The following is a 144,179-nucleotide window of genomic DNA, read 5'->3' on the forward strand; positions in this document are numbered from 1 at the left end:
AAACCTCTGCACTTGGAGGCCCAACAACGTCTACAAGGAGAAGGTGGCATAGTAGACATCAACGCGCACGGTGCAACTGCATGCATATGGGGCCCTCGACATGATCGTGCGCACGCCCAACTGCTAGCAGAGCGCGCGCGGAGGGACGCGAGCAGAGCGCTCCGCGGTCGCCTCAAGGAAAAGTTGTCCACAAGCCGAGCGCGCCGACGGACGCGAGCAGAGCGCGCCAACGGACGCGACAGAGCACGCCGCGGCGCCTAACGGCGAGCAGAGCTTGCCAAGGGACGCTAGCAGAGGACGGCACAGTGATACGTGGCAAATAAGACGAACTGTGCGAGCGATGTCGGAGACATCAAGCAGGAATCAGATTAGAGTTGCGTGTGCGATATGTGGCAGACAGTTGATCCATCCGAGCTGTTTGTGATGTAATAAGCCGTGCGTGTTGCGGGCAAACGCTTGCTGGTGTATAACCTTAAATTTAACCAAAAAAGTGTTAATGCATGTTACAAAAATTGTATAGCTGGAAACTATGTTCAAATATGACTCCAACGATATAATCTATGGCGACATGCATTCGTATTTTATTAGTTAAATCCTACTTATAAACCAGGACGGGGGTATAGTAGGTAATTAAATCACAAACGTTTTTTTATTAACTGTATGTGTATGTGTCCTCTCGTCCTCCTCTCGCACGTCTTGTCACCCCGCTGTCGTAGACGGCTTACAACGCAAGCTTGCGCACCGCGCGGGGGCGTTCTTTTGGCCAAACGGTGGCGCCAATGAATCGTCGGTGAGCCCGTTCCCACGCAACCTCGCAGGTTCCCGCGCAAGCTTCCCGCCCGACTCGGTGAAATCCCCCAAAATCCCAGTACTTACCGGCCTGCTATAAAAACCCTCACGGCCGGCGAGTCTTGCGTCGCATTTTCCCCTCCCTCCCTATAGCTTATCTCGTCTGCTTCTCCCACAATCGCCAATGGCACCGGTCCGTCGTCGTCGCTCAGCCATTCCGCCGCCATCAGAGGACAGCTCCATCTAGGAGGCTACACCGCGGCGGCGGCGCAGTCCCCGGTGTAGTGTAGTGCGTGTGGCATCCCTGTTGGGTGTGCACGGAACACCCACCACACGCTCCACCGTCGCTGCCCGTCGGCAGTTGTTGCCGGCCGCCGTTGCCGCCACACCACCGTCGAAAGCCAGGGCCATCTCCCACTCCGCCGCCGCGGCCCAAAGGACAGGAGGTGGTCGTCGTGGCCGCCACCCCACTGTCGGCCACCGTGGCCATCACCCGCTCCGCCACCGCGGCCCGAAGGCGGGAGGTGGTGGTCGTGGCCGCCACCCCATCGTCGTCCGCCGTGGCCGCCAGCCCACCGTCGACCGCCGGGATCATCACCCGCTCCACCACCGCCACCCGAAGGAGGGAGGTGGAGGTGGAGGCCCGCACGTGTGTCAACGACCTTGCGCGCTACATCGAGTTCCTGCGGGAGGAGAAGGAGCGCCTCGTCGAGCACGCAAAGAGCCTTACCGCAGCCGTGGCCGCAGCACACACCGATGCAGAGGCAAGGAATCAGGAGATCTATGAGCAGTCCGGCCGCGTCGAGAGGGATCATTTGGAGCAGTAGTGGGCGTTCGAGCTGGCGAGCGTTGCTGAATGTGCAGCAGCGGCAGGCACCGTATTGCATTTGTCCAGCTTGTCGGTAGGCTCCTCCTCCTCCCCTGCCTCTTACTGAGCGCGCTTGGTAGAGGAGAGGCTGTCGGAAGTAGCACAAAGCCCCTCCGTGGTAGTAGTAGTATTTAGGGGCTATTTTGTTGAGTTCATCTGACTATAGATGTGTGTACAACGTACTTAAAATTACCTAGTATATATAGTTGAACTAGCTATTTCAGTACGTGGTTGGCAACAATTGGGGAGAAGTTTGGTCGGTTCAGCTATCGAGTTGAACTGTTTGTATAAATTAAGAATGACTGCTTAATCTATGAATGAAATCTATGCTTAATTACTGAATTTTAGTTGCAAAAATTACATAGTGCTAATGATTTCTAGCTGCATATTTTGACAAATCGCAGTGTTACAAGGATTGACAAATGGCAAGGTTGCTAGATCAACAAATGTAAATCTTTCCAGTTTGATAAATGGCAACATACCCAATATGACAGACGCAAAACTTACCAAATTGTTTGTACGTGGTTGCACACGGGTCATCCAAAACAACCGTTTGTGTTGAAGGGATGTACAAATCCTGCGCTGCTCTCACTTTGCATACGGGTGTTCTATCTAAATCGTTTGCGATCAAGAGCTGCAGAAATCCTGCTCGTCACATTTTCTCTTGGCTTCCTGGGGAAGCTGTCGGTTTGCATACGGGTGTTGTAACTAAAACGTTTGCGATGAGTGTTTTATATTTAAAAAGCGAATTAAACTGCGGCTTGGGCGCCATTAATGGAGAGGATGCGAGCAAGGCGGTCGTCCATGGAAGACAAAGGGCTCGCTTCCTAGTGAGCCTGCGCATCGTATAGCTCGCACGCTTCTCGGTGAGCCTGCGCACTCGAGGACAGCTTGCACGCCTCTCGGTCAGCCTGTGCACCGGACGACGCTCGCACGCCTCCTGTTCAGTCAAGGTCAAGCAGCTGTCTGCACGGCACCTCCTACAACCATTAAAACCAAGACACGTGGCATCACGTGAATGGTTAACATAATTTTGGATTTACTAGAATTTAAAAACCAAGCATCTCAATGTTTTGCCGGCAATCAATGGTTCCCTGGTGTTTGAAATTCATTCCCATTTCTTGCATGGGACCTAAGCATACACCCAAGGACACATATTTGATTTTTCAACCAATTTTTATGCACTGGAGCATGTGCATGTAGTTCAAATTTGAATTATGCACATAAATGCATTGAAAACTCAGTTAATGCATAAAATGTCCAAACGAACCCCGAAAAATCACGAAAATTCACACAACACTCCTGTTGTTCTATGATGACACGAGAAAAAAAAATTGAGAGCAATAAGAGGCAATGGATATCGTTTCGTCCCCAAAGGTGGGGCGTTCCCTACAGAAAACCATCATGCTTGTTGTGAGAAGCTCCGGTTTGTGAGAAGCATATAACCAAACCTGCCCCAAATGGGATAAAATTTGTACCACGGCATGTTGATGCCGCTCCATGATAGCGTGCCAAGTTTCATGAATTTCTGACGAGTTTTGGATTTACTAGAATTTAAAAACCAGGCATCTCAATGTTTTGCCGGCAATCAACGATGCCCTGGTGTTTGAAATTCATTCTCATTTCTTGCATGGGACCTAAGCATGCAGCCAAGGACACAGATTTGATTTTTCAACCAATTTATATGCACTGGAGCATGTGCATGTAGTTCAAATTAGAATTATGCACATGCATGGTCTGTTGTCTAATAGCACATTATTGTGCAATTGCAGGAACCATTCTAACATTTAGGTTTTTAACAATTTGGTCTTGCACATGCAGGTCCTGCTGTCAAAGGTTTTGACCCACTGTTTGACCCTTTTTGCATATGGGGAAATGAGTTGTCCATGAATATCAATCAAGTCAAGAAACTCAGAAAGATTGTTAGGATAAAGAAATTAGGACAAAAAACAACAAGATCTTTGTCTGCACAATGAATAAGACATCAGTTCACTACAGGATGGTACTAACTATTATACCTTGCCTTTTTTATTCCTTTGCCCCATTTCCAATATAGAGAAGATATTTATGCACATCCTTGTTTTCAGGCCTTTCCAAAACAGTTCACTGATGATTACCTCTCAAACCACCTGTATGGTCAGGAGGCGAGGAAGGTATTCATATAACACCCACGGTTAAATATTGAAGTGTTCCTGAAGAGGATGAAGGATGGATGGTCAATCATCCACAGGCACTGGCCTAAATTTACAAAGACCTTCAACATCAATGAAGGCTCAATATTCGCCTTCTGCTTCAGCAGTTTTCCAGATGAGATACATCTGTCTATGTACCGTCTATGATGTTTTTGAAAAGTTATAGATGCTGCATGTGAAACTTGGTCCTGGTGTAGTTGTGTAATGGGGTAGCTGAGTGCTGAAGCTATATGATGTTGTACTCTGATGTATTTCAATTATGAAAATGAAATATATTGTGTGCTTAATATGAAATGTCAATTAGATTAATAAATGGATTATGAAAAAATGGATAATTAGCCTGCTAGTGGCGAATTAGCCTGCTAATTGGGTTTTCCTATTGCAAACGGTTGTTGAAAAATTACCGTGGGCGATGACCTCAGGCAACGCACACAGTTTCTAGGAATAAACCGTGTTGGATCAATGAACAATCACACACGACTTTCTCTTGAAAACTGTTTGCGTTAGGCCACCTTGCGCAAACGTTTACCACATGAAGACTGTGTGTGATGGACAGCCTTTGCCACACAGTTTCTTCCACGGACCGTGTGTAATATATTCAATAACGCAAACAATTTAACAGGAAAAATTGTGTGTGATGTACCTGTGAACTGAAGCATTTTCCTTGGAGCGACTGTGTGGGATGTACATATGAACGGAAACGTTTAGCGGGGACTGACTGTGTGGGATGTACTTGCGACCGGAAACAATTTTGCCGTATAATTGTATTTTTTGCTCTACTGTACGTATTTCCATATTTGAGCGCTCGCCGGTCGCACACGACCTCATTTGCCGAACGTGTGTGCCAGGAGGGCATATCCCCGATGGTTTCTAGGTCGTGTGGGAAGGACCCCCCTATCGCCCACACTCACTTCATGACGGTTTCAAATGCCGTCGCGGAAAGGGGTTAAAAACCGTTTGTTTAGGAGCTTGATGTACTAGTGAGCGAGGCAGGCTGAGGCGAGCCACATCGGGCGCATGTCTAAGCCGCGTGTGTTTGTGTGGCGACTTGCCAGGCAGTCCATGCCGAGTGGAGAGGTTCTGAACCACAGGAACATGGCCGACGAAGATACATGCAAGCTGTGTGGTGCTAAACATACGTGGAGGCATGCATTGTTGTCATGCGCTATGTCAAGGAGTATATGGGCTCTTGCGCCGGAGGAATTTTTTGAGAAATTTATTGATTGTTAGGAGGAGAACCTGAAGGCTTGGCTCTTTGCTTTGCATGAAATACAAGACACAGATGAGTTTACCCGCCTAGTGGTGACGGCTTGGGCGATCTGGGCAGCAAGGAGAAAAGTTGTTTATGAGGACATCTACCAATCTCCTTTTGCAACAAACAGTTTTGTAACAAGTTACCTGACAGAAATTCGGCAAGCTAGCTGCCGAGTTCAAAGACCAACGACTGCTTCAGTTTCAAGACCGGCTCGCTGACTGCCTCCAATCCAGGGATGTGTAAAGCTAAATGTAGATGCAACGGTTTCCGCTGGCCGAAGGTTTGGAGTAGTGGGTGCAGTTTGCAGGGACCAGCAGGGGGCTTTTCTCGGAGCATCGGCCATCGTTGTCAAGCATATTAGCGACCCAGCAACACTTGAGGCAATGGCAATCAGGGAAGCCCTATCCCTTTCAGCAGATCTATACGTCTAAAACATACATGTTGCATCAGATTGTAAGGTGGTGGTAGATGATGTGAGGAATGGCACGTCTGCATCTTATGGATCAGTCATCAAAGAAATTGTAGACATGTCTTCAGATTTTCATTTTTGTAACTTAGTTCATGAATTTAGGAGCTCAAATGTTGAAGCTCACAAACTAGCAAAGCATGAACTTTCGGGGGGTGGCCGCCATGTTTGGTTAGGTCATCCTGGGAACCTTTCCTTCGTCCCTGTAAACATTGTGACGGGTTAATAAAGGCTTTGTGACTTTGTTAAAAAAACATCGGGCGCACGTGATGTGTCCCGTTGCACCGGAGTATACAGCTAGTATACACCATGTATGTGCTATCTTCTCCTACCTCCGTTAAACTCTCCCTAATATCCCTTCTTCCTCTTGTCACTCTGGCACAGATAGCTGTCGATCCAGAGCAGCCCACCATCGCGCAACACCCGGTCCTTCGTTCGGGCGGCGAAGTTGGCGGCGCTGCCGGCAATATAGAAGCCGATCCGGATCTTGCGCGCGCTCAGGCGCAGCACGTCATCGACGAGGAACTCATGGCCGCCACGCGGAGGGCCTGCCCAGCGGCGGTTATCGAGGCCCATGCCGGAGGCCGGTAGCAGGGCGCGGAGCATGCAGGAGAGGCACCAACGGCAGGGCAGCGGATGTCGGCATGTGGGGGAGCCCCGTCTGCGCGTCGCGGCTGAGCGAGAGCGCGTGCTGGGTAAGGAAGAGCAGCAGCTCCGGGGGCAGGCCGCCCGGGAGGCGGGAACCGGAGGAGGAGGCGCCGCCGATCTCGCGCGTGATGGCAGCGACGTGCGTGGAGAGGTTGGAGAAGGCGGAGGAGATGCCGGTGGCGGGGTCGTGTCGGGGAGTTGGCGGGAAGAAGACGAGAAGGTTGGTGGAGAGGAGGGAGAGCAGCATCGGTCGGCAGAGGCAGGAGAGGGCCCGGCCGTGCCGGTGGCGGGCCGCCGGCAGCTTCAAGGACACGGACCCCATGGCGCGCGGCGCGGGCTCCGGTGCTCCCCGAAGCGAGCTAGATCAATTCATCGTCTATTCACCTAAATCTAGTGGTACTATTTCTAATTCAGAGCACATTCTTGCATTGATTCATCTTTAGCTTGATGTGTACTTTGCGCATCTGCAACTCCGGCGAATCAGAGGCCATAGCCGGCGGCCTTGGTGTCCTTGCAGCCACAGCTGAGCGCGAACCTGACGTTGCTGAACCGCTTCGTCGCCACCATTGTCCACCGCAATCGCTATGGCACTATGTAATTGTGTGTTAGGTGTAGCTATTAACTTTTAATCATATCCAATGCATGCAATCAAACAACGTGCACTCGTATGAGTATAGTCAATGCGAGCAACCAAACATGATGCGTAGAGGCATTGCTATGGCGCAGGAAGAGGACATGCAGGCAATCAATCAACATGGAGATGTTGGTTTTTTGCCTGAACCAGGCCTAACTGGAACAAATACGCAAAGGGCACTAATAGGCGCCGGCGCGCCGGCCCAAATTTGGGTCGGTCGCACCGCAGCCGCACGATTAGCGCAACGCCAACCGCCTGATTTGCCAGCTGGCCCATATCCCTCGCGATCTTCGTCTTCCACCATCGCCAGATCCTCAAAAATCCTCCCTCTCTGCGAGTAGTTCCCGCACCACCGCTCGTCCCCGCCGGCTTCAGACCTCGCAACAGGTCGCGCCTCGCCCCCCTGTAGATCACAGTTGGCCGCCTCCGCCTCGTCGTCGATCGTCGCCCGGCTCCAGCCGTCGCTCCTGGTAGCAAAAACAACACAAAAGACGGCCGCCGCCTCTCATGTTGCAGCACCTAGCCTCGCCGTCTCCGAAGCGCGTCCGTCGCAGCACCACCGTGCTGCCAGCCGCAGCTCTCGCAGTCGTCCGCTCATACCATTGGCGTTCCCCTGGTTGAAGCTTTTTTCGAATGTGGAACCTTTTCCGTCATTGCTTCTTAAAGCTTTTCCTCCCGCTGGTTGAAGCTTTTCCATCGCCGCTTGAAGTTTATTCCACCATTGAAGCTTTTTTCCCGCGGTGGAATATTTTTCCTCATGCCACTTTGAATTTTTTGCTCAGCTGGATGAAGCTTTTCCACAGTCGGTTGAAGCTTTTTCCAAAACGGTTGAAGCATTTTCTCCTGGGTGGAAGCTTTTTTCCCATGCCGGCTTGAAGCTTTTACCACAACCGACACTTGACTAGTTCCAGCAAAATAAAATGTCGCTCGTAGCTCATGTATGCACCGGTTGTAGCATTTCCCCCCCGGTTCCAGCATTCCCCGCACCGGATGCAGCATTTTCGACCACCGTGTCCCAGCCATAGCGCAACCAGCAGTGGCCGCCGGCTGGCAGCAGTCGGGCAGTCCCCCTGGCTTGGCGAAGCACACGGGCGACAGCGGCTGCCAGCCGGCAGCAGCGCGGGGGAAAATGAAGAAGAAAACGGCCGGGGAAGGGATGTGTCTGGAGGTAGGAGATGAAGGCAGCTCTTGGGGAAAAGATAAGGGAGGAGGGATGGTCCACGTGGGGCCCAACAGAAATAGGCATCTGATGACCCACAAGTATAGGGGATCTATCGTAGTCCTAGCAGTTTTCAGTAAGGTATTCTCTGCAAGCACTGAAATTATCGGTAACAGATAGTTTTGTGATAAGGTAATTCGTAACAAGTAACAAAAGTAAACAAGGTCCAGCAAGGTGGCCCAATCCTTTTTGTAGCAAAGGACAAGCCTGGACAAACTCTTATATAAAGGAAAGCGCTCCCGAGGACACATGGGAATTATCGTCAAGCTAGTTTTCATCCTGCTCATATGATGCACGTTCGTTACTTTGATAATTTGATATGTGGGTGGACCGGTGCTTGCGTACTGCCCTTCCTTGGACAAGCATCCCACTTATGATTAACCCCTCTCACAAGCATCCGCAACTACGAAAGAAGAATTAAGGTAAACCTAACCATAGCATGATACATCTGGATCCAAATCAGCCCCTTACGAAGCAACGCATAAACTAGGGTTTAAGCTTCTATCACTCCAGTAACCCATCATCTACTTATTACTTCTCAATGTCTTCCCCTAGGCCCAAACAATGGTGAAGTGTCATGTAGTCGACGTTCACATAACACCACTAGAGGAAAGACAACATACATCTCATCAAATTATCGAACGAATACCAAATTCACATGACAACATACATCTCATCAAAATATCGACGTTCACATGACTTCTCCCATGTCCTCGGGAACAAATGTAACTACTCACAAATCATATTCATGTTCACAATCAGAGGGGTATTAATATGCATAAAGGATCTGAACATATGATCTTCCACCCAATAAACCAACTAGCATCAACTACAAGGAGTAATCAACACTACTAGCAACCCATAGGTACCAATCTGAGGTTTTGAGACAAAGATCGGATACAAGAGATGAACTAGGGTTTGAGATGAGATGGTGCTGGTGAAGATGTTGATGGAGGTTGACCCCCTCCCGATGAGAGGATCGATGGTGATGACGACGGTGACGATGTCCCCCTCCCGGAGGGATGTTTCCCCGGCAGAACAGCTCTGCCGGAGCCCTAGATTGATTCCGCCAAGGTTCCGCCTCGAGACGGCGACACTTCGTCCCGAAAGCTTCCTTCTTATTTTTTCCAGGGAAAAAGACACCTTATACCAGAAGATGGGCATCGGGGGCCTGCCAGGTGGCCCACGAGGCAGGGGGCGCGCCCAGGGGGGTAGGGCGCGCCCTCCACCCTCCTGGATGGTGGGTGGCCCCCCTTTGGTGCTTTCTTCGTCCAATATTTTTAATATATTCAAAAACTGACTTTCGTGGAGTTTCAGGACTTTTGGAGTTGTGCGGAATAGGTCTCTAATATTTGCTCCTTTTCCAGCCCAGAATTCCAGCTGCCGGCATTCTCCCTCTTCATGTAAACATTGTAAAATAAGAGATAAAGGCATAAGTATTGTGACATAATGTGTAATAACAGCCCATAATGCAATAAATATCAATATAAAAGCATGATGCAAAATGGACGTATCAACTCCCCCAGGCTTAGACCTCGCTTGTCCTCAAGCGGAAGCCGACATCGAAAAATATGTCCACATGTTTAGAGATAGAGGTGTCGATGAAATAAAATACAGACATGAGGGCATCATGATCATTCTTAGAATAGCAAAATATATATATATATATATATATATATTATCATATGATTTCTTATGGTGAAGTAACAATCTATTCACAATGTAAAGTATGAATCAGAAACTTCATTGAAAACTAGCAAACTATAATCTCAGTCGTTGAAGCAATTGCAATTTATCATAACATCGGAAAGAGTCAAGATAAGAGCTTTTCAGCAAGTCCACATACTCAACTATCACTAGTCTTTCACAATTGCTAACACTCATGCAATACTTATGGGTATGAAGTTTTAATCGGGCACAGAGAAAGATAGGGGCTTATAGTTTTGCGTCCCAACCTTTTACCTCAAGGGTAATGTCAACAATAATGCTTTATGAAAAGCCACATCCGATTGGATATATATATCAGGATCTTCCCAACACATAGTGCTTGCCAAAGGGTAAAGTGTAAAAAGGAAAGGTGAAGATCACCATGACTCTTGTATAAGGTATAAGACAAAAATAAAAGATAGGCCTTTCGTAGAGGGAAGCAGAGGTTGTCATATGCTTTTATGGTTGGATGCACAAAATCTTAATGCAAAAGAACGTCACTTTATGTTAACACTTGTGATAGGGACCTTTATTATGCAGTCCGTCGCTTTTATTTCTTCCATATCACAAGCTCGTATAAAGCTTATTTTCTCCACACTAACAGATCATACATATTTAGAGAGCAATTTTTATTGCTTGCAACAATGACAACTTACTTGAAGGACCTTACTCAATCCATAGGTAGATATGGTGGACTCTCATGGCAAAACTGGGTTTAAGGATATTTGGAAGCACAAGTAGTATCTCTACTTGGTTCAACTACTTTTACTTCAATGGGAGGATGATATTTAAACCACTTCTCCTTAGGGAGATCAACATGGGTAGCAGATGATTCACAGAAAGAAGCTACTATCTCAGGGTCAAGTACATATTTAGTGCTAAATTCACGAAAAGCATCAGTATCCATAAAAGATTTAACACAATCAAACTTAGGTGTTATACCTGACTCTTTACCTTCATCGAGTTCCCAATCTCCAGAGTTGCATTTAATTCTTTCCAATAAATCCCATATGAATTCAATAGTCTTTATCATAAAAGAACTAGTACAAGAAGTATCGAGCATGGAGCGATTATTGAGAGAAAGCCGTCATTAAAATTTTTGAATAATAATTTCTCTTGAGAGCTCATGATTGGGGCATGAATATAACATTGACTTAAGCCTCCCCCAAGCTTGAGCGATACTTTCTCCTTCACGAGGCCAAAAATTATATATATATATAATTACGATCACGATGAACCAGATGCATAGGATAAAACTTCTGATGAAATTCCAATTTTAATCGGTTGTAGTTCCATGATCCCATATCATCACATAGCCTAAACCATGTCAATGCCTTTCCCTTCAAATATAAAGGGAAGAACTTCTTCTTGATAACATCCTCGGGCATACCTGCAAGCTTAAATAATCCACAAACTTCATCCACATAGATTAGGTGCATATCGGGATGTAATGTTCCATCTCCTATAAAAGGATTAGCTAGCAGTTTCTCTATCATACCCGAAGGAATTTCAAAGTAAACATTTTCAGTAGGTTCAGTAGGTTGAGGAGCAACTCTTTGCTCTACTGGTCGGGGTGAAGATACCCCGAACAAGCCCCTCAAAGGATTATTTTCCATAGTAACAAGTGACAGTAAATTTTAGCACACTATATAAATTTTTCCTTACCAAATTCCACTTACCAAAGGCGCTTCACTCCCCGGCAACGGCGCCAGAAAAGAGTCTTAATGACCCACAAGTATAGGGTATCTATCATAGTCCTTTCGATAAGTAAGAGTGTCGAACCCAACGAGGAGCAGAAGGAAATGACAAGCAGTTTTCAGTAAGGTATTCTCTGCAAGCACTGAAATTATCGGTAACAGATAGTTTTGTGATAAGGTAATTTGTAACGAGTAACAAGTAACAAAAGTAAACAAGGTGCAGCAAGGTGGCCCAATCCTTTTTGTAGCAAAGGACAAGCCTGGACAAACTCTTATATAAAGGAAAGCGCTCCCGAGGACACATGGGAATTATCGTCAAACTAGTTTTCATCATGCGCATATGATTCACGTTTGTTACTTTGATAATTTGATATGTGGGTGGACCGATGCTTGGGTACTGCCCTTCCTTGGACAAGCATCCCACTTATGATTAACCCCTCTCGCAAGCATACGCAACTACGAAAGAAGAATTAAGGTAAACCTAACCATAGCATGAAACATGTGGATCCAAATCATCCCCTTACGAAGCAACGCATAAACTAGGGTTTAAGCTTCTGTCACCCCAGCAACCCATCATCTACTTATTACTTCCCAATGCCTTCCCCTAGGCCCAAACAATGGTGAAGTGTCATGTAGTCGACGTTCACATAACACCACTAGAGGAAAGACAACATACATCTCATCAAAATATCGAACGAATACCAAATTCACATGACTACTTATAACAAGAATTCTCCCATGTCCTCGGGAACAAACGTAAATACTCACAAATCATATTCATGTTCATAATCAGGGGGTATTAATATGCATAAAGGATCTGAACATATGATCTTCCACCAAATAAACCAACTAGCATCAACTACAAGGAGTAATCAACACTACTAGCAACCCACAGGTACCAATCTGAGGTTTTGAGACAAAGATCGGATACAAGAGATGAACTAGGGTTTGAGACGACATGGTGATCGTGAAGATGTTGATGGAGGTTGACCCCCTCCCGATGAGAGGATCGATGGTGATGACGACGGTGACGATTTCCCCCCTCCCGGAGGGATGTTTCCCCGGCAGAACAGCTCTGCTGGAGCCCTAGATTTATTCCGCCAAGGTTCCGCCTCGAGAGGCGGCGCTTCGTCCCGAAAGCGTCCTTCTTATTTTTCAAGGGCAAAAGACACCTCATACCAGAAGATGGGCATCGGGGGCCTGCCAGGTGGCCCACGAGGCAGGGGGGCGTGCCCAGGGGGCAGGGCGCGCCCTCCACCCTCGTGGATGGTGGGCGGCCCCCCTCTGGTGCTTTCTTCGTCCAATATTTTTAATATATTCCAAAACTGACTTTCGTGGAGTTTCAGGACTTTTGGAGTTGTGCAGAATAGGTCTCTAATATTTGCTCCTTTTCCAGCCAAGAATTCCAGCTGCCGGCATTCTCCCTCTTTATGTGAACCTTGTAAAATAAGAGAGAAAAGGCATAAGTATTATGACATAATGTGTAATAACAGCCCATAATGCAATAAATATCAATATAAAAGGATGATGCAAAATGGCCGTATCAACTCCCCCAAGCTTAGACCTCACTTGTCCTCAAGCGGAAGCCGAAATTGAAAAATATGTCCACATGTTTAGAGATAGAGGTGTCGATAAAATAAAATACGGACATGAGGGCATCATGATCATTCTTAGAATAGCAACATATATATATATATATATATATATATATATATATATATATATTGTCATATGATTTCTTATGCTAAAGTAACAATCTATTCACAATGTAAAGTATGAATCAGAAACTTCATTGAAAATTAGCAAACTATAATCTGAGTCATTGAAGCAATTGCAATTTATCATAACATCGGAAAGAGTCAATATAAGAGCTTTTCAGCAAGTCCACATACTCAACTATCATTTAGCCTTTCACAATTTCTAACACTCACGCAATACTTATGGGTATGAAGTTTTAATCGGACACAGGGAAAGATAGGGGCTTATAGTTTTGCCTCCCAACCTTTTACCTCAAGGGTAACGTCAACAATAATGCTTTATGAAAACCCACATCCAATTGGATATATATATATATATATATATATATATATATATATATATATATATATATATATATATATATATATATATATATATCAGGATCTTTCCAATACATAGTGCTTGCCAAAGGATACAGTATAAAAAGGAAAGGTGAAGATCACCATGACTCTTGTATAAGGTATAAGACAAAAATAAAAGATAGGCCCTTCGCAGAGGGAAGCAGAGGTTGTCATATGCTTTTATGGTTGGATGCACAAAATCTTAATGCAAAAGAACGTCACTTTATATTGCCACTTGTGATAGGGACCTTTATTATGCAGTCTGTCGCTTTTTTTTCTTCCATATCACAAGCTTGTATAAAGCTTATTTTCTCCACACTAACAGATCATACATATTTAGAGAGCAATTTTTGTTGCTTGCAACAATGACAACTTACTTGAAGGATCTTACTCAATCCATAGGTAGATATGATGGACTCTCATGGCAAAACTGGGTTTAAGGATATTTGGAAGCACAAGTAGTATCTCTACTTGGTGCAAAGAATTTGGCTAGCATGAGGGGGAAAGGCGAGCTCAACATGTTGGATGATCCATGACAATATAATTTATTTCGGATATAAGAAAACATAACCCATTACGTTGTCTTCCTTGTCCAACATCAACTTTTTAGCATGTCATATTTTAATGAGTGCTCACAATCATAAAAGATGTCCAAGATAGTATATTTATATGTGAAAACCTCTCTTTCTTTATTACTTCCTATTAATTGCAACGATGACCAAAACTATGTTTGTCAACTCTCAACAACTTTTATTCATCATACTCTTTATATGTGAAGTCATTACTCTCCATAAGATCTATATGATCTCTTTATTTCTTTTTATTCTTTCTTTTTTTCTCAAGATCATAGCAAGATAGCAAAGCCCTCGACTTAGAACTAATCTTTATTATATATAGCTCACGGACTCGATTACATAGGAGGATCATAAAGCAAAACTCAAAACTAGATCATACTAAAAATTTATTCTACTAGATCAAGATATTACCAAAAGGATCGAACTAAGAAAAACGGTAAGATAGGAGTGTGATGGTGATACGATACCGGGGCACCTCCCCCAAGCTTGGCAGTTGCCAAGGGGAGTGCCCATACCCATGTATTTACGTCTCTTTCTTCGGAGGTGGTGATGACGGAGTTGTTGATGAAGCCGGCTTGTCGTCCGTCTTCCAAGGCATAGGCTCACCATCATAGAAGGATGATCGAGTCTCAGGGATGCTCAAATCTGCAGCCAAACTCATCCTCTTGAATCTATATTCATACTCACATTTTTGGTTTTGCAGGTCATAGATCTAGGCTTGGAGATGCTCGATTTTCTCGTGAAGCTTGCAGGTGGTCTCCCCAATGTTCTTGGCATCTAGCTTCTGGTGTTGGTGAACTCCGCGATCATCATGTGGTTGGCGTTGAGTCCGCGTTCCACCATCCCCTGGCACTTGAAGACTTCTTGCTCCATTGCTTCTACTCTTGTCTCCACGCTTCCGGTCCTCCTTGGTCCCTCAACATCGCGGATGTGCAGCACCCCCTCACGCATCTCAATGGTTTGAGGGTGTTGCAGCACCTCCGCGAGGTAGGGGTTGATGACCTTCTCGAAAAATTTGTCCTTGGGGGCGCTTGAAGACGTCATGGTCATCTAGATCTGTCAGAAAAACAGCTCAAAACAAAAGCAGAGGATATTTGCGTGGTACGGTGGTCAAAACCTTCGGAAGATTATATAATTAATTTTTACCGACCAAAAGAAGTATCGTGCAAGAAAATGGAGTCCGGAGGGCACACGAGGTACTCACGAGGCAGGGGGCGCGCCCAGGGGGTAGGGCGCGCCCTCCACCCTCGCAAATTCAAAAAATATTCTGGGAAGTTCGTAAAGGTTTGTGTCTTGGAAAAAATGTACGCAATATTCGAAAAATGTTCCAGCTTATAAAAAACACAAATTCAAATGATTTTGTTTTCAAAATTTGTTCACAAATTCAAAAATGTTTGGGGAATTTTGTAAATGTCTGCATTTCCAAAAAAATGTTCGCAACTTCAAAGAAGGTCTGGGGAATTTCATAAAATGCCGTGTTGAAAAAATTGTTCATAATTTGGAAATGGTTCTTGATTTTTCAAATAATGTTCCTCTTGTCAAAATTTGTTCGCAAATTCAAAGATATTCATGAGTTCAAGATTTTGTTCGCACAATAAAAGAATGTTTGGGAATTTCATAAGCTGTTCATGTTTTGAAAAGAAAATCATAATTTTGGAAAAAATTTGCGTTTTTCAATTGCTTTTTCATAATTTCGACGTGGTTGACTCTTTGCATGTCGTGTGTTCGATCCTCCAGTTCACATACTTTTTTGGGGATTTTTTTGAATGAGTGTTTAAGTTTTGTCACGGTCGCTCGTTCTTTAAGTTTCGGGCTGCAATGTTTTCTTTAAAGTGAGCTTGCTCCATTGGTAGCAGCACGCCCGAATGTTCTGCTGGTCCCGGGTTCGAATCCCCCTCGCGCGTTCACTTTTGTTGATTTTTTACTGCACGCTACCACTAATGGGCCGGCCCAGCCGCAGGTTCGCATACGCGGCTGTCTATCTGGGCCGGCCCATGAACCGTACACAAGCCACAACCAGTTGAACTAACGAAGGTTATTGAACAGAGAGCAGCGTCAAGCATTAAATACCAAACATCCAACACAGATCTGACATATTTGTAGAAATTCAGAACGCATTTTTTTTCTTCTGAAACCTTCCTGAGTGTTTTATGAAACACAAACATTTCTTAACTTTGTAAACAAATTTTTAAAAAAGTAAAACATTTTCAAAAAAGAAACAGTGTCTAAATTTCTGAAAAATTGGAAAACAGGAACATTTTCTGAAAATCCCGAACATATTTTCATTTGTGAAAAAAATTCGAAAGACGATTTGTTTTTGAATTTGTGAACAAATTTGGAAAACAGGAACAATTTTAAATTCTCAAAAAAAAATTGCAAACAATATTTAAAAACAAGAAAGTTTTATGAGTTTGCAAACAAATTTTGAAACGGAAACATTTTTTAATTTTGAGAACAATTTTCGAAAATGGATTTTTTTTCAATCCTGAACAAATTCTAATTCGTGAAGAAAATTTTATAGCACGAACATTTCTTCAATTGATGAAAAATTGAACATGTGAACATTTGTTTTTTGAAATACCGTACTTTTTTGAAACATTATTTTTTTTCCTAATTTAGAGAAAAAAAATCAAAATGAAATCGAGAAAAAAATTAATATGCGAACAAAAAATTGCCCAATTTGTTTTTTGAATTTAAAGAGCAAAAGAATTAAATAAAAAACAATCTGAAAATCCTAAACAAAATTTGAAAATGCGAACAGTTTTTAATACATAAAAATGGAAACAATTTGAAAATTTGAAATCTCTTAACATTTCGAGTTTAGAACATTTTTTAAAATGAAGTAACGAATCTTTGAAGTTCTGAACATTTATTGAAATTTGTGAACAAAATTCGAAAACTGAAATATTTTTTTCTTTCTAAAGATTTGTTAAAAATTTAAAATGACAAAGGGAAGAAAAAAGAAAATAAATAACAAAACAGGAAAGAAAACTGAAAAAAGTATAGAAAAAACAGGAAAATAACGAAAAAGAAACAGAGAAAGGCATAAAACCGGTTCACGAGCCTCCCCAAAACCGCCAGGCGTGTAACACGTACTTTAGGCCAGCTCATTTATAGCGGTAAGCAGATTTTCCGTTTTGGGAACATTGTAAGGTTCCAAGGGATCTCCTATGCGCCGCTCGTTGCGGCAAAGAGTTGGCGTTTCGCACAGGGCGACTCACCTGGGCCGGCCCATTTCCAGTGCACGGGGTGCCAGGCATTAGCGACGTGAACACGCGACCGCAAAGTGAATGCTCACCGTGCTAGCCACAGCGACAGGCAGGTTCAAGTGTCAGATTGGCAACGCGACACTAATAAAAGAAGTAAAGGACAGCGGCAAACTTAAACACCCAGCAACACAAACTCTGTGTGAGGGATCAAACTGAGGTCTTTATTGTCAACAGCGTCGCTAGCCACCATTATTACTTTCAATGGGTGTCTAAACTGGCAGCCCCGTGTATATGAATTCTAAACCATAAACGTGATTTTCTTTTCCGAAAAAGTGATAAAAAATAAACACGAAAATATTCTAATTTCGGAACAAATTTACAAAAAGCTGAACATTTTGTGAAACCCAAGCATTTTTTTCAATCGAACAAATTTCAAAGGGAGAACATTTTCTAAATGACAAACAAATTTTTGGAAATGCGCAAATTTTTTGACAAAACAAGAATAAAAATTAACAAAGCAATTTTTTTGAAATCAATTTCAAATTTATCAAAATGCGAACAGTTTTTTTTAAATTCCGTGAAATTTTTCTGGCTTTATGAAAACATAGCTTTTTTTATTCATGAACATATTTCGAAACTGAAATTCCCGAACATTTTTCAAATTTCTGGACAAAAATTCAAAGGCGGACATTTTTTGAGGTCCTTGGAAAAATTTGTTCTTTTGCGATCAAATTTTCAAAACACGAACACTATTTGAATTTGTGAACAAATTTTGAAAGTGGGAACATCTTTTGAAACTTGCAAACATTTTCTGAATCTGTGAACAAAAATTAAAATGCAAAAAAAATTGACTTTGAAATTCTACACTTTTTTGAATTTTCTAACATTTTTGTAAAGTTAGAAACAAATATTAGAATTCTATTTTTTTGGAATTTCTGAACAAAATTTCAAAATTGGAACATTTTGGAAAAAAGAACCAATTTTTAAAAGTGCAAACATTTATTAAAATTCTGAAGATAATTTGAAAAAGAAAAGTAAAAATGATATAAAACAGGAAAGAAAAAGAAAAAACGATAAAATGATATAAAATAATAAAATTAAACTGGAAAAAAAGAGAAAGAAGTAGAAAAAACATAAAACCGGTCCACGAACCTTCCGTTACCTTCTTGAACGTTCCTAAAACCAGAAAAACCAGACTGGAACCTCCTAGAACATTCACAAAACCGGCCGGTACTGTAGCGCGTTCTTTACCGATAACTGGGCCGGCCATGTTGCTCGCTGATCCCTCCCCCGCTGTGGGAATCGACGACAATCTGCCACAGAATACGGCAGATAGCATTTTCCAGGTTCCAAACCGGTTTTTATTGGTTTTGGAAACCTTCTAGAGGGTTTTCTGAACCAACTTTTTTTCCCTGGTATTTCTATTTGTTTTTCTTTTTTTTTTTGGTTTTCTGTTTCTGTCTTTCCTCTTTTTCCCTTTTCTGTTTATTTTCTTTCATTTTTAAATTTTTATCTTTCCTTTCCTTTTTTATTTTATTTAAAAATTTTCCTCTTTGAAAAAAATGTTCACAAATTAAAAAAATATTTGAATTTCGCAAAAGTTACAGGAATTTTAAAAAATCTTCCTGTATTTTGAATTTTGTTCATTAATTTTAAAAAATGTTATTGTTTCCAAAAATCTTCTGGAATTGCAAAAAATGTTCACAGTTGCAAATTTGGTCTGAAATTCAAAAAATGTTCACGTTTCATAAAGTGTTCAAGAATTTCAGAAAATGTTCGTGTTTTCAAACATTATGTTAGATGTCCCATGGAAAGATGCATTTTCAAATTTTTGTTCGCAAATTCAATAAATGTTCGTGGTTTCAAATTTTTGTTCGGAATTTCATGAAATGTTCTATTTTTAAAATAGTTGCTCACAAATTTAAAATAAATTCGTGGTATGAAAATTTGTTCGGAATTTCATAATTTGTTCACAACTTCAAAAGAGGTTCATGTTTTAAAAAAAACTTTCTGCAATTTACTTTTTTCTCGCATATGCAAAAAAAAAAATACACTTTCAGTATAAATGTACACCATTTTGTTAGATGATGACTATAGTAAGGAATTCCGGTTCGATATCTTGCATTAGTCCGGTTGTACAGTCATGCTATTATTAATAGCGTTGTTCTATTGCATGGAACGCTAGTCAGCAATTAGTGGCCAGAAGCGCTCAGTCGCAATTTGCTGGTCGCCAGTTTGACTCCTTGCATTGCGCCTTTTTTGCTTCATTTTTCTTCCCACTGAACAGCTCGATGGGCCGGCCCAGTCAAGTTGCCTCCCTGTGCATGGCGGCGCCAATTTGAGGCGAATCCTGTTTGGCGCTGCAGGCGCCCGTTAATATGTGTTCTCCAAACGGGCCTCCACTACGATGTAACAGAGAGTAACCACCGCGCCACCATGCCCGACCTGTTGACTAACATCCTTATACATCTTTTCTTATTTCTTCTTTCATTTTACCTTCGTTATTCCTTTTTGTTTTTTGTTTTTTGTTTTTCGTTTCTGGTTTTTCTTTCTTCCTGGTTTGATGATTTTTTTACAATTCGTGAATTTTTCTTCAAATTAATGACCATTTTTTAAAATTCTCTGAACTTTTTTCAAATTCAATGAACTTTTTAAAATTTAATGATTTATTTAAATTTGATGAACTTTTTCAAATTCAATGAACTTTTTCCAAATTGGATGAACTTTTTCGAAGTTGTATTTTTTTGAAAATCGATGAACTTTTTTCAATTTCTATGAACTTTTTTCAAATCTATGAATATTTTTTCAAATTTGATGAAAACTTTTTGAAAATCGATGAACTTTTCTTCAAAAATGATGAACTTTTCTTCAAAAATGATGAACTTTTCTTCAAAAATGATGAACTTTTTTCAAAATTCATTAACCTTTCTAATCTCGATTTTTTTTCCAAAAAACTGACGCGATATAGTACATGGTTATGTGCAACAAATATCGTTGCGACCATGTTATTTATTGTTTCACGCTATTTCTAATTGCTCAAGGCCAGTAGGTTCATTGGTTGGCGAGTTTCGATGTGGAGCGAACTGCGTGAGTTCGAATCCCGTTAGTAGCTACTTTTTTGGAGGGATTTTCTAAATTACTGTTTGATGCATTTCGTGGGCCGACCCTACCTCCAGGGCGCATGGGCGTCGTTTCTCCTAGCCGGTGCTTAAGGCGCCGACTAGGAGCTCCCCCAATTTGACGCAAAGAGCGTCCAATAGGAGCTCCCCGCTTCCCTGCCTTTCCCAGCTCGATCGTTTCGTTTACTGACGAAAAGGAAATAAGCTCCGTCGTTTCGTGGTTGACTGGTAGTGGTAGACCGGTCAACCATTGGCCATTGACTTTTGAGATTTTTTTTTTGAAATTTCAGAAAATAGAATTCAAAAATAAAATGCTCACTGACTCCAAAAAGTTCACTGGTTTTCAAAGAAGTTCATCAAACTTTAAAAACGTTCACGAATTTCAAAAAAGTTCACCGATTTGAAAAAAATCATGAATTAAAAAAAGCGGTTATGGAAAACAGTTTGTTAATTTTAAAACAAGTTCAGCAATTTTTTTTAAAAATCGCGGCTTTGAAAAAAGTTCATTGATTTTGAAAAAAAGTATCTACTTTCAAGGAAAAAATCATGAATTTCTTTCGCATTTTTTTCATGAATTTGAAAAATGAAATTAAAAGGTAATAGGGGAAAAACGAAAAAAGAAGAAGACGAAGAAAAGGCTAAACAGCCCACTATGCGAACACACGAGGTTAGTTGATCGGGTGGTTAAGGAGCCGAGTAGGATTTGGCGGCTATGCAGCCTGGAGAGCTAACGCTCGTGATTTTTTGAAGGCCCAAATTGACACATGTAAGCTGACTAGTCACTAGTAGGCTACATGCCTAATGCGTGGAGTTGGTTTGTTACTAGTTTTTTCGGTTTCTTCAGTCCTTTCGGTTAACAAAGGTTTTTTTTAAGAAAAAGCCTTGATGGTGCACTTTATTTCGCTTTAAAAGGAGATATATCGTTTATGACATCAGAAACAATAAAAGTAGGTGGGGTATCATCCAAAAGACAGTAGAGTTTGAAATACTAGCATGCCTAGCTAAATTGTGTGCCACATGATTTGCTTCTCAATTGTAGTGTTGCAAGGAAATATCACCAATCCTCTGAGCTATTTGAAAACAATCTACAAGTATAGCCGCGTAAGGACACCAAACCTGAGTTGTGCCATTGAAAGCTTGAACAAGTTCCAAGGAATCAGATTCTACATTGACTGGAATACACCGCAAGTCTTCAATGATGTCTAAGCCATGTTGTAGTGCTTTAGTTTCTGCTGATGCTACATCTAACAGGTGGTGAAGAGGCCAACATGCACCAGCTATGGCCTCACCCTTATCATTTTGAATAACCGCTCCTGCACCTACTCTGCCTTCATTCTTAAGAGTGGCATCTACATTCAGCTTGTATACATCATTTGGTGGTTTTATCCAAGTGATTTATTCTTGCTTGGTCCCTGAATGTGCGCCTACAAAATTGCTTGCTTGCTAGAGCTTGAATCGCAAAAAGATGTGCGAGGCGGCAGGGCCACAGATCCCCCCTTAACAAACCCCCGCTGCTGCCACCGTACATACCATGCTGTTGGGGATCGTAGCAGAAATTTAAAATTTTCTACGTATCACCAAGATCAATCTATGGAGTCATCTAGCAACGAGAGAGAGGAGTGCATCTACATACCCTTGTAGATTGCGAGCGGAAGCGTTCAAGAGAACGGGGTTGATGGAGTCGTACTCGTCGTGATCCAAATCACCGATGATCCTAGCGCCGAACGGACGGCACCTCCGCATTCAACACACGTACGGAGCGGGGACGTCTCCTCCTTCTTGATCCAGCAAGGGGGGAGGAGAAGTTGATGGAGATCCAGCAGCACGACGGCGTGGTGGTGGAAGTAGCGGGATCCCGGCAGGGCTTCGCCAAGCGCAAGCGGGGAGGAAGAGGTGTCACGGGAGGGAGGGAGACGCCAGGGCTTTGGGGTGCTGCTCCCATGCGCCTCCCCACTATATATAGGGGTGGAGGGGGCTGGTTTCTTGCCCTCCAAGTCCATTGGGGCGTTGGCAAAGGTGGGGGAAAGAAATCCCATCATTTCCCTTCCCCACCGATTGTTATCCCCTTTTTTAGGGATCTTGATCTTATCCCTTCGGGATATGATCTTATTCCTTTTAAGGTGGGATCTTGGTGCGCCTTGACCAGGGGTGTGGGGCCTTGCCCCCACTACCCACGTTCATGTGGGTCCCCCATGCAAGTGGGCCCCACTTCGGAACCTTCTAGAACCTTCCCAGTACAATACCGAAAAATCCCGAACATTTTCCGGTGGACAAAATAGGACTTCCCATATATAAATCTTTACCTCCGGACCATTCCGGAACTCCTCGTGACGTCCGGGATCTCATCCGGGACTTTGAACAACTTTCGGTTAACCGCATACTAATATCTCTACAACTCTAGCGTCACCGAACCTTAAGTGTGTAGACCCTACGGGTTCGGGAGACATGCAGACATGACCGAGACGACTCTCCGGTCAATAACCAATAGCGGGATCTGGATACCCATGTTGGCTCCCACATGTTCCACGATGATCTCATTGGATGAATCATGATGTCGAGGATTCAATCAATTCCGTATACAATTCCCTTTGTCAATCAGTACGTTACTTGCCCGAGATTCGATCGTCGGTATCCCAATACCTTGTTCAATCTCGTTACAGGCAAGTCACTTTACTCGTACCGTAATGCATGATCCCGTGACCAAACACTTGGTCACATTGAGCTCATTATGATGATGCATTACCGAGTGGGCCCAGAGATACCTCTCCGTCATACGGAGTGACAAATCCCAGTCTCGATTCGTGCCACCCAACAGACACTTTCGGAGATACCCGTAGTGTACCTTTATAGCCACCCAGTTACGTTGTGACGTTTGGTACACCCAAAGCATTCCTACGGTATCGGGGAGTTGCACAATCTCATGGTCTAAGGAAATGATACTTGACATTAGAAAAGCTCTAGCAAACGAACTACACGATCTTGTGCTATGCTTAGGATTGGGTCTTGTCCATCACATCATTCTCCTAATGATGTGATCCCGTTATCAATGACATCCAATGTCCATGGTCAGGAAACCATAACCATCTATTGATCAACGAGCTAGTCAACTAGAGGCTTACTAGGGACATGTTGTGGTCTATGTATTCACACATGTATTACGGTTTCCAGTTAATACAATTATAGCATGAACAATAGACAATTATCATGAACAAGGAAATACAATAATAACCATTTTATTATTGCCTCTAGGGCATATTTCCAACACATGCCCCAACTATGATCAGCTCTTTAAGACCAACATGACCAAGAATTGGTGATTTGTTACTAGTTCGACGTAGCAGCTCTTCCAACACAACGAATCTGGATATATCTATACATGACGCTTCTTCAATAATTTTTAGAAGACACAGGGGAGCCCAGACTTGCTTCACTCGTGCACAAATAAACATCAAGTGTAAGACGTCCTCCAGACCCATAGAACATACTGGACATTGTGAAGTAGGGATGTGCCCATGGAGAGCCTTCCACGCAAAAAAATCCACTTTACTAAGTACCTGCAACTTCCATGGAATTTCCCAAACTGGGTTCCGTGATGTGTTGGGAAACGTAGCATGCAATTTCAAAAAAATTCTTACGCTCACGCAAGATCTATCTATGAGATGCATAGCAACGTGAAGGGGAGAGTGTGTCCATGTACCCTCGTAGACCGAAAGCGGAAGCGTTTGACAACGCGGTTGATGTAGTCGAACTTCTTCTCGTTCCGACCGATCAAGCACCGAACGTATGGCACCTCCGAGTTCTGCACACGTTCAGCTCGATGACGTCCCTCGTACTCTTGATCCAGCAAAGTGTCGAGGGAGATTTTCGTCAGCACGACGGCGTGGTGACGGTGATGATGAAGTGATCCGCGCAGGGCTTCTCCTAAGCACTACGACAATATGACCGGAGGCGTAAACTGTGGAGGGCGCCGCACACGGCTAACAATCATTGTTGTGTGTTCTAGCGGTGCCCCCCTCATATGTATAGGTTGGAGGGGAGGAGAGGCAGCCAAGGGGACGCCCCAAGTAGGAGGAATCCTACTTGGGCGCCTCCCAATTCGGCCTCCCCCCTTCCATATTCATCCAGAGGGGGAAGGAAGGAGGAGGGAGGAGGGAAGGAAGGGGGGCGAATTGCTCCCCTTCCTTTCTCTCTTCCCTCTTTCCTTCCCCCCTTATTTTGTCCTACATGGGGCGCAGCAACCCCCTAGGGGCTGGTCTGTCCCCTTCTTGGCCCATTAGGCCCATGTAGTTGCCGAGGGATGCCCGGAACCCATTCCGGTGACCCGATATGTTCCCGGTACCCTCGGAACACTTCTGGTGTTCAAATACCATCGTCTTATATATCAATCTTTACCTCTCGAACATTTCGAGGCCCCTCGTCATGTCCGTGATCTAATCCGAGACTCCGAACAACATTCGATCACCAAATCACATAACTCATATAATACAAAATCGTCATCGAACGTTAAGCGTGCGGACCCTACGGGTTCGAGAACTATGTAGACATGACCGAGACACCTCTTCGGTCAATAACCAACAGCGGAACCTAGATGCTCATATTGGTTCCCACATATTCTACGAAGATCTTTATCGGTCGTATCGTAATGACAACATATGTTATTCCCTTTGTCATCGGTATGTTACTTGCCCGAGATTCGATCGTCGGTATCTTCATACCTAGTTCAATCTCGTTACTGGCAAGTCTCTTTACTCGTTCCGTAATACATCATCTCGTAACTAACTCATTAGTTACTTTGCTTGCAAGGCTTCTTATGATGTGCATTACCGAGAGGGCCCAGAGATACCTCTCCGATAGTCGGAGTGACAAATCCTAATCTCGATCTATGCCAACCCAACAAACACCTTCGGAGATACCTGTAGAGCATCTTTATAATCACCCAGTTACATTGTGATGTTTGAAAGCACACAAGGTATTCGTCCGGTACCCAGGAGTTGCATAATCTCATAGTCGAAGGAATATGTATTTGACATGAAAAAAGCAATAGCAATAAAACTGAACGATCAATATGCTAAACTAACGGATGGGTCTTGTCCATCACATCATTCTCCTAATGATGTGATCCCATTCATCAAATGACAACACATGTCTATGGTTAGGAAACTTAATCATCTTTGATTAATGAGCTAGTCTAGTAGAGGCTTACTAGGGACACGGTGTTTTGTTTATGTATCCACACATGTATCAAGTTTCCGGTTAATACAATTTTAGCATGAATAATAAACATTTATCATGATATAAGGAAATACAAAATAACAACTTTATTATTGCCTCTAGGGCATATTTCCTTCAGTCTCCCACTTACACTAGAGTCAATAATCTAGTTCACATCGCCATGTGATTTAACACCAATAGTTCACATCTTTATGTGATTAACACCCATAGTTCACTTCGCCACGTGACCAATACCCAAAGGGTTTACTAGAGTCAATAATCTAGTTCACATCGCTATGTGATTAACACCCAAAGAGTACTAAGGTGTGATCATGTTTTTCTTGTGAGAGAAGTTCAGTCAACGGGTCTGCCACATTCAGATCCATATGCAAATTTCTATGTCTACAATGCGTTGCATGGAGCTACTCTAGCTAATTGCTCCCACTTTCAATATGTATCCAGATCAAGACTCAGAGTCATCCAGATCGGTGTCAAAGCTTGCATCGACATAACTCTTTACGACGAACTCTTTATCACCTCCATAACCGAGAAACATTTCCTTAGTCCTATTTAGGTACCTAAGGATAATTTTAACCGCTGTCCAGTGATCTACTCCTGGATCACTATTGTACCCTCTTGTCAAACTCATGGCAAGGCACAAAACAAGTTTGGTACACAACATGTCATACTTTATAGAACCTATGACTGAGGCATAGGGAATGACTTTCATTCTCTCTCTATATTCTGCCGAGGTCGGGTTTTGAGTCTTACTCAACTTCACACCTTGTAACACAGGAAAGAACTCTTTCTTTGACTGATCCATTTTGAACTGCTTCAAAACTTTATCAAGGTATGTGCTTTGTGAAAGTCCTGTCAAGCGTCTTGATCTATTTCTATAGATCTTGATGCCCAATATATAAGCAGCTTCACCGAGGTCTTTCATTGAAAAACTTTTATTCAAGTATCCTTTTATGCTGTCCAGAAATTCTATATCATTTCCAATCAACAATATGTCCTCCACATATAATATTAGAAATGCTACAAAGCTCCCACTCACTTTCTTGTACATACATGCTTCTCCAAAAGTCTGTATAAAACCATATGCTTTGTTACCTCATCAAAGCATATATTCCAACTCCGAGATGCTTGCACCAGTCCATAAATGGATCGCTAGAGCTTGCATGCTAGTTTAGCACCTTTAGGATCGACAAAACCTTCTGGTTGCATCATATACACCTCTTCTTTAAGAAATCCATTAAGGAATGCAGTTTTGACGTCCATTTGCCATATTTCATAATCATGAAATGTGGCAATTGCTAACATGATTCGGACAGACTTAAGCATCGCTACGGGTGAGAAGGTCTCATTGTAGTCAACTCCTTGAACTTGTCGAAAACCTTTCGCAACAAGTCGAGCTTTGTAGGCAGTAACATTACCATCAGCGTTAGTCTTCTTCTTGAAGATCCATTTATTCTCTATGGCTCGCCGATCATCGGGCAAGTCAACCAAACTCCACACTTTGTTCTCATACATGGATCCTATCTCAGATTTCATGGCCTCAAGCCATTTATCGGAACCTGGGCCCATCATCGCTTCCTCATAGTTCGTAGGTTCGCCATGGTCTAGTAACATGACTTCCAGAACAAGATTACCGTACCACTCTGGTGCGGAACGTGCTCTGGTTGACCTACGAGTTTCAGTAGTAACTTGATCTGAAGTTTCATGATCATTATCATTAGCTTCCTCTCTAGTTGGTGTAGGCATCACGGGAATGGTTTTCTGTGATGAGCTACTTTCCATTTCGAGAGAAGGTACAATTACCTCATCAAGTTCTACTTTCCTCCCACTCACTTCTTTCAAGAGAAACTCCTTCTCTAGAAAGGATCCATTCTTAGCAACAAAGATCTTGCCTTCAGATTTGTGGTAGAAGGTGTACCCAATTGTTTCCTTAGGGTATCCTATGAAGATGCACTTCTCCGATTTGGGTTTGAGCTTATCAGGCTGAAGCTTTTTCACATAAGCATCGCAACCCCAAACTTTAAGAAATGACATCTTAGGTTTCTTGCCAAACCACAGTTCATACGGTGTCGTCTCAACGGATTTACACGGTGCCTTATTTAAAGTGAATGCAACTGTCTCTAATGCATAACCCCAAAACGATAGTGGTAAATCAGTAAGAGACATCATAGACCGCACTATATCTAATAAAGTACAGTTACGACGTTCAGACACACCATTACGCTGTGGTGTTCCAGGTGGCGTGAATTGTGAAACTATTCCACATTGTTTTTAAATGAAGGCCACACTCGTAACTCAAATATTTGCCTCCGCGATCAGATCACAGAAACTTTATTTTCTTGTTACGATGATTCTCCACTTTACTCTAAAATTCTTTGAACTTTTCAAATGTTTCAGACTTGTGTTTCATCAAGTAGATATACCCATATCTTCTCAAATCATCAGTGAAGGTCAGAAAATAACAATACCCGCCGCGAGCCTCAACACTCACCGGACCGCATACATCGGTATGTATTATTTCCAATAAGTCAGTGGCTCGCTCCATTGTTCCGGAGAACGGAGTTTTAGTCATCTTGCCCATGAGGCATGGTTCGCAAGTATCAAATGATTCATAATCAAGTGATTCCAAAAGTCCATCTGCATGGAGTTTCTTCATGCGATCTACACCAATATGATCAGTGCCACAAGTATGTTGCACTATCATTATTAACTTTGCATCTTTTGTCATCAATATTATGAATATGTGTATCACTAAGATCGAGATTCAATAAACCATTCACATTGGGTGTATGACCATAGAAGGTTTTATTCATGTAAACAGAACAATAATTATTCTCTGACTTAAATGAATAAACGTATTGCAATAAACATGATCTAATCATATCCATGCTCAACGCAAACACCAAAGAACATTTACTTAGGTTCAACACTAATCTCAAAGGTAGAGGGAGTATGCGATGGTGGTCTTATCGAGCTTGGAATCACTTCCAACACACATCGTCACCTTGCCCTCAACTAGTCTGTGTTCATTTTGTAACTCATGTTTCGAGTTACTAATCTTAGCAACTGAACCGGTATCAAATACCCAGGGGCTACTATGAATACTAGTAAAGTACACATCAATAACATGTATATCAAATATACCTTTGTTCACTTTGTCATCCTTCTTATCCGCCAAGTATTTGGGGCAGTTCCGCTTTTAGTGACCATTTCCTTTGCAGTAGAAGCACTCAGTTTCAGGCTAGGGTCTAGCTTCGGGCTTCTTCATGGGAGCAGCAACTTGCTTGTCATTCTTCTTGAAGTTTCGTTTCTTTCCCTTGCCCTTTTACTTGAAACTAGTGGTCTTGTCAACCATCAACACTTGATGATTTTTCTTGATTTCTACCTTCGCTGATTTCAGCATTGCGAAGAGCTCGGGAATCGTTTCGTCATCCCTTTCATATTATAGTTCATCACGAAGTTCCAGTAGCATAGTGATGGTGACTAGAGAATTCTGCCAATCACTATCTTATCTGGAAGATTAAATTCCCACTTGATTCAAGCGATTGTACTACCTAGACATTCTGAGTACATGCTCACTGGTTGAGCCATTCTCCTCCATCTTGTAGGCAAAGTACTTGTCAGAGGTTTCATACCTCTCGACATGGGCATGAGTCTGAAATACCAATTTCAACTCTTGGAACATCTCATATGCTCTGTGGCGTTCAAAACGTTTTTGAAGTCCCGGTTCTAAGCCGTAAAGCATGGTGCTGTTGGGGAACGCAGTATTTCAAAAAAATTCCTACGATCACACAAGATCAATCTAGGAGATGCATAGCAATGAGACGGGAGAGTGTGTCCACATACCCTCGTAGACCGAAAGCGGAAGCGTTTAGTAACGTGGTTGATGTAGTCGAACGTCTTCACGATCCAACCGATCCAAGTACCGAACGTACGGCACCTCCGTGTTCAGCACACGTTCAGCACGATGACGTCCCTCGAGCTCTTGATCCAGTTGAGGACGAGGGAGAGTTCCATCAGCACGACGGCGTGGTGACGGTGATGATGATGTTACCGGCGCAGGGCTTCGCCTAAGCACTACGACGATATAACTGAGGTGTGTAACTGTGGAGGGGGCACCGCACACGGCTAAGACAAATCTTGGTGTGCCTTTGGGGTGCCCCCTGCCCACGTATATAAAGGAGGGAGGGAGAGAGGCCAGCCCTCCTAGGGGCGCGCCAAGTGTAGGGAGTCCTACTAGGACTCCCAAGTCCTAGTAGGATTCCCTTTCCTTTTCGGAGTAGGAAAGAAGGAAAGGAGGGAGAGGGAGAAGGAAAGGGGGGGCGCGCTTCCACCCCTTGTCCAATTCGGTTTGGGTAGGGGGAGGCGCGTGCCACCTCGTGGCCCTTCTTCCCTCTCTCCACTAAAGCCCAATAAGGCATATTAACTTCCCCCGGCGAATTCCCGTAACTCTCCGGTACTCCGAAAAATACCCGAATCACTCGGAACCATTCCGATGTCCGAATATAGCCTTCCAATATATCGATCTTTACCTCTCGACCATTTCGAGACTCCCCGTCATGTCCATGATCTCATCCGGGACTCCGAACAAACTTCGGTCATCAAATCACATAACTCATAATATAAATCGTCATCGAACGTTAAGCGTGCGGACCCTACGGGTTCGAGAACTATGTAGACATGACCGAGACACATCTTCGGTCAATAACCAATAGAGGAACCTGTATTCTCATATTGGCTCCTACATATCGTATGAAGATCTTTATCGGTCAAACCGCATAACAACATACGTTATTCCCTTTGTCATCGGTATGTTACTTGCCCGAGATTCGATCGTCGGTATCATCATACCTAGTTCAATCTCGTTACCGGCAAGTCTCTTTACTCATTCCGTAATGCATCATCCTGTAACTAACTCATTAGTCACATTGCTTGCAAGGCTTATAGTGATGTGCATTACCGAGAGGGCCCAGAGATACCTCTCCGATACACGGAGTGACAAATCCTAATCTCGATCTATGCCAACTCAACAAACACCATCGGAGACACCTGTAGAGCATCTTTATAATCACCCAGTTACATTGTGACGTTTGATAGCACACAAGGTGTTCCTCCGGTATTCGGGAGTTGCATAATCTCATAGTCAGAGGAACATGTATAAGTCATGAAGAAAGCAATAGTAATAAAACTAAATGATCATTATGCTAAGCTAACAGATGGGTCTTGTCCATCACATCATTCTCTAATGATGTGATCCCGTTCATCAAATGACAACACATGTCTATGGTTAGGAAACTTAACCATCTTTGATTAACGAGCTAGTCAAGTAGAGGCATACTAGGGACACTATATTTTTTCTATGTATTCACACATGTACTAAGTTTCCGGTTAATACAATTCTAGCATGAATAATAAACATTTATCATGATATAAGGAAATATAAATAACAACTTTATTATTGCCTCTAGGGCATATTTCCTTTAGGTGCACCAAACTATCAAGTAGTCATCATACGAGTTTGTCAAACGTTCATAACGTTTGCATCTCCTCCTGCAATAGGTCTGTCACCTAGCGGTGCATCAAGGACATAATTCTTCTGTGCAGCAACGAGGATAATCCTCAGATCACGGACCTAGTCCACATCATTGCTACTATCATCTTTCAACTTTTCTCCAGGAACATATCAAAATATATATAGGAGCTATAACGCGAGCTATTGATCTACAACATAGATATGCAAAAACTATCAGGACTAAGTTCATGATAAATTAAGTTCAATTAATCATATTACTTCAGAACTCCCACTTAGATAGACACCCCTCAAGTCATCTAAATGATTACGTGATCCAAATCAACTAAACCATGTTCGATCATCACGTGAGATGGAGTAGTCATCAATGGTGAACATCTCTATGTTGATCATATCTACTATATGACTCACGTTCGACCTTTCGGTCTCCAGTGTTCCGAGGCCATGTCTGTACATGCTAGGCTCGTCAAGTTTAACCCGAGTATTCCGCATGTGCAAAATTTTCTTGCACCTGTTGTATGTGAACGTAGAGCCTATCACACCCGATCATCACGTGGTGTCTCAGCACGACGAACTGTCGCAACGGTGCATACTCAGGGAGAACACTCATACCTTGAAATTTTACTGAGGGATCATCTTATAATGCTACCGCCGTACTAAGCAAAATAAGATGCATAAAAGATAAATATCACATGCAATCAAAATATGTGACATGATATGGCCATCATCATCTTGTGCCTTTGATCTCCATCTCCAAAGCATCGTCATGATCTCCATCGTCACCGGCTTGACACCTTGATCTCCATCGTAGCGCCGTGGTCGTCTTGCCAACTATTGCTTCTACAACTATCGCTAACGCATAGGGATAAAGTAAAGCAATTACATGGCGTTTGCATTTCATACAATAAAGCGACAACCATAAGGCTCCTGCCAGTTGCCGATAACTTTTACAAAACATGATCATCTCATGCAATAACATATATCACATCATGTCTTGACCGTATCACATCACAACATGCCCTGCAAAAACAAGTTAGACGTCCTCTACTTTGTTGTTGCAAGTTTTACGTGGCTGCTACGGGCTTCTAGCAAGAACCGTTCTTACCTATGCATCAAAACCACAACGGTGATTTAAGAAGTTTGCAGTTTTAACCTTCAACAAGGACCGGCCGCAGTCAAATTGATTCATCTAAAGTTGGAGAAAGAGACACCCGCCAGCCACCTTTATGCAAAACTAGTTGCATGTCTGTCGGTGGAACCGGTCTCATGAACGTGGTCATGTAAGGTTGGTCTGGGCCGCTTCATCCAACAATACCACCGAATCAAAATAATACATTGGTGGTAAGCAGTATGATGATCACCGCCCACAACACTTTGTGTTCTACTCGTGCATATCATCTACGCATAGACCTGGCTCGGATGCCACTGTTGGGAAACGTAGCATGCAATTTTAAAAAAATCCTACGCTCACGCAAGATCTATCTAGGAGATGCATAGCAACGAGAAGGGGAGAGTGTGTCCACGTACCCTCGTAGACTGAAAGCGGAAGCGGAAGCGTTTGACAACGCGGTTGATGTAGTTGAACTTCTCGTTCCGACCGATCAAGCACTGAACGTACGACACCTCCGAGTTCTGCACACGTTCAACTCGATGACGTCTCTCGTACTATTGATCCAGGGAAAGTTTCGTCAGCACGACGGTGTGGTGACGGTGATGGTGAAGTGATCCCTGTAGGGCTTCGCGTAAGCACTATGACAATATGATCGGAGGTGTAAACTGTGGAGGGGGGCGCCGCACACGGCTAACAATCGTTGTTGTGTGTTCTAGCGGTGCCCCCCTCATATATATAGGTTGGAGGGGAGGAGAGGCAGCCAAGGGGCGCCCCAAGTAGGAGGAATCCTACTTGGGCGCCTCCCAATTCGTCCTCCCCCTTCCATATTCATCCAGAGGGGGAAGGAAGGAGGAGGGAGGAGGGAAGGAAGGGGGAGGCCGAATTGCTCCCCTTCCTTTCTCTCTTCCCTCTTTCCTTCCCCCCTTATTTTGGCCTACATGGGGCGCACCAGCCCCCTAGGGGCTGGTCTGTCCCCTTCATGGCTCATTAGGCCCATGTAGTTGCCGGGGGGATGCCCGGAACCCCTTCCGGTGACCCGATACACTACAAAAAAAATACACTTCCGTGATGATACGTGTTTGTCACAGTAGGTCACGTTTTCTGTCATGCATGTACATCCATGACAAATTTATGACAGAATCAAGATAGACATACCTGTGCTGTCGTAGAAGTGTTCCATGACATTACCAAAATTATCATCACAGAAGTGTCCACTTCCATGACGATAAATCGCGCGTCACAGAAGTGCTTTCATCAAGGGTGACCGACACGTGGCATCCACCGTAACGGAACACCGTTAAGCTATCGGGTCCGGTTTTGGATCCGATAACCCGTTAACAGCCCGGACCAATGGGGATTTTCCACGTGTAAAATCATCATTGTCCGGAGGAAACACGTGTTGCCTCACCGTTGGGACAGATGTCATCCACTCATTGGACAGGAGGCGCCTACGATAGGTTGACACGTGGCACGGCCCAACAGTGGCCCATTCCGATGAAAAAGGCCGGCCCAGTAAAAAATAACAGGCCGGCCCATATAAGGCCTACTTGTGTCAGGTCCATTTAAGCCCACGGCCTATACGGGATGTGCCAATTCGGCCCGTTAAAGATTTGACACCATTGCAGCCCTTCGTCAGTTCGAGCCCGTTAACAACCCGCTATATATTTGGGCTAAATATCGGCCCAATGAGATTTCGGCCTGTTAACGGCCCATTCAGTGGATGGGCCAATTTTCACGATGTACATCTTTCGGCCTTTTAGCGGCCCATTTAAATATTGGGCTAATTTCCGGCCCGGTGTGTCTTTCAGCCTATTGACGGCCCATAAATCAGTTGGGCCATTTGTAGTCGGACCTGAGTTTCGGCCTTTTAGCGACCCATTTAAGTCTTGGGCCAATTTCCGGCCCGGTGTGTCTTTCAGCCTGGTGACGGCCCATATATCTGTTGGGCCATTTGTAGTCAGACCTGAGTTTTGACCTTTTAGCGACCCATTTAACTATCGGGTCAATTCCCAGCCCTGTGTGCCTTTCAGGCTATTAACGGAGCATAAATGAGTTGGGCCATTTGTAGTCGGACCTGAGTTTTGGCCTTTTAATGACCCATGCCCTTCATGGTCCAATACCAGCCCGGTTTCTCTTTCGGCCTGCTAAAGGCCCACAACACAGTTGGGCCATTTACAATACGACCTGACTTTCGGCCTCTTAGCGGCCCATGCTCTTCATGGTCCAGTACAAGCCCGCTGTCTCTTTCGGCCTGCTAAAGGCCCACAGTATAGTTGGGCCATATGTAGCCCGAACTTAATAACGACGTGTTAACGGCCCATGAAATCAATTGGGCCCACCTGTTGCCCGCATTGATGTCAGCCTGTTAACGACCCGGGAGTTAAGAGGGCCGACCATTAATTTTCGGCCTGGTAACGACCCATTAACTTAGTGGGCCCACTAAAGTTCGTACATGTCTTTAGGCCAAATTAGATAATTTGAGCCCATTACGACGAACAATTATGCACAGGACCAAAACCGATCAAGCAAAGGTACGGCATACAGGGAAAAACGTTGCACATCCAGCATATATTACAGGAAATTACATCCACTGGGCAATCAAAGATTGATGCCAATGCAAATAAATGAACATAACCTAACGATCTACAACGTCACAATCTGCAACCTTAGCACGGATGACGCCCATAAGCACATGGGCAAGTTCTTGCTGCTTTGCTACACTGTCTCTGAAAACATTGATCAGTTGTTGTGTCGCACGACTCTGCACCTCTGATTCCTCCACCATTTCCATCATTCCTTCAGCCATTAATTGGTTCACAAACATACATTTTTTCCGTTGCATTCGAGACAGAGGATACTGAACAGATTCAGATGGCGATTTTGGCAGGCTTGTATTATTGATAGTGGAGAGTGTCTCGACCACTTCATCATAACATAAATTAGGAGGGGAACCAAACAGATTAATCATGAGTTATTGGCATATTACCTAACCTAGATTTGTTAGAAAGAAACAATGGGGTTGCCTTGCTGTTTTCAGAGTTTGTCTTCTTATCTTCAGCAGCCTGCACCAAATTAAGGCACTAGTTGTAGCGACCTAACCTGAAATCGGTCAAGTCTCTGTGTAGCTGTACCATCCCAAGATCATGCTGGCACACACAGTACATCGATGCAAAGATTCAAAGTTCAATCACACCTGAATTTATTACACGATTCTCATATCGAGTCTTTATTACAAGATAATAAATTCGGCCGAAGGCCAACTCATGAGAAATAAACTAAATAAAGCTGCGGAAGCGTAGACGAATAGCGAGTCCATCCGACTCCATAGGGCAATCGCCAAGCGTGGATCGTAGCCTCACTCCTGATCGGAAAACTCCTCTGCAACATAAGACGTTGCAGCCGTGTAGGTCAGCATTTTGAATATGCCGGCAAGTCATGAAGAGAGAACAACAATAAAATTACTAATACTATATGCAATTTGGCTGTGGGGCTCTAAGTTTCATTGTTTTGCGAAAAAACCGGTTTTTCCCTACAACAAGGACTTGTTTGCAATTACTACAAAATGTTGGTTGTTATTGAGATGGTTCCGCCAACCAATGTCTCATTCCCAAATATTAAATAACCCCTCAATTAATTAATTATGTTCGGTGTTGAGATTTCCGAAATACTCCAATTCCAGAGGCTCATTTGTCCGTAACCGGGGACACGGCTAATCGATTATGTTGTTACTCTGCAGAGTCTTGTGCACTTTACCCGCAAGAATCGTTCCCTCCTTTATGTCCTCGCACTGCCTGGTGTTTGAATACGGGATGAACGAAACATGGTCTTCCGTAGAGTTTCTCTGGGCCACTGCCGGTGCCCATCCAATCCTACCGTTCTTCTACATCTCGTAGCACCGTCCGGCCAGAGTCACGCCTAGGGTCAACCCAGCCAGAGCCCATAATGGCTTGCGGCTGCACAGGTAAGCTTCCGGTCAAGGTGTATCCATCCATCTCTTCGTGGCTGGGTGAAGCTTTCCACAAGATGTCATGGCGCTTCTCCATGCATTCCGGCCATCCGCTGGTTTCTCCAGGGTGCTCGTCAACCGTCCTCCACCCAGTAGTGAATTTTGAAGTCCATCTTGAGCTTGACGTCATGGGGTTGTCATCATCTTGACTCTCGCATCTCCCTTATGAATCACTCAACCAACCCCGTCTACTAAAGCATAGCAATCAACTACATCGTCCCGGGCATCGGTAACAAGGGAGAAGGGTTCATCCTACCTCATTATACTACTCAAGAACATAACTTAAACAAAATTCTCCTACTGCATGCATGGTGGGGAGGTATAACTCTAATGCAATAAAATCATAGGTATTGTAAAAACATGATCAAATGACTTGCCTGGCTGACGCTCTTCGAAAGCTAGCAACTCGTAATAGCAGGCTTCGCACTCCAGAAATTCTACCGAGTCAAACAATAGCACAAATAAGTATAGCACAATATAACATAACAGCAAGTTGAAGTAAAACTCCCAAGCACTCAAACCAAAACCAAAGAAAAACTCGGAGAAAGCAAATCAAGGTTTTCATCATATCAAGCAACAACTAAGAAAAAGTTTTACACAACTAAAACTTTTCTTAACAGAACCTAAGCCTTGGTTTTGCTAACTAACAGAAGGGAAAACATCATACAAACTAGGAGCAAAAAGAATCACATCAAAAGCTATTATAGAACTCCTATTATGCCTAAAACAATCCTAGCAAAGAAAATAAAAAAAATTATTCTACTATAAATAAAGTTCATCCTCTGTAGCTACAGAAACTAATCTAAAATAAACTATAACATAATAAAAATAAAATAATTTACTAACTAGAACAGTAGGAAAACAGTAGCTAGCTAAATAAACAAGAAAAACTTGATTTCGACTAAAACTATTCTTTTTATAATCTAAAATACCCAAACAATTTCCTACTGCTGGGCAAGGTCAAAACAAAGCAGTAGCAAAAAAAGCACTAAAAAAATTAATCCTAGCTCAATTTATAGCAGAAATACTATTCTGACTAAAACTAATATAAACAATTTTTTAAAAACTAAAACATGGCCGAATCTATTTTCTACAGAAACTATAGGAAATTTGTAAACTAACAAAAAAAGAATCAACTAAAAATAATAAATAACCTAAAAGATATAGATTTTTCAAGATTGGAACTATTCTGTTAAAAAACAGAAACGAAAATAAAAACTAATAAAAAACTAACGGGCGCTACTGGGTTGATGGGGTGTGCGATCTGAAACTAAACAGCGCTCGGGCGGAAATTAACAAAAACCTGCGCGGCTAGTAACTAAACCGACCGATTCGATCTAATCAAATAAACCGTAAACTAAACCGGAGAAAAACCGAACTACTAAAAATAAACCTAACCCTCCGCTACGATCTAATCTACGGCGTACATGCGAGATCTAACGGTGGAGGGGAGCTCGAGCTTACAGCGGACGGCGGCGACAGACGGAGACGGCGGCGGCGACTCGGGCGTCGGTGGCGGAGGGGTTCCGGTGGTCCGGGGCGACGGCGGTGACGTCGGGGCGATGCGGCGGAGCGAGGCGGAGACGGTGGTGGAGTCGCTGGATCTCGAAGGTGACTGAGACGACGAGGGCGAGGCGAAGCAGGGCCCGGTGCTCTGCAGCTCCGGCGGGCGGCGGTCGAGCTCGGGGCGGTGGCTTCAGGGGTTCCTGAGCAGAAGAAAGATGTCAGGTGGGTGCGGATCGACGAGTGGGTTCGGCTGGCAGAAGTTGGAGGCAGGATAAAGCTCACCGGCGATGGTGGAGGTGATGAACTGCGGCGGCAGAGGCTAGATGCGATCGGCGAGGGCGCGAGCTGTGGTGGGAGTTGGGGCAAGGTTTTTTGGGGGGTTCGGAAGAGGAGGGAGCTGGGTTTATATAGGGCATCAACTTGGGCAAGGGGGCGTCTCGGGATCACGATCCCGAGAGGATCGGAACCGCGGTGCCGCTCGGGCGTGCTCCGGAGCGGCATAGCGTGGGCGAGGGTAAAGAGAGAGGGTGGGCCTCGCGGGTCAGTGAGGGAGAGAGAGAGGGGAGCGAACGGGCGACCGAGGGGGAGAGGGTTCGGGCGCGACGCGGGTGGAGCAGGCTGGCTGGCGCGCTGGTGGGCCGCGTCAGGTGGCCAGCTGGGCCGGTTGGCCTGGCTGGCGCCTGGTCGGCCGGTGCTCGGGCGTCGGCTGGGCCGGTTGGCCTGGCTTGCGCCTGGGTCTTTTCCCTTTTTTGAATTAGACCAGAAGAATATATATTATTTTTATATAGGACATATATATATCAAAATTCTCAGGGGAATTAATCCTACAACGTGGACATTTTTCCAGGGGCAAAACTCAAACTAAAAAAAAACAATTTCTGGAAATCCCAAATAAAGTTCAAATTTGAATTCAAACTTTTTGGCAATACTTTTCTTCTGACATTTTTGGAGTGTCATGTTTACTCCTCTCATACTTTTGCTCAAGTATTTGTCAGGCATTGTTTTGAAAGAATTTCATTTGCCAATTTGAATCCAAATTCCAACAAACTCAAAAGCCTCTGAAATAATTCAAATGTCACTCAATTCAAACAATATGCATAGATGCTTAGCTATAATTGTAAAACATTCCCAATGGGAAATTTGGGATGTTACATTAGCATTGCTATCATTGGCCAAGTCAGATAATAGGAAAGCAACATTGGCACAACGAACATTTGGGCAACTAGCCAACACCAAATTAACACAATATGGCACAGCTATCATCAGCCAGGTAAGGTAATACGAAAGCAACATTGAAACAATGAGTGAATGGGCAACCAGAGCAGCACTACAATTCAGTACTGTGCATGATATGAGATAGTACACTCATGCAGCTCAGTATGCAAAACTACCAGGCAGTTTTCTTTACAAAAATCAACATTGGCGCCTTTAACATTTTGCTACAACTAATTTTAGATCAGACAAAGATTGGATTCACGCCGATTAACAAAATACATGCTGATGTAAAATATAGTGATATACAACAGGTACTTACATCAGCATTGGAGCATAGAGAATTCCCGCAAGATATTTTCCTCGAATACAATGCCAATGAAGGAAATCTTCTATCATTTAACCTTATTTTCTAAAAGAGAGATGGGTAAGAAACATGTAGAAAATATGATCAGAATGCTATAAAATTTCATGATGCGAGGATACACACATGCTTCTTAGAATGGAGTTGACATTCTTTTGCTGGACTGGAGCGGACTAGTTCTTTGGCCACTGGAATCTGCTTATTATCAGTGGGAGTTAGGTTTCTCTGTGCTGGAGCAGTATCTATGAAAAATGGAGTTGGTTTATTATCTCCTGGCGTTTGGATCTTTTGCAAAGACCTGGTTTGTAACCCTTCAGATTCTAACATAGCCATCTTCCCCTTGCATGCCTTATATAGAAGAATGGTGCTTCAATTATAAAACATGCTACAGCAGAGATGGAATAGGTACTGAAGAATAGAAAGGCATGACATATTGACATGTATTCCCTCCATCCGGAAATAAATGGATGGGTCTAGGCGTATTTCAGTTCTAGTACATCCAGTTTTATCCATTTCTGCGACATGTAATCTGGACGGAGGGAGTATGATGTAAGAGCTAGGGATACGACAGGACAACACAGTAAAAAAACACTGAAAACCCACTGCAGAACCAAAGTAATCAAACCCACTGATATGAGATAGTACACTCATGCAGCTCAGGATGCAAAACTACCAGGCAGTTTTCCTTACAAAAATCAACATTGTGGCCTTTAATCATACATTTTGCTACAACTAAATTTAGATCAGATAAAGGTTGGATTCACGCCGATTAACAAAATACATGCTGATGTAAAAATATGGTGATATACAACAGGTACTTACATCTGCACTGGAGTACAGAGAATTCCTGCAAGAATCTTTCCTCACAGACGATACCAGTGCATAAATTCTTCTATTTGTTAAGCTTATTTTCTAAAAGAGAGATGGGTAAGAAACATGTATAAAATATGGTCAGCATGCTATAAAATTTCATGATGCAAGGATACGCACACGCTTCTTAGAATGGAGTTGACATATTTTTGTTGGACTGGAGCGGACTAGTTCTTTGGCCACTGGAATCTGCTTATTATCAGTAGGAGTTGGATTTCTCTGTGCTGGAGCGGTATCTATAAAAACTGGAGTTGGTTTATTATCTCCTGGCGTTTGGATCTTTTGCAAAGACCTGGTTTGTAACCCTTCAGATTCTAACATAGTCGTCTTCCCCTTGCATGCCTTGTATAGAAGAATGGTGCTTCAATTATAAAACATGCTACATCAGAGAGATGGAATAGGTACTGAAGAATAGAAAGGCATGACATATTGACATGTATTCCCTCCATTCGGAAATAAATGGATGGGTCTAGGCGTATTTCAGTTCTAGATACATCCTTTTTTGTCCATTTTGGCAACATGTAATCCGGACGGAGGGAGTATGGTGTAAGAGCTAGGGATACGACAGGACAACACAGTAAAAAAACACTAGTTGAATGTAAAAATGTATGCTAGTGGAATACGTACAGAAAAAACTAGGGCAACATACACGTGTATGATTGGGAAACTAAGATGGCATTGCAACAGAGCACTAGAACAACACTTCAATGTAAAAAAACATGGTATGGTAGACAGATGAAGTACATACTGATGAATAACAACGCATAAGATATTCAGAAGCATGATGTCCAAATTAAGCAGATGACATTGCGATAGAGTAGAATGACAGTACTTGAATTTGAAAACATGTTATCATGAATGGAATAGGTACTGAAAAACAGGAAGGCATGACATATTTACATGCATGATCAGCATGCTAAGCACATGGCATTGCAACAGAGTAGATACACTCCAGGACATTATATGCATGTTGTACCCATATCACGGGCCAAGTTAGAGCAAGGACCTTGTGGGGTGAAGAGGATTCAACATCTTTCTGCAAGTCTTCTGAAGAACTGCCTTTACATGTTCCATCATATTGGGTATCATTGACATCAAGTTTATTGGCCTTTACGTTGCTCCGCGAGGTTCTTGTGGATATATCAGTGTGTGCAATTATATCTGACATGCATGGAATACAAATAGCAGTTAGATTTATGTAATGAGTGCCTATAGGAGACGACATAAATAGTAGGACTGGGGTTAACTAGCAGCAACAGGTCTCAAAAACTAAAGGGAGAACACAGATGAAAGCTACAGAATATGTATCGTTTGTACTCGAGATTAACTAGATGGCACACAGAAGTATTAAAGAACAACATAGGTAATACTAGAAGTGGTATAATACTATAATCACCAGCCTGTGGGATAGCATTGGCTGATGGATGATAACTATGGAACAGCGTTACCTAAAGAACAAGTATCTTAGCTGAACTATGGAACAACGTTAACTCCTGAACAAGACCCATAAGAGATCAGCATGAATATACAGTGAAATGTGATAATCTATTTCCCATGCTTAGATGAATAACAAAGCCATAAATGTTGCACACAAGTAAGATGAGGGTACAACCTATCTGGCCGCCATCCATAGGAGTGAGCATCATGTGCTGACTTGTCGATGGCCCTGCAGTTGTTGTGGCTGTCCATGTCGGGCACGCGGATTCGATGCAGGGAACTATTGAGTGGGGACTATAGCTCCCTTCTGGTGTATGCTTCCCTTGTTGGAGCAGTTGCGGTGAGTCGGAAGACGGTGTGGCTGAAGATGCAGATAATGCATAATGTTAAGAACGACACATCTCTTTGATCTAAAGAAATACACTAAGAGATCAACGGCAAGGTACGAGAGTGGTCACACGTCTGTTGACTGAGACTAAATTGGGGTCACACAATTTTATTTTATTTTCGTACTGTCTGATCTACGCTAGATGGCTTGATGGACGTCTTGTGCCTCCCGACTGACACTGTTAGGAATCTTCCCCGAAGAGCCAGCGACCAACGGCAGAGCAGCTTTCCTCCGCCGTCCGTGGCCCTGGACAAAACCCTGCTCCTCGCCCCACCGCACTGCCGTGGTTGCGCCGCCCCCGGGCCAATCCACAAAGACTCCCCGTCATCCAGATCCGGCGGCGGCAGTACCTTGAACCCACACAACTCTAAGATAGCCATCTAAGCACTGCTTCCGCGGTGAACTTGCGGCCCCGCACCCTTACGTTAGACACCAGCCAACCGGCAACCTAGGAGCTCCGCCGCCTCGAGGGGTGCTGCTTCCCATTGGGAATCGATTGGCCCAGAATAAAAATCCAGACAACTGACACCTAAATAAAGTGATTTGATGAGAGTGCGACCTATCTGGCGGCATGGTGAAGTAGGCAGGTCCAGCTGTCGAGTCGGTGAGGCCGGCGCGGTTGCGGTGGCCACCGGCGGCAGGGAAACAACGATGTCGTGATGGTCGACGGCCACGGGGAAGCAGCGCCGGGACTCTAGACGGATCCGAAGTTGGAGCCCCTCCGGCGCCGTGAACAACGGCAGGGGTGAATCGGCTCCGGTACGGTTCACGCGGCCGTCGTCGAGGCAGCTCCAGCAGCACGGAGTAAGAGGCACATGGCCCAGTGCACGACGGCAATGGATAGCGTCTCCGGCATTATGGAGGAGGGCAGCTGTGAAATTGGTGCGGTGGGGGGCGCCATGGAGGAGGGGCTAAGGTTTCGCGGCTCAGGAGAAGGGAGCTTCTGGGGAGAAGGTGATTTGGTGCCCACGAGGTATGAATGGGGGGGGGGGAATTGGGAGGGGAGTGGAACCATGGTTTACGGACGCATTTGTCTGAAATGTGAGGGGGAGTTACAGTTCTACCCCTGCCTTTAGGCTTCTCGGCTTGGGTCTGTGTATTGAGGGTCGGGGATAGTAGAGTAACTTTGCTTCTCCCCAAATAGTGGGCGGGAGCGATTTCGGGCAAGGAGGGCGTGTTTTGAAATATAGTGGGCGCGAGCGATTTTAGGCGAGGAGAGCGTGTTTTGAAATAGTGGGCGCGAGCAATTTCGGGCGAGGAGAGCGTGTTTTGCCGACCATGGTTTATGAATTATTCGGCACATGTCATTTCGGCCGAGGAGAAGGCGCGCTTGGATGAAGTTACGAACCTACCCTCGATGCACGACGGGCCAATTAATGTGTCTCCCACATAGGACGGTAATTTCGCGTCTCCCATTTATTTGCTCGGGCGAATTCCACCGAGCTGAGGATGTTTAACGGTTCGTTCAAAATTTGGGAGAACGAGCATCCACGTCTACCTTACCAAGTCGATTCGAATCAAATTTAGAAATATTAGCTTGCCACTTCTTTTTTAGATGGAGAGATGATGCTCGGGAGTAATGTGTTTTTACATGCTCATTGCTAGCGATTTACTATATGACAAATAGTTGACCCACTCAAAAACGGGAATCAAACCCAAAATGAAATATCTTGATCAATGAAATAGCTCGTTCACCAGGTCAAAATAGTGAACTAAATCCAAAATTGAACACCTCAATCGAATAGCATGTTGTACAGTATTATAGTACTCCATGAACATGTTGAAAGTCAAATTAATGAACTTGTTTGATATACGCATATATCTGTTCATGTGTGGATTGCAGACAACATGTTCTCCAATTTAAATATTTGAATGCAAGTTTATATCGAAACATGGTTTATATCAGTCTTTGATGCATAAAACGCGACCTCCCCCTCTCCCGGATTCCTGCTCTCTCTCTCTCTCTCTCTCGCCGACAATCTTCAATTCTGTCGCACGCATCCAACACACAAACCTTGTTGGTCCTCTCTCTTTCTCTCCATCTCTCTCTCTTTGTGTTTGTGCGTGGGGGGGGGGGGTCTTTCTAGTTCGCATGCATATATACTCCATCTATAGGTCTCTCTCGCACACTATGTATGATTCTCTAGTCCAAGCTAGATATCTTGGGTGCACTCATCGTACGCACACAAATTCCTTGGCTCATTGCCCGTAACTCTCTCACGCACCACTCTGTCGTCTCGGAGCTCTTCCCCCTCTCTCTCAAACTCTCCATCGACCTGGGTCACACATACACATGCATATCTCACTCGCACTCGATAGGCCCATCTAAAACTCTATCTCTCTCCCTCGTTCTCTCTCCATCTCACACGCACACACACACACAATCTCATGCCTAGCTAGCCAAGTATGATGGTCTCTCACTCAATTGTAGGCACACGCAGTCCCCCCTATATGTATATGACTAGCTAATCTTAGTCTCCATCACAAACATGTGCATGGTCTATCTCGATTTCTCTCGGGGCATCTTTCTATCGCGCACGCAGCTCCCTCGATCTCCCACCCATATAGTCCCCTCACACCCTCTCTATCACAAACACACCCTCTCGCCCTCCCCATGCGTCCATGTTCTCCATGTGTCCCTCTCGACCTTTGTTCCTTGTTGGCCAGACCTCTATTGGACATGTGCTATAGGGGTGTCTCTCTCCGTTGCAAACAATCACACACTAGCTATCTTCGTGTATCTCCTTGCCTCGCTTTTCTATCTCGGAGATGCATGCGTGATATGTTCGCCTAAGAAACGAAAAAACACACTCTCTCTCTAATTTATCGTTTGTTGTCACTTTATCTTTCACAAACATACTCTTTTTGCACACTTACTCATTCTCCTTCACACGCACTTGATCCCTGTCGACTTAGGCACTCTCCTCGGTCCATAGCATATTGATTTATTGAAAAGTCAAACATCACAAAGTTTGACCATGTACGTGGAGAAAAACAATTACATCTGGAACGGCAAACATATACCATTAGATTAACCATGAGATGTAGTTTCATATGATGTATCTTTGGTATTGAAGATATAAATAACATTTGTGTAACCCTGATCAAAGTTTCCAAAGTTTGACTTCAAAAAAAATTACATGCACTGCATTATCGAGCGGATGGAATATCTCTTTCCCCCTCTCAGCTATCTGACGCACCACTCAGCCTTATCGGGGCTCCTCAATCTCTCTCAAACTTTATATCTCCCTGGTTCACACATACACATGTCTCGCTCGCGCTATACATATAGACCCATCCAACACTCTCCGCCCTTGTTCTCTCTCTATGTGACAAGCACCCCCTAATAAGTACCATAATACCTCACTCCATCATAGGCGCAAGCACTCCCCCCTAAAGTATGATTATCTCTCACTAGCCATCAGGAACACACGTATTGTCTCCTTCCATCCATACGTCTATCTCGATATCTCTCGGGGTATCTTCTATCGCGCACACACCTTCTCACTCGATCTCCCACCCATGTAGTCCCATCACGATCTCCAGGGGATCTCTCTATGACAAACATACACTCTCTCCTCCCCATGTCTGCATTTTCTCTGTACGTCTCTCTCGACCTCTCTCCCTTGTTTGTCAGACCCCTCTTGGCCACGTGCTAGGGGTCTTGCTCTCTCGGTTGCAAACAACCACACACTATCTCCTCACCTTGCTTCCGTTGTCGAAGATGCATGTGTGATATGTTTGCATAAGACACACACGTTTTTTCTCGACTTTTATCGAGTGTTGTCCATGTCCCTTTCACACACGCACACACACTTTTTTCACTCACTCTTTCTATTTCACACACACCCACTCTCTCTCTCTCTCTAGTTAGGGACTCTCTCACGTCCATATGCATATGGATGTTTTGAAAAGTCAAACCTCAGAAAAGTTTGACCAGGTATATGTGGAGAAAAACATTTACATCTGGAAAGATCATTAGATTCATCACAACATGTACTTACTTCATACTATCATTTATCTTTGGTATTGTAGATATAAGTAATTTCTTTATAAACTTGGTCAAAGTTTCAAAAGTTTGACTTTTAAAAAAATGTTGGAACTACATTATCAAACGGAGGGAGTAGCTCTTTCTCTCTCTCTCTGCTATCTCTCACGGGCCTCCCCTCTCACAGGAACACTCTACACTGACGGATTATACGCTCACTGTGTCAGCATATAGCTCCGTATATTGTTTAGTTAACCGGTCAACCAGTCCACATGCTGCCTTGTCAGCTCGTGTTCTGTATCTTCGTGTGCTGGCCCATGTGGCAGTGGGTGAAAATAAGTAAACTAGAGGCCCATCTGACACGCGGTGAAGTAAACAAAGTTGAAACCACTCGGGGTAGCACCCCGCACGCTAGTATATTGAGGGCGCATTGAGGACACACTTCTTCCCTGTGGAGGACGCACTCGCGCACAATTCACCACTGCGCGGCGGCATGCACAGAAGGACGCACTCGCGCACACCCAGCACACAACACACACCAGCACACGTGTACACCGGCGTCGCCGCCAGTTGAGATGGACGGCGAGGTAGCCAACAAGCGGAGGCGGCTTGAGCCAAAACCGCATCCGGCGAGCCTGGACTTCATCAGCAGCCTCCCCGACGACATGCTGCTTGTCATCATCGGCCTCCTCCCCACCAAATCTGCCGTGCGGACCGCCCTGCTCTCCCGGCGGTGGCGCCCCCTCTGGCGCCGCGTCCCCCTCAACCACACGGTCGACAGCTGCCTCTGCGACGGGGATTGAAACGCATGGCCGCAGTCTCCAAGATCCTTTCATCGCACCCTGGGCCAGCCAAATGCCTTGACATCTGCATGTTCAGTACCAACTGCAAGGTCCAACCCAAGTTCGACGAGTGGTTCTTATCCCCCGCCCTAGATCAGCTCGAGGAGCTCAGCTTTGAAGCTGGACGATGTCGCTCTCTGCCGCCGTCCGCGCTCCGCCTCGCGCCAACGCTGTGCCACGCCAGCTTTAGCTCCTGCTATCTTCCCCAGATTAATGTCGCGCCCGCCCTTCTTCTCCCCCAACTCAAGCAGCTCGACCTCTTCGACGTTGTCATCTCGAAAAAGGCTATGGAGCACCTGCTCCGCAGCTGTACTGCGCTCAAGTACCTTCGTCTTGAGCAGATCCACGGGTTCATTAGCCTCCACATCACCTCGACGAATCTCTGATGGATTTATGTGTCTTGCTGGCCCTGCAACAAGACATCAATTGGGAAGAGATCACTCCAGCTATTCCACGTTATGGTCATTGAGAATGCGCCTTTCCTTGAGAGATTGCTTGTATCAGATCTAGAAGGTCCAACAAAAATCAGGGTCATTGACACGCCGAAATTGACAGCGTATGTGCACTAGTCTACCAAATTCTCCGAACTCTTTATTGGATCCATAATCGTTCAGGTACAGCACTCATCTTCTTCTCTGTCTTCTTGAAATTCACATTTTTAAATTTCTTCTTGATGTATTTATGACCGTCTTCCAGAAAATGATTCCCACAAGCTTGACCCAGTCTATGCGCACAGTGAAGATCTTGGCAATAAAATCTATCGGCCCCAATCTGGATCAAGTTGTTGGATTCCTTACATGCTTTCCATGCACGGAGAAGCTACTCATCGAGGTGAAACTTCTTTCCTATTAGTAAACGGTAATCACAACGTAGCTCAAATTTTTCATAATTTTCCCAAATTACGATGACAAGTGTAGTGTTCAAAACTGCATCTACGCACTGCACCGAAAGAAATACTTTTAGTATTTTTTCTCACGTGATCACCTGCATCGTTTTTTTGTTGTACTACTATAGTAGCCTAGATTGGTCATAGTGGAAAGTAACTTACACTACTCCAGTAACTCTATGGTTACCCTAAGAGCAAGTACTACCTCCGTCCGGGTTTACTCTTCCTATTTTGTAGTATCAAAATTTGACCATAGCTTTAACTGACAAAATGTTAATGCATGTCACTAAGAACTATATCATTGGATTCGTATTTGAACATGATTTCAAATGGTGTAATTTTTAGTGACATGCATTGGCATTTTCTTACATAAATATATGGTCAAAATTTTATACTAAATAAGAGGTAGTACAAAAGTGGGCTATAACGACCCTCCACTATGTAGGCCAAAACACGTGCCAAATTCACTTGTGATGCATTTGGCATAGATGCCCCTCCATTGCTCACCTGGTGCCCCAATTTGGATCACCTACTTTGCTCCGGTGCCAAATTAACTCACGCAATGAAAAATCACTTGTGTGGGAGAGAGAGAGGACTGAGGCAATAAAAAAACACTTGTTTGGGAGAGTGAGAGGCTGGTGTAGTTGGTTTGATTGGTTTGTTTATACATGTGGGTCTGTGTGCACAGCGGTGCCAACTCTCTCACATCGCGAGAGCGGTGCCAAAATCTTTTGATTTGACATCGATGCGTATTATGTGGCATACTTTTGCGAAATATGGCATCGGCCACATAGTGGAAGGCAACAAATGCCCAAGCTCTTCACGTACTCCTAGGTAAATGAGAGGAAAGAGAAAGAGAGAGAGAGAGGGAGAGAGTGAAAAAATATCACTAGCCAGCCAACCCTATCGTATGAGCAAATGATATTGGTACCTCTTGATGACACGGCAATCTTATACATCCAGCTGCTCTAATATGTTCTTTTCTTTTGCAGATAGATAAGACCCGAAAGTGAAAAATGTGCTGCACTATAACAATCTCATCGAATGCCTTGATATCCATCTTACAGAAATTGATTTGATCGACTATCGAGGCAGCACATCTGAGATTAAATCGGCCAGGTTCTTTGTTCTGGAGGCAAGTGTGCTCAAGGTAATGAGGTTTGGCGTTCTCTGGCGCAACAATGAATGGCGTGCTGATCACCGCAAGCGTCCAAGCCTAAATGACAAAGTCTCCGCAGAAGCTGGATTTGTTTTTGAAACATCAAGTGGCCAGAGACTCGAAAACTTATTTGCCCATTAGTGACTTGTCAGGGCGGTGGATTTTAGTTTGTAAGATAATGTTGCATCCACCTAAAGTAACGAAAGTTCTTACGTAAACTTCCTAGTAATTCCCTCTTCGTAGGTGCAGCATTACTCCTAACATTTGTAATATCAGTTTAAAACTTGTAATATTGTCGTGTCCTATTCCTGCGTTTTCAAAATCCTGCGAATCAAACAGGTCCTGAGTTGGTGATGATGTTGTGCCTGCCATCTTTCACCAATAGCTGTCGGATCTAGATCTGACGCATACAAACCAAACTTCTCCAGTTTTGCAAAAAGATGCCCGCACTTTTTCCCTATTTACAAACAACTCCTTGTCTCTCACAATCAGCCTTATCTCCTCCCCACCACATCTAGAAGGCCATGGAAAAATCTGGCGCGATGGCCGCAGCCGGCACCGTCCACCCCACAATCTTGGTGTTCCGTGCAATGCACGGGGCATCTACGCACGGGAAATTATGTCGAACACGGCTAGTTGTAAGCAGGCTAGGTCTACAACCATGATGATAGTGACTGCAGACGGTGAGGCTGACTATGGTATGCCAAACACGGCGCCTATACTCAGGTGTCATCTCCGGCGTACGGTCTTGTCACTTCACTGTGAGGAGCAGCACGTAATAATTTGACCAACGGGTAGTACAGTGCTACTACATTGGTAGTAGTACTACTACTAGTACTAGCACCACCGTTTGGATTTAGTAGTACTACCACGTCCATCTGGATTTAGTATTTGACTAGCAATATCTAGTAATACATGTCACAAAAAATGTACTACTCCCTCTGTAAATAAATACATGGTGTATTGTTTTATTCCTATCGGCAAGATAACTTAATGGCCCTGTTTGGATCCTTAAGTTAGAGTTAGATTTAGTTAGTTGGGGCTTAAATAACCCAAAAGTATCCAAACATGATGGGTTAGTTTGTGTTAGTTGGATCTAACCCACCCCAAAAAACTAGCCCACACTAGAGGAGCTTATTTGGGTTAGTTCTCTTGGGCCCATTAAAAAAATTAGTAAAAAAAGTTACCCCTCCCATCCAAACATGGTCTAAAGTAGTCAAATGATTGAGAAAGAATATTTATTGTCAATCTAACCCTACCATCCAAACAGCTCTTTGGTTAGAGTTAGTTTAGGGTTGGTTCAGGTTTAGAATCTAACTCTAACCTCTAAGGCTGGCCATAGTGGGGGTAACATAAGTAGTATCATGCGCTTGGGACTCGCAAACATGCTTATGTGGCAGGCAATTAAAGAAGAGAGAGATGGTTATAGTAACATAGATAGATACCGTAACATAATAAATGTAATGCTACTATGTGTCATGCATGGCAATAAATAAGACCACCTATGATACTAATCTATGATACTATGCACTATAGAGGTAGTAACATAGACTAGTAACATATCAATGTTACTAGTCTAAGTTACTCCCCACTATGACCAGCCTAACTGAGTTAGAGTATCCAAACAGGGCCAATGTCTCTTTGCTACTTAATAGGATTACATGCAATGAACTAACCACTGCATGTGATGTTTGGTAGGCTCAAGTCATTGAAAGCATGCATGGGCACGGAGGGGGACGCAGCTTCATTGACTTACTTCACCTGCCTTTGGTTGTATGACACGTGGGCCCAACGGATGGCTGGCCAACCTGTCATACAGCCAAAGGCAGGTGCAGTAGAGGGGCGAGGAGTAGATGGCCAACATGCATGTGAATTCAACGCAGTCTGCACTTCTCATATAAAGGCTCCCGCTAGTCCAATCTATGAAATCCTACGCACCTACGCACCCAAGGGCAAGAGTGATCACTCCAATCGCAAGATCAGTTGACTAGAAGCTAGACCCATGGAGGCGATGGGTGCGAGCATCAGCCGGCTGTACCAGATGGTCCACGACGCCGGCCTATGGCCCGGCACTGAGGAACGTCTCCAGGTAGTGCTTGAGGCCGCCAGGGCGAGGGGCCGCTTGGACGACAGCTTCATCTCCTTGTTCGACGAGGTCCTCCTCGGCTTCCTCGACAAGTTCACCGTCGTCAAGAAGCTCGTGGATGACCTTGACGTACACCTCCAGCCCACACGCCCAGGCTCTGCGGTGCGTGCCACCCTCAACGGCCTCTATGGTGACAACCTCTTCGACGCACTGGTGGCCCTGCGACTGCCCGCCGTCGCGCCGGAGAATGTCCACCTCGAGGTCGCGCTCGCCGCGCAGCGCCTGGCGCAGCAAGACACCATCGACATAATCACCCACGTCTATGCGCAAATCGTCCATAAGGACTACTACATCTAAGAGGAGGACGATAGGACGCTGGCCTTCTTGGACCGCAGGGCAACCTTGGACGACATTGTTCAGAAGCACGTTGAGCTTGCCGCCAACGCCGCTGCTCCTCACAGGTCGGTTGGTGACCCAGTGCACTAGGGCGTGAGGATGTCGTTGATGGATCCGTATGTATCTTTATCTTTCCGCCAAATCCATGTAGTAGTATATGGTACTACTAGTAATTATCTTACCTTTCGCATCAACTTCCTAATTTTCCTACGTACTCCATGCATGAACCGTGCCAGAACCAAACTTCTCATTACTCTAGGGAAAATCTTTATTTTTATCTATCGGTCGCGCCATGGAGCAGAACCAAATTTTACAAGTTACAAGTTCAAAAGGAAAAGCCAGCCGTGTTCGCGTCGCACCCCCACACGGTTGGTCCGGCACGCCGCTCAAGGGGGAATGCGTGCTGTGTTGCATTTTCACTTACAAGTGGGACCGCAGTTGAGCAAACCGACTATCGGCAAATCCCCACCCCGCCCACCGCGCGATGGCTGAGAAAACAGGAGGGAGAAGAGATGGCTGTAGCACGGACTCCAAGAAAATTGGTGTCGGATGGGACTCGTGTGGGTGGCGTGTGCCGTACTGCTAGACATGAATGCTAGTTATGGCCCATGTCACCCCACTATATCGAGGTGCTGGTTACGTATTACAAATTTCCTGGAGTCCGTGCTCAGCCCTCCTGTATCTCTCTTCTCAGCCAGCCAGCAACCACGCGGAGCCCATCGTCTGTTTGCTCATATGCGGTCCCACATGTCAGTGAAAACGCAAGAGGACCCACTGAACCTGCACATCTTTCACCTCGACGTGCTGGTGATGAAAAACAAATCCAATAAAGATCTTCGGTGGCCGCTTTTGGAGTTACTCAAGAGTAGTAAGATTCTATTTACAGTTTAACCCAAGATGCACGTCACGTGGCTTCAACTACCACTCTATTTTCTTGCATGACACGACCTGGATGCTGGATGTCCTACGTGTCGGCAAAAGGAGGAAGGACTCGACCAAATCTTCGGTTGTGCTCTCGGATTAGACTAGTTGTGCTAACTTAAAATTTTATTGTGTAGAATGGATGCAAGTTTTGGTATTGGGAAGAAGAGTACAACGATATATTGATAGAGCGCAATTTAGTAGATGTTCTAGCACTTTTAACTAGCATAGAGGCTAGAGATGAGACTAGTGCACTTGTTGATAGAATAGAGGCTAGACACGTCTACTTCTTTACACTCGAAGAAGAAAGAAGCACGCAGGATCGAGCCTCCGCAGATCAACAATGAATGTATCGAGAAGGCACTAATCCAACTTACAAGAGCAGTTATTGAAGTTGGATATCTTCTAAAATGTATTCTTGTGGTTCTTGTTTTTCTAGTCAAAATTTTGGTGATGTATTTCCATGTACCAAAAAATCAATGATGAAAAAAGGATATGTGTTTGCAAAGAAAAATGTACGCGGCCGGGATGCATCCGCGCGTTCGGCGCACGACCACCGCATTCGAGAAATGGCCCGGACACGAACCCATTGCCCTACCCAAACGGACAGAATCCGGGCAAAATGGAGGTCCGTTTGGGGTCGTGCGTTGGAGTTGGCCTTACAAGTGGGACCGCAGTTGAGGAAACCGACTATCGGCAAACCCCCACCTCGCCCGCCGCGTGATGGCTGAGTTAGAGAAATGACGAGGTTGAAGAGATTGTTGTAGCACGGACTCCAACAAATATGGTGTCAGATAGAAGTCGTGCTGGTGGCGTGTGCCGTACTCCTGGACGTGAATGCTTGTTCTGGCCCATGCCACCCTACTACTCCTACTACTTATAGTATTAGTATCGAGGATTCGAGGTGCTGGTTACGTACAGCGAACACATTAACATATGGCCCACCTCACACTATGGCCAAATTTCCTGGAGTCTGTGCTAGGTTAAAAAGTGTTCTTTGTGAGGATGGGTGGCTGGTCTCAAGTTTAAAACTTGTTGTATTACGTACGTAGACAAAGAGATAGTGTAGCATGTGAAGCTAGAACAAATAGTGTACTATTGTTGATCGGCCTCATCCGATAACCTGTTGCAATGCACGTACAATTATGTATTCGGAAAATATTTTTTTGCCTAATCACAGCACCCACTCACAGAAGCGACTCGAAAGCCATTCATAAATTTAGTAAGTTTATCACAGGCATATCATTTTATTACCTACAACAGGTCATCAACCCACAATGACAACGAGGATACATTATAAATACTAAAGTTTTCATCACACAACAAATAACAAGCAATGAAATGAACTTCAACTCAACCAATCCTCGGTGTTGGAAACGCTTGCTTTGAACCACAAGTGATTCTCTAGGAAGGGCCAGCTACTGTCAATCTTGAGACCAATGCAGGACTGCTCATCCAGGCTGAAGCGGCCTACTATATCACGACCAGGGTGGGGAACCACCGCAATGTCCGACGTATAGATACAATTGCTTCTCATAAATGGTAGTAACATTGTGTCAACAGCAGTTGGATCGCCTTTCACCATCATTGGATAGTTTTGTCCAAGGAAGAGCGAGTTTGCTCCAAGACTATCAATAATGTACCAGGGAGAAGGTGCTGGCGCTAGCACACTAGTATCCATCCCGAATACCATGCAACGGGTGTTGGAATAGGTCCGGAGAGTGCGACCATGGGAGACAAGACCTGCTCCCTCAGTAGTAACATCAGCAGTGGGCTGTATACAGACAAGAAGTGGTGATCCATTGGAATTAGTTGCCAGCCGCCAGTGAGCATATGGGCCCTGCTCGTCCTCATGCTCGTGATCATCACCATCGTCCTCTCCCCCTTGGTTATAAAAAATTTCAAGTATAGGTGGTGGAATGTTCACAGGACCTTGGAAACACAAGAAGAAGGTTAATTAGTAGAGAAGGGAAACTTGCTAACTCGCATGCATGTGGATGAAACAATTATAATTAAGGTGGAAGACAAACGTACTGAAACTACAAGGATCCCATGCAAAAACAGTGCCACGAGTGGTGGCAGCAAACACAAGACCCTCGTATTCAATTGCATCACAGTACACATCCGTGTATAGAAACTGATTTTTGAGCAATATCCATCCAGTCGAACCACGAAGGACGGCGACAAACTTGTCGAAGATAGCAACAACTTGATAGTTCTTGTAATTCCAAGAGCGGTTGGGAACTCGAGAAATTGCTATCTTCCGTAGACGACAGTCACCATGATCATATTTGGACATACGTAGATCATCTGTGTGCTCAACCTCAGGGCACTTGGAGATTTTTGGAAGTGGAATCCGCTGACGAGTGTACACATTCACAAGTTCCCACTCGCAATTGTACCCAATATAAACAACCCAATCTCCATTTGCGCCTGCCCAAGCCTTGCCCTCAAGCGATGGCATCTTAACATCATACGTATCATTATCAAGCGGCATCAACTTGCACAAGGCGAGGCTTCCCTTGTCCCCACGCCAGTCAGCAGGGTCACGACGAAGAATATAGGGGAGATCAAACCGCTCCTGGACCCTTGGGTTCCTTCTAATGATGTTATTAGTTGAGTCGAGAATGTTCTTGAACGAACCTGCCATGCTAGCCGAGGAGATGATGTCGCACCGATCAATGAGTTCCCCCACCACGTCATCTTTCAGATCGGGGCGAGAATAACGGGGTTGTTTCCGGCTTGTTTCCTCCATGGAGAAGACGATCGAACAATGGAAGAAGGAAGGGTGAAGGAAAATGGAGGAGGGAGGAAGAGCGTGCGACAGCAGTTCCAAATCGAGAGGGAAAGGCAAAGAGTCGGTGGACGGTTGCCAGTTTGCCACGGTACACGAAGAGGCGCCCCGGCCTACACGTCCTTTTGGAAATTGTACAAAAGGACTCGCCATCGTCTCACTGACATGTTGGAACGGGACCACATATCAACAAAACATGGTGTGTAATTTCTCATGCAAAATGGGATCTGGCAGCGTTGGCCCGAGGTGTCGCATTAGTTATCGACCTTTTTTTAACATACAATCTGAGTGGATAGCTCATGTGGTCATCAGACGTGAGCGGATATATAGGTGGGCTAGGTGGGAAGGCGGCAACAATCTAAGTGCTAAAAGAGTTGATCTCGAAAAAAGAGTTGATCCAATGCTTGGTTTTGTTTGGATTTTCCAACTATGACCATTGGATTGAGTGAATCAATGGCTTACGTTCAAAGTTATTCTCATACTATAGAATGGTATAGGAACATGGAGAGATTTGGTTGATTTTATATCGCTGAATAATATAAAATATTATGAGTGCAGACGCTCCACCCCGAGGTTTGTAGCTCCTTCTCGGTCGTCGGGAATCTATGTTCTTCCACTCTTTCGTTTAAGACATGAGCTTTGTTCATCCTGTTGCCGGCACGCGGGACATCTATATGCCTCCATTTTACAAAATCATACTATATGCCTCCATGGCACGCGGGACATCTAGCATCAAGGTGGCATGTCATGCAAGAAAATGGAGATATGCCGTGCGTAAGTGAGTCGTGCACTTCGATGGCACCTAGTACTACACAATATTTTTCTCCTCGATGGCACGTGAATAGTGCACGTACTCAATGACAGAGAACGGGATGGTAGCCATGGACATGGTCGGCCCTTTTTGAAGAGAGTACTAATAAATACGTAACTTTGATGTGTCCCGTCAACTCGTAGAACGACGAGAAGCTTGCTTACTACGCCTTCTCCCTCGCCAACGCGTGAGCGGTGGCTCGCAGCACGAGGAGAAACTTTTGCTTACAAGCGGTGGACGTGCAGCAGTTCATTTGGTGTCAGATTGCCAGAAGTAGTACCATCATTATTGTTTGACTTCCGGAAGAGGAGAAGAGCCAAGCACAAGGTCACCTACTAACCTAGTACAGTACTACTATAGCCAAAGGTAGTCCACCTTTTTAGAGCATGGTTAATTAATATAGGCGGCTCTTGAAGTGGCACATCATTTAGAGCAAGTACTCTCTTCGTAGGATCAAAGGAAGTGAAACAAAAGTTGGAGTGGATGCTAGATTGCCAATTAAAACATGATTACAGAGGAAAAAAATCCTATAGCATTCTATCCTATGAATCAAACGACCAATGTAGGAAAATTATGAGGGGGGTCTCTCCAACAGTGTTCCTCGGCTCGCACCTTGCATCAGGTGGTCGAACTTGGAGTCATTCATCTAGTACACGTGGCATCTCAGATCTGGTACTCCAATATTAGGTTGGCTCTATGTGATGTGGCAACTTCATATACTAACCGGATGTTGGCTATACTACTACGGTACTCACACTCCAAGAAGTGACTCGAAAACCATTCATAAATTGAGTCTATGACACGCATTTGCAAATGTACAATTCATTACATACAACAAGTCATCAACACACAACGACAACGATGATACATGTTGGATTATAGATTATTTCCAACAAAACATTCTAATAAATACTGAAGTTTTCATCACACAACAAATAACAAGCAATGAAATGAATTTCAACTCAACCAATCCTTGGCGTTGGAAACGCTTGCTTTGAACCATAGGTGCTCTGGGAAGGGCCAGCTATTGTCAATATCGAGAGCAACGTAGGACTGATCATCCAGGCTGAAGCGGCATATATCAGGAGCAGGGTAGGGAACCACCGCAATGTCCGAGGTATAGATACAGTTGCTTCTCATAAATGGTAGTAACGTTGTGTCAACAGCAGCTGGATCGCCTTTAACCATCATTGGATAGTTTGGTCCAAGGAAGAGCGAGTTTGCTCCAAGACTATCAATACTGTACCAGGGAGAAGGTGTTGGCGCTAGCACACCAGTATCCATCCTGAATACCCTGCAACGGGTGTTGGAATAGGTTTGGAGAGGGCGACCATGGGAGACAACACGTGCTCCCTCAATCGTAACAATCTCAGTGCACTGTATACAGACAAGAAGAGGGATCCATCAGAATTAGTTGCCAGCCGCCACTGAGTATATAAGTCCTGCTCGTCCTCATGATCGTGATCATCACCATCATCATCTCCCCCTTGGTTATAAAAAATTTCAAGTATAGGTGGTGGAATGTTCATAGGACCTTGGAAACACAAGAAGAAGGTTAATTAGTAGAGAAGGGAAACTTGCTAACTCGCATGCATGTGGATGAAACAATTATAATTACAGTGGAAGACAAACATACCGAAACAACGAGGATCCCATGCAAAAACAATGCCACAAGTGGTGGAAGCAAACACAAGATCCTCGTATTTAATTGCATCATAGTACTCATCATCCGTGTACAGAAACTGATTTTTGAGCAATATCCATGGACGAACCGTGGAATCAGTAACGACGGCAACAAGCTTGTCGAATATAGCAATAACTTCATAGTTCTCGTAATTCCAAGAGCGGTTGGGAACTCGACAAATTGCTATCTTCCGTAGAAGACAGCCACCATGATCATATTTGAACGTGCGTAGATCATATGTGTGCTAAACCTCAGGGCACTCTGAGATTTTTGGAAGTGGAATCCGCTGACGAGTGTACACATTCACAAGTACCCACTCACAAGTGTACCCAATATAAACAACCCAATCTCCATTTGCGCTAGCCCAGGCCTTACCCTTAAGCGATGGCATCTTGACATCACACGTATCATTATCAAGCGGCATCAACTTGCACAAGGCGAGGCCTCCGTCGTCCGCGCCCATGCGAACAGGCTTATAGCGAAGAAGATAAGGGAGATCAAACCGCTCCTGGACCCTTGGGTTCCTTGTAATGATGTTATTAGTTGAGTCGAGAATGTTCTTGAACAAACCTGCCATGCTAGCCGAGGTCACACTACAAAAAAATACACTTCCGTGATGATACGTGTTTGTCACAGTAGGTCACATTTTCTGTCATGCATGTACATCCATGACAAATTTATGACAGAATCAAGATAGGCATACCTGTGCTGTCGTAGAAGTGTTCCATGACATTACCAAAATTATCATCACGGAAGTGTCCACTTCCATGACGATAAATTGCGCGTCACAGAAGTGCTTTCGTCAAGGGTGACCGACAATCCACCATAACGGAACGCCGTTAAGCTATCGGGTCCGGTTTTGGATCCGATAACCCACTCACAGCCCCGACCAATGGGGATTTTCCACGTGTAAAATCATCATTGGCTGGATGAAACATGTGTCGGCTCACCGTTGGGACAGATGTCATCCACTCATTGGACCGAAGCGCCTATGATACGTCAACACGTGGCACGGCCGAACAGAGGCCCATTCCTGTGAAAAGGCCGGCCCGTTTGACTTGGTGAAAAGGTGGCGGGCCGGCCCACGGAAAGCCTGTTAACGGCATGTTTGCATATAGCCCATTTACAGCCTGCTAACCCAGGGCCCGTTACAACCTATCCGAATTAGGCCCAGTAGCATCATCTGGGTCATCCAATATGATTCTAGCCCATTTTAAGTTCTGGTCCATGTATGGCCCATGACGTCTTTCGGCCCATATGAGGCCCTTTGTTACTCTTGGCCCATTAACGGCCCGTGGTGAAATTGGCCCGTAATGAACAGTGTATCACTTTATACCCATTAACGGCCCATTAATCCATTGGGTCGTTTGCAGCCCATGTTATCTTTCGGCTTTCTCAGGGCCCATTTATTCTTGGGCTCATTTCCAGCATTCGGTTACTTATGGCCCGTTACTGCCATTTTCTGCTTGTGGGCCAAATTCAGCCCGTGGTTACAGTTGGCCCGTTTGTGGCCCGTTAATACGTTGGGCCATTTTCATAGCGTCATCAAATACGGCCTATTAACGACGGCCCGTTATGGTCGGCCCATGAACAGACGACTCCAACTCTAGCCCGTTTACGGGCATAATGCGGTCTGTTTTTGGCCCATGTTTGGCCAATCGATCATACGGCCCGTCTAAGGCCCATTGATGATACGGCCCGTAGAAGGCCCATTGTTTCTATGGACCGTAGAAGGCCCATTGTTTCTACGGCCCGTAGGAAGCCCAGTGTCACTACAGTAAATATGTAGCCCATGGCCTGTTAAAGGCGGGAAACTACTATTAGACCTGCTAATGGCCCAAGATGATTATAGGCCCACGTTTTGGCCCATATGAGTAACGGGTCGGCCTGAAGACCAACAACACTGAGATCCACTGAAGCTTCCGGCCTAAATTACAGCATACCGACCAAAGAATAAACCTAGACTATACAACAAAGAAATTACGACATATTACATCCACTGGGAATCAAAGTTTGCTACCGGTGATAATAAAGCGCAACATGACCGCGGATTACATACACTGGGCATCAAAGGTCGCCACCAGTGCATATAAACGCGCCGACAAAAGAATATACAAAACTGAGAGCACTTCAGAAGGCACTAGACCTGGCAAGCTCGGGCCCCGCAAGCAGCCAAACAAGCTGATGAGACCTCAGTTGTGTCAATGATAGATGCTTCATCCCTAGCTGTATGGCACCATAGTGCGCAAGGCAGTCCCCTGACATCTTCATTACATCTTTGACTTCAAGTCGGAGCTGAGCTGAAGCAAGCCTTTCCGCTTTAAGTTGAGACTGAAGAAGTCGAACTAATTGAGGCAGCGACAGCACAGAGGTTGTCTCACACCTGCTGGTGAGTAGCTTCAACTCACTGTCTTCATCAAGACAGGACCTTGGGGTCATATCGCTGTCCTCAAGATGGTTTGGCTCACTATCTTTCCTAAAGTTCTGCCTGGCATAAGAGATACGACTCTGAAAGAGAAACAAGGAGACACGTAACAGGTTTCACAATTATATAAGCAAATAAATGGATCTGTTCTGCATAAGGAACATGTTTTTACAACTACAATTCAAAACTGTAGTTGTTGCAAACATCCAATCAGATGTAAACAGCAGTGGAGGAAATGATGCCTATCCAAATCTATACTAGAACAAAGTTTGAAGGCTTGAGAAGGATGAACTTACATTACATGTTAACACGGGCTGGACAAAGCCCTTCTCCATGTTGATGGAAAGATAATTCAATAAATTCCCCAAAGAAAATTCTTTATAAGCGTTGCCATTATTCTACATTTTGCAAAGAGTAAATATATATCAAATAATATTGGAAGAAATAGAGGATAATGAAGCTCAGGTGCAGACTGATGATACATAATCAAATAGCAATTAATTAAGTACAGCGTTACAAGGCAAAAGGTACTGACAAGAGGAATGCAGACATCAACATGTGCAGTGGCATTGGCTTTATTCAACATTTTGGTAAGAGTAAATGTAGATATGATAATTTGGAGAAAGTGGAGGGCTGGGCAGATAAGATGCAGAGTAATGCTAGACAATCAACTATCTCACGATGCATGTACAGTAATACCACCACCGTCCGTTATTAGTTGTCGCTCAAATGGATGTATCTAGCACTATTAAGTTCTAAATACATCCAATTGATCAACAATTAATTCGATACAGAGGGAGTACATGACAACAGGTACTTACATGAGCAATCCAAAACTTCATAACCATTGTGTTAATTCTACATTTATCTAAGAGTAAATATAGATCTTATATGTTCAAGCAAAGGGAGGATAAAGAAGCGAACATTTACAGTGATGCTACATAATCAAACAGCAATGAGTGTAAGTATGCTGACAAAGGGCAAGAGGTACTGACAAGAGCAATGCAGAGCCCAGTATTGTCGTGAGATCCTATGATCCTTTGAGCAAGGAGATTCATCTGAAATTAGTTTTCATACAAGAGAGAAGGTAAGGCACATGCAGAAATTTAGGAGTTCAAATTTTGAATTGATATTACAAGTCTTTCTATACAATGTTGGTTGGCCACCCATGATGAACCAGAGCGCACAGATAAATACTATTCCTTTCGGTCTCTCCATATGTGGCTCACATGCATTTCGAAACTAAAGTAGGAACATTTAGCTGACCAATTAAGCATCTCTCAGTTTTACTAATATCAGCATAATATCATATTTGAATTTGTACAACTAAGCTTGTTTAGGTCGATGGGTGGAGCAGTGCTATTACGACACGAACCACGTAGGCTGATCGTGGTCATCAAAAAATGGGGAAACCGTAAGCATGATGAGTATAGTGTTGACCGTGGCAGTGGGATGGCATATCTGAAGCTGCAAACCGCGCAAAGGTTAGTTAGCAACCGATATTTGCTTTGAAATAACAACTAAGATTTGGTATGGACAAGAAAGTACAGTCAACAAGTGACAAAGAAATGCAATTCTGCTATCTCTCTATATGTCGCGACATGCATTTGGAAACTCAAGTGGGACCTCTAGCAAACCAATTAAATGTGTCTGTTAACTAATATCAGTATCATATCACAATCATATTTGAACAACTAAGCTTTGGAATTTTGAGTGTTGTGTTGTTTAGCTTGAAATGTGGAGTATTGCTAGTATGACAGAAAGCACCTACGCAGATCATAGTAGAGTAGATAAAAGGGGAAAACCCTAAGCATCAAGAGTAAAATCAGGAAAGTGGAACTAGCTGGACCAGTGGGTGGCGCACATGCTTTTCGAAACGAATATAGGAACATTAGGTGACCAATTAAACGTTCTCTGTTTTAGTAATATGAGCATCATATCAGATTCGTATTTCAACACGTAAGCTTTGGAATTATGAGTGGCATGTTGTTTCGCTTGATGGGTTGAGGTCTTGAGGAGCAGTGCTAGCACGACACGAAGCAGTGAAGCACCTACGATGATGGTAGTGAATATAAAGGGGGGAAACCATAAGCTCTACGAGTATAGTGACCGTGACATGGCGGATCTGAAGGTGCAAACCAGACAAAGCTACTTCGCAACCAATGTTTGCATCCAACTAGCCATTACGATTTGGTACGGACAAGAAAAGTACATTAAACAATTTAAGATCTATTTTCCGGGTGAGATCAATAACTTAAGCACATATGGAAGAGTACCACCTCTCTTGCGACGATGTGTAGGCCCCTGCTGATACGTTGAGGGTGCTGCGGGTGCGATGGCTGTCGGCGGCGGGGAAGAAGACTTTAGATGGCAGACGGCCGGGTTGGGGGATAAATCCTGTTGCCGTGGACGAGGCGGTCGTAAGAGCGGCAACGACAAAGTGGACGACGGAGCCGATGAAGCGAGACAACGTGATGAAAGGATCCTGGTCCAGCGCCGTGGATGAGAGACGTCCATCTCTTGCAGTGGACGACGGGGTAGGGGTAGCGGCTCCGGCAAGGTGGAGGATGGGGTGGCGGACGGAGGAGGCTGGCCGCAGTGGGGAGGTTGTCGTGGCACCGACGGTGTATGAATGGGGAAATGGAGGGGGAGGGGGATCTCAAACTTTGGGACGCGCTTGTCTGAAATGTGGCAAAGTTACGAACTTATCCCCCGTTTAAAATTCCGGACATCACATCGGTTGGGGATAGGACGGTAATCTCGCATCTCCCAAATATTTGCCGGTAACGATTTCGGGCGAGGAGAGGGTGTTTTGCCGCCCACGGTCGGCGCCCACGGTGTATGAACGAGGCTGACAGGTAGGGCGGTTGTGTCATGTCTGAGGGAAGTTACACATCTGCCCCTATTTAAAATATTAGCCTACATCGATTTCGGACGAGGAGAGTTTGTTTTGCCGCCCACCGTGGATGAATGGGGAAATGGAGGGAGATACACACGTCTTTCGGACGAGCTTGAATCAAATGTGTTTTGTCGCCCACGTTTGGCGCCCACCGTGTCTGAATGGGCTCAGGGGCCGTCGTGCCATGTTTGATTGAAGTTACTAGTCTACCCCTATCGACAGCAGTGTAAATCCGGTCGATAAGGATGTCAAGTGTCAGGGGTAGACAGTAATTTCCATCTCGTAAACACTTGCTTCGGGCAGCCCACAAATGATAGTGGGTGTTTAGCCGCTTCGTTCAAAACTTGGGAGAATTAGCATTCACGTTTGCCCTGGGCCCTGGCAACTAAATCCAAATCCAATTTTTATTTGATTACGAATATCCACAGATAATTCTACGTTTTGTTATTTATTTCTTCAAAACCACAACAAAGATTTATTCCACCTTTATATATGATTATGATTTAGAAATGATGTGATCTTCGAATTCAGTAGGTTGGATACACTTTGAGTCAAACAGTTATTTCATCCAATACAATATGCTCACACGAAAAACAGTTCACCTTATGTCAATCATACAAGTACTGAGGATTACCTCGCCTAAAAAATTCGGATCATTACAACACATGGACAACATAGGGGATCTTACAACATAATCCATTCAGAGACATGACACAACATGCAAGTACAATAATCTAATGACAATTTTAACTGCTATCTAAAGAAGAACTGGGATTACCCTGGGCTTCAGATAGCAGAAGCAGCAGGACCTCCTCCATCTTCAAATGCAACATTCTTACTTCCTCCAATTCTTGGGTTGCTTGCATAATGCGTGCAGCTAATTGCATAATTTCCAGCTTCAAGATCGAGATTACCTCATTCATGGCAGCCACACCATCTCTTTCTGCCTCTAGTAGAGCCTCAAGAACTATAATATCTGTCCTCGGACTGCTCTCCGCCGGTGTTGCCTCTGAATTGCTACCATCTGGTAACATGGATGGCACACTGCTTCCACAAATAGATTCTGGGGTTGTACATTGTGTCCTAGTGTGAACGGCATCCTGAAAGGTTTCCGCTGGACATAAGTAAGAGATAGTTATCGCATGATCCAAGCCGTAAGCTTACATGGTAAACGGCATACGAATTATTGCCGAGCATGGAAAGCTATATTTAAATGGTTCGAAGCAGCATCAGCCGAAAAGAAATTAAAATGGTAAGATGAAACTAGGGATGTAAGTGGCAAATAAACGACATCTGCCAGTCCCATCTAGTTAGTTTCTGCTAGCTCCCTGGTTCATTTTCCTCAAAAAACAAAAACTCTTTTGAACTATCATACCACTAGTGGACTTTAATCGGGATTAAACGGGACCCAGTTGACATCCCTAGTTGAAAGGGAGTGTATCACCGCTATATTTAAGTTGCCAAGGCATCTAAGCAGTTGAAATAATCTGAGAAAGCACTTAACAGTGTGGCCTCATATAAACTACGAAGACAGTCTTGTGATGAAGTTCATAGGAAATGTTAAGGACTCAAATGAACTAGGCATGCATTTCTTTACGATAGTACAACAGGCACTGCTGACATATTGGCCAACTCAGGTATAGCGTAACAAGTAACAAACAAGCATTCGAATCAAGCAATACAGCAAAGCAGACAACTGAACTATTTGTTATTTTGTAGGATTACAGGTTGAGGGCACAAGCCAAGAAAGCAGCCCACACGCACTACATTTCACATGTACTAAAACACACTGGCTTACCATATGTTGTTGTGAAGCCTCGCTGCTGTTGCAATGTTCTTTGAAGATATCGTCAGCATCCCGTGGTTGCAAATCTACTTGTTGTAGTTTATTCTGCACCCTCTATTTAGGAAAAATTAATTTGAATTGCATGCACTGGTTCGAATTGATCATCAATGGTTCAACTAAACTAATGAAAGAAGGGTGTGTGCATACACGACAATATATCTCCTTCCCTCTATTTTTATGCTTGTTCGAGGTGCCAGCCCCAAAAGAACAAATATTTTCCTTGATGGGGTTGGCAGCTCCATAATTAATAGAAGCATCAAATTAGTCATGTAACTTGGGAAGATCAAGAACACACAAAAAAGTAATGAACAGAGGCTCATAGCAGTGATGTAATAGCTAGCATCAGAAAATGTAGGGTAAAACGAACAAAAACCAGCGGAACCACATGCTAGTTTGCTGATGTGTAATTAAGCATAGAGAACACGAAGCAGTCTGATGGAACCAACAGGTGGCATCAGAACAACACCATTATCATAAATATAGCATGCAAGAAGTAAAATAGTAGGCAGTGATATCTAGGAAGTACAGTAATACTTAGGACAAAACTAAAGCATATTAACTATATGTGCACTGGTATGTAATTTAGCACATGTAACATGTTCACTGCCAGAAGTATGGCCCTACAGGTGCAAGCAGAATAACGTATCTCATGAAAAACTGAATGATGCCCTGAAGAAATTCAAAGGTGCGGTGCTTATGCTAAGAAAGTGAACGTAGGCGCCGACCGTTGGATAATAGTACCTGATTCTCGGCGGCGTATGGGTATCGTTGGCATACTTGATAGCTAAGGATCGTCGATGGTGCTCGTGTTGCGGTTGAGTTTGGGCCGGCTGTCGCCGTTGCTGAAGCGGCTCCGGTGCTACGGTTGCGGCGCCTGTCGACATACAAGAAAGCTCATTTGTGGTAAGTGAACAGTTGCACGATAAAGAGAAAAACCAAAGGAGTACAGATCAAAATAACTTGATGAGGCTGCGGCGTTGGTAAAGCAGGGCCGGTGGAGTTGAATATGGCGTCCGTGGAGCAGGTCCGGTGCAGTGGACGAAGGCTTCGGCGGGCGCGCTGTACAGTGCTTTCAGTGAGGCGGATCTGTTGCGGCGGACGAGGGCTTGTATGAAGGGCCAGCGAAGGGACGGACGAGGGAGTCAGTGAAGGGCCTACACTTGGTGGACGAGGGCGCCGGTTAAGCAGATCCGGTGCGGTGGACCATGATGGCGGTCAAGGAGATCTGGAGCGGTGTACAAGCCAGTCGCTGAAGCGGCTTTGGTGAAGTGGTGAGTTGGCAGTTGGGGGTTCCAAGGTGCGGAAGGTAGATCCGTCGGGGTGTGAGGTCCACCGCTGCGGCGGAGGACTATATTCGGTGGCTTGCCGTGGTTGGGGGGGTCGGGGAGGGGAAGGGGAGGGGCTCTGGGGAAGAATGTTGGGGGCAAAGAGGGGAAAACAATGGAGTTACCAAAGCAGCCCTTTTCCGTTCATGTGGCAGGGGTAAAACAGGAATATCACAGGACTAAACTTTCGGGCGCGAGATATTTCGATGTGAGCGAGAAGTTTGAAAGCTTTTGGCGCCTGAAATTATATTCTGCTCTTGTACGGCCGACTATGATATCATGGCCGAGAATTTGTTTGTTTTGCACGCAAAAAAAGTGCAAGTTTTGAAAATCAATGTCTCCAACTCGAAACTTAGATTGTCCATTCAATTCAAATATGGATCATTGAGCTACTACAAGCAAATACCAACATATGGTCCAATTCAAATGAAATTCCAAATGTGTTTATCCTAAATATGATGACAAAAGCAAAAATGTGTATGTGTATGAATAAAGTTGATGATTAAAAAGTTTGAACATGCACGTATGTGTATATCTCTAGGTTTGATATATGAATTTGAAATCACGAAATCCCGGCTTAAAAATGTACCTCCGTTTAAATGAATTACAACAGCTAATGATGGAGTCGAATTCCAAAATTCCAATCTTAGGTTTGTAATTCTGGTACATCAAAGTATATCACGCATGTTCAAAAGTATCGTTATCTCATAGTCCAAACTGTGAAACAAATTGATCAACCTTGAGTCCACACACTATTGACCATGTATATCTCAATTACGCTAAAGTCCCTCAAATATAGACACCTCACTCTTTATCTGAAGCCAACCCCCCCCCCCCCTCGTCGCCCCCCCCCCCCCCAAACACTCAGAGAGAAGTCGTTCTCTCCCCCAAACACCAACACACGAGCACATTAACACCCCTCTCTCTTCTAAAGTCCGGACCCCAATATAGGTCTCTATCACTTTGTCTCTTGGGCATGCACACATCTCTTCCCCCACTCTCTAGCTAGGTCTCCCGACATCTCTCTTTCCCAAGCACACGCACTATGTAGAGTGTATGTTTCCCATACACACAAAACGTTGCCCCCAAACATCTATCTCCCTAGTTATGTGGTTCTCGCACACTCACCTCACACACCACCCCCACTTCAAAACAAGCACACTTTGTCTCCTTGTGCACCACCCTCCTCTTTCTATCTCTCCCACATGCGGACCCGCCCCAGCTCCTCCCTGCATACATATATGTCGTGACTCTTTCCATAGCTCCCTAATGTATCATCATTCTCGATCTCGCACATTGTTCTCTACACCATCTATTCTAGATCTCTCATGAAGTCCCTATCACACACACGATGACTCGCTTCCCTTGCGTCTCCGTACATAGGCCAATTTCAAACAACATCAACATTGTCTCCCTATCTATACGCCACTTATGGACACAAGCCCCCCCCTCTCTTCCTCTCTCTCTCTCTTTCTCTCTCTCTCTCAAACCCCTCTCCCACACACAATCGATGTCTCTTCCAAATAGTCTGCTCCCCCCCTATCGGGGATATACCCCGCGGTATGACCCGGCCGGAAGTATGACCCGGCCGGACTTGGCGCTTCACCGTGACCCGCCGGAAGACTGGCGACTCACGGGTCTGGCGGCTCACAGCCAGACGACTCATGAGCCTGACGACTCACGGATGACCCCGACGGCGGGTCAGATAGAAGACTAGGCCCAAGGCCCAGAAGGCCGGCTCATGTGATGGTGGGCCGGCTTAAGAAGAAAGGGATGACGAATATTTCCTTTACAAGGGAGCAAGACCCGGACTTGTAATTAACTTGTAAGAGAAGATAGACTAGTCCTAGTCCTACTAGGACTCCACATGTAACCCGCCCCTCTAACTTATTTAAGGAGGGGCAGGGCTCCCCAAAGAGGGACAGGCAACAAGAAATAATCTCTAGGGTTAGACACCGAGAGCCGGTTCCCGGCGACTCTCCCGTGATCATAATGAGACCTAGCCTCAAACAGCACGTAGGGTTGTTACCGGATGATGTTTCCCGGGGCCCGAAGCTGTCTAAATCCTTGTCTTGTGTTGCGTCTCTCGATTCCGCTCAACCCCTCTCAAGCTACCACATAGATGCGTTGGCCTCACGACTAAGTCCTGACACTAAGGACATCTGCCGTGACAATTCCACGACAGTTGGCGCCCACCGTGGGGCTTGCGCACAATGATGTTGAGTTTTTGAAAGGATCTCTTCTAAGGTTCGAGAAGTTCGCAATTTTTCGGATAAAGAATCAGTTTGAAGGATCTGCATAGTATCCATGACAAGCAACCGGAACAACATATGCGAGATTTGATGAAAGAAAATTACCGTTGTGTGGGTCAGGGATCCATCAGTTAGAGGGGCGTTGAGCCGGACCAGAGTTTCCTGTTGCAGCCGTAATTTGCGATCCGCCGACTTGTGACTATTTTTTCAGATCCGCCGAGTTGCCTCCGCAGTGTACGTACATCACATCAAGACGAAGTTGATTTGTTACAATGTCATCTGAAGCCAAATCGGTTTTCTTTGGTCAACTCTGATTGCTACAAGGAATATACTACTCCGTAGAAGATTAATTCAAGGATTAAGGAAGGAAAAGCTACTACGTGGGATTAGCACGTGAATACCAAGAAAAAAATTAGGAGCCACGAGCTCATGATCTGGCCAACACGGATCATCAGATGGTCAAACTGAAAAACGACACGGATGAGCACGGGGAGGCGGGATTGATTTGGACTCTACAGCCTCCGCCTCGCCACCGTGGGATCGCCAGGGCGCCTCCAAGCTGCCGCAGCCAGGCCGAGCTGTTTTTTCCTGCGCTGCCTGTCGCTTGCGAGCCGCCGCTGGCCTCCTGCACTCCAGCCGCCTGCCGCCGCCGCTACAAAGCCGCCACATCCGCCGAGTCGCCGGATTCAAGCCGCCGCCGTCCGCTGTGGCCGCCTTGACCCGCCCGCGCGTCGATCCGACCTCACCTTGTCGAACTGCCGTCGCGTGTCAGCCCGACGCCTGTTTTCTGCTGTCACCGCGGTTCCGCCTCGGGCCTCCGCCCGGTCTGTAGCCTGCTTTCTGCAGTCGTCGCTTCGGCCTCATGAACTCGCGGCCCGGCCCCGCCAGGTTCTGCCTGTCCTCTGAGGGCCGGCCCCTGCTCTTCTGCCTTGGATTACGAGCCGCCAACCTCTGCTACCTCTGGATTACGAGCCGCCAACCTCTGAGCTGCTGCGGGGTCTGCCACCTCATCAGCAGCATACATGATTAGCTCGATCTTTAAGGAAAAGGTCAGGTGCTATTTTTCCTATCTATCTTTAATACATATTGATTTATTCGAGAACAACTACTCCGCCCTGTTTTTTTTATACGCAGGACAATTATGTTTATACCGCGGGTATGGAGTATAAGCTGGCAACATTCTGTACGAGGGCTTGTCCGTGCCATATTGCTGGACGGATACGTGAGCAAGTCGCCGCCCCCCGCTTCATCAACACACGGGACTGAATTATCGTCCATGCCCGCGGCCGGCTCACCCGTGTCCGTGACGTTTTTCCAACACCGCTGCCGACTCACCCGTTCGCACCGGTTTACAACGCCGTGGCCCTGCTTCGCGGTTGCCGCCAGCCGGCTCGCCTGTTCAACCACCTCCGTCTTGGTGTCCATTGCGAGTCGCCGTCGCCTCTAGGCTACTGCGCCTCGAGTCGCCCATACATGGTTTTGCCTTTGAGCCGCTGCCCCCAGGCATGCTCTCCTGCTGATTGACGCCTGAAGAAAGGAAAGGTAGAGAGCTGATTGGACGACTGAAAAAAAAGTCCTGAAGCTTGGCTGCAGCGCCACTGCAATTTACCGTCGCGTCCTCCTCTATTGCGGCCATCCGAGCCACCGCCCGGCTCGTGCCCTTGTCCGAGCCGCCTCTGGTCGATCTGCTAGTGGAAAGTTGCTACTACAGTTCCCTGTGTTCGTTGTTGTGGCTACCCTTTAATATATCAGGTCAATTAACTCATGGCCAAAGTATGATCCGATCCTCGCATGCTGTCATTGGAGGTCGCGTCTACATCCCCACTACGTCAAATTACTCAATGGACGGGCGCAAGACGCCGCCCCTGCGGCCCGAGCTACTTTGACTCACCGGGACCGTGCCTGCAATTGCCTCACCTGATCACGCTGACTTACAACGCCGTGGCCGGCCCGTCCGCCCTCGCGGCCGGTTCACGCGTCCGCGCCGGCTTACAACGCGGAGGACAGCTTGCTCGTCCGCACCGGCTCACAAACACCGTGGCCGGTTTATCTGTCTGCTCCCGCGGCCGATTCACCCGTGAAGGATTCCAGTTTCACCTAGTGATCATCAACTTCATGGCGGATTATTTTCGGCCTAAACACATCAGGTGATATCCATCTTAAATATATTTTAGCACATATTATTTTTGTCAAAGAATAGTTTATCTTTGCCTTGGTCTGCAATATTGCTTATACAGGGCAATTATTTATGACAAAAAGTGATATTATACTGCGGAGATGGAGGCACGCCAACATCTTTTGGCACAGGTGGTCTTCGTTATTCAACGGACCCTCGCACCGGTTTACAACGCCGTGGCCGTCTCTCGCGACCGCGCCGGCTTACCACGCCGTGGCCGTCTCTCGCGACCACGCTGGCTTACAACAAGGAGGACAACTCACCCATCCGCACCGGTTTACAATGCCACGGCCGACTCATCTGTCTGTGCCGCCTCTGATGTTACGGTCGTCCTTACCGCCCGTCTCTCGCGGCCTGATCTACATCAACACACTAGGCCACACTTGTCTGAATGAGTTGTTTATTGATTATGAGCAAGTCACTACTTGGGAAGCCCGGTTTTCTTCCAACAAACTGGAGGCAAATTATCATATATTATCAGCCGTCGTCTGCACTGGATGGTTCAATGAGCAGGCGTACGAGTCGCCGCCACTACAGTTTGGTTAACTTCGAACAACCAGTTGGAAGGAGCCATTGGCCGAGTTGTTGACACGGCTCATATGGGATCATTTATAACCCGCCGCAGTCGCTTCAACCTTCTGTGGGTTCACATCGTGTTATCAACACCAATGATATACAAGTTATGCCGGTTTATATCACGGGTAAATATGGAGAATCTCAAGCCAACTCCTCGAGTCATCTTGAGACTCGGGGGCTACAGTGACATGACTCGGGAACCCCAGGTCGTTGGAGGGAATGATAACCCGGTTTCGGAGGCTGCTACCATATTGATGAAACTTTAAAGGCCGTCAGAAAATTGCCGGTTCAAATAAAGATTCCGGTTTAAAATCCGGTTCAAGAGATATTTTTCTCCCACAAAGTTTTGAAGCTCTCAAATCCGGTTCAAACGTCCGGCTCAAGGTAAATTTATATCTTATAAAGCTTTGAAGCTCTTAATATCCGGTTTACAAATTTCCGGTTCAAAAAGAGGTTATCTCTCGCAAAGTTCGAGTTCTCAGGAAAAATTAAAGGGACCAAAGAGAGTCTTTACAAAGCACAACCCAAACATAGGTACCCTGCTTTAATGACCATTGAGAGTTGATCGTATTCGAATTTAGCTTAACCTTTTTGGTGTGACCCTGATCGTATTCGAATCAGAGTCGTTAAATATTCTTATGATCACTAGGGGGCTTCCTGTTCAAACATAGGTCGTATTCGAACCAAAGAGAACATAGCTCTCGATACCCTTTTGATCGGCACACTGCCGAGCTCATTGGGGAGTTTCTTGGTCATATTTGAACCATAGCTCAACCCCCTTTGGGAACCGACGTGGATCGTATTCGAATCAGCGTCGTTAAACAACTCTCAAGGTCATTTGGGGGCTTCCTGTTCAAACATAGGTCATATTCGAACCAAAGAGAACATAGCTGTCGGTACCCTCTTGATCGGCAACGCCAAAGCCACCGGGGGCTATATGATCGTATTCGAATCTTAGCTTAACCCCTTTGGGACGGTTTTTTGATCGTATTCGAATCAGAAGCCTCAAAAATTTTGAAGTCTCTTTTTGCCAACAATTTTTGGATTTCATTTGAAGCTCTTTTTCATATCTAAAGTGTATATGAGTGGTTGTTATTTAACCCGGCTTGATTTTCAATGGTAAATCGCCAGCTTATGACAATCATCATCTATGTGGAAGCATTGGCTTCTAAGGATTGGGTTATCACCCTTACTGCACAGGTCATGTAAACCGGCAGTACAAAATCAATATCACAGTGGTTATATGTGAGATATTATGACCCGCCCTGCGGTAAACCGCCAAGGGATCTTGTGATCTACTTATATGCAGGATAAGACTACATTTGGGTGATTACCCGCCCTGGCTTTTAACGTTAAGTCGCCAGGGCGCATGTTGTTTAAACTCTGTGCAGGATTTACAGGGCTATGCCTTACATAAATAATTAAGTTCAAGCCCATCATCAAAGATTGAAATTGGTGTCTCAAAAGGGTTGTCAATTCTTGGTTTTCTCAAAGGCTATAAGCCGCCGGGTTATAAAATTTCCGGCTTACAATGGAGGCGTAATAAATCGCCATCGGCCAAGAGTCGCCGGGTATTTAAACTCCGGATTTACTTGTCAACAGATAAGGTATTTGAATCTTTAAATAGCCAAACTTGGCTGGATTTTCATTATGATTTGAATGATTGAGGTTTTCAAATCGGGTTATTCAAATGTTTAATAGCCAGCATGGCTGGATTTTTATTATGGTTATCAGTAACTAATATTATGATTGAGGTTTTCAAAGTCGCTTTGGCGCAATGGCTATTATTTTATCAATGGATATGATTTATTCTACAATGAAAGGAATAGTCCCGAGTCGCTGCAGGCTTACAACCCGGCACTTGGGGGCTACATTATTCAAGTTGAGATTACATAAAATATGCAAGTCCCATGTCACTGCCAGCAGGCACCATGGCACTTGGGGGCTAATGCAAAGTCATTTTTTGCTCACTTCATTGAAGACCCGACTCATCACATTCTAAATGAGCCGGCCCTTGGGGGCTACCAATTGCTCCTGGCAACAATTCAAGACAATTCTAGGATGACCCGGCTACACTACTATGACTATAGCCGACTCATGGGGGCTACACAACTGGATTTTATTTAACGCCATGGTGATAAGTCCCGGCTTATTCATGCTGATTAAACCGGCCCTTGGGGGCTACAGGTAATATGGATATAAGGGAGAAATATTTTCAAATTCTTTGTTTTGAGCAAACCAGATTGACCCGGTGTCACCAATCATTATGACCCTGTGTCTACAACCCGGCGTCATCAATAATCATGAACCGGCGTTGGCAACAATCATAACCCGGAAGTATCAGCTTTTATAACCCGGCAATTTTGGTACTCATAAACCGGCAAGTTTTACATCTTTAAACCGGCTGAATATCGGATGTGTATTTCAGACCAATATTTCTTAAGCCGGCGCTTTGAAAGCCGACTCAAGTGGATTATCTCTTACAATATTTCTCAACAAGAGATCAGTGTTAGCAAATTGACTCTGAAGCTGGCCTGTTGACCCGGATTTTCAAAGGAAGTATCTGGATTTTTTGCATTGGCAAAATTTGAACATATCTGCTAAAGAGATTTGCTATGAGATTATGGATACATATCAAGAAGGAAGATGACAAGGACTTAAGGATGATCAAGTGCCGGCTACCAAGAATATTTAACCCGGAACACAACCTGTCAAATTTGTTCTTGTGTTTATATTGCAGATTAGTTTAACATGGATAAATCCAAATTAAACTGGGGGCTAATGTCGGGGATATACCCCGCGGTATGACCCGGCCGGACTTGGCGCTTCACCGTGACCCGCCGGAAGACTGGCGACTCACGGGTCTGGCGGCTCACAGCCAGACGACTCATGAGCCTGACGACTCACGGATGACCCCGACGGCGGGTCAGATAGAAGACTAGGCCCAAGGCCCAGAAGGCCGGCTCATGTGATGGTGGGCCGGCTTAAGAAGAAAGGGATGACGAATATTTCCTTTACAAGGGAGCAAGACCCGGACTTGTAATTAACTTGTAAGAGAAGATAGACTAGTCCTAGTCCTACTAGGACTCCACATGTAACCCGCCCCTCTAACTTATTTAAGGAGGGGCAGGGCTCCCCAAAGAGGGACAGGCAACAAGAAATAATCTCTAGGGTTAGACACCGAGAGCCGGTTCCCGGCGACTCTCCCGTGATCATAATGAGACCTAGCCTCAAACAGCACGTAGGGTTGTTACCGGATGATGTTTCCCGGGGCCCGAAGCTGTCTAAATCCTTGTCTTGTGTTGCGTCTCTCGATTCCGCTCAACCCCTCTCAAGCTACCACATAGATGCGTTGGCCTCACGACTAAGTCCTGACACTAAGGACATCTGTCGTGACAATTCCACGACACCCCCCCCCCCCCCCCCCCGCACCCATGCTATCCCGCTACTACACATGTCACACCATTCCCCCTTCCCTTATACTGGGTTTACATCATTAGTGGTCTCTCTACTCCACATACACACACTCCCTCTCACACACAAACATGCGCACAAACACACACAGGCACGCACAAACACCCATTGATCTGGATCCTCATCTCTCCCCATGTCTGCATGTGTATCCCGCACACTCACTCTCTAATTATGTATATGTGTCTCCATGTTACACAACACAAAGCCCCATGTACATGTCTCTCTCTATCCTCCACACACATAGACACAAAGAATCTGTTATCATTGCCTCAGTCTCTAGACATATCACACACGCACTCTCTCTCTCTCTCTCGCAAACACGCTCAACAAGGGTTTCCCCGTGAATAACTTACCGTCTATTCATCAACAGTCGTGGCAGTACGGCGAACACGAGACGTGAAAAAGAATAAATCTACACATGCTTAGACCACCTAGTATGACTACTAGGACTAGAGCAAGCCAAAAAGCGCGCCACCGTCACCCCCTCCTTCTCGGCGATGGGAAAACCTTTGTTTTACACAGTCGAGAAGTCATTGTGCTAAGGCCTCACATGTTGAGGCGTTGAATAGAATGTAGATGTTAGTTTACGGAAACAAGTATCGATAATACGTTTGTATCTCCATACTTATATTTCTTCTCTTATAAAAAACCGAGTTGGTGATGATGGTACGCGTGCGATCTTGCAATATAGACCGTCTGATCTATATCTGGCTGATGGAAATTAAACTAAAAGATACCCGCACCCCTCTCCACATTTGCAGACAAGGCCTTCCCTCGTTCATCCTTATCTCCAACAACCTCATTGTTGAGCAAGTAATAAAGGAAGCCTCTGGAACAAACTGGCCCGGTGGCCGCTGCCGGCGTCGTCAATCCCCATGCCTCCGCTCAGTCCGACCACCAATCACCACCACGCCCCACTCCTCTTCACCTTATCTCCTATTTCTCGAGATATCATTAGTTTTTACACATGGGATTACTCCAGCATGGGTCAATCACAACGAGTGTTTTTATAAAAAAATGCATCTTGATGTTCCGTGCAATGCACGGATCTTGCTAGTACTCCTACAGAAGACTAAGTGGGTGATAATGGTGTGTCTGCCATCCGTCGTTTGTGACCATTAGATCTACATCTAACGACTGTGAGGTAAGTTGTTGCCTTTTCTCACAAACATCCCACTTGTCTACCAATTTGCAGAAAAACCCATAATTAGTATCTTAAAACCAACCACATCCCTCCCTGACCTCACCAAAACAGCCCAAGGAAAATATTCTAATTGAAACATAATATATCTCTAGGGATATATGTATATCAAAATTAGAGTGTTTTGTATCAAGTTTGTGAATAAGTATTATTCTAATAATGATTCGTTGCAACACACATGAACATTGCTAGTATTTCAAACCATGCAAACATTTTCCCTAGTATTCCATAGTTTCGAGTTCTCCATCAAGATATTAGTCACTCATGGTTGATATTTAATTTCAATCATGTACACATATGCACTATGTAACTAGCCTTGTTTATTGGGTTCCAAAGCTTAACTTTCACTCCTACTTACAATATGTAGAGTATTTAACAAAAAAACTACCACTTTCAATGAGCCCTAGGAAGAATCTATTGTACAAAAAATAGCAAAAACATACCCAAAATTTCTTAATCCACGCCAAAAACTACTACATACCAATTAGGTTAGTTTAAACCCATTTATGACAGGGTTGGCCCACACGTCCGTGCTGACGAGGCAGCTTAAACCAACACATTTTGTTTGACCGTTGACACATGGGACCCACATCTGACCTTCTATCCTGTTATTCCCCTTGAAATCATTATTTTTCCTGAACATTACTTCAAACAGTACCGATGCGTGTTTGTCGGTGGCGCCGGTGATGAGCGAGTTGGCCGCCGCTCCGCCGGACGGGCCGGATGCCGCGCTGGCCTCCGCACGGGTTGGCAGGCTGGCCCGAGCGTGACTCACGAGCGAGCAAACCGCCGCGCTGGCCTTCGCTCGAGCCAGATGGCTGGCCTTAGCGCGTCGCGCGCGAGCAAGCCGCCGCGCCGCCATGCCAATCTAGCTAGCAAACCTTGCAGACAAGCAGCTGGACGGAGCTATCTTGGCTAGCTAGCGGCCGCGAGCGCCGGACGGAGCTGGTATCTGGGCTGCCACAAGATGGGCTCCGTACCACCGGCGGTTTTGACCTCGCCTTCTGCCGGCGGCGGTAGCTGCGTCCCATGGCCGAGGATGACTAGGTGGACGGGCCGGAGGTAGGAGGTCACTCGGGGATTTTTGTGCAGACTGACATGTAGGTCCCACAAGTCATAACGTCCGGTCGAATAGAAGGCGTTGACTTAATGGGCGACATGGGCCTTGTTTGGATGCTCTAAGTCAGAGGTTAGATTCTAACCCTGAACTAACTCTAACCAAAGTGGTGTTTGGATGGCAGGGTTAGATTGACAACAAATGTATCCAAACAGGGCCATGGGTTGAAACGTGCCTATAACGGCACTTTGTAGAGTAGTCGGTTCTTGGTAGGGCTGGTTGGTAAGAGCATGTACAATGGTTGATAAGGTAGTCTTATCTTAAGTCTGCCACGTATGCAAGTGGTAGTAGTTTCTTGGCATTATTAGTGGTTTCTTGCATTATTAGGGGTTTCTTGTAAGGAACAATGTACTACTAGCGACAATAGGCGATTCTAGGTTGCGTTGTACTCCAACGAGTACTACTAGTGGTCGCGGGAGTGTATACCTTGTTTAGTGGGTTCGATCCCGGCCGAACGCACGGCGGCCTTTTTTTAAATAGTAACTTCGCTGCGAGCCAATATTTTACACAGGTAGTTTGAGTTTTGAAGTCAAACAGACGTGCGGCACCACAATCTGGGTGCACTGGATAGCCTAGCCACATGAACGGGTTTTCCTTCCCAGCATCTCGTGGCTCGCGTGCTTGCTCTAGCCGCACCTCGCTTGCAGCTTCCTCATCAGCTAGTAGCATATTTAAACTAGCGCCTCCCAATTAAGCCCGAGGAGCCGGAAAAGCCTGGCAGGGCATTGGGAACTATGCAATATGGCTCTGTACGTAAAGTGCTCTACTACTACGCTGTAGCTTGTGGCGTTGCATGCATGGACTTCACTCCATTATCGGCTCTACTATAAAAGAAATTCCTCTTGACGTGTTTTTTTTGAAACGGAGGCAAAAACTTTGCTTCATCTCATTCATAAAGAAGGAACTACTAACAAAGTTCGACGAGATCCATTACACCTCCAAAAATGGAAGCGAAAAGCCTAGTCTCGCTGTATCAAATAACTCAAATGTTCTACCCCCGCAGTAAACGTCGCTGATAAACAGGCTGCTAGTGTGTGCGTGAGAGGAGCGGCTGAGTAGGCCAGCTACGTGAGAGGAGCGGCTGAATAGAGCACCGAGAGTACCCACTAGGCCCCTACGCAGGTGTACTTTCCCTGCATTGATAGTACAGCGATGGTTGTAGAGAACAGTAGTAGTACCCTCCACTTCCAACTGTAGCTCCTTGGCCCTGAGATTCAAGAGTTCAAAACTGGTGCACTATACTAGAAGTACAGTACATAGAACTAGTAGTACCCTCGCACTACTAGTTGAGAAAGTAGTACTAGTACTGCTACAGTACGAGTACGTACTCCTCCGTCACATAATGTAAGACGTTTTTTGACACTAGTTGGCGTGTACAAAAAATAGCAAAAACATACCCAAAATTTCTTAATCCACGCCAAAAACTACTAGCTAGTGCCAAAAATTTCTTACTAGTGCTATTATTTACAGTATAATGCAATCCCATAACATCCCATAATGCTAGTACTAGTAGTAAATAATAGCCTCACCCCTTCGCTACAGTTGGAAGGAATGATCTACAGTTGGAAGGGACGAGGCCCTGCGGTTACTACGCTCTTATCTCCTCCTCGCCAGTTCCCTCCCCCCGAAGAAAAGGCAGTTCGTCGCTGCTCCCATGGATTCACCAGGCGGTTCTCCTCCTCGTCAGGGCTGGGAGACCTTGGACGACGATCCTCTGGGAGAAATCGCACGCCGCTCCGACGTCCTCACCGCCGCAAGACTCGGTGCTTCCTGCACCAACTATTTCAAGACGGTGCTTAAAATGGCTTGCGAAAAGGCCATGCTTGTTGGTCTTCCATGCGTCCTCGAGGAGAAGGTTCTTCTATGGGACAATCCTTCGAACAGTCCACCACTCCCTGGCCATGGTTGCACGTTGACCCCGCTAGAGTTGCCGACGTTGAGAGGTAGTCGGATTTTGTCCGATGAGCAGGTCAGTAATGGTGTTTGATCATGTAGTACTTAGTTATTCCATTTCCATCTCGTAATTTCTCCGCTGCCCACTGTCTTATATATAGGTCTGGGTCGGTGCCAACGAAGATTGGCTTGCATACCTCCGGCCGGATACCACCATCATTTTGCACAACATCCACAGCAGTGCGGCCGTTCCGGTAGACCCCTTCTCCACCATTGGGATCGGCCTTCCGGACTGGCTGGGCTTGAATACATATGATGATGCCTACATGAGATTGAAGAAGATAGCAATTGCGGACCCGTCGACAAAGCGACGCGGCTACGACTATTACTATCTCATCGCGGTGTTCGACATAAGGATTGCCATCAATGCAAGAGGCAGTAACGGCAGAGGCTGGCGCATGTTGGCGGCGGCAGATTTGTACCCCTACACGTTCGAAGACGCCGTGCGCCATCTAGGCCGCATCTTCGCGGTGACAAGCCAAGGGACTTGTTTCATCTAGTTGCCATCCTACGGTACGGGAGATTACAAACGGAATGCACAAACCATCGTTTGCATCCCAAACGGTACTCCATTATTTTGCAGGGACCAGTCATCCCGCGATAAAAATAAGATCGCCGATCCTGGATGTGCATTTGCATCCGCGATTCGGTCTAACCTGGAACCTTGTAGCTGACTTTGACATATTGGGATCAACTATCTTAGCAGTCGTTACCCATGGTACCACTGATGTGCAACATGGTCACACAATCTACCACGATCGGACCGTCACTATCTACCTAGGTATTCCATTTTTTAACCCTCTTGCTTTCTCTTTCATTGTTGTACTAGTACTCTACTTACGTACTAGTAGGAGTACTTTTTACCTTGGAGGACGCCTATAGCTAGCTAGGCCCTTGAAGACTTGAACCCACTAGCTGCCACCATTTTTGTTTTTCCATGTCTTACTATCTCATCCATGTAGCCAAGAGTGGCTATATATAATAAGCCGGTTATTTTACTTCCTCTATACCGGAGTAGTACTATTTGCTGCACAGTATTACTGACTACCATATTTGAGCACAACATTATTATGCATGGACCTTGACTATGTACGTCACCATGTGTCCAGATCTGAGATGCTGCGAGTACCAGATGAACGGCGCCGAGTTCGACCCCCGTGATGCTACGTGGGTGCCGAGGAACACACTTGGAGAGTACTCGCTTTTCATTGGGGACAGCTACCCCATTGTGAAGCGGATGCCACCTTTCGTGCACGACACAGAAGGTCTGCCGTTCATGAAGCATGGTTGTGTCTTCAGTGCGCACCGCCGGATGAACGACATGCTGGGGCACGCCATCCCTGATTTATGCCGCTTCAGCTTGGATGAGTCTCCATCGTGTGGAACCGGACTAGAAAGCTGCAACAATGATTCCCGTTGCCCACCGCTATGGATCGTGCCATCCATGAAGAACACCTGGGACTGGAACCTGGAGGAGGACATGTAGCCCATCTATAACATGTAAGTGGAGTACGGTAAATTGCGAACGGTAGCGCTGTGAATATATGTAGACTAGTCGTGCACAAATTTATCACATGAATTGGAGATGAACTTGTGTGGCATACTGGCATTTGTCCAATAGAATTTATTACTAGTAAATGTGTTATGTGTACGTGCAACTTGTGTGGTTGTTGCACGGGCTCCAACACGCCCTTTGAGAAAAAAAAGGTGGCACAGCTTTGGATATACGTGACGTGGCGGCATCATACAGTAGCATCGTTCGCTATAGTTGTAGTACGCTCCTACTAGGACGACAACTCCTATAAAACCTTGCGCTTGGCTCTTTGCCTCTTCAGGAGGTTCAACAGTTCGTACTCGTGTGAACCTTGCACTTGGCTCTTCGCCTCTTCGGAAGGTCCAACAATGATGATACTACAGTACACATTATGCTTCTGGCAATCTGACACCGATTGAACTGTTACACGTCCACCGTGAGGGCGAGGGCGAGGGAGAGGGAGAGGGAGAGGGCGTTGTAGTCAAAACCCTCTCCTCGTCCTGCGAACCACCGCGTGCGTGGGCGAGGGAGAGGCGTAGTAAGCAAGCTTCTCCTCGTTCGGCGAGTTGACGGGACACATCAAAGTAGTACTAGTACTAGTCCATACTGCTTCCTTTCCGGTTAATATGGCTTAATTTGAAACGACAAAAATACACTGGCGGTCAACGTATGTAACAATACGCTCTTTACGGTCACTATATATAGTTTTGCGGTGATTATACGATCACTAGCTCATCGTAGAGCACCGTATTGCACCCTACTGACTGGCCACATAGTCGACGTGGCACTTTGTTGACTAGTTAAATTGTCACCTGGTTTCTGGGTCCCACCTGTCAGTTGGCAGAGCAAAGAAATCAGCTAAAAAACAAAGAGTGTAGTACATCTACACTTCCAATGCATTTAGCCTTTAATCTAAATCGATATTGATTGACTAATGCACCAACTTGTGCTCTAGGTATAGGCTACATGTCTATCCTTAATTACAACATGCAACGACCTTCATTTAATCTTCTTCTCTCAATGGTCGCATGCACACATAAGTCTGCTACTTTTGGGCGTTAATTATACCCTGGTCAATGTGTAAATCTCTAAATGTACAGTCTTTCACGGACGTAGGGAGTAGGTTGAGCACTTGAGCTTGAGCGTGTGTGTTGCGTCGTGTGCTGTGTGCCGCATGTGTGCATGAGTGTTGCGTGCGTCCATGTGTACGTGTGAGTATTGCATGTTGCATGCATGCATGCATGGGGCTTACTCCCTCCCATTGACATGTTCATATTTCAAGCTTCCTCTGTTCCCTCCATATGGTGATACTCCCTCTGTTCCCAAATAAATCCTCCCTCTGTTCCCAAATACGGAGTAAAATCCTCCCTCTATTCCCAAATATGGAGTATTTGTCTTTCTAGAGATTTCAACAAGTGACTACGTACGGAGCAAAATGAGTGAAGTGAGCATAGAGGCATCGGAATAATGTAGAAAGGAAGTCTTCGCGATCCATTATTCCCCATCTCGGTCAGAGAGAACTATTCAACTAGTCTTCGCAGTGAAGTGACAATACACGCTGCAGCAGATGGGACACATAATTAATAAGCTGAACCAGCGTGTTGGTGTTACTAAATCAGCCTTACCCAGTACTGCCATCATGTTTGCCAGTAGAGCACGCTTCTGTCCTCCATTAACTGACCTATGGGCCCTCTTGTGGTAGACACATATGTCATCGGTGTAACTATTTACACTCCGAAGGACGGTATATCCTGGTAGTAGTAGTAGAATTGAGATTTAATGCACTTTCTTCCCCGTCTTCCACTCTTCTTCCTCCTCTCTTCTTCTTCCTCCTCTCTTCTTCTTCCTCCTCTCTTCCCCATCGCCGGCCGCACACCATTTCCCCCCGCTCTCTGCTCGCCCGCCCGCGCTATCTTCCTTGGTAGCTCGCGCGTACCATATCCCCCCGCTCACTGCTCGGCCACACGAGGAGAAGCTTCTTTGCTCGCCCGCCCGAATCCACTTCCCCGCTGGCTCGCAGGCACCGAAAACCCCAATGGAAAAACCGACTGACACGCAGAGCCGCGATTGGAATTCCCTCTCCGATGTTCTCTTGGAGCAGATCTGTAATCGTATGGACCTACTCGGCACCGTCCGTCTGGCCGCATGCTCGGTGTCTTTGTACCGTCTACTCGTCTGTAACCGGCCGGCTCTTTTCAAGACACCATGCTTGTTGATGCCCGATCCTCGCAGGTGGCCGAGACACCGACTTGACGATCCTACGGAGGTTGCCGTGGTGCCCCTCGATATGCTACCACTACCCGTCCACCTGTCCTTCATGCGCGGCCACTACTGGGCAGGCATGAAGGCCAACTGGATCGTCCTCATCCACCAATCCGGTAGTCCGTGGCGTCTCGTGGATATCTACACCCAGCGAGAGATCACCCTTCCATCTTTGGATACCGCTGCCATCGAGCCTCGCGGCCCGCCGGACACTCCTGCCTACTACGCACGAGACGCGTCGAGCTTTTGGCTCGACCTCTGTTTGCTGAAGGTTGTAATCTGCGAAGTGCCCACACCATCAGAAGACTACATGGATTACAAGCTCATTGCCGTGTTCAACATGGGATTAGTCTATCTGGAATCCGGTCGCCATACATGGTTATGGCTCATCGTCGATCCTCTTTACCCAACACTTCTGTCTGATGCTATAGTGCACGATGGCATCGTTTATGCGGTCGACGCACAGATTGGCTGCCTATACTGGTGGGATCTATCGTCGTGTAATTGTTCTATCTCATCTCATCTTTACCTTAAGAATACGTCTGCCTGTTCATTGTTACAAATTTAGAATATATAGTATGTCTATAACCACATCATTGCTATATGTTCCTCTCATTTCCTAGATTTTTATGACCACACATGTTATTGTTAGAGTTGATATGAGAACAATTGGTATCTAATGATTGTTAGAATAGATATTATGAGTATAACCTCATGATTGCTATATGTTACTCTCATTTCCAGGATTTTTATAACAACGCATGTTATTGCTTAGAGTTGATATGATAACTGTAGTAAGTGCTATGGTAGAATATGAGTAGGCCCTGTCATATCTGTTTTCCTCTCATTGTTACATGATGTTTGAACCATGATATATTGCTAGAATATGAAAGCCATTGGTTTATTTTTTTAACTTGGGGTATGATTATGACCACGGCATTGCAATTCTCTGTCTATGATATGTGTCACTGTTATAATAATCTTAATACCAAACATACTGTGAACATGATTGTTTATTTTTGTCCTTTTGGTCTCCAATTTGAATTGTTGCAGCAGACGCAAATGCGCCGGCCTTCATGATTCCAGGACCTGGAATCATACCAGCCGATGGGTGGTGGTTTATCGCTCGTTCAGCTGACGGTGGTCATTTGATACTCATTTGCACGCACCAAATTGACCAAACCATTTCATCAAACCACATGTAGTACAATGCATGGGGCGTTCGTGACATTATTGGCTATGGCTGCTTCGTGTTCGAGAAACATCCCAGCTTCGTTGGGCCAGGCGTATTCAACTGGAGGCGGGTTTACAGCCTCGGCAACCACTCCATGTTCCTCGGGCTCAATTATCCGATCATCCAACCAATCATCGATCATATCACCGGCAATGATTACCGTCCTATGCAACTTCCATTCGCCAGGGGGGACTGTGTTTACACATCATACCATGGGTTTCATGAATCACCATATCCAGAGATTCGTCGACACAGCTTGTTGCCAGATAATCTTCAGTGTGTGAAAGGCATCAAGCTTCCATGCGATGGATGGCTTTTGCAAACCCGACATGCCGCGATGTGGTTCATGCCAACAGCAAATATGCACAACTTGATTCGTACTGATATGTAGACTGAGCCATGTATTCTGCTGCTGTAGCACGACCCTCTATTGTTGGATATTATGTACTGTTGTTAATTTGAAGCACTCCTCTGGTTTGAAGGATAGATACCTTTCTGGGATCAAGTGCATCCTAACTCACCTGCGCAGGATGTACTGATAATGATGATGGAGATGTTGTGCAGTATATATATATATATCACTTAGGCTTCAAGTGCGTATTTGTTAGTTAAACCTATGGTTAAAATGTGACACTAAATACGACTAGTAAGTAGTACAGTAGCAGTACTAGTATACGTCGGTCAAATTATCATGATGTCCACACATTAAATTGACGTGACAACACGCTGCGCGTGAGGTGCACAAGAATCCCGGCGGCGTGTTCGGGTATTCTGGACTTTAGATTTGGAGTACCACTTATCTGTCGAAATCTTTCATCATTCACTTAAAACAGTCGGTTGATCATACATTGAGTACCATATAACTGGAATTAACCCATGCAAGTCGAAGAAGGATTGGACGGTGCTGCCGGCTGGCGTCAAGTTCGATCCCACGGATCAGGAGCTGATCGAGCACCTTGAGGCCAAAGTGAGTGCTGACAGCGCGAGATCTCACCCTCTCATCGATTTGTTCATACCAACCATCGACAGCGAGCACGGCATATGCTACACCCATCCTGAGAAACTTCTAGGTAAGACACCGATCGGCCGTCTACTTGCACAAACATATTCCTTTGTTTATAGCCCTATTTTTCTTTTTAGACGCAGACCTGGTGAAGCAATTACAATTTGACAGTTAAAAAAAGTGAAACAAGTGACTGCAACATGCCAAAGATGTTATGAAAATGCAAACTACGTACACTAAAACCTGTATTCGACAATACTGCAGGTATCACACTGAGTGGCCTAAGCAAGCATTTCTTCCGGCGCAATTCCAGGGCGTTCAAAGGGGGCACGTGGACGCGTCGCAAGATACAGTCGGAGTGCGGCATGCATGCGATGTGGCACAACACCGGCAATACCTTGCCGGTGATGGTCAACGGCCGGCAGACGGGCAACAAAAAGGTTCTGGTGCTGCACACCAACAAGAACTTCGACCAGCAGAGGACCAACTGGGTGATGCACCAGTACCACCTCGGGGACCTGGAGCAAGAGAAGGAGCGGGAGCTGGTCCTCTGCAAGATTTTCTACCAGACGAACATTAGGGCCAGGAGTAAAAAGATTATAAGTTAGTTTGGTATTGGTACCTGTACTACCTTGTCGTCCGCAAGCTGGTATTGTTGTTAACGATCTTTTGGTATGAACTTGGCATTTGCTTCCAACCATCATGCCAAGGGTCGACGTGGATATAAAGCTGAATCATTTGTTTCGAAACGAATTTTCAGGCACCTGATTTTTATTTGATGGGTAGCATAAGCACCTGCCGTTCGAATTCCCAGTTCTCCAAATTTTTCGAAACAAGTGCATGCTCTTGTTATCATGATGAAAAAACAATATCCCTGTTGCATCCCAGTTATCAGTCTGTACTCGCAGAATTCTCTTGTTTATTGAGCACGTATATTGTTTTTTCAGGTCGAGCAAGTTTCAACTGGGCTGTAGACTGCCCAGGCTTGGTTTTGTTTTTAACAGGCCCAACCCATGACGACAACGGGGCACAAAGATCCAGCAGGTATCTACTGGCCTCTGGCCTGCCAGAGTTAGTTATATTTTGTCTTACAACATCCGCAGGCACTTTTTTTACTGAATCAAACACACAGCTCAGTTCTATTTTCCTGTTGAAACGCATGTCCTACATCCATTTTCTAATCTCTACCTATAGTTTTACTAGTTCATATAACACGTATCATTATATTGAAAATACATAAAATTCACTTTTCATATTTACATCCTTATTTTTGTTGTTGTTTTCCCTCCTAGCGCTGATTTTTTTACCACTGGTTTTCCCTTAAACCAACTCAATTGTCCCACGTCTTATTTTCTTACAAAAACAAAATGAATTTTTGGCAAATCAATAAGTTCTTAAAAAAATGTTTATCATTTCGGGATTACAAAAGTTCAGACTCCACCGAAATATGCAAAATAAGGTTGAACTTTTTGTCCGTGGTCCTGGGCAGAAAATGGGCTATAATAAATTACTTATAAGAATTAGCAAATGGGCTGCAAATTATTAAAAAATAGCAAATGGACTCTATGTTGTGTGCCACGGATTTGGAGGCTGACTTGTGGACCTACTAAGTTCATGCGTACACAAGGTTTATCAAAAAAGAAACTTAGTCAACAATCGACTCTACCAGCGTCAGACCGTTAGATGTCAATCTAACGGCAATTGTGCTTCTTTAGTCTCTGATCTTCCTGCCCCAGCCGCCCAAACCAGCGCCGTCGGAACCGCCTGCTCCCGCCTCCCGTGGCCGGCTGTGCTGCCGGGCAGGCCTCACGGCCCCATCATATACTCGCATCCCTGGCCTGTCTATCCCTCTACTCACCCACACCTCCTGTTATTTTTCGGCGACGGCAGCCAAACCAGTCAACCCTCGTACTCTCCACCGCGTGGGAAGCCACTTGCGTGTCTTCCCCGGCTCCGTGTCGTTCCCTTCGTAGGCCTCACCATTACCCACCGCCCTTGTGCTCTCGGCGTGGCGTGGTCAACGTGGTCAACGAACGACATCCATTGGAAGTGGACTGTACGTGGAGAGGCTGACAGCTGGGTCCACGGCCGCACACAAGGAAATGCCTCCTTATTACGCGCAAAATAATGATTCCTCCACATGACAACTGGGACTAGCCGGAAGGGCCACTGTATTTCACGAAAAAAACATTCCCTCAGCTGACAGGTCGGACCCACCAACTATATCTTCGCACGCAAGGAAGTGCCTCCTTATTGCACACAAAAAATGAATACCCCCTGCCACCTGGGACCCACCACTGTGGGAGGCTGACTTGTGGGCCTACTAAGTTGACGGGGACGGAGGGCTTTGTCAACTTAGTCAATATGAACGATTCTAGCTCCAGTGACCGTACGATGTCCATCCAACAGCCTTAGTGCTTCTTCAACCTCTGGTCTTCTTGCTCCAGCCGCCCAAAGCAGCGCCGGTTGTGCCGCCTGCTCCTACCTCTCGTGGTCGGCTGTGCTGCCGCAGAGGCCTCACCGCCCCCATACTACTCCCACCACTGGCCAGGCCATCACTCCACTCACCCACACCCCCTGTTATCCTGCGGCGATGGCAGCCTCACACCGCAGCCGAACCAGTGAACCCTCGTACTCCTCTCAGCGTGGGCATCCACTGCCGCGTCTTCCCCTGCTCTGCGTCGTCCCCTTCCTAGGCCTCACCATCGTCCACCGCCTTGGTGCTATCGGCGCGGCGTGGTCAACGTGGTCAACGACCGACTTCCATCGGAAGAGTACTATACGTGGAGAGGCTGACAGCTGGGTCCACGGCCACAACCCAGTTTTTTGTGATTTGCCAAGTAAGTCGCTTTGTCAGGCCTGTTGGGCTGCAAATCTTTCAAGACGAGGAGAGCTTCATTCGGTTGGCCGAGAAAATGGCCTATCAGTAATGAGAAATGGGTTGTACATTTTTAAAACACATCAAACCGGCAATTAGTTTCAAATTCTTTTTTTTATTTCGAGATTTTAAATTGCATTGATTTTTATGCGTGGACAATTTGTTGGATTTTATATTGATATACATTTATTTTTAAAATCAGTTTGAATGTGACTCGAAATTTCGGGATTAAAAAGAGTTCGGACCGCACCGAAATATGCAAAATTTCGTATAACTTTTTAACCATGGCCACAATATGGGCTGTAATGCTAACAAAAAGAATACGGGCTCCAAAAAAACCTGAAGAATTAGCAAATGGGCTGTAAATTATTAGAAATAATGGCAGATGGGTTGTATGATGTTTTCCGCAGATTTGAGGCTTTCCTAAAAAAAATGTTGACGCACAAGCAGTGACTGTTGGATGTCCATCCAACGGCCTTCGTGCTTCTTCAATCTCTGCTCTTCCTGCTCCAGCCGCTCAAACAAGCGCCGGCGGGACTCCTGCTCCCTCCTCCCTGCGGCCGGCTGTGCTGCCGCGCAGGCCTCACCGCCCCACCGTACTCCCATCGCTGGCCTAGCCATCCCTCTACTCACCCACACCTGCTGTTATTCTCCGACGACGGCAGACGAACCAGTAAACCCTCGTACAGTCGTACTCCCCTCCGCGTGGGAAACAACTGCCGAGTCTTCCCTACCTCCGTTTCGTTCCCTTCCTAGGCCTCGCCGTCGTCCACCGCCCTGGTGCTCTCGGTGCGGCCTGGTCAACGTGGTCAACGACCGACATGCATCTGAAGTGGACTGTACGTGGAGAGGCTGACGGCTGGGTCCACGGCCGCATGCAAGGAAATGCCTCCTTATTACGTGCAAAATAATGATTCCTCCACCTGTCATCTGGGACCCACCGAAAGGGCCTCTGTATTTTGCGAAAAAAACATTACCGCCACTGACAGCTTGGACCCACCAGCTATATCTTCGCACGCAAGGAAGTGCCTCCTTATTACGCAAAAAATGAATACTCCCCCTGCTAGCTGGGACCCAGTATAGTGGCAGGCTGACTTGTGGGCCTACTAAGTTGACGGGGACGGAGGGCTTTGTTAACTTAGTCAATATGCACGATTCTAGCTCCAGTGACCATACGATGTCCATCCAACGGCCGTAGTGCTTCTTCAACCTCTGGTCTTCTTGCTCCAGCCGCCCAAACCAGCGCCGGTCGTGCCTCATGCTCCTGCCTCCCGTGGCCGGCTGCGATGCGGCGGAGGCCTCACCGCCCCCTACTACTCCCACCGCTGGCCAGGCCATCCCTCTACTCACCCACACCCCCTGTTATTCTGGGGCGACGGCAGCCTCACACCGCAGCGAACCAGTGAACCCTCATACTCCTCTACGCGTGGGCATCCACTGCCGCGTCTTCCCCGGCTCCGCGTCGTCCCCTTCCTAGGCCTCACCGTCGTCCATCGCCCTGGTGCTCTCGGCGCGGCGTGGTCAACGTGGTCAAGGAACGGCTTCCATCGGACGTGGACTGTACGTGGAGAGGATGACAGCTGGGTCCACGGCCGTAGCAAGGAAGTGCCTCCTTATTACGCACAAAATAATTATTCCTCCACCTGACAGCGGGGACCCATCGGACGGGCCACCATATTTCGCGAAAAAAAACATTTCCCCCTGACTGCTGGGACCCATCGGACGGGCCACCGTATTTCGCAAAAAAACGTTCCCCCCGCTGTCAGCTCGGACCCACCGGAAGTGCCGCCTTATTACGCACAAAAAAATGAATACTCCCCCTGCTAGTTGGGACCCACCTTGGTGGGTGGCTGACTTCTGGGCCTACTAAGTTGACGGGGATGGAGTGCTTTGTCAACTTAGTCAATATGAACGATTCTAGCTCCAGTGACCGTACGATGTCCATCCAATGGCCGTAGTGCTTCTTCAACCTCTGGTCTTCTTGCTCCAGCCGCCCAAAGCAGCACCGGTCGGGCCGCATGCTCCTGCCTCCCGTGGCCGGCTGTGCTGCCACGGAGGCCTCACCGCTCCCTACTATTCCCACCGCTGGCCAGGCACTGCGGCGACGGTAGCCTCACACCGCAGCCGAACCAGTGAACCCTCGTACTCCTCTCCGCGCGGGCTTGCACTGCCGCGTCTTCCCCGGCTCCGCGTCGTCCCCTTCCTAGGCCTCGCTGTCGTCCACCGCCCTGGTGCTCTCGGCGCGGCGTGGTGAACGTGGTCAAGGAACGACTTCCATCGGAAGAGTACTGTACGTGGAGAGGCTGACAGCTGGGTCCACGGCCGCAGCAAGGAAGTGCCTCCTTATTAAGAGCGAAATAATTATTCCTCCACCTGACAGCGGGGACCCACCGGACGGGCCACCGTATTTCGTGAAAAAAACATTTCCCCTGACTGCTGGGACTCACCAGCTACATCTTCGCACGCAAGGAAGTGCGTCCGGGCAAAAAAAATGATTCGCCCCCTGACTGTTGGGACCCACCAGCTACATCTTCGCATGCAAGGAAGTGCCTGACAGTCGGGACCCACCTGGTCGAAGTGTACGTAGCGTTGTCATTCTGGTCGCGAACGTGTACGTACATACTGGTCGATGTAGAGGCGCGCACGTGTCGTAGTAGAGACGCGCACGTAGCATGTACACGTACGTACAGTGGCCAGGGTACAAGAAAGTAAATACGGCCACGTACGTACATACGGGCGGGGTCTCGAACGCCTACTCACGCGTACGTACGGCCAGGGCTCGTGTACATGGCTGGGTCAGAACGGAGAAACTGCGTCGTCGTCGTGTTCATGGGGAGGCAACGGAATGCGGCGTGTTCATCAGGAAGCAATGGAACGCGTGGGAGCCAACCGGCTTGGACGGAACAGCCGATAGAAACGAGGCCTGGCGTACCGCAGAACGGAGGAAACGGCCTTGTGTTCGACCGGCCACGGTCGAAACGGGATCCTGTTCATTGGGAGGGGTCTAGCGTACCGCAAAACGGAGGAAACGGACCTCCTACGGTCGAAACGGGGGTCCTGTTGATCGGGAGGGGTGTGGCGTACCGCAAAACGGAGGAAACGGACTTGTGTTGGAGCGCTACGGTCGAAATGGGGTCCTGTTCATCGGGAGGGGTGTGGCCTACCGCAAAACGGGACTCCACGGGATACTGTTCATCTCCACCGTCGACCCCCTCCAGCCTTCACGGGCTACTGTTCATCCACCGTCGACCTCCTCCAGCCTCCACCTGCGACTGTTCATCCACGGGCTCCCGTTCATCCAGCCTCCACTGCGCTACTCCACCGGCTACTGTTCAACCAGCCCTCTCCACGGGCTCCTATTCAACCACCCCTCCACGGGCTACTGTTCATCCAGCCCTCCACCGTCTACTGTTCATCCTGCCCTCCACGGGGTGGTCCTGTTCATCCAGCCCTCCACGGGGTCCTGTTCATCCAGCCCCAACCGGCTCGATCGATCGGGGTCCTGTTCATCCAGAGGCAACACCACGGGGTCCTGTTCATCCACCCCCACCGGGAACTATTCATCCAAACCCCCCAGCAACGCTCACTGTTCATCCAGAGGCAACACCACGGGGTCCTGTTCATCCACCCCCACCGGGAACTGTTCATCCAACCCAACCCCCAGCAACGCTCACTGTTCATCCATAGGCAGCATCTATCGGCTTCAGTTAGCAGCAGTAGCGAAGGAATCGCTCGATCGGGTTCAGTTAACAGCCATCGATCGATCGCTCGGGTTCAGTAACGGGTAGCCTGCAGTGCAATCGCTCGAGTCCAGTTAGAGCCCAACGCCTCGCTCGGGTTCAGTTAGAGCCCAACGGCTCGCACCCACGCACGTGCGTGTACGAGAGAAACGCGCATCGGCCCCGACCACCCACCGTAACCGGGAACACCCCGATATTTTCCTCGCCCTCGCTTCTACCACGGTTTTTTCCGTCATGGACGGCCCAAAGAATGTCATGCAGCTGCGTCTCCGGCCCGCCCAGGACGAAAAGCCCATTTTCTATCATGATTTTTTGTCATAGAAGTAGGACCCCACCACATCTATGATGATACCGGGTTTTGTCACAATTATCATCATAGAAGTGTCATAAGTGTGACAGAAAAAAATTCCGTTCGGCCCAAAATGTCACGGATGTGTCTTTTTTTCTGTAGTGATATGTACCCGGTACCCTCGGAACACTTCCGGTATCCAAATACCATCATCCTATATATCAATCTTTACCTCTCGACATTTTCGAGACTCCTCGTCATGTCTGTGATTTCATCCGGGACTCCAAACAACATTTGGTCACCAAATCACATAACTCATATAATACAAAATCGTCATCGAACGTTAAGTGTGCGGACCCTGCGGGTTCCAGAACTATGTAGACATGACCGAGACACCTCTTCAGTCAATAACCAATAGCGGAACCTGGATGCTCATATTGGTTCCCACATATTCTATGAAGATCTTTATCGGTCGTACCGTAATGACAACATACGTTATTCCCTTTGTCATCGGTATGTTACTTTCCCGAGATTCGATCGTCGGTATCTTCACACATAGTTCAATCTCGTTACCGACAACTCTCTTTACTCGTTCCATAATACATCATCTTGTAACTAACTCATTAGTTACTTTGCTTGCAAGGTTTCTTATGATGTGCATTACTGAGAGGGCCCAGAAATACCTCACCGATACTCGGAGTGACAAATCCTAATCTCGATATATGTCAACCCAACAAACACCTTCGGAGATACCTATAGAGCATCTTTATAATCACCCAGTTACGTTGTGATGTTTGATAGCACACAAGGTATTCCTCCGGTATCCGGGAGTTGCATAATCTCATAGTCGAAGGAATATGTATTTGACATGAAGAAAGCAATAGCAATAAAACTGAACGATCAATATGCTAAGCTAACGGATGGGTCTTGTCCATCACATCATTCTCCTAATGATGTGATCCTATTCATCAAATGACAACACATGTCTATGGTTAGGAAACTTAACCATCTTTGATTAACGAGCTAGTCTAGTAGAGGCTTACTAGGGACATGGTGTTTTGTCTATGTATCCACACATGTATCAAGTTTCCGGTTAATACAATTCTAGTATGAATAATAAACATTTATCATGATATAAGGAAATATAAAATAACAACTTTATTATTGGCTCTAGGGCATATTTCCTTCATGATGATGTACCTTGACCATCAGTACGGGTAAGTCTGTGCCGGTGAGAATGATCCCATTCAACATAATATGCTGACCTAACCAAGAACGTGTATGATTTTGTATAGTGCCATGCCACGAAATCTTCATCCATATGATCGCTAAGGGGTATCCGAAGAATCCTGTCAACTTCAATAGGGTAAAAAAATCTCGTATTAACACAGGGTTAAAACCGAACTGACCGAGCTAATTTCGGTTGTCTAGGCTTCAGTCCCTTTTTTCAGTTTGTAATTCGGTTCTCGGCTAAAATACCCACCCGTTGCCCCGGGGGTGAAGCAGCCAATGACCGGGCCAAGAGTTTTGTCTCCATTTTGGGAGTTTCGGCTCGATGTTTTGCATCGCTCCTCTAGCCTCTGATATGAGTTAGAATGCTGCTACACACACGGCAAACTCTGAACGATTTTCTAATGATGCAGCAATCAAGCCGTCCATGCTCAGAGCAAACCTGGATAGCACCGTTCAATCTCCATCGTCCAAAGTTCGGACAGGTCTCTGTCGCCTGCACAGTAGTTTCGTATGAGTTGAATGGCAGAATTGTGAAACACATGAATGTGAAAAACTCAGGAATCTGATGGGGTTCACAAAGCGAAACAGAGTATTACAAAAACATAGGAAAACCGCAAGAATGGTCATTTGGATGAAATGTAGGAAAAACATAAGAAAAGAACCTCGATCCTCCACAAGTAAATCTAAAAATGAGGTTGGAATGGATGTTCAAATTACTATGAAACTGAAGCATAAGAATCCATTTCATACGGATTTGGGTGCCATCATTCCTCGATCCAAAGGTGTAACACCCCGAGAATCATGCTAAAGTAATCTCCCCTAATGGTGGCCATGTCATCGTGATTACTATGCAGCTTGCCACTTGTCCAAAAATCAAAGCCTTTTTCAAATTTAAAATAAGTCAAATATTTATTTCTTCAAACATTAAAATTAAAATGTTCACCTTATCCTAGAAATTCCCCTGGTCATTTTCATGTTGAAACCAGCCTCTTTTGAATTCCCAAAATGCCCATGAGAACTAATTTAGTGGTCGAGTAGCATTTTAAATTGGCCTTTTCAATTTCTAAAAATGGTTAGACAACTCCTTTTGATCACAAACTTTTTGTTCCATCTCAAGATTTTGTGTTAGAACTATGTGCCAAGTTCTGTTCAAAGCAAAACTCATTTGGTACAAAAATAAAAATGCAAAACAGTGATTGAAATGTTTGACAGAAAAGGAGAAAGGATAAAAGGCCTAAGGAGCTATTATGCACTCGCCCTACTCCTACAGTACAAGGCCCAGCCCACAACCAGCCATCCCCTACCTTGCTACAGAGAAAGAGATAGTGGCGGCCATCCAGGCCGCCATGGCCAACGATGGCGCCGTGTCGGCCATCCCCCGGCTCCCTTGGGCTATAAGACCGACCCCGCGACCCCGGGGCGAACCCTAGTCCTTCCCTCTCTTCCTCCCCGCGCCGCTTCGCCCTCACGCACAAACCCGACGACATAGCCGACATAGCCTCCTCCATCCACGCGGCCACTGCCCTCCCAGTCGACTGAAACTACGCGTGGAGCTCTGCCGCACTCGGCTTCTTCGACTACGACAACCCGTTCGAGCTGGAGCGCTCTACACCGTCCCCTTTGTCTTCATCTTCTTCTTCGGCAGCCGCACGATGTCGCCATCGATTTGCCGCACCTCGACCTCCTCCGGCTTCATCGAGCTGCTCCTTGCCATCGATGTGAGCACCTCGCATTCCCCCCTGTTTCTGCCATCGTTCTCGTTCCCTGGTTACCATCGCCATTGTCGGAGCTCCGCCGTCGCTACTGAGCTCCGTGTCGTTGTTCTAGCTTCCCTCGGGCTTAGCCGAGCACGTCAGCACGCTCGTGGTGTCGTATAGAATCTGTCCAGCCCGTCAGCTCGTCGTGTGCGAGGACGTGGCCTCGAGTCCCTTGAGCCTGAACCTCGTGTCGATGCCTCGTCGCCGATGCTGCGCTACAGCTGCTGCGCTGCTCTGCGTGTTGCTACTGCCTGCTGCTGATGCCGCGCAGCCACCCGCGCTGGCCACTTCCGCCAGCCCCCGCTCGCTGGCCGCGTCCGCCCCAGCCCCGCGCCCGCCGCCGTGGCCGCCTTGTGCGCGCCCTAGTCTTGCACCACGCCCGCTCCCGCTTCTGCCAGCTGGCGCATCGCCCGTCGCTGCTGCCCCAGCACCGCGGCCGCCTGCTGCCGTCGCTGCGTGTTGCTCGCCTACTGCCGCTGCTTTTGCTTGTTGTTGCGGCTTTGCTGCTGCTACTCTGCTTGCTGGACTGCTGCTTGCTAGCGCTGCTCTATTACTGCTTGCTGCTAGCGCTGCCGCTGCTAACTGAGCTGTTGCCGCTGCTTGCTCATAGCCACAGCCGCTGCCCCCTTTGCTTTTGCCATTGTTGGCCGCTCCTGCACTGGCCTCGGTTTTGGCTGTAGCCATGGCCGAGTGCCCTGTGCGGTGCCTATGTGTGCACATGCGTGAGGCTTGCTATGCCTCTGGCCGGCCCTGTTAGATTAAGATTAGGATTAGTTCTTATTTAGTTTAATGTGTTTATGACATTTGGGTCCCACCTTTTCAACTTAAATAAAATCAGTTTAGAAATTATTAGGAAACTGACATGCGGGACCCTCATGCACTATTCACCCTGTTGACAAGTCTTTGTTGACTGGGTCAACTGAGCCATCTGACCCACCTGTCAGCCTCGGTGGTGCACTGTGGGTGCACTGCACTGGGTGCACCTAGTGTTTCACTGTGATTTTCGAATTTAAGATAATTCCAGTAATTTTAGAAAATCATTTTAAAACTTCAATAAATCATATAAACTAATCCCATAAAATAAACCGTAGCTCCGATGAAAAAACTTTATACATGAAAGTTGCTCAGAAAAATCCAACAAATCCAAATACGCACTCGGTTCATTCGTCGCATGCCTCTATCATATCGAACGTGGAACCGTCCCCCTCCGTTTCATCTGTCCAAAATACCTAACACTGGGAAAACATTCCCGGATGTTTTCCCTCTTCGTCTATATCACCTAGCACCGCGTTAGATCGCTCCTAGCACCGCGTTTTACCATGTTAAGCTTTATGATGCTTTGATTGCTCTGTTATTTATTGTGTTCCCCCTCCGTTACTTCTTTCCGATAGACCTCGAGACCGCTGCCGATGCCACTATGTTCGACTACGTCACCAACGACCCTCCTTCTTGTCTGAGCAACCAGGCAAGCCCCCGCTTTGATCATCCCGATATCGCCCATTCCATTCTCTCATGCTTGCATTAGATTTTGCTACTGTAATTGATTGCTCCTATTCTGATGCATAGCCTACTTTTGTAACCTGCTTATTGTTACCTACCTGCTTATCCTAAACTGCTTAGTATAGGTTGGTTAGTGATCCATCAGTGACCCCCACATGGTCCTTGTTGCCCCTGCTTCATCATCAACGACTCGATCAACATGATCGACGACCAGAGTCCGACACCTCACATCACATCACGCCCCTTTTGTTGTTCGACTCAGCAGAGTTACCATCGAGTGCCGAGGGTGGAACCTCATACATCACTCCTGATGAGATCTCTGTAGTGTAGCTATTCGGTCGTGGTCATCGAGGGTGATTTCCTCCTTAACCACTTCCGATACGACTCTGTCGTGCAACCCCTCAAGTGTGAACCTCGAGGGTGGTTCCTCTTACGTTCACCTTGATAATTACATCGAGTGGAATCCACCGAGGGTGGTTCCTCAGGGTTCCCCTTGCTGTTAGACACACAGTTACTATGGTTACTATGACTTTACACTGAACCTTGTTACTAAAGACGGGTCGGCCCTGAGGGGTACCCGCGCGAGCTTAATTGCGAGTGATGTGGAGTCGGGTTGACCTGGAAGGTGCCAGCGAGATACTTACGGCGCGTGGTCGGGCATTCTTAGCCCTTGCCGCAAGTCCTCGAGACGGGGCGACGGGGTCACATCGATCGTGAGTCTCTGCTCGTTACCGCGTGCTCCTAATCCACTACGATTTGGATATTTGATCCGAGGGGCCTCTAGCCTGATAGCACTAACCATCACGTGGGCATAGTATGGCGTTCTGTGTGGTATGCATCAGCCGAAGCTTAATAGACGTCATGCGACTGAGCGGCGCGCACCGGGTTGGACTGCATAAGCACCTACCTTTTTAAGGAGGTAGCTAGGTCTGCTCACCGGCCGCCCACACAACGTGCAGGAGTTCCCGGGGCGATGGCCCAAGACCCCTGGGGGCATAGGTTTAGTCCGGCGTGCTGACCTCTCTATTAAGCCTAGGTCGGGTTGCGGCGTATTGTTTGGCCGAGGCCGGGCATGACCCAGGAAAGTGTGTCCGGCCAGAGTTAAGCGAGCGTGGTGGGTAAGTTGGTGCACCCCTGCAGGGAAGAAAACATCTATCGATAGCCTGTCCTACGGTAATAGACACTTGGAGTTGTATCCCGATCGATACAACTAGAACTGGATACTTGAGGTGATAACTGGATAGTATGGCTCTGGGATTGCTTTCTCGTAGGGAGTCGAGAAAGGATCTCTGACCGAGGTTGATAACACTACTACTACTACTTTACTTTATGGTATTCTGTACTCTTCTGAATGCTGCAAGATGCTTGGAGCTGCTTGAAGATGCTAGTTTCAATAGGACTATGTGAAAGGACATGCGGTGCCCCCATGTGTGGTTTTGGTAATTGATGACATTCTCTATGGACTAATGGTTGCATTGAGTTATATTTGAAGGATTTGTCCATAGGCATTTCTTGAAGTCCATGTGTTGGTTTCAAGGAGTTTATGTGTTGATCAAGGTGCTATTAAGGAATTACCCAAAGATTGGTCATGTGAGTGTTGAGCTTATTGCAAGCATGTCTTGAAGAAGAAGATTGTGTGATCATTCATGTTTACCTTCAAGACATCATCCAAACGAAGAGAGTTGGAAAGATTCAAGGTTGATCAAGACTAAGTCAAGAGTGAATCAAGTTGATCAACTCACAAAGCGTAAAGGATGTACCGAGAGGGATCAAGTGATCCCATGGTATGGTAAGCATTGTCCATTGCACTTTGTGTACTAACCCATGGTCTATGTGAGAGTTCTATGTGGGGTTAGGTGCATGTCCATGGCTTCCGTCAAGAGGAAGATATCATACAACCCATGGAAAGGATGACATCAAGTGGTGATCGTCATCAAGATTACCGTGTGCAAGTTCAAGTGGAGCATCACGAAGAGATCAAGTGCTTGAAGCTTGCCATACATTGTGATGTCAATGGACTTGTGAAAATGTGAAGAGTGGCTCACCCATAGTGGAGTATGGGGGAGCAATAATCTAGTCTCCATCGACCCAACGCAATCAAGAAATGTGGTCCATCTTGAGGAGGACAAGATCATCATCATCTAGCTCAAGTGGATCATGTGCAAGGCAAAGGTTTGCCCTTGATAGGTTTTCTATTTTACCGGTCTCATGGTGGTTGTTGGGAGACCGGGTTACAGGATCGATTGCCGTACTATCAAGGGGGGCTCTCAAGTTGGTAGCTTGGTCGTATCATTAGTAGAGAGCTCAAACCATTGCATCCTTGCATCATGTTTCTTGTTTCTTGTTTGGTTCTCTTTGTGAGTCTTAGAGCTTATGGTCATCTTGATGACAAGCTTGAGCTCATCGAAAACGGAGTTCACATGCTTCTTCTATTGCGTTTTCGGTGTTGGAGGTTTTACCGGTCTCTTTCGAGGAAGGGTTCTCAACATTTTCTTATGGGCCTTTTCTCATTTGCTTCTCATTGTTATTTCTATCAAGATTGTGTTAGCCCCTGTCGCTAGCTTTCCAACAAACTTGGTTTCGTCGAATTCGGAGTCCGTTTGCAGAAGTTGTGGTAGTGTTGGTGTTCTCAAAAGGCCGCAGTGGTACTACCGCGGACAGGAGCGGATGTAATTTTTTACTACCGCTCTTGGGAGCGGTACTACCGCTTGGAGCAGTACTACCGTGGCTACTTCCGCTCCGGACCAAAAACTTGTCACAAGTCTAGCGGTGGTAGGCACGGATGTAATTTTTTAGTACCGCTTGCAAGAAGTAGTACCGCTACCCTTAGCAGTAGTACCGCTACCCCTAGCGGTAGTACCGTGAGGTCAAGCGGTACTACCGCTCCGACGATTCTTCTGGTTTTTTTTGCCTCCTCGTTGTTGTGTTTCCAAGGGCTACTACCGCCCTAGCGGTAGTACCGCTCGGTGCGGGCTGTGAGAATAACGGTTGGATTTTTTCCCCACCTATAAAAGGGGGTCTTCTTCCCCAATGAACCTAATCCTTTGAGCTCGTGTTCTTTCCTCATTGGTGACCTTCTTCGAGCTTGCTAACTCTCAATCCCTCCATGGATTCTTGCTAGTTTTTGAGGGAAAAGAGAGAGGAGATCTAGATCCACATTTCCACCAATCACTTTCTCCTCTATGTGAGGGGAACCCTTTGGATCTAGATCTTGGAGTTCTTGGTGTTCTCCTTCTTGTTCTTCCTCTCATTTTCCTCCCTAGCATTAGTTGCTTTGGTGGGATTTGAGAGAGAAGGACTTGGGCACTCCGTGTGCCCTTGCCATTGCATTTGGTGCATCAGTTTGAGTTCTCCACGTGATACGTGGAAGTTACAAGTTGATAAGCTTATTACTCTTGGGTGCTTGGTACCCTTGAGCTTGTTCCTCTTGGGTGCTTGGGCGCCCTAGACGGTTGGTGGTGTTCGGAGCTCAATCATTGTGGTGTAAAGCTCTGAGCAAGCGTCGGGGTCTCCAATTAGGTTGTGGAGATCGCCCGAGCAATTTGACGGGTTCGGTGACCGCCCCCAAGGGTTGCCAAAGTGTACGGGTTCGGTGACCGCCCCCAAGGGTTGCCATTCGTACGGGTTCGGTGACCGCCCTCAGGGGTCCCTTAGTGGAATCATGGCATCTTGCATTGTGCGAGGGCGTGAGGAGATTACGGTGGCCCTAGTGGCTTCTTGGGGAGCATTGTGCCTCCACACCGCTCCAAACGGAGATTAGCATCCGCAAGGGTGTGAACTTCGGGATACATCGTCATCTCCGCGTGCCTCGGTTATCTCTTACCCGAGCTCTTTACTTATGCACTTTACTTTGTGATAGCCATATTGTTTCTTGTCATATATCTTGCTATCACCTAGTAGTTTATCTTGCTTAGCATAAGTTGTTGGTGCACATAGGTGAGCCTAGTTGTTGTAGGTTTTGTGCTTGACAAATTAACCGCTAGGTTTATTCCGCATTTGTTCAAGCCTAAACCGTAATTATTTTAAAGCGCCTATTCACCCCCCTCTAGGCGACATCCTCGATCTTTCAATTGGTATCAGAGCCTCGTCTCTCTTTATAGGGCTTAACCGCCTAGAGAGTAAGGATGTCGACTAGGGGTTTAGGATTCTCTGACACTCTTAGTTTCGATGGCACAAATTTTGATGTTTGGGTAATTCGCATGCTTAATCTCTTTAGGGTCATGGACCCAAATTTAGAGCGAATTGTAGATATGGGTTTTTCTCCTCCAAAGGATCCACAAAGATTATCTTTAGAGGATGAGAAAAACTCTTATCTCAATGCCCAAGCTTCTAATGTGCTTTTTGATGCTTTGAGCAATGTAGTTATATTTCAACTCATGCCGTTTCTGGATGCTCATGAGTTGTGGACAAAGCTTCAAGACAAATATGGCATGTCCGAGATTTGTGGAGATGATTGTCCTCCTTCCACCTCCGGTCGTATAGTATTCTCAACTTCTTCTACTTCACCTACATGTGGTTTGCCACAAGGTAATGATATGGTGAGTAGTGGTGTTCATTGCAATGATTATAGTGAGCTTATTATTGATGATCCTTCATCACTTTATTATTGCAATGCTTCACCTTTGGACTTTAACACTTCGAGCACTCTAAATGTTTCACATGCTTGTGTTAAAAGTTCTTGCATATCTTGTTGAAATTGCTTGCTCAAATCTCATGATGATATGCTTTCTATGTCTTGTTGCCATGATAAAAATGTATCTATTTCCTCGAGTTGTTGTGCTAACAATGTAGAGGAAACCCAACACTCCATGGAACAAGATGTGGTCTGGAACGGTGCTTCAAGGGATCCTACATCATCATCGATTGCTTTTTGCCTTATGGCCAAGGCTTCAAAGGTATCTCCCACTTTGAATCCCAATGTATCTTGTGATAATATTGATGATGGCAAGAGTGATGATGATGTCGATTATGATGAAGAGAATGATGATGTTGCCTCCTTAAAAGTTAAGGGGGGAATAATTTTTAAAGCTCTTCTTAAGAATAAAATTGCTCGTTCCAACTTCATGGAAATCATGTCTATTGCTATTGAGGGCAAGAAATATATTGATGAGTTGGAATCTTGTCTTGAGGAGCATGAGGTCGCCATTGATAAAATGGAAGGTCATGAGCATGATTACGCTAATGAGATTGCGGACCTCTCTCAAGCTCTTGAACTTGAACAAACCACCAAGGAATCTCTTGAGGAGACTTTTGCTCTAGAGTTATCTAGAGTGAAGGAATATCATGATAGAGCTCTTGAGGTGGCCAATGTCTTTGAAACTAAAAATGCTAAGCTTGAAGTTGCTCATGCTAGACTCCTTGAGGATTTTGAGCAGCTCGAAAATGGCTCAAGGGTCATCAAGGGTGAGCTCATCAAACTCACCGAGTCTCATGCTCAACTTGAAGCTTCTTATTTAAAAGAGCTTGCCAAGTTGCCTTCTCCTCTTGTTGTTAATGATGATGCTTGTGCTACTAACTCTATTTCTTGTGAAGCATCCATTTTAAAGGAGAATGTTGAGCTAAGGGCTCAACTTGAGTTGCTATTAGCAATTATGGGAAATTGGAAGAAAGTCATGAAAAGCTTTCTAGCTCTCATGATGATCTTCTTGTATCCCATAATGTGCTAAAAATAGCTCATGAGGCTATGATTGCTAAGGTAACATCTAGTGAGCCTCATGTGGACATTAGCACTACTTTTAGTCAAAATGCTATATTGCCTTGTGCTAGTCCTCGTAATTCGTCTATGCATAACATTGGTACATCTTGTGATGAATTGCTTTCCTTGCCTTGTTGCTCCAATGATGAAGCTTATACTTCCTCTAGTACTTGTGTTGAGACTAACCATGTAGAGGAAATCAAAGAGCTCAAGGCCCAAGTCACTTCTTTGAAGAAAGACTTGGAAAAGTGTCATGAAGGGAAATCCACACTCAACAATATCTTGAGTGTGCAAAAATCCCCCAATGACAAAGGTGGACTTGGATTCAACTCCAACAAGAAGAAGAAGTCCAAGATGAACAAGAAGAAGGGCCAAGAACATGTCAAGAATTTGGCCAAGATTATTTGCTTCAAGTGCAAAATTGAAGGGCACCATGTTAGATCTTGCCCATTGAAGAAGAAGTCCATTAGTGACAAGCAACAAGGGAAGCGGCTACAAGTGCATTCTCATGCTCAACCTCAAGTTGAAGAAAGGCCTCTTCCCAAGAAGACTCAAGCTAATGCTTCTCAAGTTGAGAAATCAAGTGAGAAGAAAGTGAAGAGTAGACGTTGCTACCTATGTCGTGAAAAAGGTCACGTCGCTTCTTCATGCACGAATGGTACCTTATCCAACCCTATTCTAATTGATGATATCTATTCTCTTGGGAAGGATAAGGTTGGCAATGTGTTTGCCAAATTTGTTGGTACTCAAAGTGGTGTCAAGAAAAGAACCATTTGGGTAGCCAAGCCTATTGTGACTAACCTCTTAGGACCCAACTTGGTTGGGGACCAACTAGCTCATACTTGATCAATAGGTGTTGTTGGAGTACATTGGATACTTGGCTACATTATGAAGAATTAAGGGGACTTCATCACTCTTATTGTCTCAAGCCAAGTCAATCGAATCATCAAGCTTATATCTTATATCCAATGTGCCTCCTTGCGGTAACTTGTACTTAAATTGCTTACATTGAAAGTTACTTGCCCCCTTGCATCTATTGGTTTTGTTCCTTGCATGTGTTTGTATATGTTGTGTCTCCAAATTGCTTATCTTGAGTAATCAAGTTTATGTATGTTGGTTTGCACTTCATGTACATGTCTGTCGTACGTTGAGCCTTTGTGCATCTTGTTTGTATCTTAGTTGGCTCTTGTGAGAGATTAATGGAATATCCCATTATGGGGGAGTGATGTGCTTTGTGCACCTCACAATCCTATAAATGTGTGTACATGAGTAATACCATCTAGTATTGATATTTCAAGATTATGTAGTCGCTATGTGGTATGTCTTCTCATGAGAAATTCAAATTCTAAATTGTCCATTAATTACCTCTTGTTGGATCGTTATTTTTGCCTCTTGTTTATCTTTAATTGGTATCACATTATGGGGGAGTAATATGCTATGTGTATATTACTAGCCTAGAAAATGTTTACATTTGAGATATTGTCACCTAGAATTGATATTGTAAATTATCTTGTTCCTAGGTGGCATGTTAGCTCTACAAGTTGCAATTTGCTTGTGTTTGGTGTGAAGATGATGTCGGATATCCTTGCTATCTACCACCGGGAATTATTTTCAAATACTTCTTGTCTTTTGACAATTGGTACTCACTTGTGTGTGGTAGAAATTTTTGATCATCTTCACGTTGGCGTTTGCCTTTTATTTGCCTTATCTCTTGCCAAGTTTGTGTCAACTCCCATTACCTTCCGTGCCACTTGAGGATCTTGTTGTTTTCTTGATCTTGTCTAGTGTTTTCCTTGATATAGTGAACGTGGTGATCCTACCTTGTGCATTTGTATTCAAATGCAAATTCTCTATAATGCACAACTCGTTGGGGGAGCTATCCTATTTTCTATAAAACGCTAAACTTGTGATCCATTTTAAGTGTGTGTTGGTGGACGGCAAGCCGTTTCTTTTTGGTACTTGTGCCATCATGAAACTTTGTAGAGAGCTTGGTTTGTTTGGAACCATCCTCTCTTTTGGGAGTTTGATATCATTTTGTGGGATCCAATGGATATCTCATTCCTTGATGTATCTTTTAATGATATCTTTCAAGTGATGATTTCTCCATTTGGTATTCTTTTCACTTGGTATTTCCTTGTATTTTGGTATCGGTTCTTGAAAGTCTTGAGCATGCATATTAACTTCATGTAGTTTCCTTGGCATGCTTTCTCTCTTTGACCCAATATATAGGGGAAACTCCACCAAGTCTCAAATTGGATGAGATGTGCATGAAATTCATTTTCATAGCTATGTGCACATATTTATGTGGAGTTTGTCCTATGCATTGTTGGTTCTCTAACTCTTTGGTCCCAATGAGTTTGGGTACCATTTTGTTTGTGTTGTTGTTCTAGGAACAATTGGAGATGCATTGGATGCTCGGCTACTCACAAGGAAGGTGTTGTCACCATGTGCTTTTTGGAGTCAAGCTAGGATGATCAATGAACTACTCTGTACCTTCAATTGGTATCTACTTCATCCTTCCAATGTTAACTCGGTAACAAGTATCTTCATATACTTCATGCACACATTTCTTACATCAACCTTGTGTAGGTTGTATCATGGCATGTTATTCATTCTCTCTTGTGATACTTGTTTCCTTTCTCAAAGCATCGCAACAATGATCTCTTGTTGCTAGTTGTGATGTCTTTGATGGTTGTGTGGTAGGAATTCATTTATATACAATAAGACCATATCTAGCCATGTGCTATGCTTCCAAGCAAATATCTTATTGGTATATGTATGACGTCCTTTTGGATATCTTGTTCCTTCTTGTTGTAACTATTTCGGGTGTACATCCTTCTTTGTAGATATATATCATCATGATTTCGTCTACCTAGAACCTTATACACTTGAGAGAAATTACATCCCTAGATGATATCCTTTCTTTCACGTCCACCTTGTCTCTCTTTTGTTATTTCTTTGGTGGCTCCGTGAAAGCTTTTGCCTTGAGTATGTGTCGTATCTCGTTGCATCTTGATGCACTCTTGTGTGGTGAAGATTATTTTCCTCATGCTTATCTTTACGAGGCTTTTGCCATCTTAATTGGTATCCCTCGTCTTGATGAGGCTTTCTTCTTCTATCTTCACCACGGGTTGTCACAAGCATAGGTTCTCTATATGCTTATTAGTAAGCTTGTGAACCCATTTGCTAGTTGTGTGTGGGAATGATAGGCCTTGCACCGTGTGCCTCATTCTTCCAAGACTATGTTGATGCTTAATGCTCATCCGTACATTAGTCTTCTCAAGTGCTTTGCCATGACTCACATACATCATTTTGGTTGAGCCTACCCTTAAGTTGCCTCTTTTATATGTTGCTCAACCATTTGTTTGTTGCAAGTGCTAGGCTTTGTTTCCTACATGCTCACTTGCACTTGTTGTGAGTTTCTATTGATTTTCGGGGAGAGATGATCCTATTTTGTGCACTTGGTATCCTAATGCAAATATTGTAAGGAGTGCACAAATCATGGAGAGCTTCACTAGTGTCTTTAGAACACTCTGTTACTCTCTTGCACTTGTTGTGAGGTTCTATTGATCTTGGGGGAGTGACGATCCTATTTTGTGCTCGTTGTATCCCATTACAAAACTAAATTGTGCACAAATCATGGGGAGCTTCTCTAGTTTCTCTAGAACACTCCTTTGCTCATATCATAATTTATTTCATTCATATGGCATGTAGGATCATTGGTCTAGTTGGATCAATTGATATCCTTTGTTTGCTTGCTTCAATTGGTATCTTTTGATTGCTTGATTGCTTGTTTCTCTCTTTTTTATGTCTTTGTGGCATATCATTCTTTTGCTATCTTTGTGCCTCAATATAGTTTGTGTTCCTCCAAGTATTTACCTTTGGATATGTGTGTTGCATTCCACTCATTTGTTGAGAAATACATAATTTATGGAGGACCACAATTTATATTGGCCTTCTAAGCTTTTCGCCCATTTTGGCAATCGATGCCAATGGGGGAGAAGTTTCAGAGAGTTTTGTGAAGTTTAGAGAGTTGTCTTTTCTGGCTTTGGTTTGTTCCTAAGCATACGCATCTCCTACGCATGCATTATTGGTTGTTGCATTGCATGGTGATGCATAATTCCTTATATAAACTCTCTTGAAAGTGATTGTCATCAATTACCAAAATGGGGGAGATTGAAAGGACATGCGGTGCCCCCATGTGTGGTTTTGGTAATTGATGACATTCTCTATGGACTAATGGTTGCATTGAGTTATATTTGAAGGATTTGTCCATAGGCATTTCTTGAAGTCCATGTGCTGGTTTCAAGGAGTTTATGTGTTGATCAAGGTGCTATTAAGGAATTACCCAAAGATTGGTCATGTGAGTGTTGAGCTTATTGCAAGCATGTCTTGAAGAAGAAAATTGTGTGATCATTCATGTTTACCTTCAAGACATCATCCAAACGAAGAGAGTTGGAAAGATTCAAGGTTGATCAAGACTAAGTCAAGAGTGAATCAAGTTGATCAACTCACAAAGCGTAAAGGATGTACTGAGAGGGATCAAGTGATCCCATGGTATGGTAAGCATTGTCCATTGCACTTTGTGTACTAACCCATGGTCTATGTGAGAGTTCTATGTGGGGTTAGGTGCATGTCCATGGGCTTGCGTCAAGAGGAAGATATCATACAACCCATGGAGAGGATGACATCAAGTGGTGATCGTCATCAAGATTGCCGTGTGCAAGTTCAAGTGGAGCATCACGAAGAGATCAAGTGCTTGAAGCTTGCCATACATTGTGATGTCAATGGACTTGTGAAGATGTGCACCCATAGTGGAGTATGGGGGAGCAATAATCTAGTCTCCATCGACCCAACGCAATCAAGAAAGGTGGTCCATCTTGAGGAGGACAAGATCATCATCATCTAGCTCAAGTGGATCATGTGCAAGGCAAAGGTTTGCCCTTGATAGGTTTTCTATTTTACCGGTCTCATGGTGGTTGTTGGGAGACCGGGTTATAGGATCGATTGCCGTATTATCAAGGGGGGCTCTCAAGTTGGTAGCTTGATCGTATCATTAGTAGAGAGCTCAAACCATTGCATCCTTGCATCATGTTTCTTGGTTCTTGTTTGGTTCTCTTTGTGAGTCTTAGAGCTTATGGTCATCTTGATGACAAGCTTGAGTTCATCGAAAACGGAGTTCACATGCTCCTTCCATTGCGTTTTCGGTGTTGGAGGTTTTACCGGTCTCTTTCGAGGAAGGGTTCTCACCATTTTCTTATGGGACTTTTCTCATTTGCTTCTTATTGTTATTTCTACCAAGATTGTGTTAGCCCTTGTCGCTAGCTTTCCAACAAACTTGGTTTCGTCGAATTCGGAGTCCGTTTGCAGAAGTTGTGGTAGTTTTGGTGTTCTGAAAAGGCTGCAGCGGTACTACCGCGGACAGGAGCGGATGTAATTTTTTACTACCGCTCTTGGGAGCGGTACTACCGCTTGGAGCAGTACTACCGCGGCTACTTCCGTGGCTACTTCCGCTCGGGACCAAAAACTCGTCACAAGTCTAGCGGTGGTAGGCACGGATGTAATTTTTTAGTACCGCTCGCAAGCAGTAGTACCGCTACCCCTAGCGGTAGTACCGTGAGGTCAAGCGGTACTACCGCTCCGATGGTTCTTCTTGTTTTTTTGCCTCCTCGCTATTGTGTTTCCAAGGGCTACTACCGCCCTAGCGGTAGTACCGCTCCTTGGAGCGGTAGTACCGCTCGGTGCGGGCTGTGAGCATAACGGTTGGATTTTTTTCCCCACCTATAAAAGGGGGTCTTCTTCCCCAATGAACCTAATCCTTTGAGCTCGTGTTCTTTCCCCATTGTTGACCTTCTTTGAGCTTGCTAACTCTTAATCCCTTCATGGATTCTTGCTAGTTTTTGAGGGAAAAGAGAGAGGAGATCTAGATCCACATTTCCACCCATCACTTTCTCCTCTATGTGAGGGGAACCCCTTGGATCTAGATCTTGGAGTTCTTCGTGTTCTCCTTCTTGTTCTTCCTCTCATTTTCCTCCCTAGCATTAGTTGCTTTGGTGGGATTTGAGAGAGAAGGACTTGGGCACTCCGTGTGCCCTTGCCATTGCATTTGGTGCATCGGTTTGAGTTCTCCACGTGATACGTGGAAGTTACAAGTTGAGAAGCTTATTACTCTTGGGTGCTTGGTACCCTTGAGCTTGTTCCTCTTGGGTGCTTGGGCGCCCTAGACGGTTGGTGGTGTTCGGAGCTCAATCATTGTGGTGTAAAGCTCTGGGCAAGCGTCGGGGTCTCCAATTAGGTTGTGGAGATCGCCCCGAGCAATTTGACGGGTTCGGTGACCGCCCCCAAGGGTTGCCAAAGTGTACGGGTTCGGTGACCGCCCCCAAGGGTTGCCAAAGTGTACGGGTTCGGTGACCGCCCCCAAGGGTTGCCATTTGTACGGGTTCGGTGACCGCCCTCAAGGGTCCCTTAGTGGAATCACGGCATCTTGCATTGTGCGAGGGCGTGAGGAGATTACGGTGGCCCTAGTGGTTTCTTGGGGAGCATTGTGCCTCCACACCGCTCCAAACGGAGATTAGCATCCGCAAGGGTGTGAACTTCGGGATACATCGTCATCTCCGCGTGCCTCGGTTATCTCTTACCCGAGCTCTTTAGTTATGCAATTTACTTTGTGATAGCCATATTGTTTCTTATCATATATCTTGCTATCACCTAGTAGTTTATCTTGCTTAGCATAAGTTGTTGGTGCACATAGGTGAGCCTAGTTGTTGTAGGTTTTGTGCTTGACAAATTAACCGCTAGGTTTATTCCGCATTTGTTCAAGCCTAAACCATAATTATTTTAAAGCGCCTATTCACCCCCCTCTAGGCGACATCCTCGATCTTTCATTATGCCTTCTCTCTATTTTGGCATTTCTGCAGTCCAGTCCACATATACAGCCCCTCTTTAATAATGTTGCATATGTAGTGTAGATCCTTGCTTGCGAGTATTTTGGATGAGTACTCACGGTTGCTTGGCTCCCCTTTTTCCACCTCTTTCCATTCTTCCCGGATGCTGCAACCAGATGGTGGAGCCCAGGAGCCAGACGCCACCTTCGACGAAGACTACTACTACCCCGAGGGCGGATACTACTATGAGTTGGCCGACGACCAGGAGTAGTTAGGAGGCTCCCAGGCAGGAGGCCTTGCCTTTTCGATCGTTGCTGCTTTTGTGCTAGCCTTCTTAAGGCAACTTGTTCAACCTATGTATGTGCTCAGATATTGTTACTTTCGCTGACTCTTGTGTATTCGAGCTGATGTATTCGAGCCCTCCAGGCCCCTGGCTTGTAATATAAGGCTTGTATTATTTTAATTTGTGTCTAGCGTAGTGTTGTGATATCTTCCCGTGAGTCCTTGATCTTGATCATACACATTTGCGTGTATGATTAGTGTACGATTGAATCGGGGGCGTCACAAGTTGGTATCAGAGCCGACTGCCTGTAGGACCCCCCTTTCCGACTCCTTGGCCGAAGTTGAGTCTAGTCGTCCAAAACTGTTTTACTAACTTGGCTGTATGGCTTATGGACCCACGTCGTTACTGGATGGTATTAGGATCTTTTATTCCTCGTCTATACTCTGGGACTCTGATCTCTCGTCTATTCGGGTTAAACATTTTACTAACTGTCTGCAAAATTCTTAAGTAACAATGGACTATTCACATGTTCAGGCTCCTCTAGCGCCTAAACAAGTGCACGTAAGATGAGATATTTCTCTCCATTGTCCGAGACGTCTTCTCTTATTCACATGTTCTCTAGGTTGATGTAATTCACTCTTAATTTTAATACTCTCATTATGTCAGGATATCATAACCGTAAATCTACAAATGATGGTAAATATAATCCTGTGTTGCATATTTTATTGTCTTTTCTAGATGAGGTGGAATACTACAAAACAGAAGATCAACATGTCAACCACTGTATTATTACCTTGCCTATGCACTGTTTTCTTCAAAACGTCTGTGATGACGTGCGTGTCAGGTTAGATTTGGAACCCAAGTTGGCCCAACAAATAGTAGAACTTGAGCAAAACCTAGCTAGGACAGGTAAATGTGCTCTGAGTTTCTCTTGATGCGCTGCCCGTTTGTTTTGATGGGATCTGTTGACCATTATCCATGCGTGTCATAATAAGTAGTACTCCCTTCGTTCCTAAATATAAGTCTTACTAGAGATTCCACCAAGTAACTACATACGAAACAAAATGAGTGAATCTACACTCTAAAATATGTCTACATACATCCGTATGTTGCATCCCATTTGAAATGTCTAAAAAGACTTATATCTAGGAACTGAGGGAGTACTAGTGTGTGTCCCCGTTATTCGCTGTCTGTCGCCAAGCTTCTCTTCAAGAATCCTGCCATTGTCGGTTCTCTCCTCTCATGCAGTACCATCCACGGGTCCGGGTTGGTTGGTTGGTTCATGTGAGTGTGAATGTGATTCCCCCAGCCAGCCCCATGTGATGCAACATGTTGTCCCAACTGTGCCTGCCTGCGATCACCAAAGGATTTTTAGTATCTTACTACTAGTAGGACAGCTTTACTCCTCCTCCATGATCTTCTCTCTTCTTTCCTTTTAATGATGATCGGCTCTGTTCGTTGGTTGGACCGACCTGACGATGCCCGGGACCATGAGATGCCATGCTGAAGCAGACACCCATTAGTTAGTTATCAGAATCACTGGCCCTTCATTGTCTAGTGGATGCATCATCGTGGAGCACAAGCCTGGATTAATATTATGCTAGCAGTATCTGGGTGTGAATACATTGATCCTGACCTTGTTCACGATCTGGAGCATATGTGATGGGTAATAGCACAAGGCACTAGCAGAAGCAATTCAACATCCACAGTGAAATTCAGCAGTAAATATTCTCTCATACCAAGCACGTTTAGCAGTCTCAGTCTCATGATGATTTTACTCTTAACAAGTGAGCAAAGGGCGGAACCATCACTAATGATTTGGGTGTGGTGTGGGCAAACGACCCACAGTTCCATTCTCCCTGCTCTACTTTATTCCTCATCTCATCCTTTGGGTGAGAACATTACAGGCTCACTCATAACAACTCTAGGGGGAAGAAAAATAAACGAGAAATAATGATCCGAACATAGACCCTGAGGAGGGCGTTGCATTGCATGTGCCGCCTCTCACCCAAGGAGCAACAGGTTAACTTAGGAAGTGGGAGAGGGGAAGGATCTCTATGAACAAAACTTGGGCACCAACTCTGCCATGGATCCGCCGGTCAGTCAAAGCTCGACGACCGACTCCATCTTCCCTGTAGGTACTCTTCCAGGGACGTGTTTGCCGTGATGAAGTCGTTGCTGCTCACCGAGGCGGAGTCGTCGTCCACGTCAAAGGCGAGATTGATGTACGACTGGATGTTGGTGTTGTTCTCCGGCGGTGGCGCGAGCGTGACGACGTCGTCTTCGTCGCCATCGCTCTCGTACGATAAACCAACATGAGATCTAGCCCACTTGAGAATGTCATTGTCGCCGTCAAGTAGCTTCAAAACCTGATGTTTACAGATGGAAGCTTGTAAGATGCGAGTACAAAGGAAATACGCATTACGCAACATGATAAATGGCACTATCCATATGCATCACACACGAAATCTCACCACTGCGATATGAGGACGGTGTTGAGGTGTCGGTCTGATGCAGAGCGAAGCGGCAAGTGTCATCCTCTCAATTTCATCGGCATGGCCTTCGGTAGGCAGGCTAGGATCTGCCAGTTGCGTGAGCTTTCCTCCTTGGATGATAGAATTCGCCTATACAACACAAACAACCAAATTCTCTGTTAAAACTACAGGAAGGAACCATTCTTTACAATAGATCAAGCAAATTTTTATTTTCAAACAAACAAGCAGCATGTGACGTTGCATAGGGATGATGCACTTACCCACATAACTAGGCTCTCCTGGCCTTTCGGACAACCAGTGCACAGCGGTTTCCTGCCTGAGACGAGTTCAAGAAGAACAACACCAAAAGCGAAAACATCGATTTTGTCGTTCACCTTGCCATGCATGAAGTATTCAGGAGCCAAGTACCTGGGGTAAGGTATGTATACATACATCAGTAAAGCAAATGTTGCAGCAGAGCATAAAAAAGGCAAAGCTAGCGTGCACATGATCAGCTAACTAACCCAAAAGTTCCTGCTACATCATTGCATGTGATCTGGGGTGTTGCATCAGCGGCCCAAAGCGCAAGGCCAAAGTCTGATAACTGCATCACACAAACGTAGATATCTTGATTCAGCTAATTTGATGCCGCACAAGAACTGAAGCATGTTGTGGAACAGGGTGATATGTTTACCTTTGGCTCAAAATCCTCTGAGACGAGGATATTTGACGACTTGACATCCCTATGGATCACTGGGCGACTGTTGCCGTTACCATGGAGATAATCCAGTGCATGAGCAACACCTACCGCCACATTGAACCTCTCGGTCCAACCAAACATGCTTTTACATTCTTTCTCGCCTACATCACGTTAACAATAAGATGAGTTTTTTCATGGAAACAGCACAGAGAGAAAACAGGTGACACAAGCTATGGAACATACCATGCAGTATTTCTTCTAGGCTGCCTCTTTGCAAGTATTCATATACCAATAGAAGATCATTGTTCTTGAAGGAGAAGCCAGTGATGGATATGACGTTCTTGTGAACGACGGAGCTGACAATCTCGATCTCTGATGTGAACTCCTTCAGTACCTCATCGGAATACTTCAGGATCTTCACTGCCAACTCCTTGCCATTTGTCAAACAACCTTTATAGACTTGGCTCGTGCCACCTTGTCCAATTATACACTCTGCACAAACAAACACCTAATGGCTAAACATAACATGTCTAGGGAAATGGGAATAATAGAAATTAATATGATATACATACCAGATGAAAAATTAGAAGTGATATCTGCAAGCTCATTGTAACTGTACGAAGAATACAGGGATAAGAATTTCTCTTTGAGTGAGATCAGCTCCTCTGGAATTTCTTTATCCAATTCCTCAATCACAACAGAAGTGCCACCTGAATTGCTTCTGGAGGGGATAACTACCCTATCACGCAAGATACGACTGACACTGTTGGTTGAGTCTGGTCTCGTGGTTCTGTGTTCAACATGGACCGGCGAAACAGCTGAATACCTGCTCGGAAGCCGCATTGCCCACTGCACCACAGACATCTTGGGCTTGTCAGACAACGCATCCTGTCGGTTGGGCAATAACTTCTTCCTTAGGAATGGCCAGCCAGTTGCTACTTCTGGTGATTCACGTCGGCAAACCTTAACTGGAACCAATGCTAGTGAAACTTCCTTTGGCGAGGTGTGAGACCTCATTGGCATGGTGACAGCCCGAGAAATGGACCTGTTATCCTTTATACATTCGTCCTGAGATCTCTCTCCTATCAGGGAAGTCAAAAGCTTGCGGTAACTCCTCCTTGGAGTCTCGGCTGCATTCCAGTTACAGAGTTAAGCATACTCATGTCAACCACAGACAGAGAAATGAACAAATGCAAGTGATATTGTTGATTGACTTACGTGCGCTAGTGCTATTGAATGGTTCTTCGTGTGCTGCAGCTCTTTGGTAAATAATCTTGCCATTGTTCACAGCAAGAACCGAGCAACTCGTGGGAACTCTCTTTGCACAGTACTTGGCAACTGAAGTGGAGGAGGATCTGATATATATTTGAAAAGAAACAAGGACACTAATATGAGGAACAAACGAATTTGGACCAATTTAACAACAAGGAGTGGAGAATGTGCCAGATTCAGTACCCAAAGGACCGAGAATTCTTCGCGACACCGAGGATGAGATGTGCAGCACCACATGAAGCCGCCTCTTTAACCAGAGTTTTCCGGATAGACGATCCTGCGCAGACCTTGAGCTCCAAATTGATCTGCCGAAGGTAAGTGGAACAACAAAGCGATGAGAATTTTGAGGAGGAAAAACTTTTAAAAGAGAGAGAGTTAATTTTGAGGCAAATTCCCGGTGGTAGGATCAAAGGACTACAAAGTCCTGGTCCCTCGACTTGACAAGCAGTGGCAGTAAAAATTAAATGGTTGGGGGTGAAAATTAAGAGCTGCCAAAATTTCAAGCCACCAAAACTGAATGAAAACACAAGGGTTGGACCACCCGGTAAGCTATTGTCAGCATCAAATGGTACGGAAGAGGTGGAAAGTTTTAAGTTTGAGCTAAAATCGGATGGACCAGCAAATTAATGACGGGTCAAATTGGGAGCTCTCCGTGACGGAAAAGGCAAGTGCTTGGATGAACCGCAGCCATTGAATAGGAATCCGGAAGTTACTCTCGCGAATAATAATAAAGTAGTGGTAACAAAAAATAGAGAGCGTTTTGGGAAGCACGGAGGGACGGACCTGCTTGAGGTTGCAGAAGCCGTCGTAAACGGCGAGCACCGTCGCGAGCGAATCCGCGGCCTTCCTCCTCTCCTCCAGCCCAGCCCCTCCTGCGCCTGCTGAATGAAAAGGCAGGAAAAGGAGGAGATTAATCTCATGACAAGACCGAAGGAAAATTTTCGCGACCACGGAACTCGAACTTGGTAAAAACCGACGGCGAGGAAATTAGAGACACGGGTGACCGGCGGCGCTGGGCCGTGGAGAGGGGAGGGACGCACCGGCGGCGACGTGGAGGGCGACGACGCGGTCGCCGGCATTGGCGACCTTGACGAGCGCCCACGTAAGGAGCTCGCGGCTGGCGGCGTCCCACCTGATCCCGACCGCCACCGTCCTCCCGCTAGCTCCGGCCGCCTCCGGCGGCGCCTCGGACGGCGGGCGGTGCCGGCGCGGCGTCGCGGCATCGGAGCGCTGGCGCGCGCCGTCGGGGACGAGGAGCCTCATGGCGGGCGGCGTCACGCTCCCTTCCGCCTCCGGCCGCTGCTTTTCGATTCGCGTTCCACTTGACTTGCCGCGGAGGACAGCGAGGGATGGGGAGAGAGAGAGAGAGAGAGAGAGAGGAGCGTTGCGTTGTATCGGGGGGCGCGTGGGAGTGTGGGGAGGACGACGATCCCATGGGGAGGGGGCCCTGCGTTTTATGCGGCTTTGTATTGGAGTATATTTTTGTTTGCTGGGCCTTCGCGGTTAAGTAGAGGACAATCTTAACGGCGCTTAGAGACATGCTTAGTTGGTCACTATATTTCCGAACTGAGGTATTTATACCTCGAAAAAATAGCGATTTACTATAACTGCTCCTTATAAATCCATGCCAGTTTATGATGTCTACTCCCCCATCGTTAAAAGAGTGTACTTCCAACAGTCAAATTTTTTTTACGTTTGACCGTATTACACAATAATAAACCAACATTCACGTCATCAAATTACATTAGATTCATGATAAGATATATTTTCGTCATATACTTATTTGGTTTCACAAGCATTGATATATTTTTGCACAAACTCGGTCAAACTTTAAGATAGTTTGACCCTCCAACAAAGTTCTTTCAAGGACGGAGGGAGTACTATGAATACACGCGAAATTGAAATTTTAGTTGGCTAAAGGATAAAATAGACATTTTATTAGTATTTTTTTGCGGGGTATAATTGGGCAATGTCCATGAAAAATATGTTAACTAATTTTTTTGGAGGCTTTGTTCATGTTGCCTTGTCTGTGGATGGTTCCTTTTTGATTGAGAGTTGGGCGGCGGCGGCAGGCATGATCGTGCAGCGATACGATGGGTCCATCATTTTTTGCAGCTTGTCGCGATTTGTGTTTAACTACAATGACGCCCTGAAGGTTGAAATCCGTGCAATCATGCAGGGGATGGCTTTGGCGCTACAAGCCTACAACACTCTAGCTCATCGTAATTGTCTAATCTGACTCCACGAAGGCCTTATCTTGTATTACTGGCGATGGTCTTATTCGTTCGGCGTATGGTCATCTTGTTGCAGAGATCAAAGCTTTAATGATAGATATGGAGTTTATTCCTCAGAAATTAGTAGGGTACAAAATAGAGTTGTCGATTGTTTGACGAAATATAGTCGTACGGAGTGTATCATGCTATGTGGTTGCATCAAGGACCCCTATGTATCGAGGAACTTTTGCCTCGTGACAGTAACTACAATCATGAAATAAAACTCCCTTTACCCTGCATAAAAAAAACATTGTACATGTGTCAGATGGTTAGGTTCCTTGTGGTGGAACTAGCCCACCAAGGTTCAAGTGCTAAACTTGTCATTGGTGCTCGTATTTTTCTTTTATTATTTCAATCTTTCGGCGATGTTCGTTCGGTGGGAGGAGATGTTACCGTCGACTTCGAGGCGTCTATGGTGACTTCGCCAATCTCAAGATGTTGTGCCAACTCAGTATCTCGAAGGCGCTCGTACGAATAGGATGCGCGTGTGTGCTTTTATAGGGATGAGTGTATGTGAGCTTCTGCGATTGTATTGTGCTAAAAGAATTGAATATGTGTCACGAAACTTAGTAAAAAAATACATGCATAGTAGGAAAATATGAAAAGCAAAAAACATCCAGATTAAGGGAGGACCAGGTCCATGTATTTTTGTTGGTAAAAATAAATAGCATTTATGAGTTGAGCAAACCTTACAAAGTGAGTTGTTGTACAATATTTACTACTGTGCAATTCACTTTAAAATAAAATTCACCATGTGAATTTTATGTGGCTACAGATGATCATATTCTAGAATCAAAATTTACAAACATATTTGAACTTGCTTGTTTTTCGTTTAGTATATAACCTTAGGAGAAAATTTATGATCCTTCCACTTACCTCTCGAGAGGTAAGAGGAGAATTCAAATCTAGGGGTCTAGTCGTTAAGGGTAATTTGGCTATACTAATGGCAAGTCTAACAAGTTTGAAAATAATTATAAATGTAAATGTTTGCTCTTTTTCAAGTATAGAGATTTCCATACGCTATGTTTGTTTTCTTTAACTAATTTTAGTTCCATGTAACTTGTAACATATGACATGAATATGAATCTTATTTTAAAATGTGCCTAATTTTTTGCTTTACCACGTGATTGGTTGTACAAGAGATATACTTCATATTTCTTAAAGATATGTTAAATACATAAGCCATTGTTCAGGTAAATTTCTTGTATGCATTACAAACGTTATAAAATAGTTTGTCTCAATTGCATAAGTAATTAGTGATACACATACTTTTTTTTGAAACATTTAATACACATACTTGGTATACTTATGTAGCACCTAAAATTGTTGTTACAACTTTATATACTTATGCATGTGCTTTAATGCCATAATTCACTTCCATGTTTGTATGAGTACAAAAATACATATTAGACCTATACTACCACAGTACTTGTATATTTTTTAAACACAATACTTATACTTGCCACTTGATCGAAAAAGAATTGAATGGTTCATAGTATTAATTTGGGAACATCATAAAAACCTATATGTTTCAATTAGTGTTTTCCGAAAAAAATTGAGGGGAAGTGCTTTCCGATTTTATGGTAGGTTGCTGGTGTCTACTAGCTGCTTTGGAAATTTCGGTTAGAATCGGATGAACCTCGGGGCGGGGGTGTCACACATGGGAAGATGCCTCACCCCACCCATATGCACGATATTACACTGTCTTGTTCCGTTGTTAATGGCTCTGTCTGTTGTGTGTGGCTTCGTACCCTGACCCTGAGTGACTGCGCGCAGTATGGCGCTGACTTTGGCGAGCATGTGATGTCTCCATGTTCGATGACATGAGAGTCAGGATGCCTGCATGCATGTGCGCCCGCCAAGGGTAAAAATGAAAAGAAAAAAAACATTTACAGAAACCAAACTTACTCTGGGTTGAATCCAAATTCACTAGCACTGGACTTGAATCCTGGCCCCTTATTTGTTCCGTACGTCCAGGTCTCTCGTGGAACGCGCGCTGACCACTGACCGGACGTGGTCAGGTCATGGACGGTTCAGCATGTTTCCACCCCTCTCCGTCTCGGCAGTTGGCTAGCGCGCCGCGTCGAGGTGTTCAGAATCGATCCGGTCATCACCGGACATTATATCCAGGGCCAGGTTACAAAGACAACTCCAACGCACGACCCAAAGAGGGTTGGCGGCCCCTGCCAGACCGGAGGCGGCGGCGGCGCCTGCCCCACCACCTCCCGTGGCTCCTACTCTGGCTCTGGTGGCCGTGGCGGCGTTGGTGACCATGGCCTGACACCCAACGAGTTGGCCATCTCCGGCGCCGTGGACGACCAGCTCCACCGCTAGCTCACGAGACGCAGGATCCACGTGGCAATGGGAGGCTCCTCCACTACCTCCTCCTTGACGACCATGTCCAGCTCCGGGATGGCCACGTCGCCGGTCGCAGAGAGGGCCAACTGGATTTCGAGGTCCCCCCATTGGCGCTCGTCGTGGGTGTTCATGGAGTCCTCCATGACACGCCCCATGAGCTCAGCCTCCTCCTCCTCGGTCATGGGAGGTGGCGGTGGCTAGGACGGGGACGAACATGGCATTGGCGTGAGGCCGCGCACACGCCTACGCTCGCGCATTTGGGGCGGGCTCTCAGCACGAGCAGGACGCGGTCGACACGGGCTCGGAGGACGGCAAAAAAGGATTGCCGCCGCAGGTCGTGCTCGTCGCGGAGCCACTTATCCCATAGCGTTGAATCAATGGCATACCTGGGGGTGTAGAGCAGATCCGACGGGAGACGGGAGCGGCGACGTTCGATCTCCTCGCGGCAAGCGCGCCCGCTCACCGGCACCGGTAGGATTGGCACCCGATCCACCGAGAGATGCCAATAGTCAGGGAGGTGGGCATCTCCCCACGGTAATGGCGTCGCCATCTCCCAATAACGCTGGCAGATGTCGGCGCCGACGTAGGGCCATCTGCGTTGCGGGGGGCCGGCGGCGCGATGGCAAACACAGGTAGAGCAGGTGGTGCGGGCGGCTCGGACCTGGTGGAGCGGTGGCGACCAGAGGAGGAGTCGGCCTCATGGTCGTGCTTCCCCTTGCCGATCCAATGCCAGCCCATGGCGCCGGTGAAGAGGTGGATGAGAGGGATGGGCCGGCGGCGGCTAGGGTTTGCTAGCTTGTGTCCGGGTCGAGGAGGCAGGCGGGCTCCGCCACGCGTCCCCGAGGCGGACGAGGAGCAAGCGTGTACCCGTCCGTTCGGCGTTCGTGTGGACTGCCGGAAATGGGGCGAGCCGGACACCAAACGGACAAAAAATACGGATGCGGTCGCACATTGGGCCGTGTCATCTATCCGTCTGGGCCCAGACGGACAAATACGGACCGGATGGGGTCGTATGTTTTAGTTGCCCTAATGATCCTCCGTCGCAGTTCAGGTTGTTGGAGTTAAAGGCTGTTTGGTTCTAGGCCTAAGAGTGTCACACTTTGCTACTCCCTCTGTCCGGAAATACTCGTCGGAGAAATGGATGTATCTAGATGTATTTTAGTTCTAGATGCATTCATTTTTATGCATTTCTCCGACAAGTATTTCGGGACGGAGGGAGTACAATGTTGTCAAACTTGCCTCAGCTTAGGAGTTGTTTGGTTCCTAATCACACCTTGCCACACTTTACCACATCTCATTTTAGGCAAATTTGATCAAGTTAGGTGACTGTTTGGTTCTAGCCACACCCAAGGCAAAAAAAAATATGAACAATGAAGCCCACATGTCATAGACACAAAAAGTGTGACAAAATTCCCTTAGGCGAGCCAAAGTGTGGCTAACACAACTAGAGCAAATCAAGTAAGGCAAGTGTGGCAAAAATAATGTGGCAATATATGGGAAAGATAGTCACAATCCAAACAGCTCCTTAGTTCTTCAAAATGAGAGCCACGAGTTGGCAAGTCTAAGAGAATCTTACGACATTTGTTAAGTGTATGTGATGTTGGACCCTAGTGTGGCTTGTCTAAGATGTGATTTGAATCAAACACATCTAAGTTGATCAAACTTGCCTAACTTTAAACGTGACAACCTTAGGTAAACTTAATCTTAAACCAAACAGCGAAAATTCTTTTGCATGTGTCCAGTTCTAGAGTCAAAGAAGAAGAAGACATTCTTGGTGAAAACCTTGGAGTTCGTTGTGCTACTTGCTCTCTACTGCCGTCTCCGGGAGTATCAATCAAATCTACTAGTAATGGCTAGGCTGCGGGGATGTCAATGTCCACTATCTTTATGTGAAGATTGATCCACTATATACTACCAGTAAACTTAGCCTACTACTACTAGTATACCTACTGCTGCTCGTACTAAACGTGGCTAGCTACATGTAATCCGGAGATGAGTTAACTAATCCCCCTCCGCGATTTGATCTGGCAATCCAGATACTATCTCGTGGTGGCCGGAGACGAGATGACGCGCGAGCCAGCTTGGACGGATCGATCCGGCCTAGTACAGCTAGCGTCACGTCACCGGCATCGGCATCCGCATGCATCCCCTCCCCGTGAAGTGATCATGTGCGGCAACGCTCCGTCGATCGGCCACGGAGAAGATCCACGGACAATGACATCGAGAGATTACTCCACCCACGAGCGCGTGTTGCCGTGTTCTATCCAAAAAGAGCAGCCTTTTTCCCGCGGTGTTCTTCAGTCTAACCAACTAACTATAACTTGCCAATCAAAAGAGCACTTTCGAATCTTCTACCAACTAAGGATTGGATGGTTAAAGAGACAGTAGTATCTCCAGCTTAACAGAGTTCAAGCCCTCTCGCGTTATTTCTGGATTATTTCAGGATTTCCAGCGACGCGCTTTTAGTGCGAGGAGGCGATTCCGTCGACGACGAGGCGCCTACGATGACTTCGTATATCTCAAGATGATATGTCGGCTCAATCTTTCGAAGATGCTCATAAAAGTAGGGTGACATGTGTGCGTTCATATGGATGAGTGTATGCGTGTATGTATGAGCGCTTGCATCTGTACTGTATAAAAAAAAGAATCTACCAGGTTTGTTTACCATGGCGGTTGAGCCGGTTTGATATAGGATTTTTATAACCAGCGAGTGTTCGCTCGGATGGCATGGCAAATCGAACGATTTTCATGGCAATTTATGTTGTCTGTGGATGGCAAATTTCTCAAGCAAGCATGGCAAGTTCATCCAGATTATTTTTCTTGTCAGGATATGTCATGCTTCATGAAGGGATTTGCCATCCTCACGACACCTAAAATTTCCTATAAAATGTTTGTTTTGCCATGCCTTCCTAGTGAACGTCAGCACAATGAAAAAAATTCTTAATGTATACTCCAATGAAGACTTCAACTCTTTTCTCGCGAATACAAAAATGAAAAGTTCAATTCAATTATTACAGTCACAACACATGCATGAAGCGTTTAAATACTGTACACATGACGATTGAGAGGAGATTCTGCGTTTTTAATAACCACCAAAGGCTTGGTTTTCATTTAGGTTGTAGACGTAACATCCTCACCTTTCCTTTTGACGGCTCCTATCCCTAGACATCGGCCTGTATGTTTGTATTTTGTATACACAAAATCTTCAAAGCCTTTTAACATATCAGATCTGTTTATCTCCACTACTATTAAATAAGCGAGTTGAGGCGGAAATATTATATCTCAGCCACATATCCACCATCCATCGTCGACCGGACTGCCCCAATGTTTTATTACATCAAATTCATATATTTACTACTTATTTTTTATCATCTTCACAACACAATAATTGCACCTTAATTATACCTTCATTAGGAAAAAAAATCATCACACCATATATCACATAATTGAAAAAGAGACATCAGCGATCATCTCCACAACACCCTAATCGAGATTAATTATACCTTATCATGTAACTCAAAAACACATCAACCAAAATCACGCGTCGCACATCTCTCACCACTGTATCTCCTCCCCTAAAACTGCCTCCACTCAGGTAAAAAATGTTAAGTTTCATTCACTAGCCAACGTAATCAAAAGTCTGAACTGATGGAAAGGGCTAGTGCAATCCACATATACTGTAACACCCCCTCTCACGTGTAACAGGGAAGACAAGTCAACACGTCCAACCGGAAGAGAGCGACGGCGCACGAAACTCACGCATGACTCAAGAGGCCTATACGTGGACACAAAGGGAGGCGGCAACAATTTTTTAGATAAATTGCAAAAGCCAGGACTTGAACTCAAGACCTTAGCTCCGATACCATGTTAAGCTTCATGCACTAGCAACGCAACCAAAAGTCCGAACTGGTGAAAAGGGCTAGTGTAATCCACATAAACCGTGTGCCCATGCTCGCGTCGTCATCGACGAACCTGCGCCGGTGGCCTGCCATGCCTGTCTGGCTCTCTCCCATCACATGAGGCTCCCAACTCGACTACTTGCACTATTCACTGATGGCCCCACACTCCTGCCGCGCCCGCCGGCCACCCCTAGCCGTGAACGGGCACACCCATCTATCGTGCCTTCGACCTCTAGACTCACAACACCTGCTGCTCCCGCCGGTGCAACCCTTGCCGCGACCGAACTCATCACGCAAAGCCACTTCGGCCAGCATGTCTCAATCAAAACCTGCCAGGACTGGACACATCGTCCGCCTGTGTCCATAGCTTCCGTCCAGCTCGAGCAACACATGTCGGTCGCGCTCCTATTTGCTCTGCCCGCCTAGGTCCAGTTGCTTCATCGACGTCGGGTCACCGAACAAAAACATCCCATGTCAACCTAGCTATAAAGTTTATCTATTTTTTAAAGGTATGCATATGCTTTTTCAGAAAATGTTATCTCTTTGTGTTTGTTCACCCTTAGATCTCTTTTTCCCCTTTCGTTCCAGAAACTTCTAGCATATTAGCTAATGTTATGCGTATTTTGTTACATGTTTGATAGACCTACAATTGTCCGCTGTGTTGTGGATGCTTTATGTTGATTTTACGTTGTTCATACATGTTTGCTAATTACCCCTGAGCAGCCTAGCAGCTAGTCGACGGGTCGCGGCGGCGATAGTGGTTATCCAGCAGTCGAGGGAACTTGATATATATTTTTATTTTGTTTGGGGTGCTCTGTACTTCTGCTCACTTCTATAATAGATTTGGGTCATTTTGCCGGACATAAAGAAGAAGAATAGACTCCTAATATATTTTAATTTGGTGAGTCCTCCAACGGGGAAATACTAGTCTTAACAATTCACACATCATACTAAAAAGAAACTTGTAGATCAGTGTGGAACAGTATCAGTGGAAATAAGCAAAAAGCTAGTTAGATAAACCATAAGTAGATTGACGGAAATATACATTAAAAACGAGATCATTGATGATAATTCAATGCATATTGCTTAAAACGCCTTGTGCAAACATAGGTCAAACTGATAGTGACAACTTCACAATTTAAGCTGATACTATATCTCGGATCCAGACCACGTTTCAATATGCTATGAAACAAGTGTCGTGCACGGCAACTTAAACGGTCGATGAATTAGACAGACAATTAATCCAAATTTTTGATGAACTTTATTTGTTGGATTAGTTTCAGCGGTGTGTTTTATCAAGCGCTCTAATCTGGCTTCTACGATCAGCCATGTGCGTGATGATCATCTTTCTCTAAACAAGTGGTAGGAGTACAGTAGTAGCAGCAACGGCTGCTAATGGTATAGGTCTCCGCTCTCCAATGGAAGCTTCAACAGAGAAATAAAAAGGACCATTCAATTCCATACTGATTTCTTCAACTACCACGAGCGCACAACCTTTCTCTATTGGCTGATCAAATTAATAATTTACCCCCCTTAAAAGAATAGCGAAGATCTCATTGGATGGTATTATTGCATTTTGTTTTCAAAATTGAAAAGCGAGAATGATTACGTTGCCCTTTACTTGAAAACTTCCAAAAGGTGGTACGTACGGGGTTCCTATTCCGAGTTTGAACAACAAGCTAACAGCCAACAACCCGGTAGAGAAAAAGAAAAGAAAAGAAATACATCGTAGTGATCACGTTGCTCCTTCTATTGAATTTTGTATCTTTTTTTGGAACATAAATTTTGTATCTTTATTACTGAATTGAATGAATTTGGGTTATCCAGAACAACGGTCAAATCACTTTGGCTACCTTTGACACTTTGGTTTGATTGATGACAATGCTGGAAATTAATAAGAAAAAAAATCTCCCAAGGAAGTGACAAAAATATCTCTTGGCTTGTCGGAAATTTACGTGCTTTGTACTTCATCATATAAGCTCACTAAGGGCATCTCCAATGCAGACCCGCAAATTTGCTTCGTTATCTGTCCACAGACATCGATGCCATAGGCCGTCATCCAACGCTGATCGCATACATTTCAAGCCGCATTTAAACTAACTGGACGAAATTATGTAAACCGTCCGATATTCATCAAAGTTCGGATAAGAAATAGCACAAATCATCCATACATAGCATGCAAATAAGTCTAGTACAACAATGTCTTAAATTCGGCGAGATTAACCGGATGTCCAACAAATTTTTCATCAACGGATCATGTTGCCCCACACATATTGTGCCTTCAGCTTCATCAAACGGTGTGTGTATGTAAATGGTCGTCCCTCTGTTCATGGTACATCACGGCAGTGCGCGTGGACTACATAATGTATAGACAAACATTGAGTGAATGAATGGTTTAGACAAGTTCAACAAGAAGAAACAAAACTTACGATCTCCTCCTCTGCCGCGTGCAATGGTCACCTTGCCTCCACCTGACCAACCACGTGACAAAACTTGGTGATGCTGGTCTGGATAGCGTAGCAGTGATACGATAATGACCTGACATTGCATTCTTGAATGATGTGCATGTCATAGGGCGCAATGTGCTTTCGTGCGTGAAATGATTCATGCACTTGCTGCCAGAAGGCCCCCCTACTCCTGCCTACAACATCCGTGGATACGACCAACCACGCATCGCACAACAACTCATCCTCCATGGTCGAATACCCCGCCATCCTTCGTACCCTGAAAGAGCAACATGGCATCCGAAATTAGCTAAATGACATTTGACCGAACACCTGCTGGACGTGGTGTCCGCCATGGACGTCCCCGACAGGGGGGCGGAGTGTACCTGGGTATGAATGGCTCTAGGGTGGAGAACGTCGTCGTAAAGGCGAGCGGATGCGTCGGTGCTGATTGCGGACATCTGGCAATGCCTCTATGGCGACCGGAAAGGTACAACAGCGGCATCGGAGGTAAAGGGTGTGGATGCAAAGTAGGAGGAAAAAGGGGCGGAGTGAAAGGAAATAGGACCGGGAGGGGGGATGTAGTGGGCCTCGGGAGTCGGAGTCTTATGTGGCTGCTGTCTGAACTCTCGCAACACCCCCCCCCCCCCCCCCCACTTTGCGGGGGAAAGCATGTCCGAACAGCCGAGCGGACTGATACAGGACCGCGTTGGATGGCACAACACGCCCGGACGGTTGCGAGCGATTTGAGGGTGTTGGCGTTGGAGATGACCTTACTCATTTTATGATTTTTGCATGGCTTGTAGATGGTTGTGTTCTTTTGGCCGAAATTTACATGGATAAGTATCCACCCTTTGTCGTACACTTATAAATACTTTCCTAATTTTTGATAACTTGTACTACTTCCGTTCCTAAATATAGCATGTTTTGGTAGTTTGATTTCAACTGTCAAAACGTCTTATATTTAAGAGCAGAGAGTGTGACTGATATGAATTTCAGATTTAGTTTGGCGTCACTCGTATTTAGGCTCCAGCAAATTCGCTCTATGACCACCGTGACTAGTATTCCACAGAGAGAAACAAAGAGAGGACGCCACCTACGACCTCACTACCTCAGCTAGCAAACTGGCCACCATTCCTTTTCCTATGGACGTTGAGTGGACTCGGTGGCATCCAAAACCCCGTGATTCTCACAGTCGAAGACTGAAAGTGCTCGTATTTAGGACGATTGATCAAAGTTCTGTAATAACCCTTAAAAACCTTATTTCCTCTTTGGATCTCTGGTCTCATCGTCTTGTGCTCCAACAGAACAAGGAGGACGTCTTCTCGTGACGCTCCTACCTCTCTGCACAGTGCACCATGCCTACGTAATGCTGTACTTACTGCCTCGGCAATCTTTTGAGTAATATATTCAGGTGGGGGAGCTCCCCCCGTTGATTTTCAAAAAAAAAAACTTGTTCTTTACATGAAGGCGAGAAAAGGGATGTGTCGATCGCGTAGTGACCTGTGATCATTTCGATCGTGAAGAATGTTCTTTAGCTCCCTCCTATAAAGGCAAAAGTAGCTATGGGGCAGAGATAGGAAGCTTCGATTCCTTCCTTGAGTGGTGACTCCACGCACTGGCCGACGGATCGAGAGGTCACGATAAACAAGCTTGGGAACAAGAACGCGTATGCCTAAATAAAGATACAACGAATACACTCATGTGGGTTCGATCCTTCTTTTTAGGATGGTATTTTTCACTGATCTGAATGTTCAGAGATATGCCATTCAAGAACATACTTAATTAGCATCCTGTGACCTAGTCTATTGCACTTTCACAATAGTTTATACTTCAGTTTTGGGCATATTTTTTGAAGGAAAAAAAGAGAGCCTCAAATTCGACGTAGGCTTCCCGCGAGTTTGGCCGTCCGATATGCACACGCCTGATGCACGAGAGTTGCCTTCCAAAAAATTACGCAGGAGCCGGCTCCTCAGTTTATATATTTTTGAATTGTGGACTTGGACGATTTTGAAAGAAAGACAGCGGAACCTAATCCGATTTAACAATTACCGCTACGACGTCAGTGCATCAATCAACCGGCTTTGGAGAGCGACGCGTACCGTGCCATTTCCAGAATGCATCGGTGCCGTCGAACAAGGAGGCGATCGAAGGAACTCTTGAGAGGCGAAATGGGTGTGGCCGGGAAGCAACAAACTCCGCCCGGACGGTCGACGTCTGAAGGACAGTGACAAGGCCCCGGAAAGGGGCAGTAGGCCGGGCGGCCCTACGTGACGCGCCGCTGCCCGTCGCCATCTCCGGCGTGAGACCCACCCCCACCGCGCCGACCTCCTTAAATGGCTTTTGGATCTCTCTTGCCGTCCGTCCGCGCGCGTGCTCGGCCTCCTTCGTCAGCTTGTCTCTGTCGCGCGCCCTCCCCAGCCGGTCCATGGAGGGATACACGCACGTACTACGAGCGAGCTCCATGCGGCCACGCGACCGTGGCCTGCTTCCAGGAGGCGTTGTCGCCCGATTAATTAATTTATTTATCACTTCGGCCGCGACGACGTAGTACCGATAGCTGCGAGCACCACGGTGAGCGTGAATCCGGCCGGCTACGTTTTTCATCCCGGCGTACTGTACGGGTTTTGCTTCATTTTCAAGGCCGCGGCTCGATGGAGATAATAACACGTTGAAGTTTCAAGGCCGCGGCACGACTTTTCGTTTACATGTTGCACTCTTTGTTAACGATTGGTTTAATCGACCCGGTGGGTCAGACAAACAATCACCTCCGGAGGTGGGACACAAACCATACGCATGTAGTACTACGTGCACTAGCTAGACCTCTCGATGATTCAGTTAGCTGCCTATGGATCGATGCCACTGCCATCAATCAACTATAATTAACATGCACACGTACACGTACGGGCGTAATTATATTTCCAACCTCTAGCTAGTTCGTTCTCCCTGGTCCCTTCCCCTGCCGGATTGCATTACGTCTTCATTTCTACTACTAGATCAGGTGTTGTAGTACTACCAGTTCAGTACAGCGATGTGCGTGCGTACGTCCTAGGGTGCATCAGAACTTAACATATGGTAGTGTTAGAGTTATAATATAAGTCATGTATACCCCTTTGTATTTATCCCGTAGTATAAGGGGTTTCCTGCATATGTACCACACCTGTATATGTATATATATCGGCCTATGGCCTCATGGGAATACAAGTTGCTTATTCCTAACATGGTATTAGGGCTAGGTCAATTTTTTGCACGCTGCAACTCGTGCTATTGATCCGTCCCGATCGAGTCGGCCGCCGCTGCTCCCGCTCGAAGTCGCCGTCCTCCTGCTCGAAGTCGTCGTCGACCGCGGCTGCTCCCGCTCGAAGCTCCCTCCCGCTCCCGCGGAGTCGGCCGCCGCTGCTCCTGCTCGTCCGCCCCTCCCGCGGCTGCCGTTCGTCGACCGCGGCTGCTCCCACCCGAAGCTCCCTCCCGCTCGAAGTAGGCCGCCGCCGCCGCTCTCCCCGGCTCGGCCACCGCGACCTGCGGGCCCCCGTACCAGGCCCCGCGCCCGCCCGTGCTCGTCCGCCCCTCCCGCGGCTGCCGTTCGCGCGTGGTCTTCCGCCTGCTGTTCGGTGGTTCCTCTGATTCCGGGTCTCTCCAAAAAAAAAAGTCTGCTGCATCGGGCTATGTTTCTGTCCCTCGCTGTCCGGTGATCTTCGATGGTACTAACTACACCGAGTTCGCTGGCTTCATGCGCATTCACATGCGTGGCATCCGTCTCTGGGGTGTTCTTTCTGGCGAGGTCTGCTGTCCGCCCCGTCCGGTTCCTCCGGTGGCCCCTACTCCGCCGACTCCACTGGTTCTTCCTACGAATGCTAATCAGGCCGCCAAGGATGCGGCTAAGATTGCTGATGAGGCTGCTGATCGTGCCTATGATGAGCGGGCTTTGGCTTATGAGGAGGCTCTTCAGACGTATCATGGTGCTTTGTCTGTTTACACTCAGTGGCTTGATGATGATGCTCGTGCTGCAGCTGTTCTCACTGCTAGTGTTCTGCCTCAGTTTGCTTCTGAGTTTCTGGGTCTTCCTACTGTCTTCCAGATGTGGACCTGTCTTCGTCAGCGTTATGAGCCCTCTGGTGATGCCTTATATCTTTCTGTGGTTCGTCAGGAGCATGCTCTTCAGCAGGGTGACTCTACTGTTGATGACTTTTATGCACAGAGTTCTGCTATCTGGCGCCAGCTTGATTCTCTCCGCAGTGCTGGTTGTCGTACTTGCCCCTGCTGCTAGGCTGTCCAGGCCGATTTGGAGTTTCATCGCGTCTATGAGTTCCTGTCTCGGCTCCGTAAGGAGTTTGAGCCCCGGCGTGCTCAGTTGTTTGCTCGTGGCCGTATTTCTCTCATGGAGGCGCTTTCAGAGATTCGTGCTGAGGAGACTCGCCTACGTGGTGCTGGTTTGCTGGAGGTTCCCTCTGTGCTCGCTACTCGGGTTTCTTCCACTCCACCTCCTGCACCGCCCCATTCTCGCTCGAGTGCTCCGCCGCTCTTGCCCACTCCTTCTGGAGGCTCAGGTCAGCCCCGTTCACATTGTGACTACTGCAACAATGATGGTCATATTGAGTCCCAGTGCTACACAAAGCGGAAACACCTGCGCAAGGCGCGATCATCCTCTTCAGGGACTTCGTCATCTCCCTCGCCAGCTTCATCCATTGCTTTGACCGAGCAGGATATTCTGAGACTTAAGCGTCTGCTCGTGGCTTCAGGTTCTTCCTCGACGGGTACTGCTGGTTCTGTGACTGATGCTTCCCGCACTGAGCACCCGCCCTCTACACAGTCAGGTACATCCCCATGGGTTCTGGATTCTGGAGCTTCTTTTCATATGTCTTCTCATTCTTCCGCTTTGTCTTCTCTTCGCTCGCTGGATTCTCCTGTTCATGTCTTCACTGCTGATGGTACTCCACTTTCTGTTGCTAGTAGAGGCCATCTGTCTACTCCTTCTTATTCTGTTCCTGATGTTGCTCATGTTCCTCGACTTACTATGAATCTGTTTTCTGCCGGTCAACTTACTGACTTTGGTTGTCGTGTCATCCTTGATGTTGACTCTTGTTCTGTCCAGGATCGTCGCACGCACACTCTGGTTGGGGCTGGCCCTCGCCGCCGTGATTCTCAGGGTCTTTGGGAGTTGGACTGGCTTCATGTTCCTTCCGCTGCCACCACCATCGCTAGTTCCTCCGCTGCTGTCGCTTCTGTTACTGGTTCCTTCAAGCAGTGGCATCATCGACTTGGTCATCTGTGTGGTTCTCGATTATCGTCTTTAGTTCGTCGAGGTCTTCTGGGGTCTGTCTCAGGAGATGTCTCTTTAGAGTGTCAGGGTTGTCGTCTTGGCAAGCAGATTCAGCTACCATATTCTCATAGTGAGTCAGTGTCTCAGCGTCCTTTCGATTTAGTCCATTCTGATGTATGGGGTCCGGCTCCTTTCACTTCGAAAGGTGGTCATAAATACTATATTATTTTCATCGATGATTTTTCTCGTTACACATGGCTTTATTTCATGACTTCACGTAGTGAGGTGTTGTCTATTTATAAGTGTTTTGCTGCCATGGTTCATACTCAGTTCTCTTCACCCATTCGTATTTTTCGTGCTGACTCCGCTGGTGAGTATATCTCTAAGATGTTGCGTGGTGTTCTTGCTGAGCATGGTACTCTTGCCCAGTTCTCTTGTCCTGGTGCTCATGCTCAGAATGGTGTGTCTGAGCGCAAGCATCGTCACCTTCTTGAGACGGCTCGTGCTATGATGATAGCCGCCTCTCTTCCGCCTCATTTTTGGGCCGAGGCTATCTCCACTTCTGTCTATCTCATCAACCTTCAGCCATCTGCTGCTTTGCAGGGTGGTGTTCCTTTTGAGCGTCTGTTTGATCGCTCTGCCGATTATTCCATGCTTCGCTTGTTTGGTTGTGTTTGCTATGTTCTTCTTGCCCCTCGCGAACGCACTAAACTGACCGCTCAGTCTGTTGAGTGTGTCTTCTTAGGCTACAGTGATGAGCATAAGGGCTATCGTTGTTGGGATCCTGTTGGTCGTCGGATGCGTATCTCTCGAGATGTGACTTTTGATGAGTCTCGTCCTTTTTACCCACGACCATCTTCCTCGGTCTTTTCCGTGGAGGATATCTCTTTTCTTACTTTTCCTGACTCCCCTATCACTTCCGTCGCACCTGTGCCTATTCGTCCCACTCCCTCTGCTTCTCCACCCCTCGTCGATTCACCGCCACCATCTTCCCCGGTCTCCTCACCTAGCATGTCACCGGATTCTACACCTTCATCTCCGGTGACTTCTTCGTCGACACCCCCTGATTCTACCTTGGCGATTCCTCCTTCTCTTGTTCCATCTCTTCCGCAGCATTACACTCGTCGTTCACGACCTGTGGATGCTTCCTTGGATGAGTCGTCCTCTTCCTCTCAGCCTACTTATGGCCTGCGTTCTCGTCCTCGTCCGCCTATTGATCGCTTTGGCTTTCCCACCGCTGGTGCTGCTGTTCTTGAGCCGACTTCTTACCGTCAGGCTGTTGTTCATCCTGAATGGCAGTTTGCGATGGCGGAGGAGATTGCTGCTCTTGAACGCACTGGTACCTGGGATCTTGTTTCTCTTCCTCCCGGAGTCCGTCCCATCACTTGTAAGTGGGTCTACAAGGTTAAGACTCGCTCCGATGGTTCTCTTGAGCGTCACAAAGCTCGTCTCGTGGCTCGTGGTTTTCAGCAGGAGCATGGTCGTGATTATGACGAGACTTTTGCTCCTGTGGCCCATATGACCACTATTCGTACACTTCTTGCCGTTGCCTCTGCACGCCACTGGTCTATATCTCAGCTTGATGTTAAGAATGCCTTTCTTAATGGTGAGCTGCGTGAGGAGGTGTACATGCAGCCACCACCTGGGTATTCTGTTCCTGATGGCATGGTGTGTCGTCTTCGTCGCTCTCTCTATGGCCTTAAGCAAGCCCCTCGCGCCTGGTTTGAGCGTTTTGCTTCTGTGGTCACTACTGCTGGTTTTTCAGCAAGTGCTCATGATCCCGCATTGTTTATTCACCTTTCTCCTCGTGGCCGGACTCTTCTTCTTCTCTATGTTGATGATATGGTCATCACTGGGGATGACCCCGAGTATATTGCCTTTGTAAAGGCCCGTCTTAGTGAGCAGTTTCTTATGTCTGATCTTGGACCTCTTCGCTATTTTCTTGGGATTGAAGTCTCTTCTACCTCTGATGGCTTTTTTATATCCCAGGAAAAGTATATCCAGGATCTTCTTGCTCGTGCTGCTCTTTCTGACGAGCGCACTGTTGAGACTCCTATGGAGCTCAATGTTCACCTCCGTGCTACTGATGGTGATCCTCTCCCTGACCCGACGCGTTATCGTCATCTTGTTGGCAGTCTTGTCTATCTAGCTGTCACTCGTCCGGACATCTCTTATCCGGTTCATATTCTGAGTCAGTTTGTTTCTGCTCCCACATCGGTTCATTATAGTCATCTCCTTCGTGTTCTCCGATATCTTCGGGGCACGATCTCTCACCGTCTCTTCTTTCCTAGCTCCAGTTCTTTACAGCTTCAGGCCTATGCGGATGCTACGTGGGCTAGTGATCCTTCTGATCGCCGTTCGCTTTCTGCTTACTGTGTTTTTCTTGGCGGTTCTCTCATTGCCTGGAAGACGAAGAAACAGATTGCAGTTTCCCGTTCGAGTGCTGAGGCTGAGTTGCGAGCTATGGCTCTTTTGACGGCAGAGGTGACTTGGTTACGGTGGTTACTTCAGGACTTTGGTGTTTCTGTCACTACACCGACTATGCTCTTATCTGACAGTACAGGTGCTATTAGCATTGCGCGCGATCCTGTGAAGCATGAGCTCACCAAGCATATTGGTGTTGATGCTTTCTATGTGCGCGCCGCTGTGCAGGATCAGGTTGTTGCTCTTCAGTATGTGCCTTCCGAGTTACAGTTGGCGGATTTCCTGACGAAGGCCCAGACTAGAGCACAACATGGCTTTTATCTCTCCAAACTCAGTGTTGTTCCTCCACCATGAGTTTGAGGGGGGTGTTAGAGTTATAATATAAGTCATGTATAATATAAGTCATGTATATCCCGTAGTATAAGGGGTTTCCTGCATATGTACAACACCTGTACATGTATATATATCGGCCTATGGCCTCATGGGAATACAAGTTGCTTATTCCTAACAGGTAGCACCTGCTTTCGTGCCAGTTACAAAATCTACTTGGTAGCTCATACAATACAATACAATACCTCCATTTGGAATCACATACAAATTCCAGCTGGCTATGCAATATTGGTAGTACTCCCTCCGTCCGGAAATACTTGTCGGAGGAATGGATGTATCTAGACGTATTTTAGTTCTAGATACATCCATTTTTATGCATTTTTCCGACAAGTATTTCCGGACGGAGGGAGTATCTCCAACTGACCACACAATCACAGAAATCCGAATGCGTTGACTTAGCTGGATATACATACAGGTGAGATGCTTAGGTTAGTTAGCTGTTAGCTGCGCACGCACGTGTGCATGGCCATTGCCACGAGGTTTCTCTGCTCTCCCGGCCGGGACAGGAGGAGACAGCCACAGCTCACACTTCAACAGAGCCTGCTGCCGCATCTTATTCCGTTCGATTGAACTTCTGGACGGTGAATCGACCGTGCAACTAATTAAACAACTTATGATCCACCATCCCTTCCTAAGCACGAGCCGGGTACAGAATTAGCATTGGATTATGCCACTGATTCCAAGACACCGCTGGCTGTATAGTAGGTCAACGTGCGTAGCGTACGTATGATATATGGACGAGGTGATCTCTGGCTCGAACCGGACAGACAGCTTTGTAATCATGCTCTTTTTGTTGCTTGGAATTCCTTGGGTTCATCATTCGTATGCTCCGTGCGGTGATCCGACGACTGTGAATGTCTGAACCGAAGGGACACCACAGCTAAGCGATGCCATTAGGGACGGGGGGCGGTGGCCTAACTGAGCTCGATCGCCATGGCCACATCACCGCTAACGTACATGTGACCGCTGGTTGAGAGGCAGCACGCACGGCGCAAACGTACGTGTCATTTCTGGAGATTCCACATGTCGGGGCAACAGCCCATGCACAGCTGAGATTAGAGATCTGTCCCTTCCAACTATAAACCACTCCTTCTACTCAAGGAAAAAAACCCTCAAATTTGAGAATTGCACACGAATACAGAAGCTCCCTGGAGGTCTTAACATTGTTGCTGTTTGTTCTCTCTGGATCTACCGCTTTAAGAAGTTGGAACTTAGGGATAATGCTAGGAAGCGGCTTGCTTTTCTCTCTTCTAGATGCCGTTGGATTTGAGATCCAATGGCCTAGAAACTCGTATCATCGTAGCCTCTAAGGTTTGGGAGCATCTAATATTTTCCCCGTTTGCTCCATGGCATGCGTCGCGCGACCGACGCTAACCTTATCGTTTTCACTCGGTGGGGGTGAAGAGGAGCGACCTTATCCTTGTTCAAGAATTCCGGTCGACCCTCTTTTCCATCCCGATGGAGCACCACACACACATCTCTGTTTCGAAGCCAACGGCGACGGCGAGGAAGCACAACTCTCTCTCTCTCTCTCTCTCTCTCTCTCTCTCTCTCTCTCTCTCTCTCTCTCTCTCTCTCTCTCTCTCTCTCTCTCGCGTCTACTCCACATTGCGGCTGAGCATTCATGCTCCCACCTAGCCTACTCTTCCTCTTGTGCAAGTCTCCATGCAAACGGTCGCGGTTCTTATGGTTGTTTGTTGCTATAGCGGTGGCACATGCTCCGGGGTGTGGCGAGGAGAGATCTACTAAGTGAGGCACTAAAGAAGCTCCATAGTGATGCATTTTTGGATTCATTTGATTTTGAATCATTTGCTAATTGCGAGTCTTTTCTTATGGGAAAATTGACTAGGACCCCGTTCACAGGCCATATGGAACGAGCGAGTGACTTGTTGGAAATAATTCATTCAGATGTATGTGGTCCGATGAGTATACCAGCACACAGTGGATTTCTCTACTTTGTTACCTTCACGGATTATTTCTCTACTTTATATACTTAATGAGACAGAAGTCTGAAACATTAAAAAATTCCAAAGAACTACATAACAAAGTAGAAAAATCATGTAACAAGAAAATCAAATTTCTGCGATCAGATCGTGGAGGAGAGTATTTAGGTTACGAGTTTAAGAAGCATCTGAAGAGTCGTGGAATTGTTTCTCAACTTATACCACCCAGAACGGAGGAATGGAGTGTCCAAGAGACATAACCGAACCTTGTTAGACATAGTTAGATCGATGATATCATTAACTGAACTGACATTATCTTTTTGGGGTTATGCTTTAGAAACAATGGCTTTTACACTTAATAGATCACCGTCAAAGTCTATTGAAACGACACCATATGAGATTTGAAATTAAAAGAAGCCCAACTTGTCTTTTCTTAAAATTTGGGGTTGCAATGTTTATGTAAAACGTTTACAACCAAACAAGCTTGATCCTAAATCAGACAAATGCTACTTCGTTGGTTATCCCAAGTATACTATTGGGTATTACTTCTACCACCGTACCGAAGGCAAAGTGTGCGTCGTTAAGAATGTATTATTTCTCAAGAAAGAGTTTCTTGCGAAAGAGGTGAGTGGGAGGACAATACAACTTGATGAGATTGTTGAATCTTCGGTGATGGAGCAAAGAGTGGAGGCGCCAGAAGTTGTTTCGGATCCTACTCCTGCACCTGGACCAGAAGAACCTCCATGTGATGAAGATACTTTGGTCAAGTGTGTAGCTGAACCACGCAGAAAAATTGCTTGCATCACACACGCCTATTTTGTATCCAACACTAAATAAAATTTCTATCTCAAATCCATGTCAATGCATATAGATAATCTATCACACATTTGTTATTGACTCACACCTAAAACAAACTAACCAATGGATAGGAACTTACATGAATGAGGGAAATTTTGAGAAAATGAGGAAATTAGGGTTTCACCTAGTGCTAGAAATACATACATAAGAAAACAACGACATTCAGTAAAAAAAAAATTGGGGGAATCGGAGGACATTACCTTAACCTACATAGGTGAGGCATGTTCCACAAAGAAGTCGCAAAAGGGAGAGATTTGAGAGGGGATTGGAGGGGGGGGGGGGGTTCTCTTTAGTTCGTGGAATGAATAAAGAGGAGTGGTCGGCTAGGCCGCTTTTTTGTCCACCCGCAGCCCCACAACTTACCTCTTCGCAAGAGTGTATCGTTGCCTCCCGTGGCGATAGGGTTAGTGGCCTACCGTTGGGGTCAATGGCGGTACCCACATAAGCCGGGTCAGCGGATGTGGATCATGGTCTATGGTCGTTGAGCAGGGCGGTATTTCGTTATGGAAATGATAACTGATGAACGTCAGCTGGGAGGGGATGGCAAGCAAATGTTTTTTTTATGTGTGGCAACTTTATCTGGTAGAAGATGGCAAATCTTGTTCTTTCTTGCTGCAATTTTTTCTACTTTCCAGAAATTGCCATGTGTTTTTGAAGAATTTGCCACCTCATACAATTAAACTTGCCATCTAAAATATTCGCAATTGCCACCTCTCGCAGCAAACATTCCCTGACTAGTGGGTTCTGTTTTGTTAATCCCACCATCGACATGTATGGCGATACACAAAAGGATTAGATCTTGCAGAAATTTCAAACGAAATCCTTTCATCGTGACTTCTCTTAATAAGTTCAAAAACAGACTTGTGGTTGAATGGTCAGAACGACACTGATATCCCTAGCACACTGGAGTTTAAGTAATAGATTGTCATCGGTACTCGTATTTTTCTGGATTTATTTCAGGCCTTTTGTGGATGTGTGTTTAATGAGAGGAGACGTTCCTGTCGACTACGGAAGTATGAGCCGGCTCAGTCCCTCGGAGGTGTCCATAGAGGTAGGGTATACATGCCTACGTTCATAGAGATAAGTGTATATGCGTATGTATGAGCGTCTTCGTTCATATTGTGTTAAAAAATCAAAACAATTATTTTGGCGTCGCGGCGGTAGTCATCCCCTGCCAGTAAAATCCATCGGGGCCTCGTGTGTGAGCGTGCAGCGACGAGCATGGGCAGCATGCTACATCTACGTAACGCTTCGTTGAGTTTTAGGTAGATGTAGCATTTTTGGACAATTTGACAGTTTCCCGGCAGTCACATGCACGGTACCGGCCGGTAGTAAAGGCATGTGCGGTGGACGATATTGCAGGATGCTGTTGTGAGGTGCACGACGGGCAGGCTCTACGGACGCGTGTCTCCCGGCGCATCCGTCGCCATCTCTCTATCTCTCTCATGCACCGACGCCAGCCTCATAAATCGCTCGCCCGCCGGCCGGCCGGTACTTCATGTACCTGCTGCTCCGGCGGCCTCGCGAGCCTTTCAATTAGGCACTCGCGGTGGACATGCAATCCCGTCACCCCTCGGTGATTCTAATTTCTACATGTCCAGTTCTCGTTCATAGTACTACTACAGTGTTGATGCATCGACGTAGATCAGTCCACCTAAGAACTTACTCGTTTGCTTAACTAACCGCCCTAAACTAATTTATGCATTGAGCAGCGCGCACATGACCTGAGACTGCAGCCGCATCGATCAGGCCCTGTGAGCAGCTCATCTTTTGATTGCGTTCTTGTTTATCTTCTCGTGCCTGGCCAGTACCCTACAGTGAGAGGCATGTACAGCCAGTGGCGGACCTAGACAAACGGCAGGCCCCAGGCCGCCCCAGGTCATCTTCGCAGCACTGTAGCTACAGTACTGTACTATAGCTACAGTCAACGAAGGGAATCGCCAACACGCCCCAGGCAGCCGCCCGGGCTGCCTGGGGCCTAAATCCGCCTCTGTGTACAGCTAGCAGCGGATAGATGCAAGCAGGTGCAGCAGCAGGAGGGATTAAATTATGAACGCGGGGTTAGTTAACGTACGGCCGGTCGCCCGGAGATGCACCGTCCATCCATCGATCAGCCGGTCGTCAGTTAGCCCTGTCGGCCGGACAGCCGTGGCGTCTGTGTTGGCGTACGTCGCACATTGCTTATTAAGCTAGCTGCTTATATAATTAAGAGTTAGTTAAGCTCCAGTGCAAAGCTTATAGTAGCGCGTCTGCATGTGCATGTGATGTGTGTAACTTGTGCCTGGTGTATCCGCAACAATTAACCCAGCGGTTATCTAGACGATGTCGTTGAGGTGGTTCATCCCGGTCGGCCGGACCAACATCCTCCTCCGCAAACTAAAGCAACGTAATCTGTGCGGCTACGTTAATTATCTGTTTAATCAGCGCTTCACGTTGCGCTCGTTTCATGATTGACTGTTTGATAATTCATCGTGTTCTCGGTTAACAGCTGTGTGTAGATCAGGCTACTTACCGTCTAGTAAATCAGGAGCCACCATGCATATCAATATATCAACGTAATCTGTGCCATGATGGATGTGGATCTACTTTGTCTGCGTCGGAGAAGTATTGTGCGCATACAGGTGGGTGTGCTCAACCTCGATGCTTTTCAGAAGAGTACTGTTAATTCTCTCTTGTCGGACATGGTTGTTCAGAGGAAGGGTTATGGGTTTCGATATAGCTTGGAAGAATCTGATTTCCGGGTTGATGCTGACTTTGTCCCTCGCGTCTGGGAGCACGAGGATGATCCTGAGAGTGACAGGGACAGGATAGAGAGGACTCTTTCAAGGCTAATGATACAAGCAAGAGGTCCAAATCATCATCATCGGCTACCACTTCGACGGCTCCGGCGAACACGGGGGGGGGGGGGGGGGGGGGGGGTGCCTATGCAGATAGCCACAACCACTTCTGCCCCTTCTCTGCCTTCGGCGCCGTGGAAACTTATCGCGGTTACACCACCTAACCCGCATCGACGTGCTTCTCCCATGCCTGGATCTCAGCCGACTCCTCAGGCTGCGATGTTGGGTGTGACGTCTTTGGTACCTTCGGTTCAGATCCGCGGCGAGGAGACGCTTACTTCGCTGGATGGGAGCGTTGCTTCGGAGGGGGCTGCGATGGAGGCGCCGCCACTTCTTTCGTCGGGGCAGCTGTCCCCTCTTCGCCGGGGGGTGATCTTCTCACCGGCAGTACAGGCTGATCGCGAGGTCGCAAGGGCGGAGCTGAGGGCGCTGTCCTCGGTGCCTTCTTCACCTGCAGGTGCGTCGGCGGCTGACCCGACCTCGGAGGGCGAGGGCATGATTCAGCCCTCACGGTCTTCGACGCCATTGTCGGACCCAACGCCGCCGCCTTTCTTGGCCTCAGGGACGCATGTTGAGGTGGAGGCCTCACCTACGCCTCTCAGACGCAGTGGCCGCCACCTTGTCGGTGCTGACGGCGCATCTGCCACTGATGAGGACTCCTTATCAAAGGCCGTGCGCAGGACGACTTCTCGCAACCTCGACTTTGAAGGTACTTCCGCCCGGAAATCTTTTTTGTCTTTTGATGATGCTAAAGTTTCTTCAAATATTGCTAGTCTTGGTATTTCTTTAGGCCAAAATGATAAAGCGGTAGATATCTCTGTTAAGGCCCTTAAGCAAGTAGAATTCGACCGGCTTACGGTTGCTCCAAAGTCAGCTTTATTTTATGATCCTCTAGTGTCAGATGAGGAGGAAGAGGAGTCTGATGTTAATAATGAAGGCAAACTCCTTTCTCATCTGGTTAGAGATACTACCGAAGTAGACTTGGAAGATACTGCACGTGACACTATGCTATGCGAGCTTGTCGCGTCGGTACGAAAGAATAAGTCTAATTCAGTAAATAAAAAGGGTCGTCCAACTAAGAAGGCAAAAATCTCTAAACATAAAAAAGGTTCATCATGAGAGGGATGTTTTGGAATAGCAGAGATCTTGGTGACTTGGCTAAGCATAAGCATATTTCCGATTGTGTTAGAGATCATGCTTTGGACTTTGTGGCCATCTCTGAGTGTGGCAAACGTGATTTTCCAACACGCGATCTTAACCATTTTTCATGTGGTTATGATTACGAATGGCATATCCTACCACCTTCTGGGAGGTCTGGGGGTATTCTACTTGGAATCCACTCCACATACTTGGAATTGTTATCTATTTCAAAGGGGGAATATCATATCAAATTCCACCTTCGAAATAAAGCTGACAATTTCATTTGGAGCTTGGTGGCTGTCTAGGCGCCGCTCAAGAGGAGTTCAAATCGGCATTCCTCAAAGAGTTGGTCAATACCTGCCGAGAGAATCCCCATCCCATGTTAATTGGGGGGGGGGGGGGGATTTCAATATCCTTCGGAATCAGCAGGAAAAGAACAATGACAGATTTGATTCTCGTTGGCCTTTTCTTTTCAACGTTGTTATCGACAGCCTCAATTTGCGGGAGCTCTGTATGTCTGGTCGCCAATATACCTGGACCAATAACAGAGCAAACCCAACCTTTGAAAATCTAGATCGAGTTTTGGTTACCACCGACTGGGAATTCAAATATCCTCTTGCTTCGGTACGGGCACTAGAACGAATTGACGCCTTATCGGATCATGCGCCTTTGCTTGCTGATTTTGGTTTGGCTGCTCCTAGTGGGAATTTTCATCAATTCAAATTTGAACTGGGATGGCTCACTAGAGAGGGTTTTCATGAGCTGGTTAAAAAAGTGTGGCAACGTCAACCTCGTGGTAATACGCCAATTGAACGATGGAACAATCGTATTCGCGCTCTGTGCCGATTCCTTCGTGGTTGGGCTAAACACACTGCTGGAATCTATAAGAAAGAAAAGTTGCGACTTTCTACATTAATTGATACTCTAGATAAAATCGCGGAGGTGAGGCCTCTGACTCCCACGGAGATTGACCAAAAAAGTCATCTTAATGAGCAGATTGCCCGTCTTTTGCGCGAAGAGGAAATCAAATGGTACCAGCGTTGCAAGACGGACTCTCTTGTCCTAGGGGATGATAATACGAAGTACTTTCAAATGTTGGCCAATGGCAGACATAGGAAGAAACATATCTTCGCTCTAGAACAGGAGGAGGGTCCGATCGAGGGGGATGCACAACTTAAAAACTTTATTATGAATTATTATAAAGATCTTTTTGGACCTTCAGCTCATACAACTCTTCTGATGGATGAGTCTTTTACTCAAGATATCCATCAAGTTTCTGCTGCGGAAAACGAATTCCTAACCTCTCCATTCTCGGAGGAGGAAATTCGTGCAGCGGTGTTTCAGATGGAACACAATAAATCGCCGGGGCCGGACGGTTTTCCGGCGGAGTTCTATCAATGCTTTTGGGAACTGATTAAGTTGGACTTGGTTCAGTTGTTTAATGAACTGCATGAGCACCAACTTGACATCTCCCGCTTAAACTTTGGGGAAATCATTCTTCTACCTAAGACTAAAGATGCCAGTCGGATTCAACAATATAGACCGATTTGCCTTCTTAATGTAAGCTTCAAAATCTTTACAAAGGTAGCCACTAACCGGCTGAATGGGGTGGCTGACCATGTGGTCAAACCTACCCAAACAGGGTTTATGCAAGGACGTAATATATTGGATGGTGTTGCTGTTTTGCATGAAACGGTACATGAGCTTCACCACAAAAAGCTAGACAGAGTAATTTTTAAAATCGACTTCGAAAAAGCTTATGATAAAGTGAAATGGCCTTTCCTATTGCAAACATTACGCATGGAAGGGTTTTCTAGTACATGGTGTCGATGGATAGAGAGTTTTGTGTCTGGAGGTAGTGTGGCCATCAAGGTAAATGACGATGTGGGCACTTACTTTCATACTAGGAAGGGGCTTCGCCAAGGTGACCCCGCTTCCCCAATTTTGTTTAATATCGTGGCTGATATGTTAGCTACCCTTGTTGAGAGGGCTAAGCTGGCGGGACAAGTCACTGGTGTCATACCTCATTTGGTAGAAGGAGGCTTATCTATTCTATAATATGCAGATGATACAATTCTGTTCTTGGATCATGATTTAGAAAAAGCCAGAAACCTCAAATTACTGTTATGTGCTTTTGAGGAACTCTCTGGTCTCAAGATCAACTTTCATAAGAGCGAACTCTTCTGTTTTGGTGAAGCCGTAGAAGCAGCAGCTGCTTATGCTGAGATCTTTGGATGTCAACTTGGGCAATTTCCGATCCGTTACCTGGGTATTCCCATTCATTATCGCCGCCTAACTATAGCGGAATGGAAGCATGTAGAAGAGAGACTGAGAAACGCTTGGCAAGTTGGAAGGCCAAGCTCCTGTCTTACGGGGGTCGACTAAGTTTGATCAATTCGGTCCTCACTAATATGGTTCTATACATGTTATCATTCTTTCATCTTCCAAAAGGAGTGCTACAACGCCTAGATTATTTTAGATCAAGGTTCTTTTGGCAGAGCGATAATGAAACCAAGAAATACCGTCTGGCTAGGTGGAATGTATTATGTCGACCTAAAAGCCAAGAGGGTCTTGGAATCCAGGACCTAGAGATTAAAAACATCGCTCTTCTAGCAAATGGGTGTACACACTACTCACTGAGGAAGGCGTTTGGCAGGAAATCATTCGTAATAAATATGTGGGATCCAAAGCAATATCTCAGGTATACTGGAAACCAGGTGATTCTCATTTTTGGAGTGGGGTGATGAAAGCTAAAGATTTCTTTTTTCCAATTTTGTTCGTTCTCGGTCTGGGATGGTTCCCAAGTACGGTTTTGGGAAGATACCTGGCTGGGGACTAATCCGCTTAGCGTTCAATACCCAAGCTTGTATAGGATTGTTAGACATAAGTTTGTCATGATTAAACAAGTTTTGGGTCAGGCAAATCCCGACATTTCTTTTCGTAGGGACCTTCTTAGACCTCGTCTGACAGCCTGGAATGAACTGCTCATCCGTTTGGAGGCCGTACAGCTGTCGGATGAGCCGGACATTTTTAGATGAAAATTGCATCAGAATGGCAAGTTTTCAGTAAAATCCATGTATGATGCATTGGTCCATAACGAGGTTCCAATTGATAACAGGAAAATGTGGAAGCTAAAAATCCCTCTAAAAGTGAAGATATTCCTATGGTTTCTTAACAAAAGGGTGATCTTAACTAGGGTTAACTTGGCAAGACGCAACTGGCAAGGTTGCAAAAATTGTGTTTTCTGCCATCATGATGAGTCCATTAAACACTTATTTTTCGAGTGAAAGTTTGCACGGTCGGTTTGGGCCATGGTTCAGATAGCGTCGAATCTTTACCCTCCACGTAGTGCATGGAATATGTTTGGCAATTGGTTGTGGGGAATAGATATACAATTTTCTGCTCATATCCTTGTGGGGGCAGCCGCCTTATGTTGGGCGCTGTGGCTCACCAGGAATGATATAGTTTTTAACCATAAATGTATTCCATCTCCTATGCAGGTTATTCATATATGTTCGCGATGGCTCCGTACGTGGTCTATCCTGCAGAGACCGGAGGACAGAGACCTTTTTATGATGGCGTCTACTCGGCTGGAGCGTTCGGCCAGGGAGGTTTTCTACCCCCATGGATGGCGGTGTGACCTTCGGTTAGGATCAGCCACATCGTAGGCTGGCTTTGCTTTCTTTTTTAATGTGCTGGCTGTGTCAGCCTATTATGTTTGCTTTTAAGTAGGACTGGACGTGTTGGATGTGTGCATCTAGTTATGCAGAGGCCGGGCTTTCTATGAAATGATTGTATCACCTCGATATTTCAATTCAATGAAATGCTCTTTATCGAAAAAATGTACTTCCAACTCCCAAGAGGATACAAAGCTACATAGCCCATGCCTACATCCGAGGTTAACGAATAACGACCCAGAGTGTGGTTTTATATAGATCGAGCTACATGGTAGTATTTCTTATTTTAGCCATTCATTTCTGCAGGGTGATCTGTGAAGGCACATTTATCCTTTTTGTTTCTCTCAAACGAATCAACATATAAACTTCAGACTTGAACCAACGATCTTAGCAGGTCGGGCGTGGATGCCACAGGCAAAGGGAGCCAGAGCGATTATTCATCTCCGAGAGGATACAAGCAGAATCAACTTACATTGTATCTGCATGGCCTTTCGATATGCATTTTTGATTGCTAGTAAGGGAATACTGAAAACACGATGAGATGAATTACTTCAAAAAAAATCTTGCAATAATATTCGCACAATACTGGCAGCTCCCTGATCAGTCAAACACTAGCACTCCCACGATGTTTGAGAGGATGATGAATCCATTTTGTGGCTTCATCATCGTTACCAATCAGAAACAGAAGCCCGAACGTGCGAGCTAAGCTGTCTGCCAGCATATATACCGGACTACCCGTTACATACCACTTTCGTGAAAAGTTTGCGGGTTTCAAAAGGCGCAAGTGTTGGCGCCAATTTTAGCATATGCACGCATTATCGCCTCCCCTCTATGGTGTCACCGGCGTCGTAGTTTGTTGTGCACTTGTGCGTACAGCTACTATATCATTCGGTGACAATTTTGGTCTAGTGCTACGCTACTTTCAAAATCTCAAGCCAGATTTGGTTCGGCTCCACTCGTCCAAAACTGTTTGTTGTGGCAGCTTAGGTTCTTTGTC

General features: G+C 45.9%; 1 protein-coding gene across 2 annotated transcripts; it reads right to left on the reverse strand.

The window, feature by feature from the left end:
- Window positions 1–110,947: 110,947 nt before the first annotated feature.
- On the reverse strand, window positions 110,948–115,227 carry LOC109752032 (protein kinase STUNTED). Of its 2 annotated transcripts, none has more exons than XM_020310900.4 (11): window positions 114,720–115,227; window positions 114,463–114,557; window positions 113,863–113,984; window positions 113,626–113,762; window positions 112,980–113,537; window positions 112,651–112,899; window positions 112,402–112,568; window positions 112,232–112,311; window positions 111,989–112,136; window positions 111,708–111,857; window positions 110,948–111,602 (listed from the first exon to the last, which is right to left on the reverse strand). In XM_020310900.4, the coding sequence occupies exons 1-11, from the start codon at window positions 114,940–114,942 to the stop codon at window positions 111,333–111,335; spliced, it is 2,199 nt and encodes a 732-aa protein (XP_020166489.1). In that variant the 5' UTR covers window positions 114,943–115,227; the 3' UTR covers window positions 110,948–111,332. The 2 variants fall into 2 exon arrangements, with proteins under 2 accessions (XP_020166489.1, XP_020166488.1); XM_020310899.4 differs by having other exon boundaries at window positions 114,463–114,560; window positions 114,720–115,109.
- Between the last annotated feature and the right edge of the window lie 28,952 nt (window positions 115,228–144,179).

This window comes from Aegilops tauschii, chromosome 4 (assembly GCF_002575655.3).
Source record: "Aegilops tauschii subsp. strangulata cultivar AL8/78 chromosome 4, Aet v6.0, whole genome shotgun sequence".
NCBI classification, from domain to species: domain Eukaryota; kingdom Viridiplantae; phylum Streptophyta; class Magnoliopsida; order Poales; family Poaceae; genus Aegilops; species Aegilops tauschii.

Excerpts from the sequence above, each read along its gene's own strand:
- LOC109752032 (XM_020310899.4), bottom strand. The coding sequence starts at position 114,942 with ATGAGGCTCCTCGTCCCCGACGGCGCGCGCCAGCGCTCCGATGCCGCG. Across the intron at positions 112,900-112,979 it reads CACTTCTAATTTTTCATCTG|AGTGTATAATTGGACAAGGT; the intron begins GTATGTATATCA and ends TTGTTTGTGCAG. Across the intron at positions 112,312-112,401 it reads CAGAGGATTTTGAGCCAAAG|TTATCAGACTTTGGCCTTGC; the intron begins GTAAACATATCA and ends TGTGTGATGCAG.